The 144,179-nt window shown below is 37.1% G+C and overlaps 9 protein-coding genes across 13 annotated transcripts in view; 5 read left to right on the top strand and 4 right to left on the bottom strand.

Moving 5' to 3' along the window:
• bahcc1b (BAH domain and coiled-coil containing 1b) overlaps positions 1–1,844 on the bottom strand; it is a 121,072-nt gene extending 119,228 nt beyond the window's left edge. The window contains exon 1 of the mRNA XM_063003000.1: positions 1,786–1,844. The gene's annotated coding sequence lies outside the window, so the exon portion shown is untranslated. The remainder of the gene's footprint in view (positions 1–1,785) is intronic.
• Positions 1,845–43,633: 41,789 nt separating this feature from the next.
• slc38a10 (solute carrier family 38 member 10) lies at positions 43,634–73,585 on the top strand. Of its 2 annotated transcripts, XM_063003720.1 has the most exons (17): positions 43,634–43,767; positions 45,355–45,472; positions 45,623–45,668; positions 45,752–45,845; positions 46,599–46,742; positions 49,414–49,538; positions 55,168–55,270; positions 57,256–57,438; positions 58,612–58,723; positions 61,600–61,706; positions 64,144–64,297; positions 67,818–68,006; positions 68,114–68,527; positions 68,925–69,041; positions 69,581–69,601; positions 70,070–70,225; positions 72,430–73,585. In XM_063003720.1, the coding sequence occupies exons 1-17, from the start codon at positions 43,678–43,680 to the stop codon at positions 73,509–73,511; spliced, it is 3,255 nt and encodes a 1,084-aa protein (XP_062859790.1). In that variant the 5' UTR covers positions 43,634–43,677; the 3' UTR covers positions 73,512–73,585. The 2 variants fall into 2 exon arrangements, with proteins under 2 accessions (XP_062859790.1, XP_062859791.1); XM_063003721.1 differs by lacking the exon at positions 69,581–69,601.
• Positions 73,586–81,037: 7,452 nt separating this feature from the next.
• Positions 81,038–86,201, bottom strand: ndufaf8 (NADH:ubiquinone oxidoreductase complex assembly factor 8). The gene is made up of 3 exons (XM_063003719.1): positions 85,835–86,201; positions 82,532–82,642; positions 81,038–81,307 (listed from the first exon to the last, which is right to left on the bottom strand). The coding sequence occupies exons 1-3, from the start codon at positions 85,913–85,915 to the stop codon at positions 81,287–81,289; spliced, it is 213 nt and encodes a 70-aa protein (XP_062859789.1). The 5' UTR covers positions 85,916–86,201; the 3' UTR covers positions 81,038–81,286.
• Positions 86,202–88,284: 2,083 nt separating this feature from the next.
• tepsin (TEPSIN adaptor related protein complex 4 accessory protein) lies at positions 88,285–97,124 on the top strand. Its single transcript, XM_063002995.1, has 13 exons — positions 88,285–88,390; positions 89,119–89,191; positions 89,273–89,364; positions 89,601–89,694; positions 90,203–90,270; positions 90,469–90,550; positions 91,054–91,122; positions 91,209–91,397; positions 91,922–92,105; positions 93,311–93,424; positions 93,559–93,637; positions 94,007–94,141; positions 95,026–97,124. The coding sequence occupies exons 1-13, from the start codon at positions 88,352–88,354 to the stop codon at positions 95,602–95,604; spliced, it is 1,797 nt and encodes a 598-aa protein (XP_062859065.1). The 5' UTR covers positions 88,285–88,351; the 3' UTR covers positions 95,605–97,124.
• Positions 97,125–97,399: 275 nt separating this feature from the next.
• On the bottom strand, positions 97,400–99,991 carry si:dkey-21c1.1 (uncharacterized protein LOC100150256 homolog). 2 transcript variants are annotated; one of them, XM_063002998.1, is made up of 4 exons: positions 99,817–99,991; positions 99,260–99,301; positions 98,613–98,712; positions 97,400–98,018 (listed from the first exon to the last, which is right to left on the bottom strand). In XM_063002998.1, exons 1-4 carry the CDS (start codon positions 99,861–99,863, stop codon positions 97,764–97,766), a joined length of 444 nt encoding a protein of 147 aa, XP_062859068.1. In that variant the 5' UTR covers positions 99,864–99,991; the 3' UTR covers positions 97,400–97,763. The 2 variants fall into 2 exon arrangements, with proteins under 2 accessions (XP_062859068.1, XP_062859069.1); XM_063002999.1 differs by having other exon boundaries at positions 99,809–99,864.
• A 1,071-nt stretch (positions 99,992–101,062) lies between these two features.
• On the top strand, positions 101,063–112,916 carry si:dkey-21c1.4 (uncharacterized protein C17orf80 homolog). 3 transcript variants are annotated; one of them, XR_010013835.1, is made up of 6 exons: positions 101,063–101,184; positions 102,058–103,080; positions 104,135–104,245; positions 106,323–106,439; positions 106,538–106,629; positions 110,327–112,916. XR_010013835.1 is itself a non-coding variant. In XM_063002996.1 (5 exons), the coding sequence occupies exons 1-5, from the start codon at positions 101,175–101,177 to the stop codon at positions 106,564–106,566; spliced, it is 1,290 nt and encodes a 429-aa protein (XP_062859066.1). In that variant the 5' UTR covers positions 101,063–101,174; the 3' UTR covers positions 106,567–107,426. The 3 variants fall into 3 exon arrangements, 1 of the variants encoding a protein (XP_062859066.1); XR_010013836.1 differs by lacking the exon at positions 110,327–112,916 and adding an exon at positions 106,878–107,426; XM_063002996.1 differs by lacking the exon at positions 110,327–112,916 and having other exon boundaries at positions 106,538–107,426.
• bicral (BICRA like chromatin remodeling complex associated protein) lies at positions 109,789–119,995 on the bottom strand. The gene is made up of 11 exons (XM_063002994.1): positions 119,873–119,995; positions 114,923–114,968; positions 114,706–114,754; positions 114,561–114,626; positions 113,073–114,461; positions 112,896–112,959; positions 112,746–112,815; positions 112,282–112,427; positions 112,110–112,204; positions 111,034–111,136; positions 109,789–110,944 (listed from the first exon to the last, which is right to left on the bottom strand). Exons 1-11 carry the CDS (start codon positions 119,961–119,963, stop codon positions 110,298–110,300), a joined length of 2,766 nt encoding a protein of 921 aa, XP_062859064.1. The 5' UTR covers positions 119,964–119,995; the 3' UTR covers positions 109,789–110,297.
• A 2,375-nt stretch (positions 119,996–122,370) lies between these two features.
• tbcc (tubulin folding cofactor C) lies at positions 122,371–123,871 on the top strand. Its single transcript, XM_063003718.1, has one exon. The coding sequence runs from the start codon at positions 122,502–122,504 to the stop codon at positions 123,519–123,521; it is 1,020 nt and encodes a 339-aa protein (XP_062859788.1). The 5' UTR covers positions 122,371–122,501; the 3' UTR covers positions 123,522–123,871.
• A 1,498-nt stretch (positions 123,872–125,369) lies between these two features.
• prph2a (peripherin 2a (retinal degeneration, slow)) lies at positions 125,370–127,778 on the top strand. Its single transcript, XM_063003717.1, has 3 exons — positions 125,370–125,950; positions 126,490–126,736; positions 127,467–127,778. Exons 1-3 carry the CDS (start codon positions 125,370–125,372, stop codon positions 127,674–127,676), a joined length of 1,038 nt encoding a protein of 345 aa, XP_062859787.1. The 3' UTR covers positions 127,677–127,778.
• Positions 127,779–144,179: the final 16,401 nt, after the last annotated feature.

Genomic DNA, 144,179 nt, shown 5'->3' with positions numbered 1-144,179 from the left:
AAAAAGAAACAAAAACAACTCTTACCCAGGGAAAAGCAAAATGGGATTTAAAATTAATTAATTAATCGTGTTAATTAATTAATGCATTGTTTCGTGCAAAATCTAGGCACAGCCGCAAACGCTTCAAATCCTTCTTCTTTCTCAAAGTGTGTATGTGTTATATATATATATATATATATATATATATATATATATATATATATATATATATATATATAAGGCTTATTTAGACAGTTACATGTTTTGTTTAACTTTAACTAGTCGTAGCGCTCAACAGAGATAAAAACTTAAGCTTTTTATCCTACAATATTTCGCTACACCCACACAAATCTGACTCATGCCCAACAAGTCAAACCCTAATTACCATTTATTTTGAATTTAATAATTGTGTTGCTAGGAATGATTTAAAATAAAACTTTTCATTCGGATCACTGAATTTGGAAGTAAATTGGAAAAGATTGGGTCTGGCCATCATCACCTTTGGCCCCACATCCCCGACATCCCAAAAACCTCGCATATGATGTAAAAATGACGTACTGAGTTGATTAGAATTGTTGCAAATCAAACTATACGACAAAATATACATTGATACGTTCCACAGAGAAATGAATTGCAGTTCTTTGAATGTGTCCTTTACATTGTTAAAAAAAAATCCCTCTCATACAGCAACTGGCGTGGTAAACATCTTCAGATACATGGTTTACATTGCTACATCGTTTTTAAAAATGTTTAAAAATCATTTAAACGTTATACCCTATGCAGTTTTCTATCCCTATCAGAAGAAAACAAGAATAATGATGTGGCAATCACAAAACAAAGCAATGTTGCAACCGCAGTATTCTAATTTAATAAAAAAAACTTTGCACTGACATACATACACGCACTAAGATTATGCCTTTTCACATTTACATCTATAACTTAAGAAACATTACAATTAAAAGCGACTGAATCATGCAGCATTTTGAAATGATTTAAAGCGCAGTACAACGCATTTTTGAGGCGTCATTGGAGTGGCGTGTGTCCAGTGTTTTCAAAGCCTCTTGTTTCCTTTATTTTGAACGTTGTTTAAACAATTGTCATTTCTGTTGCTTCTTTATCGTTTATTATATTTGAAGGTCTCGAAGGTCTGCTGGAAACAATGTGGTTGTTCAGAGAAAGACGAGTGGTCTTCTATAAGCTGTAACCGCGCAGCCTGTGTTTGGCTATGTCTCATTGGACTGGTATAATACGATTCTTTTGAGTGAATGTTTATACTTTTTTTTTACAATAAATACCTGACTTACTGTTTAAACGGTTATCCTATTAATTAATACCATATTGTTTATATACTATATACAAAATTTAGGCGATACAAAAACTGATTAATGTGATAGGTTAGTTAATTTATTTGCACAGTCTGCATTAATAAGTATGTTACAAAAACACAGACATATCATCCTTGTTTGTAATGAAGGTTAATCGGATAACAACAATATTATCTCAAAGCATGCGTTAAACGTTAAATTTAGCAGCTCCAATGTCTGCAAAGACAACTGTCAGATGTCCCAATTATGTGTATAAAACAAAGCACGTATATGCTCTATTATTACTTTTGCTGTTCTTATAATTTCAGTTAGAAAGTCACCTATAGTGCACTAATAGTTTTAATAGCGTGTTGAAGTTTTTTATTTAATTTCTGAATAACAACAGATGTTCTGCGAAAAATGCATATGGTAAGATGATTTCTGTGAAGCAAATGTTTATTTTCTACACATAAACTGTATACAATATAAATGAATTACTTACTGGTAAGCTGCATAACAATATATTGTTAACAAAAACATAGTGTAAAAATCGGTAAAAGACACCAGAGGCAGAATAAAAAAAGACATGTGGAAATGGTTACATCCTAGTACGGTGACTGCAGTGTGTGCAGCTGAGGTTCGGAGATGCACTATAGTGCTTCCACTGAAGCGAGCCTCGTACATGCAGGCTTCAAGCTTTTTCCTCAATCCGCTCATGCCAGTCTGTGAGACAGGAGGGAGGAGATAGAAGGGCGGGAACATGGAGGGGGCAGCCTCATCTATTGGTCCAATACCTACATGTCAATAAACTCGAGCTGAGAGCCTCGCAATAAACATGGCCTCTCACTGGCTGTTCCTCTAAGCCAATAGTGATTCAGCTCTCGGGCAACTAAACAAAACCGCGCGCACTTGCGTTCAGCCTTTTCCAGTACTGTGCAGAAGTAACCGCATGGTAGATAGTCTCGAAGCAGCTTAGCGACGGAGACATGCAAATGATTTTGTCACGTTCATTTTTCAAAAGATTTTCGCGGTTGATTTTAACTAATATTCGTTCAGGAATGATTAAAAAGTAATATTTGCATTACTATCAAGAACATACTGGGAAATTCATGCAAAACATTTATTTATCCATAGATCATAGCATCTATTTGTATTCGAAACGTACCGATGCTTGATAAAAGGTGGAATTACCTGCAATTAAAACAAACACACAAAAGAACATACCAAACTAACTGACGTCACATACTTAAAACGAGATAGCTGGTCAAAGCCCCGATGTACATTTTAAAAATGTGGTCATACGCACAGAAAGAGTTAAGATCCTGGGCCCCAACCTAAAAGTGTTTGATTGGTTGGCATGTTGCCAGAACGGTGTCAGTCATCGAGTGTAAACAAGGCTCTGATTGGCTGCTGGCCAGTCCGCACTGGGCTGCCTGAAAAAAGCAATTACTGGCCTTGCGGTTTCAAGGCGGCCCAGAGCTGCACGATGAAAGGAGATAAGGAGGGGCTGTTTCAAGGCCTCCCCCTAGGCGAACCTAGCTGCCCCCGAAGCTAAAGGAGAGTCAAGAGTGACTTAATCAAAGGGAATACGCTAAAAAGCAGGAAATTACATGTTGTATTAAATATAGAGAATACATGCACAGATTAATATAGCTAAACAGAGCAGCAACATTATAAACCGAACAGACTGGAAATGGGTGAACTAAAGGAACGATATCGAAGCAAATACGCGTCGGTGAGAGCAATGGAGGAGAAATATCAGCTCTCCAAATAAATGAGCACCCAGGTCGGAGAGTTTTCTTTGGAGACTTTAGTTTCTAACTATTTGCCTTAAAGGTGTGTTTGAAAAGTACATTCTGTATGATAAACTACTTGGTGTTTTCAATGATATAGAAGGCGAAAGTTTTCTTAAAGCTGCTAAATACAACCACTATATTTCAATTATTATTATTATTATTATTATTATTATAGTATTATTATTATTGTTATAATTATTATTTTTATTATTATTATTGTTATTATTATTATCATCATCATCATCATCATTATCATAATCTTAAAACAAAAGTAAAAAAAAATGTTATAAAGGCAATTTTCTTTTTTTTAGTTTATTTATTTTGGCAGGCGTATTTGTGTGTATATATATCAATATATATCAATATACACATACACATACATACATACACATACATACAACTTGGTTAATAATTTGTTTTAATTACACTATTATAGTTAATAATAATAATTATAACAATAATAATAATAATAATATTATTGTTATAATTATTATTATTATTATTGTTATTATTATTATCATCATCATTATCATCATTATCATTATCATAATCTTAAAACAAAGGGAAAAAAAATGTTAAAAAGGCAATTTTCTTTTTTTTAGTTAATTTATTTTGGCAGGGGTATTTGTGTGTATATATATCAATATATATCAATATACACATACACATACATACATACACATACATACAACTTGGTTAATAATTTGTTTTAATTACACTTTATTATAGTTATTATTATTATTATTATTATTATTATTATTATTATTGGTAGTAGTATTTTTTATCAATGATATATATTTTAGTATTGATAGTATATATTTTATTAATTACTATCCGATCACATCACAAACTGAAATCGTTCCTATTTAGTAACAAAAATGGTAGGAATATGCAACCCAATACAGTAAAAATAATTTACTGTAAACACACAAGTATTGCTTATGATTACACCCTTTGTAATGACAGCAGTCTGTTTTGGATTGTCAGGTACCCAGGCCTTAGCAACACGCACTGGCGTATAAACCGTGTTTTTTTGTAAACGTATACATTTATATACAAACGAAAGCTAAATAATTTATGTGTACAAATGAATAAGTAACTATTATTTTTGGGTTGTTACCTGAAATATTTAAAACCAAAACCCCTTAACAAGTTGTGAAAAAAGTAGTGACAGTAACAATAAAATTTAGTTCTGCAGCTTAAAAATGCAGCTCTTTAAACAGATATATGTATTTAATATATAGGAACACCAAAGACCCGTTTATTGCAGCCCTTTATTGTTTCCTTTAAGCAACATGAAAGGTGGGTGTGGGGTGCGTGTTCAGTAGTGTACTATAGCGCGCTCGCACGCGCACACACACACACACACACACACACACACACACACACACACACACAGACAGAGAGAGAGAGAGAGAGAGAGAGAGAGAGAGAGAGAGAGCAGTGCCAGCGCGAGCTGCCCTGCTGTGGGACGCGGGGATAATTAATGCGGAGTGACTGATTGCTCTTGAAACAGACCAGTCCCACGAAGCGCATTGTCCACGATCGCTGGAGCGTCTCTGATTGACACTTTCCCTCCATCTCCTAGCCACATTCAAACTACCGGAACGGGGCGTTTGTCACCAGCGCGGGTCAAGACTGCTGCAAGACCCCATTATTGTTCTAGGGCGCAGTTTGAAACCGGTTTGAGGCAGGCCCCGCTCCGCCTTTGGCAAGAATATTTTAAGCAGGACGCTTCGATTCTGTCCCTCATCTGAGTCGCTTCTTACATGTATATACATGTCTGTTAGTGTGTTTTCCTTAAGCCCTAAATCTGTTTAACTAATGTGCAGAATGTAGTAGATATTTATTGTGAATTTTGAATGTGTCAACCCCTCCATCACTTTATGTATCATGTTTAAAATGTGCAACAAAATAAGTAACAACTAAAGACCAACCACTGCAAAAAGATGTTTTATATTATTATTGATAATGTTTCAAGACACGGTTTTGAAAAAAAAAAAAAAAAAAAAAAAAAAAAAATCAGAAACCCTTAAAAAGATTTTTTGAAACACTGTGCCTGAATTATACCAAGTTAAGTAATTTCATGACCTTGTGACCTGTCCCTCCAAACAGGCACAGGCAACCTTCTTCTGCCACTTTTTAAAACCGTGCTGCCGTGCAACTCTTCCATGCACTGTACTCCAAACCACAAACTTAATTAAAATAAAAAGGTATGACAAATAAAAATGTTACTTAAACATAGACACTTAAACTTCGTTCTTTAGTTAACCTTATAAACCTTTTAGTTGCCAAGTTTGAAATGTCCATTCCGCAGAAGTGGCATACTTAATTTCTAAAACAAGTCTAGTAATAATCAAGTAAAATAACGACAATATGTCTTTAATAATGTGGAGTTTTAAAATAACCCTAAACTTGATTAAAAGGTTGTAGGTGTAACAATTATAAAAGCATAATGTGTACATGCAGCAATAAATCCTTTATAATATAATAAATTCCTTACTGGTGTAAGGTGTATTTTTTTATTTAATTTTTTATTTTTTATATAAAGTTGGTTAATGTGATTCAGGTACACATCAGCACCTAATGAGTGTAAAGTACTGTAGGTTTATGTGTGTGTGTGTGTGTCTGTGTGTGTGTGTGTGTGTGTGTACGTTCAATAAGTTATGAATTTGCATGTCTATATTATTTATAAATAATACCTATAAAAGCAAATAGCCAAATTATAAGAACTAGATTAATAAACTTGTGGTCAAATAAATGGCCTGATGATAGCAGCCTACTCATTTGCATGGAGTGACCCCGGCCCAGATGCAGAAGTGTTTCCTGTAGCGCATTTTGAGTCTTTTTTTTTGAAAATGAGTCTTTTTGTTTAATTGTTAATTTTATGACACTACAACGTAAATGTAAGGCTTTCAACACTGGGATCATGGTAAAATTTTTACCAAAAATGTATCGTTTTCAAATTGTGCCTGTATTTACACGACGTATTGTGTGGTCGGAGAAGCAGAAATTTGACATTGTTGTATTTTACAGCACTGTGATAACTGTCCTTTTTAAAAAAAAAAAATAAAACAAAACCGCAGATGGTCGCCACCTTTCATTCTACCAACAACGGTGCTGTAAGGGTGTACACTTTTTTTTTGCTTCAAGCACTTTTTCAAAGTGTGCCTTGCCTAAACGTATATTTTACTTTTTATTTAAAAGTAAGACAGTACTTTGGAAACACTGCGTTTTTCTTGTTTTCTAAGACACCGTGATAAACATTTTGTTTTGACGCGTAAGCGATCACATCGGGTCTGTATCATTTAAAATCCGGATGATATAAAAATGCAGTCACCTTTGCACAAAAATGTAATTTAAACCAAAAAGGCAGGTTCTCTACAGTAAATGTGTAGGCTGAATTTTTATATATAAAACAACTGCATTATTGAGTTAACAAACACAAAAAAGTCAGTCAGTTTTATCGTCATCTATAATTTCGCAGTGTGTTTTCGCAGTGTTTAGCCAGGGAACGCTTCGAGGTTATCAATAAGAAAACCCATCTGTGTCCAATTAAGGCAAGTATGGGCCCACCTCCATAAATGACACAAACCTCCCTCATTACGACCTGTTTTATTGAAAAAGCTAAAAGTCAAACTAAACTTAAGTAAAGAAGTGTAACTATACACTTGACATTTGGTTCCATTAGTACCTGTAAGCTTAGCACAGCAAAAAAAAAATTATAATAAAAAAAAAACTATACAAAATAAATAAAAAATTTCCAGAGACACAACCTATTAACGTATTCATGTTCTGAACTTTAAAATAAATAATCACTCGAAATCATACTAGGCGGAAAAATATGGTTAATTTTAATAAATTAAAATACATGAAAACATCTCGCAAATGTACTGCAAATCAATCAGTATATCAATATATCAGTTCTTATGTTATTGTTGAAATTTTTCTAAAAAAAAAAGGAAAAACAATCCTACGTTTGCATTATGTTGTCAATCAGCTACTTTGGGCTTCAATGGCCTGTTATAAACATGTCCTATTTGTCTATGAAATTTTAAAGAAAAGCTTCTCCAACAGAGACATTTTGAAATGTAACTTTGTGCATTTTTATCTTCACACAAGGACACAAAGTAACGCCAGTTTACGATGCAAAACTATAATTCCACGCTTTAAGTGTGCACGCTTCTTTGTAAAATGTATTTCTTATTTAAAATTAAGTACTTTTCTTGTAAATTGTAAATGTGAGACAAAGTTAGGATGAACTATCATATACTTTCTCAATACTTAATACCTAAACACGAGAAAACCCTGGAGCAAATTATGTAATGCGACGCAAGAATGCTTCATTTCCCAGTCACGCAAAACCTTCAAGAATCTAATAAACATGCGGACAACCACAAGTTGCCACGAGTTAATCGTGTTCTAAATTATAAACAAACACTAACAAAGCCGGTAACAGAGTAAACGATGCATCACTGTTAAATTAAGTAAAAACGTGTGACGCCAACTAACACTGGTTGAAGACAAACATTTGATGGAATAGAACACCTCACTGAAATGCTTATTTTATAGGCTAATCCTAAGCAAGCGCGATAAATCAAAATGTGAGGAGAAGAAAACACCTACCTATAAAAACGCCAGTCCGGACAACAAATCTATTTTGAACGTGGACTGGCTATTGATTTACACTGAGTGAGCCAAAAAAGTGCAAAAAAAAAATAAAAATCATTCATGTAGCTTAATGTGTTTTGTGTTATCACACACAGAGCCAAAAATCTTAACTATAAAAAGTTTATAAAATAAGTTTGCAATTGATATTCTTGGCTTTATAATTACCCTTTAAAATCGAGGGAATAACTGCAAGGCACCTCTTGTAATTGGTAGATAAAAGATGAGCTGGGTTGTATCTGCAGCTCCCGCTATAATGGAGATCTAGCTTAGTGCATTGAACAAATCCACCCGACTAAAACCCTCCTGCCTCTGAGAGCCTCTATAATCACTAATTTATGGCTGGATGACGCGTCCTTCTCTCCCACAATGCCGCTCTGTGACATTAAACAGAAATGATGGATACAAAAATAAGGGAATTCATTTTTCCTCATGCAGATCATTTGATTTTGGAGATGGTGCATATGTAGGCCTGTAAAACGTACCACCACACCTCCAAACACCCTGGACTTTTATTCGGGTTTGACTTGCTGACTCGGACCATGAATTAACTCGAGGAAAAGCGAGCTCTCTTGTCTCTCTGGGGAGATCTTGAATGTAATCATCACGTTTGCTCATTCAAATTTCATTTTGGAAGACTTTTCAACCACAAATGTAAAAAGCTCCCACCTAACCCACACAGATCAACGTCTTTCTTGTGCGTTTTTTTCAATTCACGTGTGAAAAGTTCACATGTTAAAGCAAATCACGAGAGTTAACCATCGATATCTGGCGTGTCTTTAATCAGGAAAGGTTTTGTTGTTTTAAAACATTCTCATAATCAAATCACACACACACAAAGTTTAGAATCACCCTTAAAAACACCACAAACACATTTTGAATTGACTGACCGTTTACTCAACGATTTACAGGTTTACCTTGGGCGTTAAAAAAATATCCATTATAACTGACAGTGGTTATCCTAAAATAAAACCAATACAAATCCATAAAAACAAGTCAGAATAGAAACCGTCTATTTTTAAATCTCCAAAATATGTTATTTGCCCCGCAAGCGAGGCGGATTTTCCCACTCAGCCCTGGAGCAGTGGCTGACTCCGCCCCTTCCGTTATCGGCCCCGCCCCCGCGGCTTGTGGCGTCAACGAGTTAACCCTTTCTTACCGTGTAATGTGTACCAGACCTCTGCTTCATTTCTCATTCAAACTTTACAGTTCAGGGTGCTTAGTACACATCAGCCACTCAATATGTGTAAAGTACAGTAGGTTTATATATGTGTGTGTACGTTCATTAAGTTATGAATTTGCATGTCTAAATAATACCTATAAAGACAGACAGACAGACAGACAGACAGACAGACAGACAGACAGACAGTTCATTTATCCCGAAGGAAATTATTGGTCTCCAGTAGTTTAACAAAGAAGAGAAAACTTAAACAATACAAAATAAGGTAAGTAAGTAAATAAGGTGCATTAATACAGCATGTGGTATGCAACAGAAAAACAGCATGTGCAAATTGTGTATCTGGTACATGTGATAAAAGCAGTATTGTATCTATTTTTATAAACAATATATACAGATATATAAGAATAAATATAGAGATGGATGTTGTTATAGTTATAAATATCTACAATGTATCAGTTATGGGTATATATACATATATAAAATAGAATATGAATAGAGATTGTGTATCAGATATAAAATATGTCAGACATAGGTATGGATGAGTATAGTAGTGGTAATATACAGATAATAATAACAGTAATATATGTAGATAAAATAATATAAATAATAACCGATATATACATACAGGTATGAAAACAAGAATGTAAGTATCAAGAAGGAATATGTAGTCTTGCCAAATTATAAGGACTAGATTAATAAACTTGTGGTCAGATAAATGACCTGATGATAGCAGCCTACTCATTTGCATGGAGTGATTCCGGCCCAGATGCAGAAGTACTTTTTCCTGTATGGCATTTTGAGTCTTTTTTGAAAATAAATCTTTTTGTTTAATTGTTCATTTCATGACATTACAACGCAATTTTTAGGCTTTCAACACTGGGACCAGACCTCTGGTTGATTTCTCATTCAAACTTTAGAGTTCAGGGTGCTTAGTAATGACTTGTGATGATAATTTATGTATAAAAACCGGGGAGGGGGCCTGTGAATACATCTCTCACCATCTTACAACGCTGTAATAGGAGCTATACCCCAATCATTTGTGAAAGGCACACATGACCATTGTAATTAATGGTCATTGTGATTTGCATATGGACCTGATCACCGGTTCCATTGTTATGCAATGGTGATCGGTCGTTATGCAAATCGGCTGCATATAAGGTTAGGGTATCCACCACCAGCTCAGACTGAAGAAGTCACTTGGATTGAGTGGCGAAAGGTATCTCTACAGCAAACTTGTGTCCAGATGAACTGATTCAACTTTGTGGATTTGTGTACCTGGATTATTGAGCGTGCATCAACAGATATGTATAAAAAGTTCACAAGTGAATGTAAATGTAATGTCGCTCCTGTTATTTTTCTATGACTATTTTTAAATACACTTTATCAAAAATAAACTTATTGTCATGCATTGTTTTAGTCATGTAGAAAGTTTTCTCTCATTTAACTTGTGACTTGGCCGCTTAATCCTGTTGAAGATTGCCATTAGGTATAGCTGGAGACTTCTCTGTACTCAAATGAACAAAGATTATTTGATGGAAAAAGCACTGGTGGAACAACGTACCTTGTATTACTTCTGTAAATGAATTTGAATTTAGGGTGGCACTGTGGTGCAGTGGGTAGTGCCATTGTCTTACAACACGAAAGGCCTGTGTTTAATTACCCGGCTGGGTGATCAGGGTCCTTTCCTTATGGAGTTTGCATGTTCTCCCTGTGTCCTCCTAGGTTTTTTCCCAAAAGTCCAAAGACATGCAGTCAGGCCAATTGGAGCTACTAAAAAGTGTGTGTTAGTTTCAGTGTCTGTCTGACTGCCCTGTGGTGAACTGGCAACATGTCCAGAGTGTTTTCTGCTTTTTGCCCAATGAATGAGGCCCTCCACTACCCTGACCAGGATAAAGCAGTGGTAAAACAGACAATAAATTAATGTCTTTGAATTTGACACTTTGGACAACCTCATTACTGCCAGTGACTGAGAACAACAAACTCTACAATGCTTTGTAAATAGAATTACTGTTGTTCCCATAAGATATAGCATCTACTGACCAAGAAAAAAAAAGACCTACTGACCAAAAAAATCCTCTGTATAATATACATCCCTCTATGCTTAGTGTGCCTAAATATCCTGTCCACTTACAGATAGGAATACCGTCACTTTCCCTGATCTTTCATAATAAATGATTAACTCTAAAAAAATCAAATGTTTAGCCAATCATTTAAAATTGAAAAAGGTTTCAGAAAAACAAAGTCTTTAAATCGAATGTATGCTAAAAACATCATAGCAAAGCCAGTCAGCTTAGTCTAGTGTGATCACAGATGTAACCTGTTAGATAAATAACACTTGAAACCATCTGCACCCCCAATACATTGAAAATCCTATAGGGTGACCTTGTGACCAAAAATGCAATAGGTATAGATTGAAAGGTACATGCCTACTCTTGACTCTTCCTGTCAAAAGAACAAGCTCTGGATTGAGACAGGTCTATGTATACAGAGTACCACTGGGAAAGCACCCTCCTCTAACTGTTTTAATGAGAAATACAGAATATGTCATGTTAGGTGTACCAGAGGAATGGGAAATTCTGGCCTGCAATTCTGTGTGCAATTAACAACTATTATTTATTTTAAACGAACTAATAAAGAATCTTGTGCTGTGAAGACTGTCCAAAACATTGCAGTAATGATGAAATATTTGATACAAACCTGCACATTGCTTCATTGCAGATACGAATCTTTTAGGCTTCTTATAGTTTTAAGAGCGGAGAATGTCCCTAGTCACTATAAATAAAAAACTTACTAATCAAGAGGAGTGAGACATCAACAGAAATACATTTACAAGTTACATCTGTTCTTTATTCTATGTAACAGAACTTACATGAATATGCATGAAGCATTAGATGCTAAATTCAGACAAAGAAAGCAGAGACATCTCTTAAAACCTCAGTGGCATTCACTAAAAAATTTTCCAGACTCAAATAAAGCCTTTTTATTGCAGCTGTTAAACACAGCAGCTGGGAGCAAGAGACAAGGTCTGCATTGTGACCACCAGCCTAATTCTGACGCACTTGCTTTTTGCCCAGCTGCAAAGATTGCCCTCTTTATATATGCAGCGCCATCACATGGCAGGGTAGGCAGCTCATGTGATTCTGCAGCAGCAGTAGTTCTTTTTAGGGGAAAAAAGAAATATCAGAATTTGACTGTGGTACACTCTAGTCAAGTGGTGCCTCTACCTAAAAAGAACAGCATCTTTCTTTTCCTTTGCCTTAGTCTTACATTTGATGACTTTCGTCTTAAAGCCTTATTTTTAAAACTGCACCAATAAAGTGTCCTAGCTAGATTTGTTTTTAAGTTACTGTTAAAATTAAAAAGTGGTGAACCACGACATATCGTAGCTTGCAAAGACTAAGCCTGTGGTGGATTGTACTTTTATACTTGGTCTTAATGACCTCAACTTCACCTTTTACCAGTTAAATTGATAAAATTGTGGAACCTTCTAGAACAGTGTTCTATGGATAACCTTGATTTCTATTTTGCCTGTCCAAATTTTTTTTTTATTATTGTACTTTTACAGTGTCACAACATTTCTTTATAAAAATGGGATTTTTCTTTTGATAAACAGAACAAATAGTTTATATAAGGCATATTGGCTGTGTTACCTAACAGATTGTATTAAATACATACTACTTTGTTATGAATTACAACTTTTATTGTGTGTTGCTGTTCTTTGCAACAGGTGGTCTCTCTTTAAATTTAATCTTAAATCCTAATGGGTGTTTTAGTACTAAAAAGGGAGCCTGTAAGTGATATTTCTAAGAGAAGTCTTATAACATGGCGAGACAAATACCACCCTAAGCAAAAGGTAATAGAGCCATCACAAGAGAGAGAGAGAGAGAGAGAGAGAGAGAGAGAGAGAGAGAGAGAGAGAGAGAAAGAGAGAGAGAGAGAGAGCTGCTACATAATATGACAATGTGAGCTGAAGATAAAATTTTAGTACCTATGGTCATAATGTAAGGGTATTGCCAAAGGCATGCTGTATACAAGCAAGCAAGACAGAAATGAACACAAACACACACACACACACACACACACACACACACACACTGAGAGAATGAGAGAGAAAGAGATGAATTGCACACATATAGTACTTTTCCTCTTCATTTCCCACCAAGGTGTTACATAACTTTGTTAAATACACCAAACCTAACAGAGTACTTGCCAAAAATATTTCCATTAACCAGCTGTCAATCAAAATCAAATAAAGTGATTGTAGCAGTAGGGTAAAACTATCTGAAACATTATTTATTGAAATGATGGTTTCCAAACAAATCTACATAATCTGCATAAAACTGGGTACTTAGATGCTGTTGGGATGCTGAAACTTCTTTGGAGAACAACAAAAGGTGTTTATAAGTATAAATGCATAGTAGGTTACAACAATGAATAGAAAAAAAACATTATTTTATATATAGATCAATGATCCACCACAGACATGACAATAGTCAGATTTTTTTTCTTTTTTATTCTTTTTTATTTATTTATTTATTTTTTGCTAATGCTGATTTAAACTAATAATTGTCAGTTGGTTACCAGGATAAAAAATATTTAAAAATAACAAATGATAGTCACTAAGAAAACCTACTGACATGCCATGGTTTACCCCAGTAATTATTACAGTTTTAAATCAAGCTTTGTAATTGTTGTAGCTGATAGAGGCACCTAGCCTTCATTTTTTGTGATTTAGGACCATAACGTTGCATAAACCAGTGCTCATTTAGCATAAAACCACAATTGCTTGTCTTAAACCAGCAATAAAAACTATCTTTGATAAGCAACAAGATAATGCTTGTTTTTGCTGTATTGTTAAGCATCTACAAAAAGAACGAGTTTTGCTACAGATCTGTATCATTCTTCATTCTGCTTATTTTATAACTCCATAAAAGGTTATAAACTAAAAAGAAGTTTATAGAGAACCTGATGTCGATTAGTCTACATCTCCGGAGGGTGAAAGTAATTCACACATAGTTCTGGTGCACCAAATGCGTCTCAGATTATCAATGGTCGTGAAGTTAGTGACAGACGGGCTTAAAGAAAAGCAGCTAAACCCGGCCGTCGAGTAATCACTATTCTACTGAGGTAGCCATGAATTCAGGGTTAAGGTCTATTTGCATTGAAACAATAAGCGATCGCCATTTCATCACCGAGTTGAGGGTGAACAAGAGGGGTAAACTAGTTCTCTTGCAAATAAAGCTCCTGGGTGCGTTTACATAAGTGTGAGCTAAACCCAATCCACTGGGTCCCAAAGAGTTTCCTCATTTTAAAAAGTCACACAAACTTGCAAAACAGTTTTATGGGTGGAATGCATATTTAAAAACGGACATAATGTGAAAGAAAATGAGGCTTAACATTTTTCTAAAATTGAAAAAGTCCAATTGGACACACAACGTTTGAAATGCCCTTTTGCTGTTGGATTCTGATTAAAAAAAAAAACTAAACACTCCTTCTTCTTATATTGCTCCAAAACAAGTTGTATTTTATCAAGTGTAACCCACATTACATACAACTTTTATACTGACACTTTTATCTTTTATTACATAATAAAAAACAGATTTTTATTAATAAATTCAATAGCTTTTAAAGTATTCATCATATTGATCCAAAACAAGTTGTATTTTATCAAGTGTAACCCACATTACATACTACAACTCTTATACTGACACTGTCACCCTTTATTACATAATAAAAAACAGATTTTTATTAATAACTTCAATAGCTTTTAAAGTATTCATCATATTAATAACTTCAATAGCTTTTAAAGTATTCATCATATTGCTCCAAAACAAGTATTTTATCAAGTGTAACCCACATTAGTATTTTTTGACATTTGCTGAAATTAATATATCACAGTTAGATAGCGTTTAAACTGGAGTTAAATGTGCTAAAGGGAGCTTAAACATTGTCTTAACACGATACTTGTCTTAACATAATGTTCGGCTTTAACCAAACCTTGTGTTAACGAATTTTATATTTACTAAATGTCACAACTATGCCAAGAAAAAGACGAGTTCACTGTTAGAAAACGCTTTAAAAGACTTTTCAGACTTTAACCCACTGGATGTACTGTATTTTTGTCCAGTTTATTTTCATTCACGACCGACAACTGTAAAATATTGCATTTTACATTCCACAACAATTGTGTTTTATATACGCAGTGCATAACATGGGTTACTTTTTCTGTTGTAAAATTCCACATTTCTTTGACGATCATGATCATGTCATTACTGTAACCCAGCAGTTGTTTGCGTTTGGTGAATGTGCAGGTTTCCATGTAACGTTGCGCAATGTTGAGAAGGAAAACCTCGAGACGATTTGTGTTATGCGGCCCAGGGCTCCCTCCCGCTGTTCCGGAGGGCTTCGCCCCTCCCCCCTCCGCAGCCCGACAGAGGCTAGAGCGCGGAGGGGGGCTGAGGAGGGGGGAGACCCTTGCACGGGTCTGTTCAGAGCGCAGAAAGCCAGGCTAACTGCTAAAGCGTATTTAAAGCGGAGAAGAATGGCGACTATGCGACGCTCTAGTCTTCACAAACCGAATGAAAGTCGAAGGGAAGGAAGGAACTACGTGGACATGAGTCTTCTAGCATGTCGTACTGGAAAATATGTTTGGGAGAGAGGTCTTACTGCAGAGGGAACTATTTAATTCCCCCAAATGAGGGGGAGGGTAATTCCCTGCGCCGAAGCGCTACTCTGTTTTTCAGCTCGAAAAGGCAGAAAAATGTCTTATTAAGCTGGAATAGCAGAATGCATGTCGGTCTAGCACACGTTTGTGCAGCGATTTGGACTAATTTTCTAAGAAACCTGATTACACGTTTTCTTTATTGCTTAATCAGATCGACCTCTTTTTATTTTCACCCAAATTACACGCGGAGTAAAGGAGCCAACGAGAGCCGCCGGAGATCTGGCGCTACTTTCAAATCTTCTCTTGCCTGATATTCCCAGAGGAGTACAGGGGACGAGATGAGAACGTGTCATTTCTCTTAGAAATATTCTCTCCAGCTGGGACTTTTTCCTGCTATGGGAATGTGTTGGAGATTACATTTCCAAAAGGTGGGCTGCAGCTAAACACTAATATCTATATTTATACCTACTTAAATACAAAATTTACTTTGCATTGCACGTGTTCAATTTTGCTTTACTTTTAATTGTTTAATTTGGTGTGATTTTAGTGTAGCCAGTTACTTACAATAATAGGTTTTTTAATATTTAACTATTATTTAATTCATTATTTTGAATTACTATGGTCGGAAGATATCAGTAAGAATGTGTTCACAAACGTATACCACCATAAGCTGAATATGTAAATTTAGCAAGTTATGCAGGGAAGCCAATTTTAATTTTCTCTTTATTGTTTTACCTCTTAGCAAATAGCAATACTTGGTTATGTACATAATTAGTTGTGACATTTATAAAATCTTTTTTTTTTTTTTCAACTTTGTGTAGAAACCTCACAGTGACTTACTTTTGTTAATATCGACTGAAAATTATTTTAATACTACTGCTACTAATAATAATAAAAAACGATCCTTTGTGTGTGTGTGTGTGTGTGTGTGTGTGGACAAAGAGACCTTGCAGGCGAGTCTTCAAATAAACTGTGCATTTTACATTTAAGACACATATAAACACAAAACTAAAAATAAAAAAATGCGATAGTAAAATATAACGTTTTAAATATTAACTGATTAAAATTGTATACCTCTGCCACATGCCGTAAGACTGCAGTTTTTGAATACGTATAATAATTTTTAAATATCATGTACAAGCAGTATGCAAACGAATAATCAATTTTCCATAATTGTTAAATGTATTGATTATGTAAAAATCATTTTCAAAAAAGAATGTGTTCCTATTTGAACATCAATTTGAAGTTAGTTCACTGCATTGATCTGACAGAATTCGTCTTTTACTCTATGTAATTAGTGTATTCATATTTATATTAAGTAAATTTGCTAGTAAATACTAGTAAGATTTATTATAGTAGATAGTTAGCTCTGTCAAATTAATTGCAAGTCAAAAATGAAAAATAGTATAGTCCTAAAACTAGTTAATCCATTGACACATGTTCATATTAAAATATTAATTCATATTTATTTAGTTCATGAAAATTGTTTATTAACACGTTATTTTTTATTTCTAATAATAATCTGAGAATGAATGTTAGAGCACCTTTCTGTTACATGTCTTCATTGTGTTTTAATATTTGTTTAAATTCTAAATAAAGCTTTTATGAATTATTTGTTTTGTTTGTGTTTTATTGGCATTAATGCTCAATGCAACGCGGTTTTTTAAGTTATTGATGTTTAATGTGGTACGGAAAGAAGAAAGGCTGATACAGTAACATGAAACGCGTCAGGGTATAATAATCAAAAATGTATAATTCACTATTCATTTTCATTATCCTTATTTCACTATTTTTTATCAAAGAAACAAGCACATTTAAATACTAATACACAATTTAGTCAAACATTATATAGTCAAAAAAGCGGCTTTAAAATTCAGTACAGTTGTTATGTATTTAAAATAATTACTAAATAAAATGTTTTTAATATTACTTTTAACCACTGCTCTAGAAATAAAGTTATATAAATAGTGTAATGTATAGTTTGTTTTAATTAAATATGTACGCTAATTTTCATAAATAATGCATAGTCTATATGGGAAATTATGCAGCATAGTATTACAAACCACAATTATTGCTTATATACTGTAGTATTTGCAGTAACACCTAGGTCTGTTCTGTTATAGGCTTAACGATTTAACATAAGTCATCTTATGTCTGACTACGATTAATGTACATCACATAGTTTATGCATGAATATAGGCTATAAGTACAAATTAATACATATTAAAGAGTAATTTTCTTTGGGATAAATAAAGTATCTATCTAAACATGTATACGTAGATATATTATATGTTGTAAGTAATTTTTGGTTTGTGATATTATTTTAAAAGTAAGAGAATTATTCTAACTGATTGATTTCTTTTTTCTAATGTTGGATCGTTAGGTTTACCATGTCATCATGATTGTGTTAAACAACGACAAGCATGAACTGTTTGAAAATAAGAACAAATGGACACAGGAAATATTCAGGCTTTTTTTGCAGTGTAGTAAAGCAAGGGAACATTGAGAGCCGCAGAGCAACAGGAAAATGTGAACTTAATTCAAGCTGACTGGAGCAAGAGGGGGAGCATTGCAATCTGACCAAGAGCACTACGATAACACCACCAGCAATAATCTGGGAGAAAAGGAGCAAACGCAAAGTGAATAACATACGAGCATTATTACATTTAAAAGGATCTCTACTAGTTAATATTAATTCTAACTTTGCACACAAATCTACAATCATTCCAACGTTATACCAACAGTTAGAGCTCTGTACCGGCCTCGGAGTGCGTTTATGAGGGAAAGAGAGTTCACACAGCATGAGTAGAACAGCTAGAGCAATAAAACGAGCCTGAGAGGAGTTAAACTAGATTAGTGATGGACGAGAACGCGTGTGGATTACACTTTACCTAATGTTGGCCTTGTTTGATCAATACATATAATAGTATCCAAAAACAGGAATCTGCAGACACCTAGCTTTAACGTTTTAAACATGGCGTTGTAATTATTTCATTACAAAAATCTCCATGGAGCATATTTATTTACACATTTTTCTAACTAATTTAGTTTAGGTCTACAATATGCACATGATAATTGATTAATATTTAGTATTTAATTTGAGAAATAATGAGTTTAATGTTATGTCTGACATTTATGTATAACACATATATATATACAGTGTATCACAAAAGTGAGTACACCCCTCACATTTCTGCAGATATTTAAGTATATCTTTTCATGGGACAACACTGACAAAATGACACTTTGACACAATGAAAAGTAGTCTGTGTGCAGCTTATATAACAGTGTATATTTATTCTTCCCTTAAAATAACTCAATATACAGCCATTAATGACTAAACCACCGGCAACAAAAGTGAGTACACCCCTTAGTGAAAGTTCCTGAAGTGTCAATATTTTGTGTGGCCACCATTATTTCCCAGAACTGCCTTAACTCTCCTGGGCATGGAGTTTACCAGAGCTTCACAGGTTGCCACTGGAATGCTTTTCCACTCCTCCATGACGACATCACGGAGCTGGCGGATATTCGAGACTTTGCGCTCCTCCACCTTCCGCTTGAGGATGCCCCAAAGATGTTCTATTGGGTTTAGGTCTGGAGACATGCTTGGCCAGTCCATCACCTTTACCCTCAGCCTCTTCAATAAAGCAGTGGTCGTCTTAGAGGTGTGTTTGGGGTCATTATCATGCTGGAACACTGCCCTGCGACCCAGTTTCCGGAGGGAGGGGATCATGCTCTGCTTCAGTATTTCACAGTACATATTGGAGTTCATGTGTCCCTCAATGAAATGTAACTCCCCAACACCTGGTGCACTCATGCAGCCCCAGACCATGGCATTCCCACCACTATGCTTGACTGTAGGCATGACACACTTATCTTTGTACTCCTCACCTGATTGCCGCCACACATGCTTGAGACCATCTGAACCAAACAAATTAATCTTGGTCTCATCAGACCATAGGACATGGTTCCAGTAATCCATGTCCTTTGTTGACATGTCTTCAGCAAACTGTTTGCGGGCTTTCTTGTGTAGAGACTTCAGAAGAGGCTTCCTTCTGGGGTGACAGCCATGCAGACCAATTTAATGTAGTGTGCGGCGTATGGTCTGAGCATTGACAGGCTGACCCCCCACCTTTTCAATCTCTGCAGCAATGCTGACAGCACTCCTGCGCCTATCTTTCAAAGACAGCAGTTGGATGTGACGCTGAGCACGTGCACTCAGCTTCTTTGGACGACCAACGCAAGGTCTGTTCTGAGTGGACCCTGCTCTTTTAAAACGCTGGATGATCTTGGCCACTGTGCTGCAGCTCAGTTTCAGGGTGTTGGCAATCTTCTTGTAGCCTTGGCCATCTTCATGTAGCGCAACAATTCGTCTTTTAATATCCTCAGAGAGTTCTTTGCCATGAGGTGCCATGTTGGAACTTTCAGTGACCAGTATGAGAGAGTGTGAGAGCTGTACTACTAAATTGAACACACCTGCTCCCTATGCACACCTGAGACCTAGTAACACTAACAAATCACATTACATTTTGGAGGGAAAATGACAAGCAGTGCTCAATTTGGACATTTAGGGGTGTAGTCTCTTAGGGGTGTACTCACTTTTGTTGCCGGTGGTTTAGACATTAATGGCTGTATATTGAGTTATTTTGAGGGAAGAATAAATTTACACTGTTATATAAGCTGCACACAGACTACTTTTCATTGTGTCAAAGTGTCATTTTGTCAGTGTTGTCCCATGAAAAGATATACTTAAATATCTGCAGAAATGTGAGGGGTGTACTCACTTTTGTGATACACTGTATATAGTGAATGTATATTGTTTGTTCATTGCACGGACAAAAACACATATGGAACATATGGCCATATGGAAAAAATCCTTAGATAATAAGATGGCAGGGGGAAAGAAAAATATAGGGAAAGTATACTAAGTAAAAGTACACTATGCCAATATATAAATATATTGCAATGTTTACCAAAGTGTAGATTATCACAGAGGACACTTTGTCTTTTACATTGATGCTGTTTACAAAAATCAAGGCTGCTGATCTACCAGGCTTTTAATAGACTGTGCAGTATGAAGATACGATTAACAAATTTCAAACCTTAGGTGCTGTATACATTTACAGGCTTTATTGTAAATAAAATATTTTGACTAATTTTGACCTATTTAAAAGCATAAAAGCAAGAAAGATTTTGGTTTGTTAAAATCAATGGTCAAATATTTTATGAATATAGATTATTGTGTCTAAATGATTCTTTTTTTAAAGTAGTTTAATTTAGCTTATGCCTAATAGCTTTGGAAGCAAAATAATTAAAATGAATTTAATTCTAATGCAGGAAAAGTATGTTACATAAAGCAGGTTATGTAAGATAATCTAATTCCCGTTTATTGATTCAGTTTTTTAATAGTAGAATTTGACACAATGAGTGTAATGTTATTGCACCTATGACATTTTTTATGACAACAAAACGCACAACTGTGCCTGACAGTGTACATAAGACAGAAATGTGCGTTTAATGTTTTTGCCATTAAAACAAACCTATTTTAAACACAGTTTACACAGAGACTTTGTCGGTGCACCCTTCATGATCCTGTTTGCTATGCTGGCTACGCTGGTTTGTACTTTTTATAGACTACATACCATACCTGCACGTTTAACAGTCTGGTTAAATTATTAATAAAGACATTAATATATCATTACAACAAGTTTACAAATGTAGGGATTTTTTCAGTTTGGCTTTTGTTTCTATGGCTGCGTAAATATATAAATTGTATAAAGTATATAAATTGGTCAGAACTGATGGTCGACATCAATTTACAACGTGTTGCTTATTTATATGAAGTTTAAAAATGAGCATGGTTTCAGTTTGATTATTGTACTACGTGTCTTGATGGGATTGCATATTTTGTTGGGTTTGCATGTGTTTGTGGTCAGCTTCTTTAAACAGCTAAAGGTTTCGCACTACGGCCGAACTGCTCGTGTAACATTTTGCTCGAAGCAAATGACAAATATTAGTAGGTGAAAGTCGAGACCGAAGTAAAGCGACTTTAAAACCACATAGGGCAGCACTTATGTAACATATCAAGAACTGTGCCGTTTACAATCGTTTCACTTAAGCAGTGTTGTTGGGCTTTGTAGGCTTTATGTCTAAACCCTTTTCAGGTTGCCAATATCACGTGTTCATAATTTCTAATGTAACGATAATTGTAGTTTTTAGTAGATCCTCAAACAAATGGAATTTCTCAATAAATTAAGCATTCGTGTGGTAATACACAAATGAAGGCAAATGTATACACACTTCAACAAAGGAAAAAAACTAAATTTTACCGACATGAAGGAATGAGTATACTCCATGTTTAAATATCATACTACACCTTTGAAAAAGTCAATAGTTAACATCTATAATTAAGTGTGTATACATTTTGGCCCTCTCCATATATGTTACATCTACTGATGGTAATTAATTTATTACTAATTATGTGTTTGCACACAAACTGTTGCTTAGTACACTTTGTCCCACCATGTACTCAATTTATCAGTCGAAAGAGACCCCTATAGGACCCCCACTGTCCAGATGATGTTTGGGTTGTGGACCATTCTTACTACTGCAATAACACTAACATCTTAATGGCATGGTAGTGTGTGTGTGTGTGTGTGTGTGCGTGTGTGTGTGTGTGTGTGTGTTTCTAGTATGTGTGTATCAGGTGCAACAGTGTTCTTGGTATTATATTTAAATGTTTTTAAATGCACTGGCCTCTTTATTAGGAACACTAACACTTAGCACTTTTTGTAACAAAAGTTATTTTATTTTTTATGCAGGTTGTGTGTTGATCTTTTATTTAGTCTTTTATTGATTGAAACCTTCTGATCACATGACACTGTTGGCATTTAAACATTTCAGATTTTTGCTAATAGCATAATTCTTGTACCAGTATTGAAAATAATGTGTAACATGTTATGATCGTGTTAGCGTCACTGAAGTGCTAAAAATGGTCCACCACCCAAACAGCATTTGGTCAGTGGGGGTCATTTGGTGGGTTCTTTCAAATGATATAGTATATGGTGGTGATAAAGTGTACAGAGCATCAGATGTGCTACAGTAAGTAACTGAATACACACAAAGTTCATCTGAATGGTAGGTACAACTTATAAAATATTTACTGAATGTATGTACCTAATTGTTCTACCAAATAAAATGTTTGGTGTATATACTGTAATATATTACACACATAAATTTAGTTTTTAAATAAAACAAGTATTTACTGTAAAAGTTTTACATTTCCACGTTCCCTGTATTGTGGGTGCTAACAGTCTTTAAAGTTTACATAATTGGCATAATTGTGTGTAATTGTCTGTGGTGTCACTGTTTTTTGTTTTTAATTCAGCTAGGTTTTATTTAAATAAAGCTTTTAATAACAGACATTGTTGAAAGAGAGCTTTACAGAGATCTGGGTCTAGACCCTAAATGAGAAAGCTCAAGGCAACAGAGGCAAGGAAACACTCCATGATTGCAAAAGGAAGAAACCTTGAGAAAAAAAGAAAGAGTTTTAGAAGATAAACCCAACCTCCTCTGGCTAAGGTTAAGTTTCCAAATATTACAATACACACTGTAAAAGAAAAGTGAATTGTAAGGTGTACCACAAATACAAATAAACATTTATTCAACACAGATGGTAAGATATTGTAAATATGAGGTTTATGTTAAAATAGGTTTATTAGGCAGCACGTTATAATCAACGCAGACTATTTTGGGAACTCTTTGAAATGTCCAGCTAAGTGTATTTTTATTGATAGCTTTCCTTCCATCAGTGAAATTCCAAAAAAACTGACATGGCAACACAATCTAACCTATATTGTATACAGTTATACTTTATGAAATGAATATATTGTGATTTCATATATTTTAACCATTTCACACCACTTGACCTCCCTACCTGGAAACTTAAAAATTATCTAATTCTTTTTACAGTAGAACTAAACTACAAATGACTGGTTACCGAACATTTATTCATCACATTAACAATGCATTATTTTTATATTGTACAATAAATAGCATATTGTTTTAAAACTAACATTTTAGTAAATTAGTAGCATTTTAGTAACATTTTAGTAAGTAGTAACACAAAATATTTAAAGACCACAAAGATAATCAGACTTTTTTCCCCGACCAAATTTTAAAATATGAAGGTGCTTTATTATATCAAAATTATAACATACACTATTTAAGAGCCTAAAATACCATTGTCTTAGAATATTAAAATATATATTTTATTCAGTCTTTGTAAGGCTTCTGTTGTGCTAAAAATGTTGTGATAAAAAGCAGCATTCACTCCTCCCTAACAGCTGGTGAGGTAGATGACCAGGGTTGTGAATTAAGGGGCTCTGGGCTAAAGTAGGCTCTGTGGACTCTCAGCAGACAATACCCCACTGACATGTAGGCTACCGGGCATATCTGAAGTCTCAACCCCCTTTCTTTGCTCTTTGGTCTGGTTGCACTACCTCCAGTGGCCTATGGCTATGACTGGCAGACAGAGACACAGGAGATTTCAGTGGAAAAGCTCTCCCTCCCTCTTTTCTACTCTTTCACACTCTCTCGGTGAGGAATGAGTATTGAATGGGGTGGGATGGAGAGTTTGAGAGTGCAGGATCTGTGGGGGTAGGGAGGAGCTGGATTGGTTCTTATTTAATTGGCTGTTGGACCTCCTGGAGTTTCAGCATTTATACAAAATAGGATGAGCCCCTCTCTTACATACACGTACCCCCCAACATCTTTTCCACCTAATGTAATTATGATTCCTGGGGGTTGTATCACAATGTATTGACTCAATATGCATGCAATGAATAAAGAATAGGAAAATAAAGAGCACAGCAAACCTCACTTTAACTCTCTCCGGTTTAACCAATATCACATTTGTAGCAAGTGGGGCTGCTGTCTCAACCCAGTTTAGAAAACAATAAATCTTGAGCCAGCAGCATAAAACTGAAATTAAAATGTATTTTTTAGGTACAACTGTACACGATCAATTTAGTCAGATATGCACTGACATGTTTAGCAAAGCAGGTGACAAATCTCTGAAACCAGCTCGTCCCAAAAGCTAGTGGGTGAGCAGAAAAGCCATATCTCTACAAACATTCTACTACTGTACAGTTTTAATGTGGGTTTGAAGGTCACTGAAACCTTAGGGCAAAGGCTTTCTTAAACTTGGTCAGTGTACAAACCACGTATTTGCTCATTATTTAAGCAGGCAATTCTCTGTGTCTGTGGTGTCAACAAATCACGTCATTACATACTCTGTTTTACTTACTCTCACAATATTCACTAACACCAAGGGGAAGTTTAGAGTAGCCAATCCACCATCTGCATGTTGAATGTGGGAGGAAACAAGTGTACCTGGAGGAAACCCATGTAGACACAGGAAAATCAATAGGAAATAAAATGTATTGTGCCCCATTGTTTTTCCTCAGTATTATCATATAAAGCTAAAATAGGCGTCACTTGCAGTCAGAATGTATTTTCATAAATGATTTTTTCAGTCACATTCTATATAAAAGATTAAAAACGTTTACTTTTGAAGCACTGTAAAAGATAAAGGGGCATGTACCATGACCTAACAGAAGCATGGGCTTTGGGGAGAAGACTGGGGTTCTTTATAGTGAGGGATAAAGATTGAGATGAGAAAGGATGCAGGTAAGGGTAGTTATTGTTTCACATGACAAGTTTGCATGTTAATGTGTACGTGCAAGTCCAGAATGTTAAATATGTGAATGTGTATAGATGTGGAAGGTTGTCTGTGCCAGAAGGATCACATCCAGGGCTAAGGATGGACAAACCAGATGTTGGAGCAGAGAGGGAGGGGGCTGAGCAAGGTCATGCATGTTGTGTCTCTTGTCCTTTGAATCCCTTTTGTCCTTAGAGTCCTTAGCCTCATCTCATTCTCATTCCACAGCAAAACACATAGCAGTTACAGTTGCATGTGCTCATTAGTAGCCGTGGTCCCTTTACTTTAGTTCATAATCACTAAACACACTAAATAAGTTCAATTTGTGTAATTTGATCTTTGCTACAACTAAAATAAGAAACACAACATTCATGCATCCTTAACTACTTTATCCGGGCCTTGTTAGGATCACTGTGGATTCAGCTTCATGTAAAACACAGGATGTAGGGCTACACTGGACTAGACAGCAATTTATTTTAGGACATTGTTAACTTACTCACTCACTCATAGAAGTGAACTAGTCAATCCAAGTTTTTGGGAGGTATGATGCCATTGTTAGTGATGGAATAACACATGGGGAAATGTTATACTGTACGCAGTTTAGGCTTCACAGTACAGTACATGATATATTTAAAGGCTCCCCCTTCTGGTGTAAATGCATGCTGCTGGCTTATCACTTTGAACCTTTGAAATACAGCTGAATCAGAATTTTGGTTTTTCACCTGCCAAAAACACAAATCCTGGCAACAATGAAGAGAATGCGCTGGTGGTAGTGCCCACTGGGGCTAGGGGACAACACAAGATAAATGGGTTATCTTATGTCCAGGAATTGGAATAGGCTGTTTGAAGTGCCAGATATGGTCTGAATGAACAGGGCCTCCATTGACCCTAAGCAGACAATGTGCAGCACACAGATAACTTCCAAAAAAGGAAACCAAATTTCTCTAAGCTGGGATTTTAAAATGAATGATGCCTAATTTTTTTTGACTTTGTGAATAGCAACAAAAATTATGTATTTAGAAACATATAAAAATATGATTAAAAAGCCAGTACAAGGAAAGGTATTTGGAAACCACAAGTTACTAAAAAAATAATAATGAGATTTTTCCAATGTTTAGTTTGAACTGGACTTGCTCTATCAAATTACCAAAATTTACGAGAGTCTCTCTAATGATTCTACATACATTTTTATACGGATTTCAGTCAGGAAAGGTCATGCAACATTTACTTTATTATTATTATTATTATTATTATTATTTTTAGAAAACATATATTTATTTGGGTTTTATATTTGGAGATAATGGTCTTTTAAAATTGTCCAGATTTACTTTCTAAGATTATTAGATTTATTTTTACTAATATGCCCCCCCCCTCCATGTTTCTTCTGATTTTGTGTAACACCCCAGTACTATTTGCAGAGAAACAGTCCCATATCATAATGTTTTCACCCATAAACTTTACTGTATGTATTATGGTTTTGCGATCATATGCAAAATGATTCTTTTTTCAAACATGACAAGCTGCCAACAATGTTTTTTCATGAATAAATCAGGTACAACTTGCACAAAACTATTCTGCAGCATTTACCATTTTTTAATATTAATTTATTTACTTATTTATTTATTTTTAAGCTGATTTATTTATTTTATACCTTCATAATTTATATATATGTTGTGCTACCAAATTGGATCTTAAATATAAATATAAAACTTTAAGATACAATATAGAGTCAAAATACACTATGCATGTGCTAAAAGTATAGTAAATAAAACCAAAAATGGTTCAGTTCTAGTTTTAAGTTCTGTATTGTATTGTATGATTGGTATGCAATCTTTTTTACATTTTGGATGTATGCTTTTACGGGCAATGTGCCACAATGTTACTTGAAGGTGGAGCTTGGAAGTAGTTACACCTGCTGTATAAATAATTCTTACAAGACCCATATAAACACCAGATGCACATGAACACACACATGCACTTCTAGATACTTTACGGAAGTTGCAAACATCTGCAAAGAATTTGTACTCTGAACTGATACCTAATCACAAATAACTTGAACATTCAGAACTCTTTTGGTTGGCTGTCAGTGACCTCAGACTGAGAGATCTGAAACAAAGATATATATAAATAAGAGGGTGGGAGATGCTCCAAGCAGAGATGCTCCAACCAGAGCTGAGTGACTGCTGATGAAATGGAAGATGATGCTTATATGGCAGCTGCTTTCTGTAGAATGCAGGGAAGCACCACTTATACAGGCAATTCTGATTTTAAACAGCTGTTGTTGTTTTTGTTGAAAGATTAAAGCCCTGGCATGTACAAAGTTACCTGTAAGTACATTAAAACTCTAACCTTGGATACACAGTGATTTGTTCTCAATGGGTTTGGTTTTCATTTTTGCAGGTATGTGAGATTTGCCTTGCACGTTCCAGCTCTTTTACAGTCTTAGTCCCTATTTGTCCCTGCTTGAGAAATTAGTAGAAATAATTTATTTCATGTAAGTCTATAAAATGTCAGTGCACAGAACACAGAACAGAACTTTGAGGGTGTGAAAAGTTCATTCAGTGGGAATGATTGAAAATCCCAACACCTCCCAACACCATGCATCTTAATTGCCCCAAGTAAGTGAGTGAGTGGATGAGCGTGTGGTGCTCTGAACTGGTGCTCTATTTAGGGTGTATTTCTGCCTAGGCTCATAGTACCAGTTTCAACCCTGATTATAGTAAAGCAGTTACAGAAATTTCATGAAATGATTTGCAGTGTCTGCCGAACAGAAAAACATTATGCAAAACAGATTGATTGAATCTCAAAAATTTGCCAAATTAACCTTTAATTTTGGCTGGTGGAAACTGGAGTACCCAGAAAAAAACATAGGAACCCAGTAAGAACAAACAAAACTCCTCACAGTGATCATTTACATTTACTTTTCCGTCATTTGACAGACACCTTTATCCAAAGCAACTTACAGTACTGTGACATTATACAGTTAAATTATATGTTAAATTTTAACATAACTGTTTTGTAGCTTGAGTTAATAACAGATTATGAGTGATGCCTAACATAATAAAAGTGTTGCTATAATTTATAGTTTTTAGTCCTTATTTGTTTGTTCTAGAGGATTTAAGGACAGTCTCAAATTTTACAGATGCACGGTGTATATAACCTCTAGGAATTTTGTAGCTAAGGAACTAAAACATTTTGTTGTAATTAGGCACAACATATCAAACACTAGATATTCTCTTTTGTATTAGGAAAGTTGGTATTAAGAAGGTTTACTTCACAAAAGCAGCACTAGAATACTTTAATAAACATACTAATGACATGATGCATGCTGTCTCAGGATTAAAAGATTTGCTGTCTGCAATGTCACTAGTTTTCCTAATTACCTCGAAATCCTTCATCCTATTTAAAATCTTATTTTTCATTTCTATCATCAAAATGTCTTTTTAGTTGAACATTTAGGCAGGAATCTCATGGGGCAGCAGTCATATTTCTGTGGATTTCTGATCAGCCTGGGTTGTGTGGGTTTAAATATTTTGACAAAGTGTTCTTTAATCTGAATCAGCTTGTTTATGTTCTCGCCTCTGCAAAGGGAAACGAACAAGAGGAGTTGCTTCGACGAGATTGCATGTGTTTCTTATCAAGCTATACAGACACACACATGTCCAGACTGCTCACTAACAGCGGGCCTGTACAGCAACCACCGGAGGTTCAGACATCATTGCTCTCTCTGCCTGTAAGTTTTGGATCTGTGGCAGTATGTCATATGACGTGTACAAGATCTGACACTAAACCCATTGGTTTTAGGGGCTTAATCCTATTAAATCTATTAAATTATATTTTAAGTTTCATATATCAACTCTTTTTTTCCAAACATTCAGAGCAAGTTTTCCAGCTTCTCCCTCTACTACACAAGCTTCTCAAAAGCTCTCCTGTACATTTTATTTTTTGTTCCTTCCCTCTGGTCAGTGTGGCTTTCTGTCAGTAGCTGACTGAAGGCAGGTGGAGGGGCGCCCATGTGCTTTCCATTTGCACAGGGGGCTGAAACAGCCACAATTAAAACCAAATGCGCAACCTGTGGCTTGCGCTCGCAGCGGGCGGCATGCGGTAAACCAACACACACTCACACTCACATACACGCTAAACACACACAGGCATATACACCAGCCAGAAGCAGGGAAAATGAAAACACTTCAGATTTATTGCTTAGAAATTAAATGATTGCCTTAAATTTACAAGAGATGCAGGCAAAAGCTTGACGCTCCTCTTTGCTAAAAAGGGGGGCAAGTCACCGAATGTTGAGTTGTTCAGGGCTGGCACTGGAAGCTTGCAGGTCAGGGTGAGTGAAAGGCCAGGCTGAGGTCACCAGTGCGGTCCAGTTAGACAAAAGGAGAGGTTTATGCAGGGAAGAGTTGCTGCTTTGCTGCAGCCAGAATGTCTGCTGACCGCACTGTTTAGCTCGAGGACATGTAGACTGTGATTAGAGCAGGACTGCTAGGCAAAGTTAGGTTAACTCTGGTCAGGCTGTTCAAAACTACACCCACATGTTTCAGTGCCACAGGTCCATCTGTCCAATAGGCATTCACACCATACCGCTGACATTCTCAACCTTTTCTGTCATCCATACCATTTCAGAGAGCATAGAATAGCTTATTGTTTTTAACTTTTATTTTAATTTGTTGCATATTTATGTGATCCTGACCTTAATGCAATTTTGTGGTCAACATTTGCTTTGATTTTAAATAATACAGCAGGTAAAGAGGGGACACACTGTATTAGTTCGAACAGTTGGAAATACCAGTCCACTTTTAAAATCAGCAGAATTCAAACTACCTACCAAAATAATCACAGTGAAATGTTCTTTCATTATTAAATCTAAACTTTTTCAGACTATAAATGATACAGCAAATTAACAAGGAAAATGAATAAAAAAGTATTTTAAAGTAGCAGGATATTTTGTTAATACTGCCATGTCACAATTATTCCACCCCAACATAACTGATCTTAAAACCTAATGATTAACCTAAAGTTGGGTTACAACATGATTAAACCATTGGGAACTCAAAAACGGCCCTTTACTTGGTGCAGCTTAAAAGTGTTCTATATATCCCACCCAGATATGTGTTCAATGTGTGTTGCAACCATGGTAACTAAAGAGCTGTCAGAAAATCTGAGATAGGAGATAACTTTATTGCTCCAAAGGGGCAATGGTTATAAAAAGATATCCAAGACCTTAAACATTCCTTAAGACCAGAAATATTAAGGCATTTTGTGTAGGAATGTTATACTTTTTGTGGTAAAATTTAATCATGGTAAAACGTATTGACTTTCAAGCAAGATGCAAATCACTCAAAGCTTGGTTTATTTGTCTAATCAGTGTGCCACTATGATGCCGTCATTTCATTCCAGGGCATCACACACCAATACACCCACTACTTTTAATTAAAAGCAAGAAAATGTTAAAGTATCCTGGAATTATTTTGAGAGATGGGGATAAACTGGACGAAACCCATACAGTGACCAAAGATTATGACTGAAGCCAGGCCCTCTGGACCCAGCAGCTGTGCATCACCCTCATGACCTGCTGCAAGACTGCATTGCTTTTCAGACAGACAATGTCCAGAAGCTGTAACTGAAACTAGGGCTTAAATTCATCATTTGTGCAGCACCCACACTACCTGCTGCACCGCGATGCTGTAAAGATCCCGTTGGGTTCAGATGGCACAGTATTTATCTCTCTGTACACATGGTGGTGTTTGCTCCGTGTTACAGAAAGGACCACCCAAACGTAAGTCACCACTTGTGGGCGTTTTCCTCCTTTGTGCGGTACTATGCTCAAAGCCATGCTGAAATAGTGGCATTGGCAAAAGCTGCACAAAGCAAAGCAGATATCTACAGTTCCAGAAAACATAGAGCAGCTGCTTTAAAAAAAAAGATACTTCAAAATAAGAAGTACCAAGAAAAATGTTATGACAAAGAAAAGACATTTTAATTCTTGAACCAAATTGGCCACCTCTGCCTCATTCCTTGCCCAAAGCTATTTAGCATGACCCGGCTCCCTGTAGGATGTCTTTACAACAATGACACACATTACTTAGCCTGCTCAGAGAACAAAGCATTACAGAACTGAATTTCAGAGACGAAAGAAGAAAGTAAAAAAAAAGGCACAACTGAGTAATATCCCCTTGAAAGTGTGTTTAGACTAGGCCCAGGGAGTCCACAAAATCTGCCCTTGATCAGGATAGCCTAAGCACAAAGGGATATTGGAAATGTAGCACAGTCTTTCATGTGAATGACAGCTGTCTATGTGCAGGGCACTCACTTATACACAATATCAAGAGCATTCACTAGATATACTCACAGTGAATATCACATTTATACACCCTATTCCACAAACCACCAACATAAACTACCCCTAAACACCACAAACACAGTGCAAGAGCACAAAGTGATGGATTCCGAAAATGAACTAAGTAAGAGTTTAATCACCCTTATGCTTCTAAGCAAATCACAATCTACTAGTTACACAGTGCATTCATAATACACATTCATACATTTAAAAAAATGTATTTAATCTCTTAATACAAATCATTCAATCACTATAACAGTTTGGCAATTTAAATGAAAAGCTGCATTAGGGCGGCACAGTGGCTCGGTGGGTAGCACTGTCGCCTCACAGCAAGAAGGTCCTGGATTCGATTCCCAGGTGGGGCGGTCCGGGTCCTTTCTGTGTGGAGTTTGCATGTTCTCCCTGTGTCTATGTGGGTTTCCTCCGGGAGCTCCGGTTTCCTCCCACAGTCCAAAAGACATGCAAGTGAGATAAATTGGAGATACAAAATTGTCCAGGACTGTGTTCAATATAACCTTGTGAACTGAAGAACCTTGTGTAATGAGTAACTACCGTTCATGTCATGAATGTAACCAAAGTGTAAAACATGACGTTAAAATCCTAAAAAACAAACAAAAGCTGCATTAAAAAAGTTAAACAGGGATTTTCTACCTTTTACCAACTGAATCAGACAATGAATTAATTTATTTTAATAGTAATAGTAATATTTTAATAATAATTTTAGCATCATGTTTTACACACTTTATTTACATTCATGACAGAAACGGTAGTTACTCGTTACACAACATTTATCAGTTCACAAGTAATGTCAAACACAGTCATGGACAATTTTGTATCTCCAATTTATCTCACTTGCATGTCTTTGGACTGTGGGAGGAAACCGGAGCACCCGGAGTAAACCCACACAGACATGGGGACAACATGCAAACTCCACACAGAAAGGACAGAGACCACCCCACCTGGGGATCGAACCCAGGACCTTCTTGCTGTGAGGCGACAGTGTTATCCACTGAGCCACTGTGCCACCCTCAATGAATGAATGAATAAATAAATAAACAATGGATGCAACTTTATTACAAGTTTCTGCTGAAGTGATCAAATTTATATGCTTTAAGTGTTCTGAACATGTGCTTTAATGAAAATAAGACTCTGGGAAATCTGACCTCTTGTACAAAGGAATTTAAAATATGTGAATATTTACTTATCAGAAGTACCAACTGCAAAGAAATAAATTAATACAAGCCTTTTTACTAGTGGTCTCAGACCTTTGGCCCCTACTCTGACTTAAGCTTTGTGTATCCAAAAGTGGTTAATGATTTTTACATAGTTTGCACACAATATTGCTGCCCAGCTGCAATACAGACAAGCCTTTTTATTACAAAGTTTCTGCAACTGCTTTTGCTACTTGTTTGTCAAAAAAAACCTTTACAACTGTTAAAAATATTGTTTTATTATGTATAAATAGCACATTTTCTAAAAATATGCCCAAAGTGCACATAAAGTAAAGTAAAGTAAATCATTTGGTTATTTAAAAGTTATTTAATATAATTAAACTTTGTGGCATGACCTTCTAACTCCTGGTGATTAGGATTGACTACAGTTGGTGACTTCTCTGTGCCACCATAAACAAGATGAGTTTGTCTGAGACTGAGTCATAAGCAATGAAATTAAAAAGTCTTGAAAGCTGTTGTCAGATCTCTGGAACGATGATCTCTTTGCCAAGGTCAGCTGAAAACCCCAAACAATCATTGTATGATTAGAGGATCTTGGTCCAGATGGTCAGATATACAAACGTCATTTCCAGAAAAGTTGGGACACTGTCTAAACATGCAGTAAAAACTAAAAACTGCAATTTGTTAATTGCTTGAACTTTTATTTAACTGATAAAAGTACAAAGAAAGTTTTCACTGACATCGAATTGTATTTTGTAAATATAAAAAATACAATGTAATGCCTGGAACACAGTCAAAACAGTTGGGACATAGGCAAAATAAGACTAAGGTTATACAAGTAAAACTGTTCTGGAAGGTTTTACAATCAGCACTTTAAATGGTAAGAGGTGAGGTCATCAAGGTTATAAAAGGAGCATTCACCAAAAGCTTAGTCTTTGCAAGTAAGAGGGGAGTTGAAGCTCACCATTTTGTGCCAAACTTCATGAGAAAATTGTCAGTCATTTCAAAGACAATGTTTCTCAGCACAAGATCGTGAAGAATTTAACACTGCTTTATCCTAATCAGGGTCGCGGTGGTTCTTACAGTTCAAAATATCATGAAAAGATTCAAGGTGTCAGGGGAACCTTTGGTGCATAAAAGCCAAGGATGGAAACAGCTGCCGAGTGTGCACTACCATTAAGCCCTCGGGTGGTCAGTGAAATCATGCTACCATGATCTACATATGGGCTCAGGAATACTTTGGAAATTTTTTGTCACTTAACACAGCCCACCAATGCTTTAAAAAATGCAACATGAAAATGTATTATGCAAAGAACATGCCATGTATTTATTTTGTGCTGAAACACCTGCAAGTTCTCTGGACTTGAGGTCACAATGAAAATGTGTTCTGTGGTCAGACGAATCCACATTTTAGCTTGTTTTTAAGTTAAACAGACGTCAGATTCTATGTGCCAATTCAGACCATTTAGAGTCTTAGAAAAGTGCAAAAAAACTAAAAGAAGTACAAGTTGCAATAATTAGGTCTACATGGGTTTAGCAGCTTTAAAATCATACGTTTAGTCGAATAACATCTGACCATCTAGACAAATTTCCTTTTTAGCATAAGATGACAGTTTTGGGGTTTTTTCCTGGCCTTGGCAAAAAGAACCATGTTCTATGTACTCTGTCCATCTGAATAATAGTTTGTACAGATTAAGTGAGGACCTGACATTGGTTATAAATGGCTTAGAATAACATTCCTGATGTTTTTCTTTTTCAAAAAAACATGATAAACATTCAAAAGCACTAACATTTGTGAACGATTTCTCTACTTGATTTGTATGAAGCACTAAAAGGATGATTGGTTGTCATCCTTGAGTTGGTACAGATTTGTATGGGTTTTAGAGAGTAACCTAGGTATAAAGTTATTAGTAGTACGATTACTTTCTCATATAATGAGTAAGGAAATTCAATTACATTTACAGGAAAGTTATTTGTAATAAAATAACTTTATTGCAAAACTATCCCAGCTCTTCTAACCACACAACCATTTATTTATACAACATGATTTTCTAAAATGTAACAGGAAATTAGCACATATTTGGCCTTGAGTATGTATAATGTATACAGATTTTGGCAGGAAATGTAAAAGTAGCATGTTGCTCTGAGTAAATGATCCTAAGTTTTACTTATTGCTATTTATAAAGACATTTCCTGTTTAGTGCAGCATAATGTGTTTTTCTTTCACTAACCCCAACACTAAGTGCCAGCTGTCCTGTAGCAGTCTCTCCACATTTCAAACCAGTAAAATGAGAGAGAAGAAGGAAACGCAGCAGTAAAAGTGAGAGTAAGGGAATGAGATAGATTGAGGAGGGGGGTTAAGATTCCAGCCGAGACTGTGCATGTGTGTGTGTGTGTGTGTGTGTGTGTACTGGGAGAGAAAATAGATGGATGTTGACTCTAACCTGTCACCACTGTGTGGCCATTTGGTCCAATATAAAATCCCTGATGTGTCTTTGATTCTTCACTCGTACTACTGGCTGAACGTGAATGGGAACAAGGGAAGCAAAGATTATAGTGAGAGATATGTAAACTATGCAGAAAATAATAGAGAGCGTGGGTGAAGGTTTACTCTAAGAAAGAGGGCAAATACACTTAAAGGAAAGAAAGAAAAAATGGTTTATTGACAAAAGTAGAAGAGCAGTAAGGATAATTAGGGGAATTAGGAAAATGTGGTTATGCCAGCATGTCTTGTTTGTAGGTGCGGCTGTACAAAAGATGAACTCATTATACATTACACTACACATACTGAGCACTTTATTAGGAATGCCTGTCTAGTACGCAAGTTCATTGGCCATTTTATCAGCTACACCAACCATATACATGTACATGTGGGTGAACAGGTATATCTGTAGTATATATGCTGCTCTGTATATTTTGTCAATATACAGGCCCTCAGTGAACCAATGATGTTTGGGTGATGGACCATTCTCAACACTGCAATGACACAAACAAGGTAATCATCGTTTGCAAAAAATGCTAAATTGGCTAATTTATTTTATGTTGATGTAGCAAAAATGTTTAAAACATGTTACATTTTGAGGGTTTTCTTTTAAACATTAAACCAAATTTCATTCACTTTATTTTTTATTAAATTCTAAACACTTGCTGAGAGCTTTCCTATTGCACAAGATCTACCAGGCTGGAAGGTTAAGGGCTAACATGCTTTTTAAACCACTATCAAAATGCATCTCATTTAGTGTCATTGGGCAACTGAACATGCTTGGTGTAAATGCAAAATCGCCCACTCTGTTCTCACTCTGTTTCTCTCACTCTCACATAATTTGGGTGTCAATTAAATTTTGGGGAGTAGGATGAAAATGGGATGTTGAAGTACAATCATTAAAATAGAAGCTAAAGCAAAGAGGGAGTGTGACAAAACTTGATCAGTTTCCCTTAACCAGAACAAGTGTGAGAAGTTTCCTGTTCCTGCATGACTGTGCCCCTAGGCACAAAGCATGATTTATAAAGACATGGTTTAACAAGTTTAGTGTAAAAGGAACTCCAATGACCTTGCGAAAAAAAAACCTCCTCCTAACCCCACTAAACACACTCTGAATAATCTGAAACATCAAATGAGAGCCAGGTCTTTCTATCCAACATCAGTGGCTGACCTCATAAATGCTACTATGAGTTAATGAGCACAAATTTCCACAGACACACTTTTAGCTCCACATTGAGTGGAGTCTTGTATAGCCTTAAGAGCCAATTCCATATTGTTGCCTTTCATTTTTGAATAGGATGTCCTGTATACTTTGGCCATTTAGTCGCAACAATCCCTTTTTTTCTTTACAGTATGCCAAAAGTAAATGTGCACAGTTTTTTGTGTTATAAACACCATATGCTGGCACATACAAAATCATTTTATGGTGAGATAACATGATATCTTCAAAGAATGATAAAAGTTACTCTGCAAAACAAAGACTAGATTTCAAAGAGCAAAGTTCCTCTGATTAGAAATACATTATCAGATGGAATAGCCTAACGTATTTGTGCAGCAAGGATCTGCTACACGGACAAAACAATTAAATTAAAAACAAACAACACTAACACTTTGTTACCAGAAATTGTAATAGAGTTTCACTGTGACTTTTGGGCAGGATCCTCTAAAACAGAAGTGCCATTCCAAAGCAAATTCAAGCATGAATAGTAACATTATTAGTAACTACTAGATAGCACTTTGAAGGAGATATGGATATATACTATAAGTGGTATGCACATTTAGTCAAATATTTTTTGAGATAGCATTTATGTGTAAAACACATCTCAAACCTCCTACCTACAGCCATTATGTGTACAGTCTAATCACTGCAATTGGGAGCTTCTGCTTCATAGAGTACATTTTCCATACTGTCTTACGCCATCCATATGAAGTAGAAGCTTTTACCGGGCATCACAACTGATGTTGGCATTCACACAACCACACATGGAGGCATTTTAATAGGAGTGACTCAGTATGACAGACACAGGGGCTCTTTCTGCACTGTCTGAGGTAGAAGACCGAACCTTTGATGGATCTCTACATCCCCAGTGGCTTATATATGGTGGGCCTGAGGGTGTAGCTGTAGCATGCTGAGAAGCAGAGGCTGTATAGATCAACCCATCAGCAGAGCTCTTGTCTTCTCTTCTTTTTATGAGCAAATCTGTAAAGATTTATGGCTGTTTTTTAACTTCATCAGTGTTTAAGTGGGTTTACTTAAGTCTAATTCAGTATGAAGACCTTATTAAGACGACCTCACAGTCAACTACTTGGCGAATGAGGGTATGGGTAAATATATGGCAATGCACAGAAGCAAATAAAAAAGGAGGGTCTCTGACGCCTGGCATGTCTGTTGAGAACTCTTAAATGAAAAGAGACAGTTCTGCTTTCACCACAGTACTGACTTTCATGTATATCCTTTTCCACATGTGCTCAAAGATCAACAACTGATAAATAGTTTAGAGCATCTAATCATTTGCCAAAACCCAGCCTGTTGGCCACACATGAGCATTAATATAGGAATAACATGGGTGGCATAGCTAAGAGTGGGCATGGTTCCTGGAGAACTGGGTTCAATCCTTGTCTCCAGTCACAGTCTATGAGAATAATTACATGTTCTCCTCTTGTCCATGTAAAATTATTTTGGGTACTCCAGTTTTCTCCAATCACCTAAAACATATAGATGGTAGATTGGCTACTTTCAATTTTTTTTAAAGTGAATGTGTGAGTGTGTTCAGGGAGTTCTCCTGCCTTGTACCCCATGTACCCCACACATAGGCCACAAACCACAGGTTTAAAGTAACTAAACAAAGGAAGTTTGAGGAAGGTAGCATAATTACAGTCAACAATTTTTTCTTTAAAGTAAAAATATAATGTGTTTGCAGTCTAAAAACTGTAGACAATGTGCTTGAGTTACACCAAATGATAATGCAAATGTAACTTTAACACTTTAACTGTCTAGTTCCCCATGTCAAAGATACTATATGCGATGCCTAAGTGTGAATAAAATAAATGTTTACAAAGCAAATTAAAATCTCATTAACATTAACTCAGATTGTTTAGGACAAAATATGATTCTAGCAAAATTATTCATAAGACGTTTAGTAAAAAATATAACACTTGTAATGGCACGCTCTATTCACTTTTATTCCCCTTCTCAGGTATACCGTTTGGCTAAACAGTAAACACTCATGTAAGTAACACTATGCTAATCAAAGTGTATTTAATACTTTGGGGAACATTTGTACCGATTTTATTTTGGACCTAAGACTCTCTCAGGCTTCTATTGTAAACTGTTCAGACCTTTGATTGAATGGCATGCCTATCTTGTTAAAAAAAATCACTCGTCTTTTTTATTGATGATTATCAACATAATAGCCGTTATCTGAAGCCCTTTGGTACTGCTGATGGTTACGAGAGAATGCTTTAATAGATTTGAAAAGAACAAAGGTAGGCAATGTTTAGCTTGGCATGTCAGTCTTTTTGTGTGTGGAGAAGTCCTGCATTAAAAACCCTATTCACAGGCCTGGTTGAAGTGTAATTAAATGTGATTACTGAGGCAGTTTGTGTGTCCTTTCTGAGGTCGCGCAGATGTGGACGCACATACTCACACACACTTAAAAATATCGGCAGGTTTCATCCCCCTTCCTTCAGTTCCTGTGGATGTCTGCAAGGTTTGGTGGTTGATGGGAAATTTTGTGCATGCCTGAGTCCACAAAGACTCCCTTTCAGTTGCATGCATGCTTGACCTCTCACAGTTCAGCATTCGGCTTTGTGCTCACATGACCCCGCACTGACCAAAGGCTTCCCCTAAGGTCAGCAGTTCAATCAAATGCCTGTGTCTAATTTCATCCAGGCTAGAGTACCCCAGAAATCAACGCAGAAATCTTGCCCAATGGTTCACAGTCCTGCCCTCGTTCTCTTGTTCTACTGCTAGGACCTAATTCCAATTCTAAGGGATTAGGTGTGGACTGACAAGACCCTCCAGCCAGTAAACTAAATTGGCAGTTTGGTTCAGAGGCCAATAGTACACAATTGCCAGACTTTTCCTGTCTCCCATCTAAACCTGGCTTGTAAAATAGCAGTCTCAAATCTAGTCCTTAGAGACTACACTAATGCCTGGTTGGTGTACACCGGTTGTAACCTTACTGCTCTTACTGAACCACTAACGGTGCAAGAGGTGCCTGTAGCGTGGATTCCACAAAGCTCCAGTTGCGAACCTGTTCCTGTTTCCCTTTCCTGCTTAAATCTCTGTCCACATAAAACAACATTATGTATGATACCTGTAGAGCTAAGCGATGACAGACAGAGGATGAGGAAATTATATGTTATATATTACAATGAAGCAGGACTACTAATGAAGAGGTACTACTGCTTTGTAGTAAATTTCCACAAAGTGAATAATGGGTGTGTTCGAAAAGCTAGGGAGCTCTCTACATAGGCAGCATTTTACGTCATCCTGTGCGCGCTCCCGATAAGGAGGCTGTTCGAAATCCTAGATGCCTTAATATCCTCACTACTGAGGCATCTTAATAACTCAATGTTATTTTGGCTCAAGAACGAGGGAGCATCCGACGCTGCCTTAGTGATCAAGGCAATCCCAGAATTCATTGCGGGTCGGGTGCTCTTCTCTCACAGAAAAATAAACATGGCTGACGTCTGTGTTCTTCGACTGTCGTTAACCTAAACTTGAGAAATGAAATGTTCACTATAGAAGCACTTCTGTAAGTCGCTCTGGATAAGAGCGTCTGCTAAATGCTGAAAATGTAAATGTAAAATGACGGGGCGGAGAAACGAATGGAGTCATTTTCAAACGTAAATAAAATATTACTGATTTTTAACTTGTATAAACTTGTACCGAGTGTTTTTATTTGCAAGTTCGGGCTTGTCAGAAAATTTAACCGTTATCGGTACATGAATGGAGGCTATATTGACATGTTAGCGTGCTGTGCTACCTCAATCCATTGGTTTTAATGGCAAGATGCTAAATGTTAAACCCGATGGAATCGCTGTCTAAGTAGCGCGTTCGAATAACCTGACTTATAAGTCATTGACTTATTAGAATCCTCTCTACTAAGGCAGCTGCCTATGTAGACAGTAAGACAGCAAGGCAGCTCCCTAGGTTTTCGAACACACCCAATATGGGTCTGTTCGAAAACCTAGTGAGCTGCCTTGCTGTCTACTGCCTACCTAGGCAGCTGTCTAAATAGAGAGGATTCTAATAAGACATCGACTTATAAATCAGATTATTTAGATGCACTACTTAGACAGCGATTACGTCTCTGCAGTTTTAGCTTACTAAGCCAACACAGTTAGCCTCAGGCCATTCAAATCAAAGGGCTGAGATGGCACAACCTGCTAGCTTGCAAGCTAACATCTCCCTCCGGTTACCAAAAAGTTGTCACTGACAAGCCCAAATTTGCAAATAAATTACACTCGTACACCTTTATACAAATTAAAAATCAATGAGAATTTACATTTGAAAAGCACTTCTTCCGTTGCGCCGCATTCACTGGCCATATTTGAAATCTTCGGTGAGAAAAGTTGTGCCGTACAGAATGCTGGGATTGTCTTCACCGCTAAGAAAGCATTGGATGCTCCCTGGTTATTCAGATTATCAACTTGAATTAAGGCACCTCAGTAGGCAGCATGTTAAGGCATCTAAGAATTCAGACAGCTTTCTTCTCAGGAGTGCGCATAGAATGACGTAAAATGTAGCTAGGTTTTCAGACAGACTCATAGTAAGCTTTTAGAAAATACATGTATATTTCTCACATTAAACCCACCCAAAAGCAATATCTAGTGCTGAAGTTCTTATAGAACTACTCTGTGTACCAGGTAATGTCCTTAGACAACAGAACCAGGCTCCTACTTACCTAAATACAAAGACATATAAATTATAAACTGGTAAAAAATGTTCTAAACACATTCATTCTTTTCCTTTCACTGTCATGATTTACAATATGCTTTATCCTGGTCAGAGTTGTGGTGGGTCAGGTTCCCTAGAATCCTGGAAAACATCACATTCCTGAAAACCCAACAGCACTTAATTTCACTTTTTACATGCCATTTTATTTGTTTCATACTGTGCATAAATGTACTATAAAAAATATTTATTAAAAATTAACATTTTAAAATCAGATCACTTCAAAGTTTAGTTACTGAAATGTTACCAATTCATAAGTATACATTCAACTTGTTGTTCAAGATTTCTTTCCGAGGGGAGCATAGTCCTCACCTTCTCTTTCTTTAATAGAGCAAGTCCTATTTATTTGGATGTATGCTTTAGGTTGTTGTTTTCTTGAAAATGTCATCTTTTCTTTACATTTCCGTTTCTTGGTTGATGAGATTAAATTGTTTTCTTTTATTTCCTGGTACATCAGTCGGAGATGACATGTAATGCCCAAGTTTTCTTTGCAGAGCATGATGATGCTTCCATGAATGAATGCTGGTATTATGTTTCTGATCATACATGTAAACATTTTTCTCCAAACATGATCAACTTAAAATCTGCCATGGAAATTTTATTTTTTGGATTCTCATTATTGTTCTGATTTGTCTAAAATCTGCAACTTATATGAACATTCCTGTTTTTTTTAATAACACAGGAGTTTTGTGTTGGGTGTAGAAATAGAAATTATTGTGATAAAGTTTAATGCTTGTCTTTTTCTGTGTAGCTGATGTTTTAACTGCTTGTAACTCTAATTGAGGGACAGCTAACTTTTTCATTCATGTGTGGTTTCAGTACTGTGTGTGTGTGTGTGACTAATGGGTGTGTTCGAAAAGCTAGTGCTCTCTCTGCATAGACAGCATTTTACGTTATCCTATGCGCGCTCCCGAGAATGAGTCTGTCCGAAATCTTAGATTCCTTAATAAGCTGTCTACTAAGGTATCTTAAAATTTCAATGTTATTTTCACTCAAGAACGAGTGAGCATCGGAAGCGTCCTTAGCGATCAAGGCAATCCCAGCATTCAGTGCGGCAGCTCTTCTCTCACAGAAAAATAAAAAAAACATGGCTGACGGTGCGGAGAAACAAACTGAGTCATTTTCAAACGTAAATAAATTATTATTGATTTTTAACTTGTATAAACTTGCACAAGTGTTTTTATTTGCAAGTTCGTGTTTGTCAGCAAATTTAACCGTTTTCGGTACACGAAGGGAGATGTTAGTTGACATGCTGGCGCACTGTGCCACCCCATCCCATTGGTTTGAATGGCAAGATGCTAACTGTGTTAGCTTAGTAAGCGAAACCCGATGGAATCGCTGTCTAAGTAGCGCGTTCGAATAATCTGCCAGTCAATGACTTATTAGAATCCTCTCTACTGAGGCAGCTGCCTATGTAGACAGTAACACACCAAGGCAGCTCCCTAGGTTTTCGAACACACCCAATATATGTGTAACATATTTATATTATTTATAAACATCTGAAACTCTAAAATATGTTCAAACCTTTTCGGTGCTCTATATTTGTGAAATATGTTAATTTTCCACTACAATGTTCTTGAGAAATAGCATTTACCACTTAGTTCTTCATTGGCTTTGGCATTGGCTGTTTCAAAATGTAAGCTGTTGCCCATTCTGTGCTTCTCCTTGTCCCGTTTTTTGGCTTAAATGAACTTTTTAATTAAAAAGAAGCAGTCTGTGGTCATGTTGAAAATTCTGAGGTAACGTGTTCAATAACAGTATGTTAGCCGACAGCTAGCAGAACTATGTTCACATGCACGCGCATAGTGTTTAGTATGCAGTATACAGTATAGTAGCGCAGTTTGCAGTATTCTACTTCTCTCTGACTCCTGACCACAGGGGGAAGCACTTAACGTAACCTGCTAATGTTGTGTGCGTGGTCCTATTATGCAGTGAGGAAAGTGTACTGGATACGGAAGCGTGAATTTAATCTGAAACAATATTGGTTTAGTTTTTGATGTCGCTACGCTGGTAACTGTTTTTATTATAATAGACGTAACCTGAATTTGAACCAGCTAATATTAACTTCAATAACGTTACCTTGCTAGGCGCTGTATTCTTACGCATGTACTTGAAACTTGAAGGTAATCTGTGTAACATATTGATACACTAAAAGTTGAGTGATGTTATGCAGTAATTTAGACAATTGCTTATTAAGGACTGATTTAAACCCTAAAGTAACCTGCTAGTTTAACTTTGTGTTGTGTTTGGTGTTCACAGAGCGCCACGTCACTACAGAGAGGAAACATCTGTAAGAGCGGATCTGTCTCGTCCGAATTACACATGTGAATTAAACTAAACATCGCATCGGTGGTGCAGCCCTGTCCATTTCAACTCTTAGAAGGATTATCTCAAAAAGCGAAAATGACATCTTCTAATTGGGGTCTGATAATGAACGTGGTGAACAGTATAGTGGGAGTCAGTGTGCTCACCATGCCCTTCTGCTTCAAACAGGTAAACATACACCGTGCACTGTATACGGGCTGTTCCATATGGTTCTACATATGCCTACCGCTTAGGTCACACATTTGACATAAAGTGTATCTGTTTTTTTATGTATTATTTGTAGCTTAACAACTATTACTTTCAATAAGAACTTTGATAAGTTTTCGGTTACAGAGAAAAGAATGGACCATGTGTTTACTAGAAACTCACTTAAAGTGGTCTAAAAGCAGTTTAGCTGGTAAATGTTTATAAGAAACACATTTTCAGGCAATTATATTTCTAAATTAAATCTGTACATTTTCAGAAACAGGACTACTTCTTTATAAAGTATACTTTATAGTTATGACTTACTACTTCAGTCATGATGGTCTGATTCATGATTCTTTCATGGATATCAAAAGTGCAATTAATAACAAATGACTTTACTACAGTACTGCAGGTTTAAAGCAAGATAACACTACACTACAGATTAATAAATGGTGTCAGATTCACAAAACATTAGTTGATTTATTGTCATACAGATAATTGTATTTAATGATATCATTAATATTAGGGCTTAACATTGGGCCATCCTTATTTTCCTATATCCTATTTTGTGATCATATTGTTTTCTATCATATATTCCAAGAATGGGTTTGTAGAATGTAGAACCAATTAACATAACATCATGAGTTTGACTAGTTCAGTTTCAAAATGTAGATTTTAAGTTGTGGGGAACAGTTAACAAGGGCTAACTAAACATGCTAATTAAAAATACAGATGCAGACAGTATCTAAAAGCTTTCCTAATGTTGTTGTATTATATGCAGTCATTACCTGATAAGAGTTCTACCTTTATACTTGGATATAATATGTGTATAATATATATATAATGTGCAGACATTAACATGTAGTCTGAGTCCATACTGGCTCAAAACAGCTTCATAATTTGTGATTTTAATGTGCAGTAGTTGAATAATACAAATGCATAAAGTTTTTGTTTGGGTTAGAACTGCAGCACACTTTCTACATCTGTAGAAAAAAAAGGCTCTATAAGGGTGAGACAGAAATGAACGCTGCTCCAGCATTCTGTACCACTCGGAGACCTGTAGTTACTTTCTAAATTTAAATCAAGCATCAGCTGATGAAAATGGATTTTAATGACATTTTTAACTGACAACAATAATCAAACAACTTCTCTGATGGTTATTGATTTTTTGGTGAATCATCAAGATTGCATTAACAGCACATTATAATATTAGGTTAAAACACTGACTTGTTTCTGTAAACTGATAGCGCTAAAGCCCTTTTCATAGGGGGTTAGTTATACATGAGACCTAGTGTAATTCCATGTTTTGTAGGTGCTGCTCATTGTTTTTTTATTGTCACCTGAATTGGTCTGATTTCCTAGAGAAAAGAACAAGAACCTATGAACTGTTGTTTTATGAAAAACATAATAGCATCTAAACACACATCTGTGTGATTTTGAATGCACTTTTTGCTAATTGAAGGGTTTTATTGCTGCTTCTTACTTGGAGCCTGTTCATAACATTTTCCAAGCTATAAAAAAAAATCTGGTTTCATTTTTTTGCTCATCATCTTTTCCTTTGTTTTACAGTGTGGCATTGTGTTGGGCACTCTTTTGCTTTTCTTCTGCTCATGGATGACTCATCAGTCCTGTATGTTCCTTGTCCACGCGGCCAGCAACACTAAGCGCAGGACTTACGCTGGACTTGGTGAGAATGACAAACACATTGCTGACCTTTTGAAAATGACAGTTGGCTAGAGGGCTGTGTTAGTGGGAGTTGCACTGCAGGTTTGGTTCATTTGGACTTACAAAAACACTAACTTCATGTTTTGATTAAGTTGTCTTTGTTTTTCTGCAGCTTTTCATGCTTTTGGTAAACCAGGGAAGGCATTGGTAGAATTAAGGTAATGTAAAGCAGCAATTAAAATATTTTCAACTTTTCAGCTTTGCAATCTCAGTGTGTCTCAATTTCTCTTTGTCTTTCCAGTATGATAGGCTTGATGCTGGGAACATGTATTGCATTCTATGTGGTTATTGCAGACTTGGGATCCAACTTTTTTGCTCAACTATTAGGCCTTCAGGTAAGCATTGCTTATAATGAGGATAAGGGCATTAATAGGTTGCATATATAAAAGCTTAGATTATTGTGTTGGTCTGATATCAACATAAAAGGCCATAAATCATTCTGACTCCCTAAGCTTTCTGAGAATTTGCTTTGGATTCAGATCTGCTGTAAATGTCCTAAATTTGCGAATTTACCAAGTTTTGTCCTTAATGTCAACAATGCAATTTGCACTTTCATATTGATATTTCTGCAGCCCTGTTAACATTGGTTCTTTGTTTTACACTGCAGACAAATAAGTCTGTGAGAATGAAGCCTATGAGTTCAGAATCTAGATGTTGTGGCTGGACATATAGTCTTATGCAAAAGTTTAGACACCCCAGTCTATGTTTTGTAAGTTAAAATAAACTGACACATCCTTCACAGAGAACAAACTTTTGTAATTAAAAAATATTGTTTGGTTCATATTTGGTGCATTTTAGTATTTATAATAGTTAATAAAATAAAAAGAAATTACACTTGTGGAAAATGTGGACTTGCTGAGTGTTGACCGGGGAGTTCAGTTCATTGCATGAGATCACCTGAGCTTACAGAAAGTTTCTGTTGCTACTGTTGTTAATGTAGATGGCATGTTTAAAGGATTTGTTATTAAATGTCCCATAGAAGTTAATCAAAAAATAACAAAACGTAAGCAGCTGCCACTTAGTCTGATATCAACAATGTGTGAAATGTATAATGTGTAATGTAATTTTATGTTTTTTGCACTCTCTAGGTAACACGCAGCTTCCGTGTCATTCTTCTCATTGCGGTGTCACTGTTTATTGTGCTGCCTTTGAGTTTGCAGAGGAACATGATGTCATCTATCCAGTCGTTTTCAGCCATGGCACTAATCTTTTACACACTCTTCATGTTCACGGTGAGTCGTTTACATTATAGATAACATAAGAGGATAAGTCCTTTATTAAGTTGTACTGCTATTGTTTATTTTATTGTTGAGAGAATTGCTGTCTTACAAAACATCCAAATATTGAAACTTGATTATTTTATTTATGCATTTTCATCTTTATCTAATCAAATCCAATTACCTAGTAGGAATATCTTTCTTCCACTTCTTCAGTCCCCTACCCTGACCAAAGAGGGCCATACCAAACACTCGTACCCACCGACACGTGTGCAGCATACAGTTATCACTCCAACACACATAGCCAATTATGTCTGTGCTGGCACCCAGCCAGTTAATAGTACAGCCAAGATTTAAAGTTGGATTTCAGTGGTGGTGGGCTAGTGCATTAGACTGCTGTAACAATGTAACATTTCTTCATTTATTTATTCATTTATATATTTTTGGTTCTCTATAGCAGTACCATTTCACTTGGATTTTTTCCAGTGTGTCTTTAAAGGGGAACAGTTTTAAGCTTTGAAAAAGTGATATTGACCAGACAATCTATTTTGGAGAAAGAAAAAACAAGCAATGATGAAAAATCACCAGTGATGTCCATTAATCTGTCAGTATTGATGATGACTCAATCTATTGCTGAAATAATATGCATGGTCTAATTGAAATGCACACACATTTTTGTAATTACACTGAATACGTATATACATGTTTACATATATAGCCTTGATCTTTACAAACATACAGATTTCTCTGGATTTCCTACATTTTTCTACATCCATTTTTCTAAATCCTTTATTCACATGTTCACATGTAAAAAGTTGGAAACTTTATTGTTTTTGATCATTCCACAAACTTCAGCCTTACAATGCTTTTGTCACAACTTTTTTGAAATGTTTTACCGGCATTAAATTAGAAATACACCAATGGATATAAACCAATGAGCCAAAACACTAAAACTACCAATCTAGGTGGTTTTAAAACCCTCTCTACCAGTATTAACATTTTCTGTAATTTGTGCCGAAGTAGCTCTTCTGTTGGTCCATATCAGACACCGTAGTCTTCATGTCTGCTGGTATTAAATATTCTTGATCACCCAACAAATTGTCATCGATTCGTGGCTTCTCAGTCCTTGGCTCACTGTTGGTGGGTACTCACCATGGCTACCTGTGAGCACACCTTGCTTTTTTGACGATAATTCAACCTAGTCCCTTATCAAAGTCACTCAGGTTTCAATGCACGATCATATCTGCTACATTTAACACATGTACTAGGAATAACTACAATCAGCCCAACATTTAATATATTACTGACAGTGACATTTGTGCACAGTTGTTACGAAATATCTATTGCCATTCACATTTTTAATGTCCTAATGTTTTGGCTCATCAGTGTATTAACAATAATTGTGATAATTATCAATGATAATAATTAATTCCTAATAAGTTAGGTAATCCTGCTTTAACACTGTCTAATGAACTTTAACATTACTACAGAAACACCAGGAGATGTAATTGGAATGTATACGTTTTAGAATTTATAATAAAACATTTACTGCTGAATCTATCACAAACAGTTACATTATACATTTTTGTTTGCATTTGTTTGGTTAAATAAACACATAAAGACAGAATGACTGTTCCCCAATTAAACATGTTACATGTTATTTAAAGGCATTTAAAATTGGGTTCAAATGAGTTTCCCTAAGGGTGCTTGGGTGGCACAGCAGTCTGTTACACTAGTCCACCACTGCTGAGGTCTAGGTTTGAATGTAAGCCTTGCAATGGATTTGCTCTCTGTCCAGGGTATTACTGACTTGAGCTTAGTGTTTCCCTGTGGAACTGAACTGCTGAGACCTTTCTTTAGCTATTTGTTAGGTCTGTTTTTATTATATTATATATGTAAATATGCTTTAGATACTAATGCTTGACTTTACAGTGATTCATGATTGCTATGAAATGTTGCATATTAAGCTGATGTAGAGTAGAGTCTTTAGCAAACACATTATGTTAGTGCTTTTATCTGTGGCAGAGGATCTGTGTTGCCTCATGGGAATTTTCCTGACCCAGTTTATCCTTTTAGAGGTGCACTTTTTTGGGGGGAAAAACCCTTTTATGCATAATTCAGTTCACAAAATTGCTTCCACTTCTTTTCAATTATCTAAACTTTTGTAGTAAAAACATTATGCATTTATTAGCACAAGTTTCTGTAATTTACAGCTGAATCCATCACAATCTAATGAATGTTTCTCTGTCACAGTTAATGCATCAGTTTCATTTAGTGTAATGGCCTGGCCAGGCCAGGCATAAATGACTCACAATTCAGTCTTGATAATGGTTTAAATCTGATGTAATGTGCTCTGGCTGTGCTACCAACTGCAATAACATCACTACAATAGTTTTACAGAGTTGTATTGATACTTAAAGTCATACATTTTTTATGTTCTTGGCTTAACTGTCAGCAAATAATTTGACAGCTTTTTAGTGAATTATGGATTTCAGCTATGCTTGTAGTTGCTTAATAATGTGTATTCATTTAAACCAGCTTTGTGGGGCATGAACCCTTTCAGGCCTGTTTTGGTCTGGCCCTTAACCCTCTAACCATAATGTGTCTTCCCTTTGCCCCTTTTCTGAACCACTCTTCTCGCTGTGTGCCCTGCTTTCCTGATTGGCCCTGCTTCGGCTGCTCCTAGATAGTGTTGTCTTCTCTGCGTTACGGCATTATCACTGGGTCATGGGTGGAAAGAGTGCACCTGTGGCGCATCAGTGGGGTCGTGCAGTGTCTACCAATTATCGCCACTACCTTCTGCTGCCACCCGTAAGTAGTCTACGCCCTGGACCGGAGCATACCACCGTCATGGATTCAACCTGATTACTGCATTAGCCCCAACTCCCACTACTCCTTCCACCTCTATCCAATCAAACATCTTTGTGTTAGTTTCATCTGTGTGCGAATGTGTGTGTGTGTGAATGTGTATAAAAATTCCTATAACCTTTATTCACTTGAACGAGAACCTCTGGGAAGGTTTTGGTTGTGCTTCAGCATAGAGTATATATCTAAATTCTTCAGGCAATATGGGTACCTAACGAAAAATGGCCTCAGATTATATTGTTTTTTTTCCCTTGAACTGTTTCATGCTCCATTACAATGTTGTTCAGAAACCTTATTATTTATTTTTTATTTTTTTCTTGGTTGATGTAGATGAACAGTACAGCTTGTGTTTTTCTCAGATTTATTCACATTTGGGTGGCAGTAGATAAGAGCCTACAGGTAGATGGCGGTACTTTGGCTGTATATTTCTGGCTGTTATGTTAACCATTGTTTTATTAGCCTACCTTCACACTTGGCTTCAGTTTTCACAAGGGGTGTCATTTCAATGGCCTGGTCCAAGCCTCTCTTTCCCCACCTTTCTCTTTATGTTGTAACCCTCCTGCTCTCCCCTTCACCACAGATGGTGCTCTCATCCTTCAAACATGACCTCCTCACTGGCCTGTGGCTCAGCAGGGTCATTTACGTACGCTGGGACGGCGTCTTTCGCTGCATCCCTATCTGTGGCATGGCATTCGCTTGTCAGTCGTAAGTACTTCCCTTGCCCTGTTTTATTTCCCTATTTTTAGCTATGAGGTTCTTGTCTCTTTGAGTTCAGTACTACAAGATGGCTGTAACAAATTAATCTGTAAATGAAAATTCCTCATTGCAGTCATTTTTTACAGTGTAGTCTGTTTTAATAAAATAGATTTTTTTCCCCTGATTTTCCTCCCAATCTAGTCATGTCTATTTACCCGATTGCATTTTGCTTCCTCACTACTAATGTTGACCTCTACTCCTGACTAACACATGCCCCCTCATACACGTGTGCAGTAGCCGACTGCATCTTTTCACAAACACGAGACTAATTCATATGGGAACTCAGTCTCAGGTATGGAAAGTCACACACCGATCTCCATTATCCCTTGCCTCTGATGCAGGTGCCATCAGTCAGCCAACAGAGGTCATAATTGCATCAGTTATGAGGAATCCTCTCCAACCCTGACAGACGAGCCAATCATTGTGTAGGCGCCCAACCTGCCCGTAGCAGAGCTGAGATTTGAACTCATGATAATTTTGAAAGGTTTTTATTTTGAAGTATTAACACCAGGTACTCACAGTAGTAGCATTTGTTTTGGCACAAAAAAAGACTTCAAATTCAAATATCCGAAGCCATCAAATCATGTAGAAATAAAGCTGAATGAATGACTACTCTTGTTTAGAGGTGGTACCACATGCTTAGTTACATCAGTAGTCATATTTGATGTTTAATTGCATTAGATAGCATAATTACCTGATTTTTAATATATCTAACAGCCAAATTATGTATATTTTAAAGATTGCTGTTCAAAATAATAAAAACGCACGTGTAAACATGAACACAATACAAAACCTCAGTTGCACCGAAGTTTGTACAATATCCACATCTAGTGGTAACTTAGACAATTTACCCTGACCTTTTTAGTTCATTTTTTTTTTTCTTTTGATCAGTTGAAGTCTGCAAGGGTACAGATAGATAGTTTCAGCTTTACTTGCCAGTATAGAGTTGTCAAAGTGAGAAACCAAATAGCTAAGTGTAGTTCTAAACAACCATGTCAAATGGTCAAACTCTCATCAGGTTGTATTGTGCCTACAGACTTTCACCAAACGGTCTGAGTTGTCAGTTCAGTCAGTCTTGTTTGTATGAGCATGAGTCCTAGCTGAGTCAGTCTTGTAACAAAGAGAACCAAGCATCTTAATCTCCATTCATTCATCTATCCTTGACTCACTTCTGTCCATCTGCATGTTTGTTTTTCACAGCCTTCTTTCTTGTGAACAGAAATGGTGTGTTTCAAAGTTTCTGAATGGTGGGAAAATGTGTATATGTGCGTATCTGCAAGGGTGTCTCTTTCTCTCTCTCTCTGTCTCTATACACACTCATACACACACAGAGTGATAAGTGATGCTTGGCTCAAGTTTGTTGGACAGTGGTCAGATAGTGTGACACATGATGCCTCTTATGCCAGTCATTAGGACAGATGAGTCTCCATCATATGAGGACATTCAGCTCTTAATCTGACCACTGAACAGCCCTTTCAGCACCTCTTTGTATATTTCTAATTAGGTTTATTTCACGCTAATACGCCCCACAGCTCACATACAATACAAAATACAGCTTATTAGAGCCCTTATTTTCTAGTGAAAAAAATTCCTAGAGCTTATCAAGGTAATAAAAGAGACTCTGATGTGTTGACTAAGTGCCAGCCATTTTTATTAGACGGGGCATTCCAGATTTCAGTATGATAATACAATGATACTGAAACGTTCTTTTCTTTTGTATGTATGTACTTCTTAGAGCTGCACAATTAAATTTAAGATAATAAAAGTACTTACTGTATATTATGATATTACTTTTAATAAATTGCAATACATTAACAAGACATGATACATAAACAATCATCAAGTTCCTCAATAATATAAGACTGATATCATATATATAACACAAGACCAATAAAACTAGCATAAAGCACCGGTTCCTGCCTTGAATATAATAAATGTGATAACATGGCGTTATAAAAACAAATAAACTTTTATTAAATTGTGGTATAGCTAATTTAAGCTAAGAATTTAATGTACATCAAAACAAAAAGCTAAAACTCCTCTTACTTCTAACCTACAATTAGTTAAAGCTTGTTTAATAGCAGCCTGCTACTAGCTGTGTAGAAAGTTTACCTTAATACAATTAGTTAGCCTGCTAACTTGGCTAAGAACTGCAAATTGTGTCAGAATACGAACTTCACATTATTATTAGTATTTGTTTCATGTTAGTTGCATCCCAAATGAATGTGCTCAAATAGCCACCAACTTAAACAAAGCTTAACAGTATCCCTGTTAAATATGTTTACATTATCCATTGTGTGTGTGTGTGTGTGTGTGTGTGTGTGTGTGTGTGTGTGTGTTTAAAATATGTTCAGTTATGCAGTCCTTAGACCACAGTAATGTGCAAAAACTATACAGTGATTATTTTGGTCATAAATACTCATAACACAAATAAGAATTACGTTTATGTTGGTGTAATGATTTTTGTAGTAAACGTGCTCAATAATTATTGTCAACCCTTTTTCCTCATATAGAAACCGAGTTTAATTCAGTGGTGTGAGAGAAATGATTGCTGAAACACCCCACACCCTGTAACTCAGTAAAGCAAGGGTTTACTGGGTCATTCACCATGTCTCAGATACTGAGAGGCTGAATGCTGTGCTTGTGTGATGGCTGTAAAAACTATTGATTGTCAGTACTTCTCAGTAGAGGGAGTCTCTCTTGCTCCCCTTCCGTTCCTGGGTTTTATTGAGAGTGGGATCTAGCTATGAGATTGGCTGGCCTCTGGCACCAGACCAGGCATTGGGTAAAAAGCACATAACACAGTGCTGTATATTCTAATAAAACTGAGAATGTGTTCAGACTGTGTGTAAGAGAGAGAGAGAGGAGTGAGTGGGTGGGAAAAAAAGACCCAAACAAAAGCCTTGCTTGGCAAGAAACTTTATAACGTTCTAAAATCTGACTAGCACTTGTCGCTAATATATAGCCATTGTAAATTTCCCATTTAATGTTTCACTTGTCCTCGGTTTTATTGGTTGTCCTGATGACGCACATGTATTTTTTTTCCTTTGTAGCTTCTTTCTTCTTCCTACTACTGAGAGCTCAGCCCATCTCACATTTTTATTCATTTTATTCTTTTATCAGTTTTGTCTGTAGATAATCTAAAATAAATAGTTATTTACCATTGTTTTTATTGAGGAGTTTGCTCTAGTTGTTAAACTTACAGTTTGTAAATGACATGTTTAATAGATGCATGTAAACCAGATGTAAACCAGACGTCAGAGGCGTTTGTACATTGTTAGTTTTATGTCTCAAGAACATTTTATATTCATACTGCATTGATACATAGAGTTCCAAGTGATCATGTCCAGTGAAAAGCCAGAACCTGACCAGGATGTTTTTTAGTAAAATCTGTTAATGGTGATTGCTCTAATGCTGCTAGATGGTTGGTTGGTATCCCAGGTGATGACTTGCATGTTGCTAGTGTATTTGTATTACATTGTAAACCCCATTTATTTATATGTAAATGTCATTAACTATAGTGTAACCTCTACAGACTAATGGATGCCACAATACAATTTGTTTCCTGATATAATACTGATACCTGATTCTTAAATACTGACAAATAAGTACCAAAACCCATACAGACTTTATGTAATATACTTTTTGACATGCAACCTTAAATGCTTAAAACGGAACATTTATTTCTATTATTTTATTAAAAGTAATGTTTTTAGGTTGTTCATAGAATTTCAGGTAGTTAATAGGTTTGCTATAGCATTGGATGTGATTGCTATGGTATCTCGTGTTATCAATTATTTGTTGTTAAGTGGTTGCTTTGTTATCTTAGGTGGTTAGCAGGAGGTTGCTTGGGTGTTTCAGGTGGCTGCTTTGATGTTGCTAGGTGGTTGGTGTGGTACACTGAGGAACTTCTGTAGCACAAATTGCTAAAAATATTAATGCTGACTATGATAGAACAGTGTCAGAAAACAGTGTATCTCAGCTTGCTGTGAATGGGACTGCATGTCCCATGTCACCAACGAAAGCACCTGCAAATGGCACCTGAGCATTAGAGCTGGACCATGAAGCAATGGAGGAAGGTGGCCTGACCTAATGATGCGCATTTTCTTTTACTTCATCCTCTGGGTAGGGTGTGTTTGCCTTGTTTACCTGGAGAAGGGATGGTACCAGGAAATACTTTGGCAAGAAGACTACCCAGCAGAGGCAGTGTAAGGCTCTGGGTAATGTTGTACTGGGAAACCTTGGATGTTACTTTGACACAAACCACATACCTAAACATTGTGACAGACCAGGTTAATTTCTTCTGGCAAAAGTATTCCATAATGGCTGTGGCCTGTTTCAGCAGGATAATGCACTCCGCCACACTGGAAAAAGAGTTCAGGGTGTTGACTTGGCCTCCAAATTTCTTAGATCTCAGTCTGAATGAGCATCTGTGGAATGTGCTGGACAAACAAGTCCAATACATGAAAGCCAAACCTTGCAGCTTACAGGACTTTAAGGATCTGCTCCTAACGTCTTGGTGCCAGATACCACAGGACAGGATGAGGGAGGTCTACACAATATTAAGTATATACATACATATAGGAACCCCATTTTCAGAAGAATTGGGATATTTTGTAAAATGCATTTTGTAAAATAAAAAGAATCTGTGACTTGTTAATTCTTTTGAATCTTTATTTAACACAAGTAGAAAGAAAAGATTTCCAGGGAATTGAGTGTGGAATAGGTGTGTGTGTGTGTGTGTGTGTGTAAAAGTTTTTGTAATGTGTAAAGTGTAAGGGGCTTGGTATGTACAGTTAAAATCTCTTGTGTTTTATAGGCAGGTGCTGCCCACCTATGACAGCCTGGATGAGCCTTCTGTCAAAAGAATGAGCACCATCTTTACCTCTTCTCTCAATGTTGTCACCACCTTTTACATCACAGTAAGTGTGTGTGTGAGAGAAAGAGAGGTAGAGAGTTTTCTTAATGGTATACAGTGTAACCACATAAAAATATGTTTTGTTTTTTGTATGCATTTACTATATTTTAAGTTGTTTTTTATTTTGTTGTACAGTATATGTACTTTAACGGGAGCTCTTGACAGTTGCCTCCTAGTGAAAGTGTTTTCCCATTTTCAGTTAACGAACTTTTATTATTAATTGCCTTTTATAATTCTTGACATTAAAATGACCTTGTAATTATTCAAACTAAACCGTACTCTGAATTGTGGTCATGTGCATGCTGTTTGCTTTAATTGTCCTTGAGATGTGTCTAGAAATCAATCGGACTCCACCTGATGCATGATAAATTGATTGGACTTTGGAATGTCTGCAAGGGCCCACAATTTACACTGCATTATTAGGACAAAAGCCAAGCCATGAAGGTCAAGGAACTTTCTGTAGTTTCTGGCATGGCATAGATTATGGTAGGAATTTAGGACCTGGTGCAACCTTCCTATAGTTGGCTGTCTGTCCATCTGTCTTGCCCAATTTGACTAGACATCTCTGCAGCATTCCATAAATCCATGCCTTTATGGCAGTGGCAAGATGGAAGCCACTATTGAGTAAAATACATATCTCAGCTGGTTTGGACCTGGCTAAAAGGTAGGACTTTCACAACAAGATGGAAAACATCCCCACGGAATCCAGTACTGGTTCCTAACCACGTTAAAAAGAAAAATATATACATAATTTGTGGCATATTTAGTTCAAACATGCATGTTGAATACAAAAACTGTATAGGACATATTAGCAGTGGCTTAGCAGCATTGTTTTTCTGACTAATTGGCAAGAGAACAAAAAATGTGTGTCCTAGGCTAGCAATTTGTCCAACCCTGTCTAGATTTCATTTGTAGGAGTATTAATTTATTCTGTATACACAATAGGGCCTCATAATGGCACAACAGATAGCATCACAGCACCAGGGTTATGAGGAGCTGGGATCAATTCTCACCTCTGGTCACAGGCTTGGCTTTGGGGTGTTTTAAATGATTTTCACATGTCTGGCCTGGCCAGAGTGTTTTCCTGGCTTTCATCCAGTGTCCCTGGGCACGCTTCGGACCCCCTGCAACCCTGATCAGAATAAAGCAATTACTAGATAAATAAAGATAAATAATTAAATTAGTGACTGTATTGACTGCAGGATATGGCATGGTCAGATAAGTCAACCCACATGTTGCCCTTACAACAGAAGAAGATGTAATTAGTCTAAATGGCCAAATCTCTCACCTCATAAAAATCAGCTCACTTCATCTGCCTCAGACAGCACAACAGCACCTCATTTATTGTTTTATATATATATATTTTCAGGGGACTAACTAGCTCATTTTTAATTTTTTTTCTGTACTTTTTAGACAGCGGCACATAAACGTTACCTTGAGTGCTAATAGGGCTTTCATGTTTTTTTTCAGCAGCTTCTGAATTCCCACTTTTGTATTTCATGGACTCCTGCTTTTTTTCCCTGTACAAATGCCAGGCAGGAGGGGCCGTGTACAGAGTAGTGCAGGAGATTTGTGGTGCGTTCAAGGACTTCTGTCTGGTGTTGTTCCTGAAGGAACCCTCTATTTACCTCTGTGGATAGATCAAGGCCGGTTTGAAAAGGGAGTGGGGGTTCTGCTGCCTTTTTTTTTTTACTGTGGGCGTGCAGAGGCCAGTGGGATCAAAAGACCTTTGAAAAATGTGTTTCTTGCATAGCACTGCACTATTGTTTTGTCAAATAAACACAATATCATTGCACCATTTGGGGCACTTGTAAGGCCGTCAGAGTGATACAGCAAACCGAGGCTTGTACTGTAGCAGCACCTAACAATGCTATCATGAATGCAATATGTACTCAGAGTCTAAAGTTGATATCAATTAATCAAGTGCATTACACTTTACCAGTTGTTTCTAATTGTGTTCTTGGTTTTTCTTTTCTTTCTTTCTTACAGGTTGGCTTTTTTGGTTATGTGAGTTTTACAGACACCATTGCTGGAAATGTGCTCATGAATTTCCCCTCAAATCTTGTAACTGAGATGATCCGAGTTGGCTTCATGATGTCTGTGGCTGTGGGATTCCCCATGATGATCCTACCTTGCAGACAGGCCATCAACACCATGCTGTTTGAGCAGCAGGTGAGACTGGGTCACTTTATCTCTGTCATTGCCTAAAACATTCTACACCAGTTCACTTCTTCTACAGCCTCATTTTCTATGAAGATATTTTCTTAGATTTTCTTGACTAATGTACCATTCTAATGCGATTATTTTTAATTACTTTTTTGGAAATTTATTTTTAATAACAGTGTAAAATCTACAATATAATTGGATTTACCTAATCAAAGGGTAAGTCAACAATTTTGACAGAGGTAGCTGAAAGCGATCATTCCAAAGAATTGTCTTGACTCACACATCTTAAGAATGCCCTCAAATGTCCTTCTGTAGTGGGACATGAGTAATATTTACAGCTAATTGCCTAATTAATCATGGCCATTTTCTGTTAAATGGACTGTTGGCTGTTGGTATGCAATTGTGGCTAATGATGGACAGATGGCTAGATAGAACAGGCAGACAGAAATAATAATAGGGCAGTGGAAGTTACTGGACTAGTTCAACCACTGCCATGTTGCCACTGTTGGGTCCTTGAGCAAAGCCCTTAACCCTCATTTGCTAGTATTGTCTTTAGTTACAGTTGAAATGTAAAGCAGTTGTTCCTGATTACATCAACCTGGTCGGACCTGGTTAGTTTGCCATGTTTGAGGAAGGAAAGGCAGTTTGAGGAATGAACACTTTGGAAGTGGCTGCGGGCTAGTAAGTGTGTCATTCATATAAGCACTTTTATATTTAGGTCTGATGCAAAATATCTGAACCGATTTTATAAACTTATGACGTTATATTTAGATCCACATGCACATGGATTTACCAACAGCATTAATCAAACAATGAGATTGTCAGTTGTGGGTTAATCGACATCCCTAGTTCCACCACTTTTGGTGTTATTCTTTAGGCCACAGCAATGTTAGGCCTTTGTGATAGCAACTCATGACCAGCCTCAGTGACATATAAGCAAGATAAAGAGGAGGTAAATAAAAGAGTCTGATTGATAAAAAGAAGAAAGCTGCATTTCAGCTTGGATGGCAGCTCAGAGAATCACTAATTGAAAAGCATATTGCAGCTGAATATTTAAAGGTTTGTATATTTGTGCACAGAAGAACAGTAGTATCACGTTGAACATGTACAGTATATATTGGGAATGTTTGCAATGTAGCTAATACTGGCTTGGGTTTGTCTCTTATTGGTGTTTTTCAGCAGAAAGATGGCACTTTTGCTGCCGGTGGGTACATGCCACCTCTTCGCTTCAAGAGCATCACTCTCTGCATTGTCTTTGGTACTATGTTGGGGGGTATCCTGATCCCGAATGGTTAGTCTGAATGTATAATTGTTTTATTAATTATCTGCTATTTTCATTGTCCGTGTTATATACTTTTCCTTCTTGAGATTTCAGTATTGTGCGTTTAGTCAGTGTAACAATAATAACAGTCTGTTATACTCACCGCACTCCACTGTTTTTTTTAATGGAATTGTTACAGCTGCTGTCACGCTAAACTTTTCCCACTTTGCAGCATTCATTCATTAATAGTAAAGCAAGACAACAGACATGCACTTTTAAAGAGAAGAAAGATCTATGTTTTATTCATACAATGGAGATTGGCTGATGTTGGCATGGGTTCTGCTTGGCTCTCTGGACCCAATTAGGCTAATAGAGTGGGAGAGTGTATGATACTCAAAGAGGATTGAAAGAGAAGCATAGCTCTGTCCACTATGGCTGCTTCACTGCCCGCCAGGATAGTCGTAGCCACAAATCCAGCTGTAGGAAACCAGACACCAAAGAGTATAAATTTGAATCAATATGGCAGCTCTTAGCATAAAAAATGTTTTATGGGCATTGTGCCCAGTTTGGAATTGTGAGGACGGCTTGAAGGCGTTTAGAGATCCTGTATGAATTGATGCTCAGGTTGCAACAAATGATTGCAGGAAAAAGTTTATATGCAGAAATGCAGAGAGGCATGGCTATTGGAGATTTTTAAGAAACCTTTACAAAGGTTCAAGAACTTATTTAGCATATTATTTTGAGTATATTATATGTTTATATGTCATTGCTTTTGGTAAATACTACTCCACAAGAAATCTGTCATGCTTACATGTGTTCAGCTATGTCTCAAATACTAGCTGTGCAATTTACGCTGTCAAACACCATCTTACCTGGTCCATACTGGAACTTCACTTTGGTTTATAAAGCTATTTTGGGCAGAGCCTTTGTGTGTGGGTATATAGACAACCTGTAATCTGTTTTGAAAAATATTACTAAATGACACTTAAATGCAGTATTAGAGCAAAGCAAAACAAACCCACAAAAGTAAATGTACTCTTTGACCACTAGGTAGGGCTTTAAATGTTGTATCATGTGAATACATGGCACATAGTGGTGGTGTTCAACAAGTTACATAAAGACTAAGTAAATCTGCATTTATCTGTAAAGAATATTTAAACATTCAGTGAAATTCAAGAAAAAATATTTAATTAGCCTTGCTATTGACCAGCTGGGTGCCTACACAGATACATACAATTGGCTGTGTGTCCATGGGATGGAGGGACAATGGTCGAGCAAGGATTCCTTATTGCTGCTGTCATTACGGCCTCTGCTGGCCGGTCGAGGCTGCTGCATGAGGGGCCGTTGATCGCAGATGACAGTGACTCTTTGTACGCGATACTGTAGTCTGAGGCAGCGTGTGTGACAAATGGGGCATGTGACTACAGCCCTTCTTGTTTAAAGGTAGGAAGTGGCAGCAAGGTTGCAGTTGGGTGGAAAAGGAAAAAAAAAAAAGAATTAATTAAAAGAGAACAAAAATTAATTAGCCTGTAACAGCCTGATGGACAGGGGTAGCCTAGTGGTTAAGGTACTGGACTAGTAGGGCTGGGCGATATATCGAGATTTTATAAAATATCGATATATTTTCATACGCAATATAAGATAAGACAATATCGCGTATATCGATATAGATGTTGCGTTCCAGTTAGATCCGACAGTTCGTCTTTCTCTTCTCCCAGTTTGTCTCTGCACATGTTCACCTGCCCCACCCCTCTCCCTCACTGAACACAACTCGCCCCTCCCCACCGCCAATTCTTTCTGCCCTCAGAACACATTTCTGTAAGTAAAACTCCCATGATAGCATGGAGACGGTGGAGGAGCTGGTTAGTAAAAAGAATAATAATGGCTCAATTATTTGGAGATGGTTCGGATTCAAAGTATCAGATGAGCAGCAGAATAATGTATTCTGTAGAGAATACCGAAAACAAGTCCAGACAAAAGGTTCCAGCTCCGTGTACTTTTGGTCATTCGTTTTTCACTTCAAATCATTTCAAAGTTGAAAAACAAGAAAACGAGTCGTTATTCGTTTTAAAAACCAATATTGGAAAATGGAAATAAACAAGCGCATGCACGCGCTGACATGCACGTGTTTACTTTATACATAAACAGTGTATGCACGTGTTGAGAAAGTAATAATAACGTAACGGTGCGTCTCCTGTTGTTCTGACGTGTGTTTGTATATGTGATGTGCATATATTTGCTCTGTCTGTAAAAAACTAACATTATGGGAAGGGATTTCTGTACTGGATGTTGTACGTGGTCGTGATCAGATAAATTCTGATACCTTCCCTACACACTCGCTCCCTGCGCCCTATAGTGCACTTAACATTCTTAAAGGGCCAGACAATATATTTGTAATTCACATTACACAACAGGCGAGACGTTAGAAAACAACAAACGTTCCTGTGTGAAGCTTCCCCAGCATGAATATTAATAAAAGTGCCTGTAAAATTTTTTGGTATTTAGTATTTGGAACATGTAGTTTTGCCTTAAAAGTGTCTTGTTGTTATTACCTTATGGGATGAAAAAATATCGAGATATACTGTATATCGTATATTGCCATTCAGCTAAAATATATCGAGATATAATTTTTTATCCATATCGCCCAGCCCTATGGACTAGTAATCAGAAGGTTGCCGGTTCAAGCCTTGCCACCACCAGGTTTCCACTGTTGGGTCCCTGAGCAAGGCCCTTAACCTTCAATTGCTCAAAAATCGTGTTCAGTCATAATTGTAAGTCGCTTTGGATAAAAGCGTCTGCTAAATGCCGAAAATGTAAATGTAACTATTTCACTATTATGAATGTATTGTAGCTTTAAAAGCATAATATTTAAAATGCATAATAATCTGTTTTTGTGTGTGTTTTAGTGGAGACTATACTGGGTCTTACTGGAGCCACTATGGGCAGCCTGATCTGTTTCATCTGTCCTGCTCTTATCTACAGGAAGATCATGAAGAGTGGTCTTGTTGCTCAGGTACTGCACATAAATCACTTCCTTCATATTGCTGTGCTGGGCTAATAACTTCATGTTTCTGTGAGATAGGCAGGAATGGTATGTATATGCTGTAGACCAACACAGTTATGCAGGGATGTTTAAAATGCATTTGTATGGCAGCCGTTTATGTCATAAAGCATTTTGTTAATAGTTAAATAGAAAAATATTTTTATTTCTCAACTAAAATGATGTGAATTTGTCCTGTGTGAGTCACAAGTGTAGCGTTTAATGAGAAGTGAGTATGAATGCTGCATTTTCTGCAAGAGTTATAACACCACTACACTTTTGTTGTCCAGGTTTGCCAGATGTTTACACTTCCTCTGCGTACAGGATCTGTCTGATTTAGTGTCTGGTGCAGTTACATCCTACGTTTACCTGTATTTAACCCAAACAGTGCATGTATCGCTGGTACATACTTGCATTTTCCATGGCTTCATGGTTGTTCAGCCACTAGGGTCTTTCCAAATAGTGTTGCCCCTAAATTGGTGAATGACAATTTGCAATTGTTTTTTCTCTCCCTAATTGCTACAGCAGATGTTTGGCTTGGCAAGACAGAATAATACCCCCTGCCAGGTTTGTGGCCTTTTTTATGCCAAGTGGCTCAGATTGTCTTATGCTACTGGTGCTAAAAGAATGCTCTCCTAGTCAGGATATCCTGTGACTAACAAAGCCTACTTTAAGACCGTCTGTAAGCGGCAACATGACAGTATAATACTGACAGTGTGAATTATTAGGAACATTTGGTCGTGCTGATGCTTGTTGGGTTTCAATGCATTTGGAAATCTGTCATTATTCACTGGAACAAGTAACTTAATGTATGAGAATAAACGTTTATGCTGGACTTTCATTTAAAGAGAATCATTTACCCTATGGTGCCTTTTGCTGTTTGTACCCTGAAGCTGAATGCTGATTGACTGGGTGGAAGAGATGTCTGTAAGCTCATGTATATGTATAATAGTAGTTAGTCCTATGCTCCAGACATGTTCATCTGCCCACTGACATTAGATGAGCCCCACCGTGGCTTAGTGCTCTGCTAAAGCTACAGAAAACAATGGCTACCTAGTGCTTAATAATGCTTTGCACACACTAGTCAAGTTTAGTCTAGATGTTCCAGCGACCAACAAATCTCAAAAGAACATCCCTGATGGGTAACTAAACTCAGCATGTGCCCGACATGACTGATTGTGTAGCATTACTGGTTCAGCAATTTTTTCAGTCTATGATCAGTCACAAAGACTCTTCAATTTTAGAGCTGTTTGAAAACACCCGCAATCAGGTAGTTATATGGGCTTCCCAGCGACAAACCAGTGATTAGTAACAGCTAATCGGAGTGTGAAAAATTACTGAAAGACCTGAGTAATTATGTAGCTTGGCTGTGTTCCAAACAGCAAAGTACCACATTTAATATTCAGTGTCATATTTTTACACTACCTTGTTGTACACTATCTAGTTACATTTTTAACATATTAGAATGACATTCGGGCTTAACCCTGAAAGGTGGCAGCAGGTGCTACAGAACAACGGTTTTACTGCTTCATTCTCAGGAATTCTTGTTTTAAAAAAATTGGTAATGACTTAAAACACCGATCATGCCATAAATAACACAATCAAGTGTATAAAGTGGCGTGAAAAAATCAACTAAATAAATGAATTAATTAAATCATTGGTAGTCTAAAACTGTATGTCCTGATTATGCACTGGTAAGTAGACTATACTTGCTTTCTGACAATCATGTTTTAAATAAGCATGAACACACGCTCACCAAGCACTTTATCAGGTACACCTGTCTGGTACTTACATTCATTGACTATTTTATAAGCTAGAACTAACATTTACCAAACGCAGCCCATTTTTTTGCTTTACACTTTGTCACCCCACTCCTTTGTCACTCCATTCATCAATCAAATGGGGCCCCCATAGGATTCCCACCGACTATGATGTTTGGGTGGCCGGGGACCATTCTCAGCACACAATGACCCTAACATGGTATTGGCATGGTAGTGTGTGTTGTATAAGTATAGCAGGTGCAGCAGTGTTGTTGGGAATTTTAAACACCTAAGTGTTAATAGAGCTCCAAACAAAAATATTAAACCAGCAGTGTCCTGTGATCGGAAAGTGGCCACTGATAAAGAAAATCCCAACACCACTGTTGCACGTAATATACTCATTCCAGTATAAATAACAACAGATGCTCTACAGTCACTAATCGTATTTCCATCTGTTCATCTGTATGGTAGGTGTAGCTTGGTGTATTCAGTACTATATCCACAAAATGACAGATTGCAGTCAGTCCTTTTGTGAAACCTGAGGGGTAGAGCAGATTTTAAAAATCATGTGCACAAGTCAGTTCTGAAGGAACTGTGTTCACAAATTAACATTCTTCATTCTCTCTCTCTCCATCTTTCTCTGTTTCTAGCTGGTGTTGTGGGTTGGCCTTGGTATTCTGCTCTTAAGCACAGTCACCACTCTCTCCATGTCCAGTGAGCCAGTTAAACAACAGCCTCCTGCCATCCTTCCCAAAACTAATGACAAGCCTTCAGAGTTTGTGCCAGACCTGCCCAAACATTCAGGTAGGTCACTGCTGTGGAAAGAGGGAATGACAGTGTGACAGACATCCACGAGATGGCCAAAGGTTCTTAGACATTAAAAAGTGTTTTAGGCAACATCTTTTGCTGATAGATTTATATAATCAATGATATACTATTAATAATATGCGTTTACTTTGTGGCAACAGTTTGAGGATTGTTCCAGTATGATGGTGTTCCTGTGCACAAGGTAGGGTGCATAAAGACATTGTTTGAGGAACCCAAGTGCACAAATCCCTAAGGAGCACTATTAGACAAATTGGAATGTCCATTGCGTCCAGCCAGGCCTTTAAGTCTGACATTAGTGCCTGACCTTACAAACACTGTTTGGCACGAATTTCTTCCAACAGAATAGTTGTGGGCGTTAATTCCAGAAAAGTAGAGGCTGTTGTAGCAACAAAGAGGAGGCAGAACCTCAGTATTAATGCCCATGTCTTTGGTTTTTAGGAAAAAAGGAAATTAAAATAGGAAAAAATTAACATTAAGAAAAAAGGCTGGTTGCAGGCTCCAACAATAGTTTTTTTTCTGTGCTGCTGTGACCTAAATGATGCCCTTCAAACCTAAATGTGCTCTGTCCCAAAGCAGCAGCAAGACAGCCGCTGGCATTTTCCTGCACCAACCCCAGCTGAGGGAGAGGTGGATGGGAGGGCGTCCAAATACAGAAGAGGGCAAAGGAAATGATAGAGGGACTAAAATTCCCCCTACTGTATAAAGGGATAAGGATCGTAAAAAAATGCGCACAAGGGCAATTCGGACAGCTTTATGTCCCAACACTGCTTAGCTATCATCTTGCTTTCTATCTACCTCTCCCTCCTGCACGCTTGCTGCACCCCCTCCCATTTTTCTGACTGACACTGGCATTTATCACTGAGTGGACACCCACTTCCACACCTGTTTCCTGTTTACGGCGTGTTGGTGAGGGCAGCTGTGCGGAAACACAGGACTAGGGAACGAGTGAGTGAGTGTGAACGGAGGAGGGAGTAGAAAAGCCTTCAGCTTGCAGTTATGAGAAGGTGTGTGTGTGTATGTGTGCAGGCTTTGCATTTTTATATATGCTTTGCTTTATTTTTACGTCTCTGGAGAACATGGGGTTCTAAGTAGCCTCCTGTAAAAATCTGGATTGTGCCAGTGGCCCAACAGGCGAATTTAATGCAATTTAATCAGTACAACAAATGGCATTATAGTAGCTATATGATTTTTTTATTTTTTATTTGGCTGTTTTTAAATAACTTTTTGTATTGCAGTTTTGCATATTAGGACACAAACATTTGAGGAATGTGACTCACTGAGAAAGCTTGGAATGAAATTTCAAATATCTGCTATTATGCCGTAAAGAAAACCGTAGCCCCAGGATAAGGGAAGTTATGGTAGAGTAAATATTCAAAAGCTTTCTGCTCAGGACAAAAGGCAAGGTTATATGGAAAGCTCCACACATTCATCTATTTCTTATCTCCTGCCCAATTCCATGTGCGATCATCTGTACTCTGCTGCCCTCTGCTGATGAGTGTGCTTGTCCTTCTTTTCTACTCTTTCATCTTTATTTATTTATTTATTTATTAGGATTAACGTCATGTTTTACACACTTTGGTTACATTCATGACAGAACAGATAGTTGCTGGTTACACCAGATTCATCAGTTTAAATTTTTGATGTCAAACACAGTCACGGACAGTTCTTGTATCTCCAATTCATCTCACTTGCATGTCTTTGGACTGTGGGCGGAAACTGGAGCTCCCCAAGGAAACCCACACAGACATGGGAAGAACATGCAAACTCAGCACAGAAAGGAGCCAGACCGCTCCTCCTGGGGATCGAACCCAGGACCTTCTTGCTGTAAGCCACCGTGCTGACCCCCTTTTATCTAAATAGTTGAGGTGGGGGGACTTTAGCTTTAGCCTGACTCACATTTTGATTTGTACTGTATGTTGTACTCTAGGGTTAGGGTTAGGGTTCACTGGTCTGAACTAACAAAATCCACTATTTTTAAACGACTATCAGTCGTATAAATACTGAATTTGTAGGGTTCATGACTTTCTCGACAAAAAATACTTTTAAAAGGTTAGTTTGTAGCAGTGAATGGAAAATTAATTTTACATTTGCTGATGGTCTTTAATTTTAAACATGACAAATACCAAAATGATCTAAACTTGCAGCTTTCAGATATCTAGCTATCAGAAGTTTGCATTAATTAAAGTGCCTCTGACTTCAGAATAATTAGCTTTATGGATTGTGTCCCTTAAGAAATGTAACCTTTATTAGATCTGCACTGCTATTGAATCAGTTCAAATATGGTAACTCTTTACGCACTAAATGTATTATGAATGATTGATGACCACCTCAATACTGGAAAATACTGTATAATAAATCACAGACAGCCATAAATCAGTCCACAGGTTGCTTCCCAAATGGCATACTTTGTACCTAAATTGGTACACTATTCAGGGCTCACTGTTTAGTAGGGTACCTTTAAGTTTTAAGGGTTACTTGCACTAGGAACGGTCATGTACTTCGTATGATCATGGCCACCTGACCATGAGCTTGTTTGACAAACCATCTACAAGTTGGCCCAACTGTTGTGACTATAACAGCTTTTAGTTGTCTGTGAGGCTTTCAACAGCATTTTGAAGGGTTTCTGTGGGAATATGTGCATACAGAGTGAAAAGAGCATTTGCGAGATCTGGCACTGATGTTGAAATAGACGGCCTGGTTTGCAATCCATGTTCCAATCGTGTTCAGTCGTTTTAAGGTTAGGGCTCTAACTTATTAAACCATGTTCTTATGAACATTGGGGTGCTTCCCCAAACTGTTGCCACAAAGTCAGAAGCAGAAATTGTGTTATGTTATTTATTTAATACATCAGTTAGCAATGAACTGAATATTTCTAAGCAGTGTTTACATACTTCTGACCAGTTAGTGAAAGTCTTGAGAAAGGTGTAATCTAAAATGTCCTTCTCTGTGCACATATAATTAAGGCTAGTTTGCTCTACAAGGAAATGTGATTTATTTTGCCATGACTGGACAGAAAACCCAGACTTTTATCTTTTGCTTAGAGGAAATTTGTCTGAATAGTCAGATGTAATCCATGAAACACTGAAAAACCTTGAAGCTGTTGAAACACAGGTATTATTGTCCACAGTCAAGAAAGCTTTATGATGGCTGTTGTGCTAAAAAACAAGCCAAGTCGTATGTCCCTAACAAGCATATGTAGAGTTCAACTGTCGATCATTAGTAAGCCTATTTAGATGTCTGCATATTTTAGGCTTAAGCTATAATGAGCCAAGGATGCATGTGGCCTCTTGCTGCAAAAGTAGCTGTTTTCTGAGTGAAGAAAACTAACAGGACAAATCATCACAGTGCTGCTGCTGTCACTATATGTTTTTTTCCCCTAAAAGTGCATGCTGCATATGCATTGCAATCCACAGAAATGATTAACAAAAGTGTACAGTTGAAGTTGTATACCTGTTATATTGCTTCACTTTACTTTGTCTTCTCTGTTTGCCTAAAGAAATCCCAGTGATTCCTGTGGCAGCAGGAAAACCAGATAATCCAAAACCGGCTGTGGAACAGATCAAGCCTGCAGAGAACGTAATAGGTGCAGAGGTGAAGGACCCAGCTGAGCCACCACAGTTGAAAGTCCCCATAGAAGTGCCTGAGAGGAAGAATGATGAGGTACAGCTGGACCGTCCTGAAGCAGGTAATTCAACACTTTTTTTGCATGTGTGTTATTTTTGTTTATGCTGCTGTAAGTGTACTGTGTTCATGACTTTGTGTTTGCTTAGTTCTTCTACTTCTACCTCACAGATGTTGCAGTGCCTGATGGAGAGGCTCATCGGCACGAACCACCCATCCCTCGGGACGAGGTTCAGATAGAGCAGCGCAAGAATCTTCAGGAGCTCGACGCAGAAAAAGAACAGCTCGTTGGTAACAGAGTGGAGGAGGAGTTGGCAGAACAAGGGGCAGGCCAGGCGCAGAATGAAGCAGAGGATGATCAGAAGAAGGAAGAGGCGCCTAAGAAGCAGGATGTAGGCCAGGATGCTGCCAATGAGGTTCTTGAGAAGAAAAAAGAACAGCAGCAGCCAGACCTGGTGGTGGTTGTGCGTAAGGATGGAAAGCCTCCATCTTTAGTGAAGGAGCAACAGGCTGAGAACAAACAAGCTGCTGCTGATAAATCTGAAGATAGAGAAAGAAAGGAAGTAGAACCTGAGGCAGAAAAAAGTGAGTAGTTTCAAGCAACATGTCCAGTTCCAGTGTATTAAAACATGTTGACATTTTTGTTGTGGTAATCACTTAGTACTTAGTTCAGCAATATGATCCTGGGTTTGATCCCCAGGTGTGGCGGTCCGGGTCCTTTCTGTGTGGAGTTTGCATGTTCTCCCCTGTCTGTGTGGGTTTCCTGCGGGAGCTCCGGTTTCCTCCCACAGTCCAAAGACATGCAAATGAGGTTAATTGGAGATGCAAAATTGTCCATAACTGTGTTTGACATTAAACTTAAACTTGAACTGTTGAATCTTGTGTAACGAGTAACTACCTTGTCTGTCATGAATGTAACCAACGTGTGTAAAACATAATGTTAAAATCCTAGTAAATAAAAAAATAAATCTTTACTGTATAGAGCATGAACCGGTGGTTCCTGTTCCTGAGGAGAAGGACGGGGCTGCCATTCAAGAGCATAAAGAAGAGAAGCCGGAAGGGAAGGATGTCAAGGAAGAAGATGGAGACAAGTTGGAGGGTAGGTTTTTTTGTTTAATGAAGTGACCAGGCTCAAATCATTCAGATCATATCTGACTTTATTCTGTAAAGTGTGTGACAGGGTTTTGCAGAGACAGTCATTGTTGTTAAAAGATCTGTAGTATATTCTATTTATATGTATTTTTAAACGTGTGGTCAAAATATCATCAGGTTTATTGGTAGATAAAGTATCTAAACCAAGTTGTTGGGTATGCAATCCATTAACTGTATTTTTTATTGTGACAAACAACAGTAAATGTTTTAAATATGAACTGTAAGTACATTTAAATTAAACTAACAACATTTAAACATTTGCTATGAAGATAAAATACATATTTTTTTAAAACAGTCTTTATGTATTTTTTTCCTGTTGTCTTATGTTAACCTGCATTAGTCAACAGGTAAAGTTAGCACAGTGAATCTTATTTCTGTTTCTTCTGCTTTGCTTGGTTTTTATGAAGACACTTTAAAGGCACATGTTGCTCTTGTCTCTTCATTTCTGTCTTTTGCTTCCCTGCTCTCTTGTGCCATGGACTCCAGTGATTAAAAAGATTGTTGCAGGTATGGGTCGCTCTGTAGCCTGTGTGTTACTTCTTTGATTTCTAGCATGTTGTTTGTCTTCCCTTAATTCAACTTTATTAACAACTCTACATTTCACAAAATCATTTATTTCCTGAAATCTTTGGCTATTTTTCCGAAACGTCTTCAAAAGCACATGATCTGAACAATTCAAACTAAGTTCATTTTAATTGTTGTGTGGGTAGAATTCTAATCACGATGTATTTGCTTATTCAGTATGTATTAATAGAATTTGTTTAATCAGTAATGTACTAACAGAATCCTTAGCAGTATACTAAATTCTAACGTGTTTATCAGTAAAGAGAATTAATACCATTTAATATTCACAAGTTTGTTTCTGTGCACCATAAACGAAAGGCAAAGAAAACCCAAATTACTACTAAAAGCCAATCATTTAATGTAAATGTTGGTCGCTGAGGTTTAATACATAATACATGTCTTCTTTCTCAGAAGGGGCATTAGACCATGCTGTACTGCTGCAAGTTATCAAAGAACAACAAGAGCAGCAGAAGCGACTGTTGGACCAACAAGAAAAACTCCTGGCTGTCATTGAAGAACAGCATAAAGAAATTCATCAAAAAAAGGAAGAAGAGGAGGAACCCAAAGGTCAGTATGAAAAACATGATTTGTCAAAGTATAGCACACATTTGAGATTCATATTGAACATTTCACACAATCTGAGTGACTAACAGGGTATAAATATGAAAAATGCGTTTTAAAAACCATGTTCTTAATATTCCAAAGAGCTCATGCTATTGACACATTTTAGACATGTCTTTTTACCTGGGAATTTAAAGATAATTTACTGGATTGGGCTTAAGTATAAAAGCACCCTAAATTCACATTTAGCACAATCATGCTGCTAGTCGTCCAGTGTACCACAGGTGCTTTATTGGATTTAGATCTGGTAACGGCATTAAAATACATTAAACTCGGGGGCGCTCAGGTGGTGCAGTGGTAAAACACCCTAGCATACCAGAGCTGATATCTTTTGTTTGAGAGTTTGAATCTCAACTCTGCCTACACGGAGTGGCTCGTCCGTCAGGTTGGATGCCAGAAGGAATTTCTCTGCTGGCTGATCATTGGAGATCGGTGCGTGACTCTCCATATGCAAGACCAAGCCCCATATGAACTCGTCTCATGCAGGTGAAAAGATGCAGTCGGCTACTGCACACGTGTCGGACAGGCGTGTATTAGTCATGGCTCACTTCGGTCAGAGTGGAGGTCAGCAGCAGTAGAGAAGAAGCAACATGCAATTGGGGATTTGGACATGAATACATAGGGAGGGAAATTGGGGGGAAATGCAAAAAAAACACACTTAACTTATTCATCCTCTTAAGATGGATTGTACTTTGTACAATGTCAGATTATCATGCTGGTGGTCTTGTCATGCCAGTGTGGTCTTGTTTTCTTGTTGTCCCTCTGTCTCGAGCTCTGAGGTTGTTGCGTATTTGGAATAGCTTTTTTGCTACCACTGATGTCCAGAAGAAAATATTTAAGTTAGTAAAGCCTTAACTGGTTAGCTTAAATCAGCCTGCCATTCTCTCTGATATTTACTTTATTCAACTCTCTGTACTCAACTCTTGACGCCATGCCATGTTCAGATTACTCAGATCACATTAACATCAGGATGTGAACATTAAGTGAAAATTTTGACCTTGTGTTTGTATGATTTTTTACATTGCACTGATAGGAATATTACATGAGCAGGTGTACAAGTGTTCACAATAAAGGTTCTAATAAATCATTGTGACTGATCCAAGTGGACATAATAAACATACACTTAACAAAAAACAGACAATTTCAAACATATAAAAAATGTAAAACATATATTTTGTAACTGAAATTAATGAAAAGGTTCCACAGCATAAAAATGGTATATAGGAACTGTGTGTTTAAAAATAACAACATATAATTACTAAAAACCGGCCTTGCCTGCCAATGATAATTAAACTATAATGCATATTAATAATATTAATAAATTAATTCAGATTAAACTTTGTGTTTTTTTAAATATACTTACACGTACATATACTGAAGGTTTTTTTATATAATCAATATATTGTATATGTTTCAAGTAATAATCATCAGTTGCAGCTTCTTTAAACAATTAGACAGACAGACAGACAGATACTTTATTTATCCCGAAGGAAATTATTAATTACATTTAGCTCATACAGTTTCTATTAGATGATAAGATGATCATGTGAAGCTTGAGTTTTTAATGTGAAGAAAGTTTAATACTTAGTGCTAGCTAGGGCAGAACTAAACACAGTGCTGCACACAGGAAGACTTTGGAATGTTCATATAAATCACCCTTCATATAAGAGGTACAGATTTATGGATTTGTAGCAGGCTATGCTGCTCACTAGATTGCTTTGACTTGCATCACTCAGACTGTTAAGATCTGAAAACCGTCCTAAGAGAATATCAGGCTTGTAATTGCGGAGACTAAAGCCTGCAGAAGCCTTTGCTAAGGTTAGGTTTAACCACTGAAAGGGGGAAACTGTGCTAAACACTGTGCTAAAAGCAGGCTCATGTTAGGGTTCTTCAAATATTTATAAAATGTTCTTACTATGCATGTCATCTTTGGTGTTGATGACAGACAGGGCAGTCGTAGCTAAGGTGTTAAGGTAATGGACTAGTAATCAGAAGGTTGCCGGTTTAAGCCCCACTGCTGCCACTGTTGGGCCCTTAACCCTAAATTGCTCAAACTGTATTCAGTCATAATTGTAAGTCGCTTAGGATCCAAGCATCTGCTGAATGCCACAAATGTAAATGGTGTAATAAGGAATCTGTTCTGTCTTTAGCTGAAGTTGTAGCTGATGGTGGGAAAGGAGTGCAGCAGCAGGATCAGCATGATCTAAAAGTAGGAGAAGAAAAGGTTAAAGCTCCGGATCAGGACCTGGAACACCATCAAGAATCCGAAAACGTAGTACCTGTAGCTAAAGCCAAAGAGGAACAAGCAAAAGACCCAGTTATTGTTGAAAATGATAAGAATGCTGCAGAGGGCCTTGCAAATGCTGACCAGCCTGACCAGCCTTCTCAAGCAGTGCACAATATGGCTAAAGAAGTGGCAAAGCCCCTAGATGGTGAATTGCAGAAGGAGCTGGGTGCAAGAGGAGTACCGTTACGGCAGTTTCAGCCTCATCCCCCTGTACAGAAAGAAAACAAACAAGGTAAAGAAGAAAACCTGGAGAAACTGCTGCCAGAGGAAATTGCCAAGGAGGAGGAGAAAGTTAAACAGAGGTTAGCTGAGGTAGAAGCTGAGAAGGAGAGGTTAGAAAAAGAAATGCTAGAAAAAGAAAAGCTGGAAAAGGAAAGGCTAGAAAAAGAAAGGCAGGAAAAGGAAATGATAGAGAAAGAAAGGCAAGAGAAAGAAAGGCTAGAAAAAGAAGGACTAGAGCTAGAAAAAGAAAGGCTAGAAAAAGAGAGGCTCAAGAACGAACTGAAGGAGTGGCAAGAGCAAGAGCGGCTAGAGAAAGAGAACCTGGGGGCTGCTAATCTTCTAGAACTACCTCAAAATCTACAAGAGCAGGAAAAACCTATTCATTTTCAGCAGGACACCGGGTTAGATCAAAACGAGGTTTTACCTGAAGATAAACATGCTCCTGAGCGACCGAAAAAAGGGGGCAGGGACTTAAAGGAGAATATAGCTCCTCTAGAGCATGTGGCGCTAAAAGATAAGACAAGCAGAGAGGAGAAAGAAGGTGACTTGCAAAGGAGGCGTCGGGCTTTGGGCCCACAGGAGGCCGGAGTGCCGGGACTAGAACATCTGCTGGAGCTGCAGGGATCAGACCTTCATGCAGCCCTGGAGGCTCAACTGCTGGCTGGAGCTGTGGTCCATTCCCGCCAGATTAAACAGACTCCAGACAGCAAAAACACAGAATGATATCTTACCACACACATCCACTTCAAGGATTTTGTTCTTACCTTTCCTTGGACCTTCTGCATGTTTGTCATATGAACATGGATACTATCGCTTGCAGATTGTTTTTGTTAACAGTTGCAGCTCCGTTACTGTAAATTGGGTCAGTTTATCAGAGTTTTAGTCCATTCCAGGACTAAAATGACCTATTAATGTTACATTAGCAATTAAGCCATCACCAAACAGACATTAGAATGAACTTAAAGGAGTACTAAGCAACTTTCTTGGTTATATGCTATGGTAGCACAATACTGATATCAAATGTGACATTCAACACCAGTAAAAGAAAAGACACAGCTGATGAACAAACTGATATACACTGATCAGCCGTAACATTAAAACCACCTCCTTGTTTCTACACTCACTGTCCATTTTATCAGCTCCACTTACCATATAGAAGCACTTTGTAGTTCTACAATTACTGACTGTAGTCCATCTGTTTCTCTGCAGGCTTTTTTTTAGCCTGCTTTCACCCTATTCTTCAATGATCAGGACCACCACAGAGCAGGTATTATTTAGGTGGTGGATGATTCTCAGCACTGCAGTGACACTGACATGGTGGTGGTGTGTTAGTGTGTGTTGTGCTGGTATGAGTGGATCAGACACAGCAGCGCTGCTGGAGTATTTAAATACCGTGTCCACTCACTGTCCACTCTATTAGACACTCCTACCTAGTTGGTCCACCTTGTAGATGTAAAGTCAGAGACGATCGCTCATCCATTGCTGCTGTTTGTGTTGGTCGTCTTTGAGATCTTCATCAGTGGTCACAGGACGCTGCCCACCGGGCACTGTTGGCTGGATATTTTTGGTTGGTGGACTATTCTCAGTCCGGCAGGGACAGTGAGGTGTTTAAAAACTCCATCAGCACTGCTGTGTCTTATCCACTTATACCAGCACAACACACACTAACACACCACCACCATGTCAGTGTCACTGCAGTGCTGAGAATGATCCACCACCCAAATAATACCTAGTGGTCCTGTGGGGGTCCTGACCATTAAAGAACAGCATGAAAGGGGGCTAACAAAGCATGCAGAGAAACAGATGGACTACAGTGAGTAATTGTAGAACTACAAAGTGCTTCTATATGGTAAGTGGAGCTGATAAAATGGACAATGTGTGTAGAAACAAGGAGGTGGTTTTAATGTTATGGCTGATCGGTGTATATGTGATTTGGTGTGCAGTGAAATCATGCAGCTGTGTGAATTGTCATGTAAAGCTGAACATATGACTAGCAACATTTAGCCAGTGAGTACAGATTGTATTTACATTCACTTGAATGTTATTTGGCATAACTAGAAACTTGCTTCAGCAAATACTTCTATATTGTGGTTACAGTTCCAGCAATTCTTTTGCACTATAGTTTAAAAGAAAATAGACCAAAGCTATTGTCACGTTGGGTTTTTGTTTGGAAACAAATTGACATTCTTTTCAGCGGGATTCGCTGACATTAGTTCAGATTTTGCATGCACCATTTATTTGCTTTGGAAATGATGCAAAACTGCTAGAGTTCAAATTAGTTTTAACTGTAACTTTCACAGTGTCGACCTTTATAGTGTAGATTGATCTCTGAAACACCTTTTGTGTTGCAACACTGAGGATCCCATATTTTTTTTCCCTATGTTTTCCCCCCTTTATCTGCCAGTCTAGTCATTTTTGATTCCCAACTGTGAATCAAAGAAAGCTGGATCACCTCACGCCCCCATTGACATGTATCCAATACTTACAGAGTTCCCACACAGAGCCATATCATGAACGGAGAGCCATGCTAAGCTCCATGTAATTATTCGCCTACCTACCCCCATTCTGGCAAATGGCTGGACCCGTTTCGAAGATTGCCTCCCTCAAACGTGTGTTTGTGTGGATGCCTGGCCAGGCTGGTGGCTCTGCTGAGCGCACTTCACAGTAATGTGCTGGCATGTTCGTGCCAACCAAGTGCCCAGAAGGTCCAATATGTTATATATTATATATTTTATATATATATGTATATATTGTTGTACATTTTATATATATATATATTTCAAACCAATATTTTCCAAGAATGTAGCAACAAAGTTCACAGTTAGTCTGGAGGAAGGATTACATAAAACATATTGCAAAACAACATCATAAAACATCACAATTTTTTTACTTGGATTGGAATTCAGCCAATTATACCGGCCCTTTTCACTAAATATAAAACCCAAACATAGGGAAAAAGACAACAGTTCTCAAAGACTAAATCATTTGAGAAATACGTCTATATATTTTAAGCAGTGTTGTTTAAAAGGTACATTTCCTCTAAATAAAAGCCATAATAATAATATATTTTTGTTTTATATATATGAAATCAACATTGGCTTTTTTCTTTTTAAATCAAGGCCACTTTGTAAACAGGCAGAGCCTTTACAAATATTCCTGATTATTGTTCAATTTATTATTGTTCTTGTATGTTCTTTGAGTAAAAGTTATACCAGAGCATCTCAACTACTGTAAAGCATAAACAAATCTTTGGAGTCATAGACCAATGCAGCTTGCATCTCTAGCACACATTTTAGGTCCAGAGCTTCAGTTCCTAAAGTTCCTTCTCCTTACTTTCATTACTCTGCATACCGTCATCTGTTGCTCCAAAGATGAAGATTAATCACTGTTGTGTTTAAAATATAATGTCAGGACTGTGGATTTGTGCTCCTTTATCTGTAATCTTGTCAGTGTTTAGGTTATTAGTACAGACTTTTATTATCAGCTTATTTGATGTAGCTGACTTACGGTTGGGACTGTTTAGAATACATCAACTCAAATTTAGGACCAGACACTGTAAACTTGTGAATAACCAGCTTTAGCATTCCCTTTTGGTAATATTGCTGTTCATTAGTTAATATTACCAGTATTAAATGCATGCTTGAAAAGCTAAAAAAAAAAAAAAAAAGTAGAAATCATATTTTCCTGATTGGGTTTGTAGCTTTATGTTTAAATACGTCTCTGGTTTATCTGGAAACAAAAGGCCACAGTCTGTTAAAGTGGGAACAGCAGATAGCCTGTAGGGTGCTTGAGTCCTTAAACGTAATATAAATGAGAATGTTCTCAGATGCTTTAAGCACTTTCTGAATCTTCCTTTAATGCTTGTAAAAATAAACATGTATGATTTTTTTTTTTCAACCTAAATGTTTTGTTATTTTAGTTTTTCTTTTTCTAAGTTACTGTGTTGGGGACCAAACTGTTCAATTGGCAACTTATATCTGTTAAAAACACATTTTTAGGCAATTCAGATTTGGGGGTAAAGTTTCTGTCATTACATTAGTTTTTCTTTAAAATATTTGTTTATTGCATTGTGTTATTGCTCTTCTGTGTGCCTCCTTTCCAATTATGTGGCACGATTGTATTGTGCTTTTTGTGTTTGTTACTTTGACCCACTTTTTTGGGATTGTTCTTCTGATGAAGGTCATACTAGTTACGTTTAGTTCAGAACAAGAAAAATGACCCAGATTTCTGCATTAGAACACATTCACATAATAGCAAATACGCTGTCCAATTAAAAACAGCATTTTGTGACAGCTTTTATGACTTAAATCCTCTATGCAAACCCTCGTATTTAATAATTCAAAAAATCTTATGTTTTTTGTATTTTATGATCAGACTTTTGGCATGAGTGTCCTTAAGTTTCCACCACAGTGCTAGATCTTTGACAGAGGGACAGTGGTAGCCTAGTGGGACACTGTGGTTGTGGGTTACCAATAAGAGGGTTATCAGCCCTGGTTTTGCCATACAACTACTGTAGGGCCCTTGAGCAAGGCCCTTAACCCTCTCGGCTCTAGGGGTGCCAAAAAATGCCCTTGACCCCAGCTTTTAAAAAAGCTGGGATATGTCAAAGAATTTCACTGTGCTGTACATCTGTATATGTATATATGAAAAATAAAGGCATTCCATCTGTCCTAGATTGTTCTCATTATCCTTACTAAACATACGTTTTCATAAGTTGTCTCTTCTATCCACTGAACATTGTCCTAAAAGCTTTGGATCAATCAGGTGCTCTCTTGCATGTACCACGGTAGCACATCACTTGAACAAAGACTTGACGTCTGCAGGATGCCCATCCCCCCCGCCAGGGTTAGGGTTTTATACAAGTATTTCTTGAACAGAACAGATTCAGGGACATCACACACCTTTTCAAAGGGCACCTCTTTAACCTGCAAGTTTCCTATCATTTCTAGTTGGAACACTTTTGAAGAAAAATTGTGGTGTGAATAATCAATATTAGTAATTAATATATGAAAAGTACAGTTGGTATGTTTAGGCAAAATCTGCTACAAGATCAGACCGCATTTTAACTTACGCAGAAATCTAGATCATTTCATGGGTTTTGTTGGGTTTTGTTGTTTGATGGGTTTTGTTGTTTTCTTGTTTATTGAAATGACCTGGATGTGTATGAATTACAGTGTATCACAAAAGTGAGTACACCCCTCACATTTCTGCAAATATTTCATTATATCTTTTCATGGGACAACACTATAGACATGAAACTTGGATATAACTTAGAGTAGTCAGTGTACAGCTTGTATAGCAGTGTAGATTTACTGTCTTCTGAAAATAACTCAACACACAGCCATTAATGTCTAAATAGCTGGCAACATAAGTGAGTACACCCCACAGTGAACATGTCCAAATTATGCCCAAATGTGTCGTTGTCCCTCCCTGGTGTCATGTGTCAAGGTCCCAGGTGTAAATGGGGAGCAGGGCTGTTAAATTTGGTGTTTTGGGTACAATTCTCTCATACTGACCACTGGATATTCAACATGGCACCTCATGGCAAAGAACTCTCTGAGGATGTGAGAAATAGAATTGTTGCTCTCCACAAAGATGGCCTGGGCTATAAGAAGATTGCTAACACCCTGAAACTGAGCTACAGCATGGTGGCCAAGGTCATACAGCGGTTTTCCAGGACAGGTTCCACTCGGAACAGGCTTTGCCAGGGTCGACCAAAGAAGTTGAGTCCACGTGTTCGGCGTCATATCCAGAGGTTGGCTTTAAAAAATAGACACATGAGTGCTGCCAGCATTGCTGCAGAGGTTGAAGACGTGGGAGGTCAGCCTGTCAGTGCTCAGACCATACGCCGCACACTGCATCAACTCGGTCTGCATGGTCGTCATCCCAGAAGGAAGCTGATGCACAAGAAAGCCCACAAACAGTTTGCTGAAGACAAGCAGTCCAAGAACATGGATTACGGGAATGCCCTGTGGTCTGACGAGACCAAGATAAACTTGTTTGGCTCAGATGGTGTCCAGCATGTGTGGCGGCGCCCTGGTGAGAAGTACCAAGACAACTGTATCTTGCCTACAGTCAAGCATGGTGGTGGTAGCATCATGGTCTTGGGCTGCATGAGTGTTGCTGGCACTGGGGAGCTGTGGTTCATTGAGGGAAACATGAATTCCAACATGTACTGTGACATTCTGAAACAGAGCATGATCCCCTCCCTTCGAAAACTGGGCCTCATGGCAGTTTTCCAACAGGATAACGACCCCAAACACAACCTCCAAGATGACAACTGCCTTGCTGAGGAAGCTGAAGGTAAAGGTGATGGACTAAACCCAATTGAGCACCTGTGGCGCATCCTCAAGTGGAAGGTGGAGGAGTTCAAGGTGTCTAACATCCACCAGCTCCGTGATGTCATCATGGAGGAGTGGAAGAGGATTCCAGTAGCAACCTGTGCAGCTCTGGTGAATTCCATGCCCAGGAGGGTTAAGGCAGTGCTGGATAATAATGGTGGTCACACAAAATATTGACACTTTGGGCACAATTTGGACATGTTCACTGTGGGGTGTACTCACTTATGTTGCCAGCCATTTAGACATTAATGGCTGTGTGTTCAGTTATTTTCAGAAGACAGTAAATCTACACTGCTATACAAGTTGTACACTGACTACTCTAACTTATATCCAAGTTTTATCTCTATAGTGTTGTCCCATGAAAAGATATAATAAAATATTTGCAGAAATGTGAGGGGTGTACTCACTTTTGTGATACACTGTATTTTAATTTATTGTCATTTGTTTTAGCTTATTTGTCCGTTTCAGGTGATAAACCCGCTCTACACAAAGTGTATGAATAACAGACTAAAGCTCAAATATCAAAACCTGTAGGATTGTGATGAATGCTACATAGATGTTTTGATGGTAAACAACACATATTTTGACTATCAGTCAGAGAGATTTGTTCCTGCAGTTAAATGTTTTTTATGCTGTGACTGAGCAATAAAGTTTAAATAAAATCTCTGTATTTTAGGCTTTATGATCAGGGTCACACTTTTTGTAGAAGTATTGGCACTCCAGGGCAAATTACATTGTTGATTTTACAAATATGAAGGTACAGTAACTGTATATTTAATTAAAAATAGAAAGAAAATTGTAGGTTTGGACACCCTATTTTTGTTAGTAATTGGTAGTGATTAATTTTGGCGAACATCCTTTTTGTATTTTTAGTCTGTATGAACAGTAACACACACCTATTAGGACTACTGTGATTGTTTCAATAACGCATATCCTTAACAGATACATTAAGCAATGTTATATATCTTTGCCTACATACATTTAGACACCACAGCCTGTCATAAATTATCTAATTGCTTGTTTGGGTTGTATGTTAATGCTCAGTTCTAAGTGATTAAGAAGTTATGACCACTCCATCAATTAACAGCTGGATAATTAGGGCTTGGGTCCTCCAGCAGGGTGTCAGTAATGTCTCTGCAGCTAACTTTCCACATGTACAGAGTTGGTATGTATTAGCTTTGGGGTGCTTGTGACAAGAAACTTATGGCAAAACATTAATCAGTAAGTATTTTATGTTTATCACCTTTTCTGACTGAGCTGGGATCAGTTCATCTGTGCACTATCTAAAGAAAGCCTTTTAGCAGAGCTGAGAGCAGGACTGAAGGCCAAGTCGTGCCACCCTTATAACATCTCATTACTCATTCTGCCTGATTGTACTTCTACAGCTACACAAAGCTGCTACCCTTATCTTGGTATCTGTAGTTAAAGCAAATGTTTATGGTGAGCTCAAGTCTTTTATCCACATCTTGATTTGATCTGAGGGTGAGAGAGTATGATCTTGTGTGACAATCAGAATGACTTTATATAGCTAAAAGTGTTTGGACATCTCATTCCAAAACTAAAATCTGCCACTCCTCTAGGAATGCTTGCCATAAGATTTTGAAGTGTTTAAGGGAATTTATGGCCTATTGGGTGGCTCGGTGGGTAGCACTGTCACCTCCCAGCAAGAAGGTTCTGGGTTTGATTCATAGATGGAGTGGTCCGGTCCTTTCTGTGTGGAGTTTGCATGTTGTCACCATGCCTCCCCATTAATTTTCACCCTTGTTTGTATGCATATAATACGGTCTCCTCTCACCTCTTTAAAACGTGCAGACGGTGGGCTGGCTACATCAACTTGCCCCAAGGTTTAACTAAGTGTGGCCCTTTGATGGGTTGGTGCCCTGTTCTGGGTATAACTGGCCCACTGGATCCTGATCAGGATGGGACAGTTATTGAAAATTTATGACAATTAATTTATGAGTTTATATACATAGCTATACAGACAATTTATTTTGCACAAGGACAATACAAATATTTTGTACAATTATATTCATCCTGTATATTACTGTGTGAATAAAACATACAAGGTCTCAGTTTTTTTTTCAAAATGGAACACCACATTAACAGCAACTAGTGATTATAAAAATATGTCCTCAGGGCAAGGCTGATATCCTCCCTCTACTTTACACTCTGTTTTGCCTGCAAAGGAAAAAAAAATCTATTAGATATTACTTATGTTAAAAACATAGTTTGAATATATTGAACAAATACTAATTTTACTGTTAAAACATTATTATTTAATAACAATTAATGCATAATTATTATAATAATGTTTAACATATTTAAAAAGTATTTATTTTACCTATATTTAAAAATAATTGCACCAATGCCTTTTAAAAAGTCTCATTTGTATTGTTTTTCTCTAGATTATTCTATATTTAATCTTACTGTAATGAGAACTGAGTGAAAAACAACTTGAATTTAATTTCAATGGCCAAAAACAACTCTTAAAGGCACACAGATGCATTCATTTCTATTAATGTATAGTCATACATAATTATTGTTCTGTATCTGGGTTTTCCAACTCCAGTCAAGCAATGTTCTCCAGCCAGCAAAACAGCTGATTTAATTTATACAGAAAGAACATCTCACTTGGCATTTTTATGATGGTGGTGTTGGTGGAGAGCATTGGCCAGCACAGTATTCCAAAATCTCCCAGGAAATTTAAGATATTGACTGCAAAGTATATAATGTATGAAATGTTGTTCCAGCACATTTAATAAACACTGGCCACAAAACAGAAATACACCACTTATTCACACCTATGAACAATTTAGCATGAACAATCTTACAACCACCACAGAATACAACAAAAAACAACATGTGAACAGGGGAAAAATACCAAGCTAGCAGATGGTAATCTGTTGTGACAGTAACCAGCTCTCCAGTACCATGGTGCTGTGTGGCACCAACACTATCTGTTGTACTATTTAACTGCTGGAACTACTGTTGTTGAAAATTGTTGTTGCATTGTGTGTGTCTGGTGGAGGAGCAGGAGCGTGAATCTAGGGCAGGAGTTTAGCACAGTTTCCTGCTCCACACCTGCTGGACTTTAATTATCTTGCATTAAGTTTGTTTCATTAGGTAAGTCACCATTTGTGCTGGACTTCTACCCTCCGGAACCTGGATTGGTCTTATTACAGTCTTTTTCCAGGACCTTTACGATAACTTATGTTGGTAAATGCTATTGTAAATAAAAAGCTTTTTATTTAATAAATGTAAGTCTTAATAGCTCATTTACTACAGATATAGTAGAGATTATGTTGGTAAATATAGAGTACTATAGTATAGAGTACTTTAATAGAGTACCATAGTAGAAAATATTATATTGACACAAGGAGGTTGTATTTTAGCATTACTAACAGCATTAATAAAGCAGGACTTCAAAGCTTCAAACTCTTTGAGACATAAATCTTTCCTCAGTTCCTGTTTGCCAGTTGTAGTGGCAACCACACACTTTCCATACACAGCTGCCTATAAAACAAAACACATTTTTACTTGGTTTAGTTCATAAGGGATTAGTACTCTGCCTGACCATATGTTTTATGGACACCTAAACATTACATACAAACCATCAGTATGAAGGTGGTCTACTGTTTGGTGCTATAACAAACACATTTTTGAGATTTACAGCATAAGACAATTATTCCTCTACCAGCCTGTTTTACCATGCTACAGAGAATGCTTCCACAATTAGGTTTGAAATTTCCACGTACTAAATTTTTCGTGGGCATCACATGGTGCCGCTCATAGGGTGGGTCCCGAGGACCTGGGTTCAATCCTCACCTTCAAAATCATATTCTGTAAGAGTGTGTGGCTATGTTGTTTTTGCTCTTATACATTTGTTCCTTACAACCGACAGAACTCACAATCTACTGATAAAACTTCAGAAGTAAACATTTTCTAAATGTAAATGAAATAATGGCATTTTATTGTAGTGCCAAGATGTATTCTACTGTCAATGGCTGTTCGAAATTGCCTACTACATAGTGTATACTGCATAATATACTGTATACTGGTAACTTGGGACCCCGTCAGTACGCGAGTAGTATGTGGTAGGCAATTCGCCTACATGCTGTATACTGCACTTAGTATACAGTATATTATGTACTGCACTCAACTGCACTTAGTATATATTATGTACTGCACTCATTATATACCGTATCCTGCATACTGGTCCTCGCATTAGTATGCAGTATAGTACTGAGTATGCAACAAAAGCAAACCATACCTACAGGGCACACGAACGTAAAAACATCCGCACACTTTTTCTAATAGCATGTCGACCTGGCAGGGGCGGAGCCAGGGGGTGGCCAGTGGTGGCCATGGCCACCATAAATGAATCTTCGGCCACCCCTCCGGCCCCCCCATCACCGCTTTGCCGGCAACTTTTTTTGCGGAAGCATTTCTGCACGCAGGTGTTCTCACAGGGACGCAATTCAACAGCGCACCTCAAAGAAGTAGTTCTCCCCCAAAACCGTGCAGTAATACACGACATAAAGGTCAACCACCAACACAATTACAGAAGCAGTACTACATAGTGCTACTAGTACTATATAGTAGTATTTGTGGCGAGCTACGAATAAAGGCGCAACCGGGCTCTGCGCGTTCCAGTGTTGCCAGATTGGGCGGTTATCCGCCTAATTGGGCGGATTTTGTTTGAAAACAATTTAATAGCAGTTAAATAACACTTCTATTTAAAAGAATATATTCCGTTTTAAGAAGCTCCAGCATTGTAGAAGGCTGTTAAAAGTAAAGACTATTTTCAATGCTGATTTGGCCTAATAGTGTTGGTCAGTCTGTATCATATTGTTGAAAGAAAATTTAAATTTGTTTTCCATGCATTCACACTAGCATGTTCTGGGGTTCAAATGAGTCTCATCATTACACACAAGTTGGCAGCCAAATGATAAAGTATTGCAAAGGAATAGGTTTTGAAATTCTTCCTCATAATGTTAAGGTTATAGGCTATATTCTGGTTTTTCACTTGTCAGGGAAAATGAAGAGAGAAAAAAAGCTTATTATTCTTCGTGATGTAATTCTACATGGCACTTACTGCCTGTATAGGTAAATGAGTGAGTGACCACATAAAAAAAGGTATCAGTTTCTGTGCCACCCCTGTGTGAGCAATGGTCTCAGTCTGGCCACCCCTATGAAAATTGTCTGGCTCCGCCACTGCGACCTGGCCGCGTTGTATGACGGGATGCAGTACCCCTCAAAGATAGATCTGGGCTGCGTCCGGAATCGCATACTTCCATACTCAATAGTACGCGAAATTAGTACCCAAGAGCGGTTAGTATGTCCGAATACATAGTACACATAAAGAGGTACGCGAGAAGTACCCGGATGACCTACTTCTTGGGCAGCCATGTTTGAGTATGCAAGCGATGCACACTAGACCACTGAAGTCGTGCGTCATTCTGTAGTCCTCGTTATGCCCATATTTGGAGACCCGGGTCTAAGTCAGATTTCCTATAGGAAAAATGAACGGGGTTTTCAAAAAATCGACTCTAACGCATCGTGTGCTAAATAAACATGTTCAGAACGCTCTACGTTTTGTCCTATGTACATTTTTCTCTTGTACATCACTGGATCCTCTGAATTACGAGGTTTTTAAAGGATCGTAATACTAATAATGCTACACGAAAGCTAATGCTACTGCGCATTAATTAGACGTCACTGAACTACACCAATCGAATTGCCGGAAAGAGCGGCTCGCTTTTGTTGAGTACAACCAAAGGCGTAACACCAAACCATCCTTGCTCTCTACTTTAATGTAGCTAGCTACTAAAAATATAAAGTAAAACTTGTGAATATCACTCCACTGTTACACTGGTGAATCGTGCTGCTTTGTGCGGTTATTTAAGAGGCTTATAAAAGAAAAAAAAAAGAAAAATTAAGAGGCTTCCAGTCTAGTGACGTCAATTCAGTGCGCAGTAGCATTAGCTTACATGTAGCAATATTCATATTTTGACTCTTTAACGGCTTCATAATTCAGAGGATCCAGTGATAATAGACAGAAGAATCTCCATAAAACAAAACGTAACAGCTTTGGAACATTTTTTATGACTACAGGATGCGAGAGAGGCAATTTGCGAAATCTTCATTCATTTTTCCCATTCAAAATTTCTGTTAGACCCGGGTTACCAAATATGGGCATAACAACATGGCGTGGACTACAGACACGACTTCAGTGGTCTGTTGTGGTCCGCTAATGTATCCCATAATGCAACTGGAGCTGCGTAGGCATTCGAAGAGGAATAAAAAAACAAGAAAGATAGCGAAAAACGGAGAGTCCTCTGTTTACAAGTGTAAGTAAGATAAATAAAATAAAATTTTTTAAAGACGAATAAATAACAAAAAGACGATAAATATCCCAAATTTTGGCGAGTGAGGTTTGTAATTAGTCTGTAACTATGGTGATATTACGTCATCACGTCCCCACGTCTTTCGCCTACTGGAAAAAGCATGTTGGTCGCATACTGTATACTGCATACTGTATACTGCATACTGATTTGGGGCTCCATCAGTACTCGAGTTGTATGTAGTAGGCAGTGAAAAAAACAGCCAGTGTTTGTGGTATGGATGATTCTGAAATAGGCGGAAACGTTGATTTAAAGTGGTGTCTACGCAATTTTGCCTATGATTCTCATGGTTCTTGCTTACCTCGGCTGAGCAGCGGGTGAACATATCTGGAAATCTCCTCATCCTGTCCCGGCTACGAGTCCACACGTTTCTTCCAGACATGACGGGGGTACTATTTCCACCTGTATTACGCCAAACTTCACCTCTATTCTACAACTGTACACTACAGTTCATATTACCAGTTTAACCACCAAATAACACAGACCGACCTGTAGCACCAGAAACAGATGCAATACACTATTCTATTAATAAAAATAATTTAATTTTGTGTTGCAATTTCAGCTCTGTTAAATATGCATAAATATTAATACGCCGTAATCAATATACCAAGAACCAATAATCTACTACACTAGAAAAGAAATTGCCCTGTACAAGAACAGCGCCATGCTTGTGAACTCTCACCCCGTGACGTATATCAAGGCTGCGTCTCAAACCGCATGTATGTACTACGTAGTTTGTGAAATACCATACCATTCACTTTCATTAGTGTACTAATTTTACACATTATTTAGTAATGTGGGTGTCTATTTGAAACGCAAGCAATGACTATGATTTTTTTAACAAAACAGTACAAAACTTTAAATGCATATAAAAATACTAATACAATAGTGTACACATATATAAATACATTTGTACATAAATGCTTTAACAGTTTTAATAGCTTTTTGTTTTGAAGAAGGTTGTATTAATTTAATTTAATGTTAAATCTCTTTTTAAAGGCATTAAAACAGGCAATTTGCCTTTTTATAATTTACATTTATTAATATAAATCCTAGTCATTAAATGTATAAGATTATCACATATACATTGGTGTGTAGACCAAGTAATGCCAGGTTATAATGCAATCCCTGGGGAATGACACACAGTAACACTCGGCTGTAAAATATTTTATCACCGCATTAAAAACAGCCCCGTTTAAATTAAATTAGTTAAATTTATACTGGCACTATTCTACACCGTCTACAGCCTAAAAGATTGTTTTTCTCATTCATTGTAGTGATGGGTCGGTCGCGAACGATCCGGCTCTAAGAGCCGGCTCTTTAAAGTGAACGACGGGATCCGGCTCCTGACTGGGAGCCGATTCGTTTTTTTCCGGGTTTTTTTTTCTGTCAAAACCGCACGTGATTGGTCAAGATACGTGGTTGTGTAATTACACTGAGCAGGAGGGGAGGGGTTACACACACACACACACACACAGAGAGAGAGAGAGAGAGAGAGAGAGAGAGAGACAGCGTGCACACGAACAGGAGAGAGAGAGAGAGAGAGAGAGAGAGAGAGAACTCAGCGCTTTACACAGCCAGACATTACACGCTGGAAAGGTGAGGAAAATGAGTGAGAGGAGACATAGTAAAGTTTGGACACGAGAAGCCCCTTTTACAGAGAAGTTCAGACCCACTGAACCAAGTGTTCACTGGGAGACCAAGTGTTCAGTCTACCCACATCTTATACATGTGATGGCACATAGACTGTGTATCTGTCCCCTCAGAGAGAATCTATTTTAACAGGGCAGATCATAACAGAAAGGAGAAACAGGATCAAGCCATCAAAGATGAGCTCCTTGGTTTTTCTGAATGCCAATCTTCACTACATACTTACAAATACTGTCACCTGGATGCTTTCACCTGGATTTTCTTTTTGTTTTGCACATTTTCATTTATATTTTGTTGAGTGTAAGTGATGCTTCGTTGATGTTGTGTTGTTTCACTCTAGATGCTTGTTTATTTTGTTTTGTTTATTAGGATTTTAACGTCACGTTTTACACTTTGGTTACATTCATGACAGGAACATTCACCTCACTTGCATGTCTTTGGACTGTGGGAGGAAACCGGAGCACCCGGAGGAAAGGACCCAGACCTCCCCACCTGGGGATCGAACCCAGGACCTTCTTGCCGTGAGGTGACAGTGCCAACCACTTAGCCACCGTGCTGTCCCACTTTAGATGCAAACGTACAAATAATATACACAATCAGATCTTTTTGTCTAATTGAGATGGGTCTTTGTTTTTGTATTTTATAATTTATTGTTGGAGCACTCTGTTCCATGTTGAGTATATAAATAAAGCAATTTAAATAATAAACATTTAATACAATGTTTTTTTTACATTAGTAATTCATTTTACATGTAATTTGGTAATAAATTAATTTAAGCAACAAAAAAATCTAAGGAGCCACTTGGGAGCCGAAAGAGCCGGCTCTTTTTAGTGAGCCGAGCCAAAAGAACCGGCTCTCTAAAAGGAGCCGAAATTCCCATCACTAATTCATTGGCAATAATGTACCCTCCCAAACAGCGTCTTAAAGCGTGTGTGTGTGTGTGTGTGTGTGTGTGTGTGTGTGTGTGTGTGTGTGTGTGTGTGTGTGTGTGTGTGTGTGTGTGTGTGTGTGTATTTTCACACACGACTGTTCACTCCAATTCTGACCAATGAACACAGAAACCTGATCTAGTCACGTGACTTACTTGACAGCCCACGTCTAGTCGCCCTAGTCTTGTCAGCAATGGTACCCACTACCAGACCGGATAGTAAACAGAAACCAGTAAGAGATGGCGACTTTAATGGAACGACTGGCTTTCCTTCAAAAAGTATGTGTCATTCATAGCATTCCAGAGGAGTGTTAGCTTACTAACAAATATACAGTTTCATGTTTATCTTGGGATATGTATAGCTAGTTTCTTTAGCCATAGCTAAATAGCTAGCTGTTCAAACTAGAGGTGGGTGATATGGCAAAAAATGTCATGTAGCAATATCGAGACATTTTACAATAAATAATATGTGCTCAGTATTTAGTAGTATTAGTATTATTAATACTATTAGTAGTATTAGTAGTGACGCCGAGACGAAGCTTCATAAAGCTTAAAAGCTTTTTATTTATGTTTAAGAGCTGCTGTGGCATTCCTTAATTTCCTTCGGGATTAATAAATGATCTATCTATCTATCTATCTATCTATCTATCTATCTATCTATCTATCTATCTATCTATCTGTACAGAAGTGTAAAAACATGATGTTTTGCGCTCGCTTGATCTAAATCAGTTAAATTAAATCAGTTTTTGTTACATTAGTAAGCACCAGTATTTGTCAATACCCACATTCGTTAGTCAAGGGTATTATGATATTAATATAATGTATTTGTTTTGCCCCGCCCTAGTTAAATTTGTCACCTAGGTCAATTAATAAACGGTTCAGTTGTTTAGACTACTAGAACAAACTTGAACTGGTATCTTAAGTCAACGTGTTAACCAGAACTGATGTACATGTGATTATAAGTGTAATCAACTTTTACCAGGTCTTGCTTTTCTCCATTTCCACAGGTGCCAACACTAATAAAGGCAACAGCAGATGATGAAGTGCCCTGTCCTGGCTACCTCTTTGAAGAATTTAGCAGTATCCATTTTACAGCAATGTGACATTTTTTTAAAAACACTGTTTACAATAAGTACAATCCTTAACTTGAGAATATCCCAGAAATTTCCCATGAGTCAGTGGGATTTTGCCAATGTCTTCTAGAATACCTCCTGGAGCGTCTGCAAGTGGAGTCTTGTTTTGTAAAAATAAAGGTGGGACAAACTGACATTTGCGTATTCCTCAAAAAAGCCATTGGGTACTTGGGTTTCCTTAAAATTTCCAAAGATATGTAAAAGTTAAATATTCTAAATTACCCCTGGGTCCTGGGTGGAAATAGGTGAGCATGCAATAAATTTGCACCTTTCTGCCAAGCACCCAACCTGATTAGGATCTGGTATTAAAGGAAAATAAATAAAGAAATAAATGCTCTCTCTCATTTTTATCAAAGGTTCTGAAGATCCTGCTGCATCTATCTGGTCACAGTCCTCCTAACTTTCTCACAGAGCTGAGGAGGAATGCTTCATTCATACAGGAAGTAACTGGTATGGAAATTTTAAACTATCACATAATGCCAGAGGTGGAAAGAAGCATCAATTTAATTATATTTTGTGTTTCTTTATTTGTGTAATAATTTTGAATGGCAAACATTTTAATAAAAACAATTGTTTTATGATATACATGTTAGATTGTTGTATGGCAAACTATTCCCCTCTTTATTGTGCATTTTTACACAGTAACTCAAAAGGACACCAAGAGTGTCAAAGTGTAAACACAACACAGGGTCAAATTTCTAAAAATACTCTCAGGAGAAAGCAGCATAGTGCAAACACTGTATAATAAGTCAACCTTTGTGAGCCATTTTTAAGAACATCTTGAACTACCTTTTTGCTATCTGTAAATATTTAAATTTTAAAAATGTATAAAAGATGTCAGGTGACAAACACCTTATAAGTACATTTTGTTCTTCCATACTTTCATGGTAATTGTAAATGCATGTTACTTGTAAATGCGCTGTTTTTACAGTATTTCTGTTGTCTGTGTCTCTTCCAGTTTACAGTGGTCCACCAGACCCTATTCATGGCAATGCACTCTATCAAAAAGTCAGACTCTCAGCACAGGTGAGATATCTAACTTATAATGGACTTGCAGGCCAAATGTGATATTTTAACAAAAGTGTTAGAATAAAAAAATGTGTGTTATGTAACTTCACCATTATTGAGTGTTTTCTAATTAGTTTTCCAAACAATATAATATCGATTATTCTTCCTGACTTTAGGTATTGTACTTTCTGATACATGTTTTTATTCTTTTTATAGGAACTGACAAGTGTTCTGTTTAATGATATAATGTCTATGGACTCTGGAGTCTCCTCCAGCAAACCAGCAACTCCAAACATGGGTAAGAGTGTGTTATATATGTGTCTTACTGATTTTTTTCTACTTAATAGTTAGTTTTAGAGGTGCAACTATAATGAGTGGTTATGGATGATTTCAATTTCAAATGTAGCCAGATTGGCCAATGGGTAATTTTAAAGATAATTTTTATTAGCTTTTTTCCAATAGCCTAATTAAACACATAAAACATACATCTTTTTAGTATGTTCTATTAGCTGTATCTTGAATAAACACTGATTACCCTAACCTTATTTAAATGAAATACATAAATAAATAAAATACATAAAGTAGGTGACTGGCTATTTATAACAGTCATTCATCATTCATCTACCACAGCAGGTATTTATACCTTCAGATATTTATCATCACTTGACTTTTTTATTACTATTCATCTGTTTATATGAACTTCATCACAGCAGACAAAAAAGAAAAAAACAAACAGGGACTATATTGTTAAATCAGGGATATTTGTAATCATTTAGCCCAGTATTGCATTGTGTTGAACAGGAATGGGCTCAGAGTGTCTCCAAACAGGAATGCAGGGATTTGGAAGCAACCCAGAAAGGAAACTGCCCAGTAAGACTGACTCAGTTTGTTTATATTTGTACAACTCCACAATGTACTCTTGTACTTTTTCTACATCTTTGCTTTTTCTTCCAAAGGTGGAGTGACTCTTTTGGATAAGATTCAGAAGGCTGCAGAGGTAGTCGCCAGTGCTGTTCTGCCTCCAAGAGAGCACGCTGGTATTAGGCTCCATGATAACCACTATCGAGCAGTGGTGGCACCGTCTGCTGCGGTAGAGGTGGCAGTGCCTGCCTGTGCCTATAACGTGCCCTCTCACAGCCGCAAAGGTGAACCAAATAAGATTTTTCATAACTTTTTTGCAATGCTAAAATATGTGAATTTGTACATTATTTTTTTATTTAGTTGCTTGAGCATTTCGATTAATTTCAAAGGCTTAAAATACAGTTTCTTGACTAGCATTAGTAAGACTCAATAATAAAATGAATTGATTTAATACAGGTCAACATGTTGAATTACTATTTTGTCTTAATTTATTGTTTGGCAGATATAATTTGAAGAAGTATAATTGCAATATGCTTTTTATGGTAATATTCTGCAGCCATACATTAGAAATGCACATATATTGTACAGCCATTAAAACAGGTATTTGAAAAATATGTGTTAAATTTCAATAAAAATGCACTTAATATTTGTCTGTATGTGAAGTACCTTTACTAATGGATGTCCTTTTCCAGAACGAGGGTACTAACCAGCACCTACAAACAATGTGAAATGTCTGCTAGTGCTAAAAAAATGTGTAGTTGGATGCTATTGACATAAGGCCTCTAAATAAAATGTCTTTCTGTTTTAGCCTTTTCCAGGTGTCCAGGGCAGGTCAGTGGAGGTTGGGAGGAGACCTGCAGTGGCTCCTCTCACAAGTCTTCTTTTGAGAATGCCCCGCTCAGTCACACATCCATGAGGGGAAGCAGTAAGTCAGGAGAGACAGGCAGCCACTCTGGGGCCAGCAGAGAAAGTGGAGATGGTGGCTCAGAAAGGTAAAAGCCTTTAAGATCACCACTGTGCAGCCTGGGACTTAGTTGTAAAGTTGTAAATTAGAAGCAAGTGCCTATGCCAAGGCCACAATTCCAGATCTTAAAGTACTACAGTCATGGCCAAACATTTTGCCATCTCTGCATTTTTAATTACAGATGCTTTGGTATTTACATGTTTGTTCATTTTTTGTTTGCATTGGAACAACACAAAAAACTGAGGGAAAAAATCTAATATGATATTATTCCAACTCCAGAAATGGACTGAACAAAATTACCGGCACCTTCTCGAAATTGTAATAAATAATTGGATTTCAATTCTGTGATGCTATTTTAATTAGTATTTAAACTCACCAATTTGTACTAAAACTCGGTCCTTCTGGGAGAATGTCATGTGGACAGATGAGACCAAAATAAAGCTTTTTGGTAAAGTACATTATTGAACCATTGATAGAAAGCTAAATGATGGCATTAAAGAAAAGAACATGGTCCCTACATTCAGACATGATGGAGGTTCACAGATGTTTTATGGGTTGCTTTGTCGCTTTTGGCACTATGCTTAAACTATGAGCATGGCATCATTTTGGAGCGTAATTGATCATCCAATCTGAGAAAGCTGAATCTCCATTACAAGTAATGGGAGTTCCAGCACGACAGTGACACAACGCATACTTTAAAAAGCAACCAGAAGGGATTAAGACAAAGTGCTGGAGAGTTCTGAAGTGGCCAGTAATGAGCCCAGATCTAAATCCCATCAAACACATAAGAGGAGATATTAAAAGCAGCAGTTAGGAGAAGGCGTCTTTTAAATCTGAGAGACCTGGAGCAGTTTGCAAAAGAAGAGTGGTCCAAAATCCTCAGGTAGTCAGGTAGTCACAAGACATGGTCAAGAACAACCGAGGCCATTTGACTGCTGTTGTAAATGACTAAGCATGCACAGCTGTTTTTTGCATGATATAGGAAAAAACAGTTGGAAAAAGAGCACACAAACTGAAAACAGCATTAAATATTTTTTTCTAAAAAAAGGTCTGACATATAAGGCCAGCTAAGTATACCAAATACATCAGATGGTTCATAGATGGACTGTCAGGCTGAAACAACATGAAGCTTAACAGAACCATGCTACAAGCGAATGAGACCATGGCCTGTGATGCTATTGTATATGTTATGTTAACACTTCAAAGTAAAATAATTGTTTTGCTTTTTCTAAGTGTGGATGCCATGCAACTGGGAGATTGTGGTCAAGAGATGACGTTAATCAACAGCCTGACTGCTGGTTCCAAAATCTTTCTGTCTAAAGATGAGAGTCAACATTTTATCAAAGAGTGAGCATTATTACTCAGTTAATTGCTGAAAATAGTTAGAATTTAGTTTTCAAATTTTGTTTGCTTTATTTAGCATTCTTTTAGACACAAATAAAGTAAAATCCACTAACCGAACATTGTTTTTCTTGCCTAAGGTGTTCCACTTTAAACTGTGAGGTTGTGGTAGAACTTCTTTCTCGCAAACTGAAGGATCCAACACAGACTGTTCAAATGGTACACTTACTTTTTAAGATTTTACTTCTGTTCAATAACCTTGACTTTTTTATGGTTCTTTTGAATTTTAGTTTCTGATGGGTCAGTTTTACATGAATGTGTTACAGCAAATGGAAAGAAGGGTTAGTATTAGCCCCAGTTTAGTTCAATCAGGTTTGTTGAGTGTTGTAGGCATTCTGTGAATCAGTTCTCATTCTGTTTCACAGAATGTGGTTCACAAAATACATTTGAGCCAATAATTCAAGTATCAAATGTCACAAGACTCTACTGCTGATTGGCAGATTTTACCCTGTAACTAAGAAATACCTGATTAGACAAAGTCTGTTAGTTTGCTGTAACATAATTGGCGTTTCTATACTTTCCCCACAGAGGTCGCTGTGTGGTCTGGCATGTCTGATGTGTAGTGATTTGATACCTTTGGAGCACATCTTTACCATCACACGGGTCAATCTCACCCAGCTTAGTGAGGAATCATCAGGAACGGTAACAAACAAGGCAACCAAGGTAATATAAAGAAAGGATGATGTTGTATTGTCTGGTTAATAATTTTTTGTCTATCCTAGACAGTGTGCAAATCCATCACAGGGCTTCGACCACCCGCCTCCCAGAGCCAATCACATGTAGTCTGTGTAGTCACTAAATCAGTTGATAGCACCACTGAGCTTTGAACCCAGTGGCCTAACGTAATAGACTGCTGCGCCACCTGAGCATCAAAACGATCATTAGAACCTCTATTTTTATATAGAAAAATTGGAGGGGAAAGTCAAAGTGAAAATTTGCTGTTTGTTTTTTATGCTTGATGTGTATTTACACTTGATGCAGCAATCAGATTACAATCTGGCTATTTAAAGAAGTGTTTGACTGCAGCACAGATTGTGACATAATTCAGGAATGGTTTAACCATTTAAACTAGTTTTATAAAACAGATTTAGAACCGCTAGTTTTTATTGTTGACAGCATAGGAGATTTAATTTTGACAGGAATACAAAAGAATATGTAATGCTGTACGAGAGCATAGTGGTATAAGTGGCAGCTGAACGAGAGGCAATGGTTGGTTTATTATTAATGGCAAATCATAAGTTAGCCTTCATACATTTAATTTGGTAGATGGTGTAAAACAGAGAACAGTAAAATTATTGGGAGTAAATAGGGTAATAACAAATAATATATTAATAAATCTGTTTTTAATGTGTCCAAGGTGCATTTACATCTCTAGTTTTATGTGAATATTCCTTCACTGAATGTACTCCTGACACAAAATGAAAAAATATCCAAGTGTCAAGCTGTTAAAATATAGATGTCAGTGTCACATGGGTCTTTTTGTCTTTACTAGGTGTTTCATAAAAATTGTCATAAACTGTCACTGTAACTTCTTTCTGTCTCTGTAGCTTCTCAGGCAGTTCAAAGCTCTACTGGGGACTGCCCAATCAGTAACCAAGCATGAATTCACAGAGCCTCCAGAGTCATCCAGCCCTTCATGTTCAGGTCAGCCCCCACATTTACCCTTCACTAGTCCCTTACTCCCAACACCATTGGATTCCACAGCTTCACCTTGCACTACCGTAAAGCAACTTCCCTCTACAAATGACTCCCAGCCTCCTTCTGCTGGGCAAGTGGGACATGGGAAGGTTCAACACGATTCTGCGCAGGAAACAGGATTAGAAGAGGGAGTCCAGGAAGAGCACAGTGTTCCAGGAAATGCAGACAGAACCACAGACCCATGTAAGGTCTCTGAGACCTCTACTTATCATCCCACCTTATCACTGTTTAGTGGCATGGATCTGATAAACAGAGGGAAACCTGTGTGTCTGGTTGAGCCTGTTCCTATGGAGCCAGATAGCCAGACAGAAGAAAAACTTTTCACCTACACTGGTGTAAATAAAGAGAAACATTTTGAACGAACAACACAGACCTCTGCATCAGCTAGCAATGAACTATCATCTGCCTTTTCTTTCCTTAACCTTTGACCATCGATCAGCAGTTATATTTCAGAAATTAGTTATGTTTACATGCACACCAATAAATCCATTATCTAATATCCTTTATCTGATTATTTAAGTACGTACAATACCGAAAATCAAACAAAGTTGGATCTTAAAGGTACTAATTAATATATCTACCAGGGACAATAATAAGTAAAGAGCACTAAACATATACAATTCATTCAAAAAGTATCGTATTTAGATCCCTCGATTTTTACTGTGTTCTGGGTTGTAAATGGATACAAGTGCCATTTGTACCACTAAAAATCACTTGCTGACAAAAGTATTCAGACCCTTTGTTCTCACACTCCAAATGTGATCGGGTATATTGCGTTTGCTTTAATTATCCTTGTTATGGTTCTAGAACTCAATTGGAGTCCACCTCTTGCAATTTGAATTGGTTGGACATGTTTTGGACAGGCCCACACCTTTAACAATTGTATTATTAGAACAAGACTTAAACTCTATTATCTGTAAAGAGAAAATAAACATCTCACCACCACAAAAAATCCGACTAACTGATTAGCTGGTCATTTACTTGCATGTAAACCAGTTGATTGGATTATTGCTAAAAGTAGATTTTTAGTTATCTGATTATTTTGTGCATGTAAATGCATTCAGAGACCTTTTGGTAAACAACACTACACAAGAAGTACACTAAGTATGCTGTAACTGAATGTGAAGTTGACTAATGCAACACACATGCATGCAACAATCACCATGTTTTACAGAATTTAAATGCAAAGTGTCAACAGTGTTACATTATTGTAACTGGTATTACTCATAATATTATCTTAACAACTATACAATTATACTGGCAATCATGTCTGTGTAGATGCCTGACCGGCTAGCGTATTTTACCGCTGCTCCACTCGAACATGATTGGAAACAGAAGTATTTAAATAATCTACCAAATCTATATCAAAGTCCCCCAAAATGTGTATTGGCTCAAAAGTTTTAGAATACCTGATGTTCTGATAACCAGTTTTTACATCACTGTCTCGTTTAAATATTTCATTTAGTCACAATCAACATTTTATTGTCTGTTGATATGAGAAAGCTAATGAGTACCTCAGTATTTTTATTCCTTTACCTTGTTATCCTTTCTAGCAACATTCTAGTCATGAGAAATATATTAAAAGCTTTCACCCAAAAAGATTGTTGCTAACATTGTATTTGGGATGAGTGGCATAAAGTATGTTTGCAAATTGATGTGATGTATTTATCTGTAATAAATGTGGTAAAAGTTTAATATACAGTCATGAATGTAAAGCAAAAAAGCCATTTAAATTTTTGTCAACTTTAAGATAGATAGATAGATAGATAGATAGATAGATAGATAGATAGATAGATAGATAGATAGATAGATAGATAGATACTTAATTTATCCTGAAGGAAATTATTGAACACATTTAATTATCTGCTGATATAAGAAAACTAATGTATTAAAAATCAGAAATGTATTAAAATATTGTTAAATTTTTTACTTACAAGCAGTATTTTACAGTAATTCTTAAACCCCTTAAAATACAGCTTTCTTCCCATTAGGAGTCTTTGCTCTAGATAATGTGTAGGTCCCCTATGAGGAAAAGGCCATATCGAGCATTAGGCTTTTCTTCATTTATATGTTTCCACTTTCAAAAGAAATACAAGTAGTAATGCCAACACAAGAGCTTTTCAGATCATATGTCTATTGCTTTCAGGCAATAATGGGAAGTCATTTTTAGTCAACCATAGTAAGACTACATGAATGTTTTCAGGTGCTAATGTGATTTTAAATGCCTTAAGTACAAATAATGCAATAAAAAATGCATAATGTCTTAATGTATTTTTTACTTTGCTAATAAGGTGCATTTACAACAGAACATATCCCAGTGCAAAACTCTCTTTAACAATGTTAATGTAAACATATAGCATATAGCACCATGACCTCTGCCAGGTTGAGTAATATAAATAACAGTGCATGATGTAAGCTTGTAATGTTGTCTTGTTTTTTTTTAGTATAGCACTCGAACCAAACCTTACACAAAATGATAAAAAGAAGGCCGAAGCAGCTGAGCCGTAGGACAAAAAAGGAAAGTGCCAGGAGAGAATCCCAGTGCACTGCCTCTTTTTGCTATTGGTTTTAGGGCAGCCAATAGTTGTCAAGTTGGCCTTTGCTGGCCATGAATTTTTAGACTACTGAAGTGGGCTTCTCTAAGGATGCAGTTGACTTGATAATAAGAGTCCTTAGTTTTGCCCAGGAACAAGTTTGGCTTGTCATCAAAGTGAAGAGTGCTGCAAGGGCTACAGGAATCCTGCAGAAAGTGCTTTTCCATGTGCTCTGTGGTCTGGATTATGGTTCCAGCTCCGGACAACCGCTCTGGACTGCTTATGCCACTGCTTTCACTGCTGGAGGACTAACAAAAAGAGAAGAAGTAGGTGCTTTATAATGCAGGTTATAATGGTAATATTTATTTACAAATCCCATTTTCTAAAAGGTTGGGGCATTTTGTAAAATGCAGTAAAAACAACATTTTCTATAACCTTTATTTAACTGACAAAAGAACAAAGCAAAGATTTTTGAAGGTTTGGCTGACCAACTTAATTGTATTTTGTAAATATAAACACATTTGGAATTTGATGCCTGTAACACTTAAAACTTGGGACAGGGCAAAATAAGAGTGAAAGGTTAGTAGAATATTGAAGTTACATGGTTTTTCAACATTCCACAATAAGCAGATAAATTGGTAACAGGTGAAAGGATCATACATGGGTATAAAATGTGTTTGTTTAGATGTTTAAGTAACCATTATAAATTTATTTGAAATTTACAAAATCCAATTAAGTAAAATGTAAGTAAAATAAAAAATTTTGTACTTTTTGGTTAAATATAGGTTCAAGATCATTAATAAATCACAAAGTTTGTTTTTATTGCATTTTACAAAATGTCTTCACTTTTCCAAACATTCTTTGTTTTTATAACTGATTAAAGCAGGGAAATACATCCTCACATTCATGTCCCAAACATCATGGCCCAGAGGGTTGCTTGGCGTTCTCTTAGCCTGATGCAGAGTTTCTTCCTCCTCATCATTGCAGCTGTAATGGCGTTTTCTTTTGAAATAGAGAAAATAAGTACTTAATGTGGCTGCATATATGAATATCACATTTTATCACATATCGTTTTATTCTTTTTGTATTGTGGTAGTCTTGAATTTTTACAATTAGGTAAATACACATTAAAATCTATCTTTGTGCCAACTGTTTACTTTTCTTTCTAAAATAATCGTCTGGTTTTACGGTCACTTTAATAAACCTTATATTTTAACATAAGCACTGCATTATGAAATTGTAAATAACGTGGTTAGTGGGGGTCCCTTTTGATTGACATAAGATCAGTATCAGTCAGTAATTTGTTACTCACAAAATCTGTAGATGAAGCTTAATACTATATAAATTGAAAACCTAGCAAAAAACAATGCAGTACATAGTGGATTAGAATACTGATGAGCCAAAAATGAGGATCGCCCACCTGGTATCTGGGCATTGGCTAGTTTTTATAATCATGTACAGTACACGTGTTAATGTGCTGTATTCTGTGGATGTACAGCAAACTGAATGTATTTAGATAAATGTGTTCAAAGCAATGGGGAAATCTTACCTGTTTTCTGTCAGCATGGGTAAACTGCATTTGACAGCCAGCCTGTGGGGATAGAGGATAAAGCCTATGTGCACACTGACACACACTAACACATGTACACCAGCAGATTCCAAAAGATAGCCTTATTATTTACAGAATTATTTGAAGCATTTATAACAGCAATCATCTGTACCACATGTGCTTATAAAATATTCTGGATGATACTTAAGTGATTTCAATCGACAAATAAATGTTACGTGTCAGAGAACAAATCCCATTAATACATTTTATGGCTGAACAGTTATCAACCCATAACTTTAACCAATTGTATCAGCATCAGTCACAGACTCTGCGCTGTTTTAAATGATTTATTCAAATATGTGATTTAATTATGCATCCAGCTATAAGGTCAATACATATAACCAATTAGCTTTGCCGCTAACAGTGGGATTATGTTAACTGCAAGCAGTTTAGTGGCTAATGTCTATGTAAATACTTTTTATTACAACATATTTATGGTTTGGTAAGCACTGTCATATTAACTGTTCAATAAAATAAGATAATATCTACCACTCAACTCAACGATTCGCTCGCAGATAGCTTGACTAGTCCTGTCAGCTTTCATTATTTATTTCTCTTCTGCTGTAGTACATTGTGGGAAGGCTGTGAGTCGATACCAAACTCGATTCTGCAGAGTCAATTCTACAAAGTGATACTGAATCGGCTCAGACGACGTATAAGAGTCCGTATCTGACTGATAAATATATAGTCGTATTTAATTTTGTAAACATTAAAATATATAAATGACCAAAAAATTATTGTATTAAGTAGAATATTTACCTAACCCTTACCAATCAATAAATCAATAAAAATTTATAAATATATTTATTATTTACAATATTAAGTATGGTAGTGCATTATTAAATAATATTATATATGCATCATATTTCAATACATTTTTTTTAAATGTAATGAATTTTCGGCTCTGACTCCCAAAACAGAGTCGACTCCAAGTGACGCTGCTCCTGCTTGTCACATAACTGTACATCTATTAAGCCTCATATTAGGTCATTTATGTACAATATTTAAGCATTTAAGTAAATTTGAAATAAATGTTACTGTTTTGCAATAAAATTCTCAGGGGAACACAATACATAACAGTTGTCTGTTATGTATATGTATATGTATATTCAGTATATGTATATTCAGTATAAATGTAGACGCATGTTTTCGTTTTAAATGTATTTTCTATAAAGCGATTTGTATGTGTAGGATTCAATTTACGCGCAGGCGCTGTTAATGCAACTAACGTGGGTCTTTCCCTGAGTGAGTCAAATAATTCATTTCACCCATATATAGGAGTCGAATCGTTAGGTTCTCAACGACTACTATATTTAGAACAAGTGAGTTTAAAATACAGCCATTAGTTTCGGGTTAATAACTGGTTTAATAAAATATTACACAACATTCGGCTTAACAAAATATGTAGGTTAAACAAACGTCTTTCGTGTTCTGCTAGAAATGTTTTATATACTGCATGCTATAGTGAACAAGTCAAATACTGATATAAAGCTAATGCATTTTCGTCAAACTAAACTGCGTGTGATGAACGGCACCAGACATGCAGAGTAAAGCCTTATATTCGCAGGATCTTAGTTCGTGTCCTATTTTTAATCACCTAAAGGATCTTCAGTAAGGCGAGTCGAGTCGGATCTTGACGTTTCCATTGAAGAACCGGATCACGGGGTCGACTCTATTGAACGAATCATTCCTATTTTGAACGACTTGCTAAAACTTCGGTTGCCAAAACTGTTCCTTAAAATATAACGTTGTGTTTTCAGTACCATGTCTTAATATATTCGGGCGTTATGTTTTATTAAGCAAACGTAAAAAGTGTTAATTATTTTCAGCTGGTGAGAATTTAGTGACGCTTAAAATGATCTTAGGTAAGTATTAGCTTAAAACCACTAATCCGACTAACGTGTCAACAACTAAAAGCGTAGCGTGCTGTATAAACCACAGGAAAAGTTTATCTACAGCTATATGATGTATGTATTCACTACACCACTTATTCTAACAGTAATAAGCCCAGAGGCCACGTAGGAAAGATATTCGGTCTGGGGCTGTTAAGCCAAGTGCTACAATAGGGGTTCACGTTGTTTTTGTAAACACATGGACTACCAGCACTGCACATTTACAGAATGAAGACAGTGGTCATCCGACACAACTGAGGAGTCACATGATACAAAGACATACAACTGAAGTTGGATGTTTACATACAGTTATAGTGGATGTTTATCATTACAGTCCTGAAATTTTACTGATCTTTGGAACTATTTCTTTTCTGTGACTGAGTGATAGAGCATATTTAAAAATATTCATTCATTCATTTTCTTAACCGCTTATCCAGTTAGGGTCGCGGGGGGTGCTGGAGCCTATCCCAGCTTTTCAATGGGCTCAAGGCACACAGTAACACCCTGGACGGGACGCCAGTCCATCGCAGGGCAGACACACATCCATTCACTTATAGGGCAATTCAGTGTCTCCAATTAACCTGACTGCATGTCTTTGGCCTGTGGGAGGAAACCGAAGCTCCTGGAGGAAACCCACGCAGACACGGGGAGAACATGCAAACTCCGCACAGAAAGGACCCGGACCGCCCCGCCTGGGGATCGAACCCAGGACCTTATTGCTGTGAGACGACAGTGCTACCCCCTGTAATGTTTTGAAATGCCATTAAGAATATATGTAGTTTTTGTTTTTAACATTTGTCATAAAGTAACAAATTATTCATATTCTTTTTTTTTTCTTTCAAACAGAAACATGCCCTTATTGTGGAAGGCCTTTTAAAAGGCTTAAAGCTCATCTTCCTCACTGCAAGTTGTCCCCATGTACCAAGCCCACAAAAAGCAGTAACATTCTTAAAGAAATCCAGACTAATACTTCTCAAAAAATAACTAATAATATAAAGACTAACAAGAAGCTGAAGAACTCATCATTTCAGACTAACTCAAAAACAAACCAAAAACCCAAATCTAAAGACTTTGGAAATGCCATTGTGGATAAGCAAAACTGTTTGACCAACGGTCAAGAAACTGTGACTGAAGTGCCAACAGCAGAGGGGCTTACCACAGACACTGTAAAGCCCAAAATGAAATGGCTTGCAAAAAGAGAGGAAGAGATGTTGAAACAAGCTAACTTTTTAACATGGAAAGAAATCAAATTAAAATCTATTTCTAAGCAGGAAGACCATAACAGAAAAACAAGTCCAGAGAAAGAAACACCTCTGTTAAATACAGCCAATACAACCACAATAACCACCAACATAAAAACCACTGAGAGCTTCAGGGTTAAACAAACCTCACCAACACCTATAATACATACAGACATCTTGGAGCAGATACAGTCTATCCCAGAGAATTTCACCAACGACTATTCACTGAATCAAAAAATCCAAGAGCAAACAGATGTGACTTTCATGCAAGCCAAGACTAGTGTGTGGGACCACATTAAATATGGACTTCATGACAGGAGATCAGATTGTGTTCCATTGATACACAAAGTGTGTAAGTGGAATAATCTTGTAGATCATACAGTGAATAATGAGAATGCTACAATAGATAGTTCATCTTTGCAGGTGCTACCAAATGTCCAAACCTCATCCCAAAGGCCAGTTGAACAGATTCTTAGTTCACAGCTGCAAAACATTAACATTATGGGGTACACACCTGACATGGCAACTGGCTATAAGGCACTATTCTTTTCACCTCATTCAGAAATGACCTATAATGAGGATTTATTGACCAAGCATCAGTCTTCAAAGTCATCTCCTCAGAGTCAAGGTAAAGTGTAATATTTCTTTTTCTTCTTTAGTTTAATTTCCTAGCTTTTTATCCTGGTTTGGGATGCTGCTGTTTCTTCACCAGGGCACTGAACAATTGAAGGCATACACAGGCAATTTTAAGCAGCCTGTCACGTTTCTATGTTCTTGGAAGGTCAGAAAAAACCTGAGTGTTTGGAGAAAACCCCACACACGTTAAGTTTTTATAACTTTCATCTATGGCATTTGGTATAAATTAGGGCACTGGTATCTTATAGGTTAAGCTTATTGTACTAGTAGTCAGATGGTCACAATTTGTAGTCCCATCATTGCCACCATGGGTCGTTAAGCAAGGCCCTTAATGCTAAATTTCTTGGATTGTATTTATTCACAATTGTAAAAGTGGCATCAGTACAAAAGTGTCAACTAAAAGCCGTAAATATAAACCTACAGGCAGTAATTGGAAACATGGATCAAACTGAATTCCCCAGGACCCATGTTGCTATGCAACACCTACTCTACCAGCTGTTACTGTTCTACTTCTTATAATATGTACCATTATAATCAAGCAGTATCTATTAAAATGTCAGAATTATATTTGGTGTGAGCTAGTGTGGTGGCAGGCACTAGTGAAGCACAAGACCAGGGTCTTTGGAACTTGGTTTAATCTCAATCTTTGGTTGTTGTCTGTAAAAAGGTTTTGGTGTTTTATTTTTACCCACCCCCTGAAAAATGCCTGTTTATTGACTGTTCTACTTAGTTTTTTTCTCTGGGTTTGAGTGAATGGATGAGAAATACTCTGCAATTTACTGGACCCTTAGTGGAGTGGTGCCCAGTGTTATCTTGAGGGCTCTGGGCCTATCATGACCCTGATTAGAATGAAGTGTTTACTGGACATCAACAAGTAAATGAATGTTTAATAGTGAGTTGTTGGTTGGGGTACTGCAGTGTGCTTAGTGATTCTGGGGAAACCGGAAACCAGCACGACCCTGACCCGGGTAAGGCAGTGGTAAAAAGATTTAAATAAAAAAAATCTCACTTGATAGAGGTTTCATGTTAGTGCTGTGTTCATACAGATTATATAAAAGAGCAGAAACTGGGAGATGTGAAACTGAGAGAGGCTGCTGTTTGGCTTGGCTCTCGGGCACCAACTTCATCAAGAGAGGCCATGGCAATGCTAAACAAAGGTCTGTTTTTTATTATTGTTGAAGAGATTTATTTCATATGAACATCTTTATAATTATCTAACAACTTTATGTTGAGTAGTACGTTGAGTGTCTCTGAGAACAGAAATTAGAATCTGCAGACAATGTTCATTGTAAGAAGCGTTATACAGTTGTGTTCAAAATAATAGCAGTCCAACATCACTAACCAGATCAATCACTGTTTTTGGTAGAAATTATATTTATACATGGCAAAAAATTTACTATTAGGTGTAGTAGAGTAATAAAAAAACCAACAGACCGAACAATCATGACATGCATGCTGCTGATTCTGTGTAATTGAATAATTAACTAAAAGGGGCGTGTTCAAAATAATAGCAGTGTGACGTTCAATTAGTGAGGTCATTCATTGTGTCAAACAGGTGGCCCTTATTAAAATATAAAAGCAGCAGATGTTGTACATGCTGGTTAAAGTGCATTTCTCTCTAAAAAACAGAGTAAAATGGGTCGTTCCAGACATTGTTCAGAAGAACAGCGTACTTTGATTAAAAAGTTGATTGGAGAGGGAAAAACATATAAAGAAGTGCAGAAAATGATAGGCTGCTCAGCTAAAATGATTTCAAATGCTTTAAAATGGCAACCAAAAGCAGAAAGATGTGGAAGAAAATGGAAAACTACCATTCGAATGGATCGAAGAATAGCCAAAATGGCAAAGACCCAGCCAATGATCAGCTCCAGGCTGATCAAAGAAGGTCTAAAGTTACCTGTGAGTACTGTGACAGTTAGAAGACGCCTATGTGAAGCCAAGCTATCAGCAAGAAGCCCCCGCAAAGTCCCATTGTTGCAAAAACGACATGTGCTGAAGAGGTTACAATTTGCCAAAGAACACATTGACTGGCCTAAAGAGAAATGTCACAACATTTTGTGGACTGATGAAAGCAAGATTGTTCTTTTTGGGTCAGTTTGTCAGATGACCCCCGAACACTGAATTCAAGCCACAGTACACTGTGAAGACAGTGAAGCATGGTGGTGAAAGCATCATGATATGGGGATGTTTCTCATACTATGGTGTCGGGCCTATTTATCGCATACCAGGGATCATGGATCAGTTTGAATACATCAAAATACTTGAAGAGGTCATGTTGCCTCATGCCGAAGAGGAAATGCCCTTGAGATTGATGTGTCAACAAGACAATGACCCCAAACACACCAGTAAGCGTGCAACATCTTGGTTCCAGACCAACAAGATTAACGTTATGGAGTGGCCAGCCCAATCTCCGGACCTTAATCCAATACAGAACTTGTGGGGTGACATCAAAAATGCTGTTTCTGAGGCAAAACCAAGAAATGCAGAGGAATTGTGGGATGTGGTCCAATCGTCCTGGGCTGGAATACCTGTTCACAGGTGCCAGAAGTTGGTTGACTCCATAAAACACATATGTGAAGCAATTCTCAGAAACAGTGGTTATACAACTAAATATTAGTTTAGTGATTTTCACTTTACACAGTAAATGTTTGAGTTTGTAAAGAAAAATGCAGACACTGCTATTTTTTTGAACAGCCTAATATTCCCTTTTCTTCACTTTCTGTAAAGTAATAACACATTTGATCAATTTTAATTCATGTTTTGATTTGGAAAAGAATGTGCAATGTTCTCAATGCATTTGTATGTATGAAAAATAAAAGCTATTATAAGAATTCTGAGCTTTATTTACTTTTTTAAACACACTGCTATTATTTTGAACACAACTGTATAAATGAATCTGACTTAACTTGACTGATACACATAACTTATCTACCTCACCATTATTTACTCAGTACCATGTACTGACCAACACTTGTCTCTAGTCTGGTCTTCCTTTATTTATTTTAGGCATTCTTGTATTTATTGTAATGTTGTCTACCTGCACTGTACTGTACTGTCTTGCACTTTTTGTTCTATGTTGCACCTTGGACCTGGACGAATGTTGTTTCGTTTCAATATGTACTCGTATATAGCTGAAATGACAATAAAACCTCTCTTGACTCTTGATGTTCTAATATTGGATCAACTAAACACAGTCCACTTATGCTAACTTCCTTTGCTCTTTTTTTCCTCCAGGTTGGCAGTGGTATTACAGGAAGTACATAGATGTCAAGAGAGGAGGAATTGGTGGGATTGCAATGCTGGTTGCTGGTTACTGTGTCCTAAGTTATATATGGAATTACCCCCATCTTAGTAAGTTGTGTTTTTTTTCCTATAAGAAATGGATCGATTCTCTGATAACATTATTGATTAAAACAAATCATGTGCATAATACATCTGACCTCTTACAGAGCAAGAACGCTGGAGAAAGTACCATTAGAGTATGAAGAATATGAAGTGTTTGAACCATAATGACCTCAGACTGCTACGGCAAAATATGAAGGTACACTGTTGAAAGAGACTAGATACTTCTTTTTTTTTTTATGTGATGAATTTCTGTTAGACCTGTAGGTACAGGCAGACGTGTGGGTATTGTAATTATTTTTTTTACTATACTGAGAATCAAGTATCTTTAGACATTTTACTGAATTTACTTTTACATATAAACTTAACACCTTTTTTGCTTGTTTCATGGCAGCATTAAAGACCATTAAAGGTTAAATGACCAATCAGTATTAATTGTATTATCAGGGCAGCAGCACGTGTGCCTTGCAGCACAAAAGTCCTTGGTGTGATCCCCAGGTTGAACGGCATGTTCTCCCCGTCTCTGCGTGGGTTTCCTCCCACAGTCCAAAGACATGCAAGTGAGGTGAATTGGAGATACAAAAATGCTAGTGAAGTTGTTTGACACTGAACTTGAACTGATGAATTATGTGTTACCTGTAACTACCCGTCATGAATGTAACCAAAGTGTCAAACATAATGATACAATTCTAGTAAACTAACAACTCTTATTAAGTACTAAATGCTTCATTTTGACTTTGTGAGGGATTTTGTGAAATGAATACCTCTCTGACTGTGCTTAACATATTCTCCTTTTCCAATGAATTAACACATAATAACCATACATTCAGAGTGCTTCATTATTTTTAATATAAAGGAATCAAGTAACAGTTGCTGTTGTATTCAAAGTGAATTAAATATCGATTGATCTTTGCTTTTGTAATGAACAAACAAACAGAATAAATCAAGAGCCAACCATAAATTTTGACTTGACAAACATGGTATACTCAACATAAAAAACTGATTTTACATTTTCCTTGTTTCATTTTACATTTTCTTTATAAAAAAGTATAAATATTTTGTGTTGTACTTATTCTCTTTAATATAAAACAAATTTTACAAATAAAGTCTTTAATGACCATTAATGAAATGTTCAAAACAACTTTCAACATAAGGGAGCTGGGACTAACTGAAGGCCACAGTCACAAAAGAGAAAAAAAAGAATTTTGAAATTCAGTTTTCACATATACTATCCTAAGGCAGTGAAGCCCTTCAAACAAAAAAAGCTCGTTAGAATGAAACCCCTTCACACACAAGTTCAGTTCACTGAGATACAACTTTTTTTTTTGTTCATCGGATTTGGTTGACCTGCTGGGAAAGTCGTACATAAGCAGTAGTGATGTTGAAGATATTTTGATCTTAGACACAAGCAACACCAGCATGCAGATAAAAGTAAAACAGATGTACAGTTAAATGAATCTGACTTTTAAAATGCTGTTTTACACCACATTGGTCTCACTTCTGGTGAAGCTGTTAACTTATTACAAGTAGGGTTAAAGCCACAATCAGAAATATCAAAACAACAAAATGACTGCACAAAGGACTAAAAGTAAAGTTATCACCTAAAAGTCCTGTAGAAATTCTGAATGCAATAAACAACAAAGCATAGTATCAAGAAATCAATTTATAGCAATTTCTAAGCAGTTTTTTAGATTCATGTTTTCCATAGAGACTAGCAAACTGTATTTAAATCAGTTTGGCTCATAACAAAGTGCAGTTGTAATTGGAAACCAAATGTATCTAATGTGCATTATAAATTATTATAGTTATATATATATATATATATAACATACTTTTAACAACTGTTGCCATAAATTGTGTGATTGTGGCCTTAGAATGTTCTCGGGATTAAAAAAAAAACAAGCAATTGGTCAATCTCTGTCAGATAATAGTGCCAGACAAGCAAAGCATAGATTCTCTACTATGTTTCTTAAAAAATACTCTATTCCCAAAGTGTCTAGACCTCAATTTAGGCATGCCAATAAATGCAGATATTAGTTGCTACTGCCTAAGACTGAAACTGAGAACTGAGTTACTTTTCTGTCCAGGCCTAAGAGCAGCACAAAAAAGTCATTTCAAATAATAAATGAGGCTTGAAAATAAATGTAACATTGTACCCTCAATCTGAGGACATAGTTTCCCCCTGCAGAAAAACACTCAAGATGAGCTCGTCTCTGTGGACATGAGGTCACATACCTGTAAGGTACAAAACTAAATGCTAAATAAAAGAAATGAGCATAAACAGTGCTCTTATAATAGTATCGATTCCTCGCCTGGACTGCATAGTTTAGTATAGCTACCTGACTTGGTCATTAACTAATTTCCAAGATCTACTATACATAAGTCAGGAGTTTAAAAGCAAACAAAGCAATGCAAACAGAATTTCTATGGATGGATGGAAACAATATAACATGTTAAAACTATGCCTCACTTTGTAAAAAATAAAATAAAAATACTGCAGCAGTATAAACAGACAGGGTGAAGTATAGCTCTGGACATAATTTTAAGCTGCTCTTCTAGAATTAGATGAAATTTAGTCTGAAACTTAAAAGAATATTCAAAGAAAAAAATCACCAGACAATATAAATTTAGTCCAGTGGGATCTGGATGTGAAAAAGGAAAGGCAGCTTTAAGTGGCTATGTTTACTGTTAATTTTAGATATAGAAATCTAGTCATGTATAGCCAGTTATTTTTTTTTCAATAATCAAACCCTAGTGGTTTAATGCTGTGTGGGTGCAGCATCAAAAATGATGCACTCAGACTCAGTGTTTCCAGAATAGGCACAGTGGAGCATCACCACCATTGTTCCCCAATTTAGTCACACATTTACTCAATGCCCATACACAACACACAGATGCTTTTTGTAGTTTGTCAACCAAAGTGGTACCAGCAAAGGTTGAAGTGTCTAATAAAGTGGGCAGTTAATTTGCACAGTGTTCAAAATGGCAACGGCACAGTGCCTGATACACCCACACCCATTCCACTACTGCAGTGCCAAGAATGGTTCACCAACCAAATACAAAGGCCTGTATCAATGCACAGCTACAGTATTTGTAGCAGTATTTTAGGCCTCAACATATTTTCTAATTGATTCACTGACATTTTATCCATCAGCATGTTATTTTGATTGCACCAGCACATCATCCATGTAAACATGGAAAAAAAACTCGGATCAGTATTTGTATTAGACAAAGATACTGTCACTTGGGGTGGGGGGACAAGATGATAAATACCATCAGCCAATCAGTAGATGTGCTGTCAAGCAGAGCTGCTTTATATAATCAAAGAGATGAGAAAACATCACAAATGAGAGGAGGTTTTCGTTCATACAGAACTTCAAATAAACATGACTGGGGTTTGTCTAAAAAAAAAATAATAATAAAGGCACAAACAGATTGGTCATCAAATGTGGGCTTTTTGACAAAAGCAAAAAAAAAACTTTCTACAAAAAGTGCATATTGTGATTATATACATTACTATGATTAAAAAAAAATACATTTACCATGACAGGGGATTTTGCCTATGTTGCCCATGCTTAAATGGTAAAAAAAAAAACTGAGAATTTGAGGTTGAGGTCCTGTCTTTTTCCAGGGATGGGTGACTAGATGGTGGCAGAAAATTGTGCATAGCCATAGAAGGGCTACAAAAGTTTTATCTACAAACTGCAACTATATGGAAGGTGTTCTCTACCAAACCAGCAACTTACGAGCGGTGTGCATAAACTTTGCCAAAGGGCATCCTCACATATTGGATTTAACTCACATAGTCATTGTGATATAAAACACATCTTTTCAACACAAAAACAACAAACAAACAAATACAATTGACTAACAGTCTAATATGCTGTTTACTGCAGCTTCAAGAACAGAGTCTGTGTCTGATATTTGAACATGACTATGAGCTGTGGATTGGACCTGACTATGAGCTGTGGATTGGACCTGACTATGAGCTGTGGATTGGACCTGACTATGAGCTGTGGATTGAACCTGACTATGAGCTGTGGATTGGACCTGACTATGAGCTGTGGATTGGACCTGACTATGAGCTGTGGATTGGACCTGACTATGAGCTGTGGATTGGACCTGTCCTGAGGGACAGAGCTGTTCAGAGCTGTGCAGGGAATGGCTGGGAGATGTTGAGTGATGAGCAGGGTGAACGTGTTGGTGGTTCTGACTGCCATTGCTGCTACTGATGACATTACTGGCCCTCTTTTTCTTAATGTTTATGCTGATCTTGATGGGGGCTTCTTTGTGCCCCCCACCCCCTGGATCCTCATGTGTGTATGCTTCTGTCCTATAACCAGGTTTTATGGAGCCCCCTGTCCTCTCTTCAACGCCTTCAGTATGTGTCGTGTTTTGCCTGGGTGATGTCTCCAATAAACTGGGAATCCCTTTATGATGACTTGAATCTGTGGATCCTTTTGTGTTCAAAAGTTTTTTCTTAGGCCCACAGCAGAACTCCTCTAGAAAGCTGTCTGCAATGCAAGGATATGCTTTATTAATACTGGCAAAAAAATGTATGCAGTATTTGGGTTTATATGCATGTGAGCCGTTTTGTTTTTACCTGGGTCTACAAGAAGCATCCGTTTGTCTTGAGTCAGGTTGTTCCGTTCCTCTTGGTTAAACGTCCTGTCGATCATGACTATTTCTGATGATGGGTTACACCGCTGTAAAACAGTATTGTATCTTAAGCAGGTTTTTAAACTGAGTTAACAAAAAGTAAAACAAAAAACTAAGCTAATGAGTAACTAATGACTTTTAGGGTCATTAATGTCTAGTTTTAAATAGACAATGCCTGGCCAACTTCTGCACATTACAACAACATGGTTACAGAATCAGAGAGTGTGTGGGCTTCACAAGCCTGCCTGCTGTCCAGACCTGTCTCTTGTTGAAAATGTTCGTATGTAAATAATGTGTTTTTTGAAGTGATGTAAAGATAAAGTGATGTAACGTGGTAAACAAGCTCCTGTCCTAACTTTTCAGGAACATTTTAGGTATCACATTTGGATTTTTTTTTTTTTTTTTTGCAACTTGAGATTTAGGTTCCGGTTTATACTGAAACATATTGGCTGAGACAGTTCTTTGGGGCCTTCTTTTAACTGTTTTTACATATGTTTGCTGCTAATGTGTTACGAAGAAGTCATTTTGCTACATCGTCTACTAATGTTTTGTGTTTTACAAAATGACAATGTGGGCAGTTTAGCTATGCTTATAGTAAAATGAATGTGTTCTAAAGGGACATAACCAACGATACTAAAGCAAATTGTCTGTTTAAGTCATTGAAAGCTATTTGTTTAAAAATATTTAATGGTTATGTTTAAAATCCCCAATAATAATAATAAGGTGGGGCCTTTTAGGCATTTTCAGAAATGTATTTTTACATTGTCCATCAAGGGGTTTGGGGGTTGTGCCATTTTGACACATACTATTTCTACGGATATCAACCTTTGTGATTTTAAAGAGAAACCTTAAATACGTGTTTGGATAACACAATCGAATTTAAAGTATCACATTGAATATCAAGCATCACAATCGAATTTAAAAAGAAAAATGGGATTTAGATGTCCTTAGTTATGAAGTTTGTTAAGACTATTTCAGAGATTTGTTTTTTTACTGTAAGATGCTCCGAAGTAATCCTACCTCTGCCTCCACCATTAGCAAACGCCTGTATTTGTTCACCATTGACTGTGTTTTCTGCAACACCTGAGTGGCAACAGCCTCAAAGTCTTCATCAACTGCAATAACAAACAGCATTAAGAGCTTGAATCTCAAACTTCCTTTCATTTTAAATTCAAAGTGAAGTGAATCTTACCTTTTGCAAAATCCTCCTCGCAAGGTGGTGTTCCTTGGAACACGTGATAAGGCAACAATCTTTGAGCTACATCGTTTAATGAAGTGAATGGTGAATGGTTTGGAGTCATGACCCCCAGGTGATCCCTCCTGAGCTGCTCAAGAAACCTATACAAAAGTTATTATATAGTTTTAGGTCAGTCATGCAGATGTCCATCTTGGGTCAAACAGTGTTAGATAGACAGCAGAGATTGACAGCTTTTTACACATGTCTCTGATGTTCACTTTTGATCAGATTTTACTATTTGCAGAGCTGCTAAATCTTGAAACAATGTCTTTCTCAATGTCTTTCAAGGTAAGCCCTTAACAGGCCTATAGCAAAACTATATTTAGAAACAACAAGGTTATAAATTTAGGCACATCATACAGCCAGGTGTCAGTGGGGCCTAATACACCGCCCATTAAAATGAGATGTGTGTAACTTACATTCCTGCTTTACTGAGCTGCTGATTTGCAGGTCTCTTTAAAGATTCCTGGTTGGCAGGACTGTTTACATCTGTAAATGTTAACATTAGGTTACTGTTTGAATACACTGTTCAAAAAATATAATATTAAAATGTTAATAAAACATCATACTTTGGTTACCAAGAAGATTAACCAATTGTGTTTGTCCTGTCTGTTTTTGTAACGTGGAATCCTTCTTAATTTGGGAGAAAAAGAACAAAAACAACTTGTTAAGGGTTACTGATAAAACATCTAATATTAGTAAATGACATTAGAAAAGGTAAGAATATACTACCAAATCTGTCTTACCTGAGTGAGAAGTACCTGATGCTGTAAGTTTTGAACTGCAATGTGTTGTGAGCTTGTGTTGTTCTGTGCTACTGGCACCAGAAGCCTTTGCCCTGGGCTGACAGATATTTGCAGATGAGTCGGCAGAGCCTGGGTTGTGGAGTTTACCATGGTGAGACGGTTTGGCGCCTGTAAGGTCTGAACAACAGTTGGCGTCGGTGATGCGCTTGCAGTCCAAACCTTGGCTGTGACGTCAGGTCTCTGGGCAACCTGCATTACCCCTGTAGGAGAGGCTTGCCCCATCTGACCCGCACTAACCATACCTTGGTTTACTATTAGCTGCCCGCCAGCTGCAAAATTCTGTCCAGCAATAATTTGCACAGCTGTGTTCTGGTTAGTCAGAATGGAATAGGTAGTAGTGCTAGCTAAGGATGGGTCACCTCCTTGAGTGTTGGTTTGAAGCACCTGGCCATTCACAGCTTGAATGCCATGGACTGTGTTGCCAGTGGGTATTATAAACTGTCCCTTGGAAAGACCAGACTGGGTCTGTGGCTGTCCTTGCTGTCCTAAAGGAGAATGTACTACAATGTTGGTGGCCTGACTCACTACTTTTACCTGCTGGGAAGCCTGAAGAGAGCCATTGGCTGTGAAGGTGTTATTGACTGGGTTTGACATAGTGGTGTTGGGTTGGATTCCTAGGTTGCTGATATTGTACACATTTTGTCCTCCTGTCTGAAGGGCCTTAGGCTGAATGGATCTGACCAAGGTCTGTGATACAGGGGCCCTCTGAAAGATAATATTCTGCAATGGTATTGTCCCTTTATTAAAGGGTGCTGATATCTGTCCAGGAGTAGGAGCAGCAAACACTGTACCCTGCCCAGTATTACCAGTTACTTCATTTCCACCAGTCCTTAAGAATATCTGAGGCCGCTCTAGGCTGTTGAAAGTCATCATAGAAGAGCTGCTACCATTAAGGGAGCCCATAAACTGAATGTGTCCTGCAGGTCCATTTTGTAATGGCAGTTGAGGAACTTGCTGAATAAAAGCCTGAGGCTGAGCACCAGCTAGGGGCATTGGAGCCACCACTCCAGTTTCTGAAACACCTCCAGGTACCCCTGAGACCAGCTGCTGGGGAAAGGTATTAGTGGCAGGCGCTAGGGTTGGCTGAGAGTCCAACAAGGCCTCTTGGGCGAGTGTCTGCTCTGTAATATCTGCCTCCAGGAGAGACTTCTGGAGTATGTCAAAAGGTTGGTCCTCACCACCAAGGTCAACCTCGCCAGGGGATAGGCCCCCTTCAAGCTCATCTTCAATGAACTGAAGACTGCTAGAGAGCTGAAGTCCAGATGCACCAACCTCACCAAACTCTTCCAAATGATTGTGGCCATCTTTTAGCCCTTCATCTGAGCCACCCTGTCCAAGAGAGCGCAAAACATCTGTCAGTAAAATTGTTATTTACAGATCACTAATTAATTATTTGTTACAGCTGTGTCTAATATAAAACCTTTGTACCGTATCATTCGTAAAAAAGGAGCTTCCAGACTCAAAAGTTGCATTTGTCAAGTCATCCTCCTCTATCTGTTGACATTAAAAATAAATGGCAATAAACTGGGAGTCCTATTTAACCTCCTTCGTTATAAAGTATATGTAAACTTACCGATTTGCCATTGGAGCCATGAAGATAGTCATTCAAAGCTTGCACATCACTATTAAAAAAAAAAAAAAAAGCAAATGTTTTATTAGTTTGTTGGATTATGTACTTTATGTTTATATTGTTATTTGTTAAGAGTTTTGACTAGTTATTGATGACATTTTTGTCCAGACTGTGGATCATATAGGTAAGTGAGCATTTGAAATTTTATGATTTAGTTTACCCAATAAAATCCAGAAGACGACGATCGTCTTCATCATCCATGACACCTATGGTGTAGAAAAAAATACATTTAAATACACATTTACAGATTGGTTATGCTATTTTTTTTATAATTATTTTTATTGCTTTTTTAACATAACATCACACTGACATTATACATATCTACACACGTACAATAGAACAATAATATAAAAAAAAATTGCAGTGATCTACTAAAATACAGATATGGTATTACATCGGCATCAAAATCAAACAACATTCTATAATATATTAATTATCCAAGAACTCTCTACTGTAGTTTACTCCTTTTCCAAAAATCGCTAAAATTTCCCCCAGATCTCCCATATTCCATGGCCATACACTTAGAGAGATTTCAACCACTGACCCACTGTTGGTGGTTCCATGTTTTTCCATTTACAAGATATACGGTTATGCTAAATTTAATTGTAAAGTTAAATCTGGATAAACACTAGGCAAAAAGCAGAAAGACACTGGAAAAGCTGAATAAAGCCAATAATCAATACATCATGGGGCTTTGGCCACCACCCACCTCAGACACAGCCATTTGTGTCTGTGTAGATGCCCAGCCAGCCATGATTCAAATATGAATATTAGCAGTGGTGGGTTAGCATTTTCATGGTGTCAAGTAATGTGTCTAGTTTTGAGAAAATATCCTGAGATTTACAAAAATTACCAAAAAATATATAAAAGGTTTTTAGTGTAATATAATAATGTTTAGAAATGAATTTACAATTAAACAACTACAAAGGAAGCACAGCCGCTACCACTAGGATCCAGGGTTTGATCACCTGGCCAGTCTGGCATCTACATACAGTCACGATTGGCTGTTTCTGAGCGGGAGATGCTAAGGCCAAGCAATGGAGTGGAATACCGTCCGGGGTGTGTTAATGCAGTGCGCACAGTGGACCCACTGTGCAGAATAAGGCAGTGGTAAAACAAAGATCTCAGTTGGGCATATTTACAAGTGCAAAAAGTTATGTGTGAAAATGTGTGTAGATAATTCTTAATGCTACCTTTTCACACAGTTAACACATGCACATTATAGTGAAGGGCAGCATGGTGCCATAGCTGATAGTGGAGCTTACTTCCTGGTACTTTGGTTTCAATTCCCTTACCTAACATGCATAAGGTGGATTGGCTGCTTTAAACTGCCCTTAAGTGAGTGAACATGTGTGTTGCCCTACACTGGATTGGCATCATGTCCAGTGTGTATTCCAGTCCAGTGTTCTGATTCAGTTAGTGAAGTAATAAATGAAAGGCTATATATAAGTTTGCATAGGGTGATAAATAATTATGTTTATTAAACAACAGTGCTTACAGTACCACCACAATTAAAAAATCAAAGCAATTAACATGTCAAACTCCACAAACCCACCAGTTGGTGGGTTTAGATTTATCCTTTTCTATACAGCTGCATTGCTGAAAAACTGGGTATTTTTTATAGGCCACATTATAAATGTTCAGTATCACAAACTTGTATTAAATATAGTAAAACAAAATATATTAATATTTGTTCCATTCATTTCAGCTTCTTATTGATCTAGTTAAAATGTGTAAAGTAAAGGCATAGTACAGTGAAATAATCCAAATTTGGAGAACTTATATTTTATACTGCTATACTGTGCTGTTAAAATCTGTTTGCACAATATACACCGATCAGCCATAACATTAAAACCACCTCCTTGTTTCTACACTTACTGTCCATTTTATCAGCTCCACTTACCATATAGAAGCACTTTGCAGTTCTACAATTACTGACTGTAGTCCATCTGTTTCTCTGCATGCTTTGTTAGCCCCCATTCGTGCTGTTCTTCAATGGTCAGGACTCTCCCAGGACCACTACAGAGTAGGTATTATTTGGGTGGTGGATCATTCTCAGCACTGCAGTGACACTGACATGGTGCTGGTGTGTTAGTGTGTGTTGTGTTGGTATGAGTGGATCAGACACAGCAGCACTAATGGAAGTTTTTACACACCTCACTGTCACTGCTGGACTGAGATTAGTACACCAACCAAAAACATCCAGCCAACAGCGCCCCGTGGGCAGCGTCCTGTGACCACTGATGAAAGTCTAGAAGATGACCAACTCAAACAGCAGCAATAGATAAACGAGCGTCTCTGATTTTACATCTACAAGGTGGACCAACTAGGTAGGAGGGTCTAATAGAGTGGACAGTGAATGGACCATCCACTCATACCAGCACAACACACACTAACACACAACCACCATGTCAGTGTCACTGCAGTGCTGAGAATGATCCACCACCTAAATAATAGCTGCTCTGTGGGGGTCCTGACCATTGAAGAACAGGGTGAAAGCAGGCTAACAAAAAGTATGTAGAGAGACAGGTGGACTCCAGTCAGTAATTGTAAAACTTCGGTGCTTCTATATAAGTGGAGCTGTTGAAATGGACAGTGAGTGTAGAAACAAGGAGGTGGTTTTAATGTTAAGGCTGATCAGTGTAGTTTAACAAGAAATTTTGAAAGGTGGTGACGTGGGATGGTTATGAGGAACCCAAATTCTGCATTTTCGAGCTCATAAACTCAAATATATAAATAAATGACTGAGCTCATACATTTATCTACCTATAGTACTGTTTATGCAATTAATACAATCAACATTTTAAGCCCTTTTAACCTTTTTACTTAAAAGATTCTTTGTGCAGTTTCAAGCACACACTAGAATTACAACATCTGCACGCGCATGCGCACACACGCGCGCACACACAATACAGCTCGGTGAAGCTGAATGTAAAATGGCGGCAGCTATATGAAACTGCGTCACTGCTCAGACTAAACAAAGTCACTTCAGAATTAGATTCTTACAAAAACACAAACAACTAAAAAAGCAGATGTAAATATGTATTTGCATATAATAAACCGGCTAGCAAACTTTAATACAAAGTACTGGGGCAGGAATACAGGTGTGTGGGGGAAGGGCAAGACCTGTATAACCAGTATGCAATGACTTTCAGAAGTTTAAATGGTCGATAACCTATCACTCATTTTTAAAAACATGGTTGTTAAAATCACACTGACGTCTTATTGGCTTATATAATTCTATAAGTAAACAAAGAAGTAAATAAGGTTATTAGTTGTCAAACATTAGGTTTTTTTTGTTTATTTGAAAGGCAAAATCCCTGAAATATACTTTAGGCTCTTTGTAAACATAATCCAATTAATTTTACAGTTACTATTTAATGTGCTTTACAACCCCTTTAATTATTTCACAATCATTATTATTTTGAAAGGTGCACTGTTCAATATATAAAGGTTTTCATAACACTGCCATGCATTCATAAACCCCACTGCACATCTTTTATTTACAAATAAGAGTAAGATGCTGTTATATTATGATATAACACATACAACACAACATAGTACATAAAACATATCATAAAAAACATTGATTGTTTAGGTAAAGCTCTTTTAGACAAAGGAGAAATGTTGTTACATAGACAATACAGTAGGTATTCCTTTTAAACCCTGAATCCATACAGATAACTCTTAAAATATACATGTAGTGCTTAATTCAAAATTATGAAATTATGCCAGACATTAAGTGCCACTTAGTTTTAAAACATTTCTTCATTGATGAATGTTAGAACATTATCCCTGTGACATAGTTTAAGCTAAGATTTCATTTTTTTGTTAACAATTACCATTTATTAGGGGAACAAGTAGGTGTTTTTGTTTTCAAATCAGCCTTAATCTATGCACAAAATGCTCAATGCCATTTTAAGATGTAAATGTAAATTTAAAGATGTGTTTTTGTCAGGACATGTGAACCTTTTGTCCTTCCATGATAGTAATATGAGGACTTTACTTTAGAAAGTACTGATATGCAATACAGCAGTTTAAGAAATAAAAGCTAGTTATATGTTGTGCTGAATGTGTTGACTATTTGTTCGTGTTATGAAAGAAGTGTTTTATTTGTGCCTCTGGTCTTTTTGGATCGTTTTCTCTGACCATTTACAGCACTGTACACAGCACTAGCTGTATTTTTAGCACTGGCTGAAGAGTATATCAATGTTTTCCTTCTTCTCTTGAAGCTTAACAAGCAGTGGCTTCGATTGTGTAGTCAGGGGGCGGAAAGGAGACGCAGCAAAAAGCATCAACACTCAATATACTGTACATCCTAATTTAAAGCCAGGAGGACAGGGGAACTGTTCACTCTACCTACAGCTTCAATAAGCAGTCCGGGCTTTAGTTTAGCCACAGAGTCCGGGTGAAGCGCAAGAGGATTAGCCACATGTCATATGTTCGTCTATAAAGAATGCACACTTTACACGACGGTTAGAAACGTGTAGAATCGTGTGCTTTTACATTTCGGGTTTCCTGCTGAAGTGGACGAGACAAAACACGACGACCATTATTAGACGAGCGATTGTTTACGGACATGTTTGTTCTGATATCGTAGGTTATGCTATCAGCGCGGACGCTGTCTAGTAAAAAACACAAACTTTAGTCATATTAAAAACAGATTTAACAGACACGCATTCGTAAAGGTAAGTTAATGGCCTCCTCGAGGGTAAACAACAGCCCGTCGTCTGACGGGTCGAATTCGTCGACAAAAGATAACGCAGTGAAGCAGTGTCCGTGTATAAATATTTATTTCCATTTGCATAAAGCAAAGACGAGGCGAAAAAAAGAAGCAAAGCCGTGTTCGTGTCTCACTCCTCTTGAAACCCAATATCTCCATTTGGCAACTTTTAATTTGCTCCCCCTCCTCCTCTCCTCCTCCTCCTTGTTCTCCCTCTCCCACACTCCTATATTTTTGCCCTGACTGTCCTCGCTGTGTCTCAGATAGATTTTTCTCTCCACGCTCACTCTTCCCTCCCAGAAGGAAGGAAGGGTAGGAAGGAGGCCGTGTGTGTTTTTCCTTGAAATTTTTATCACAAAATTATAATACACTCAAAGGGAAACTCACCGTCATGAAAAAGCAGTGCCGTGTCCACGGGGTTTCCTCGCCATCTCTGCACGGGCCGCTGAGGCAGTGGCGCTCTAGCAGAAGGCTGCATGTAGAGCAGCTGCAGCCCTCAGGGAAACACCGACACCAACTGTACAGCCTAAACACCACACTCAGTCCCAACACACTGCTGCATCTCTAATAACACTCCAAACGCTACATATCTGACCTTTTTCATCATTCTAATATTCATTCATCACTATTAAAATCACAGTTTTCCTATTTCACACATAATTTCTGAATTAGAGGTCCCTCAGCAATAGGGGGCGGGGTGTCAACTGGGACCACACCCTAAATTATCTGCTATTGTAATTTTACACTGCATCATGTCAGAGTTGTAGCTAGGCGCCCAACCCCCAGACACATGTGCTTTATTAGTTTAAAGATGCACTGGTCAGTATTATTGAGTTCTTATTACAAATAATCTAGCACAATAACCACCGTGATCACAATGGCCATACAACCATTTATTATGTCATATGTATATAAATGTAGTTAAAATGTAAAAATGAAATACTTTTAGGGTTTTAACTACCTTGTTCGGCAACAGCATATGTTTATTTCTTGATAGTTGTTTAACAACACTAATTACCTTTTTTTTGTGCAACAATTTAAGAACTGGTTATTATTTGTTGTGACTGGTTCATGTTTTTATCACATCATTCAAGCAAATAATCTGCTAAAAGTACATTTTTAGAATCTTTATTATTTACCAAGTACCAGTTGTACAAGGAATTTCTTTTTGGTGCAGCTGTAAACATATATACATCTAATTAAATAATAGAAAACTCTATGTATAAACACAGAATAAACAATACAAGAGTAACAAAACAGTTTAGATAGATCACTTTATTAATCCCAGAAAAAAAGTCAAGTATTACAACAGCTCAAGGTACAATAGAAAAAAGTATTAAGTAAATAAAAGACAAAATTATTAATTAGATAGGCTCAAGGTGCATAAGAAATCAGACAAGTGCGCAATAAAGATGTACAGTACGGTACACTGACAAACTTCAAGTAAAAATTGTTTAATGGAGATTATTAAGTAAATATGGTGCATATGTGCGTATGTGCATTGACTGCATAAGGGAAAAATGTGGGAGGCATGTGTGATCTGTCCTTGTCCTTGTTAAGTATGGTGATGGCCTGGGAAAAGAAGCTGTAGAGGTGGCGGTTGGTCCTGGTCTTTAAGGCTTAAGTCTTTACTATACAAATGTAATTTTTAATAGAGTACATAGTGCCTTTAATTAGAACTAGATTTTCAGTTAGAAATCATACCAAAATACGAGTAACTGTAAAAAGTATCTAACAGTATTTAGCACTAATTACACTAATATTATCTGATATTAACTTAGCTCTTAATAAAGTTAACCATGTATTATGTTTACTTGTATTCTAACTAGCTAGTATTCTAAAACGAAAAAAAACTTTGTTATTTCAAGCAAGTTTAAAGCTGTTGTATCACTTTAAGGGCTTTAAAAGGGAAACTTAACTGTCATTTTTACTAATAGACAAAATGTTCAGTGGTTCCAGACAGTTGAAAACAAATTGGAATTAGCACCAGAATCTAGTAGGTTGATTGTGTCAGTACATACCAAAAGGGTACATAACTACAATTATAAAAAATTTACATTAATTACCTTCTTATTTACATAATCGTATTCTTACTCATATTAATACTGTCAGTCATATACATGCTGCATTTAACCTCTATAGTAGTTAAACTTCTGAAGCTTCTAAAATAGTATTTCCAATAAAAAAAAAAAGAAAAAAACAAAGAGAATAATTCTCATCCAGGAATTTCTACACAGCAAACAGACAGCTCTTACATAAGTTGTATTTTAGTTTTGAATATGTTGCGCAAACACTGCATAACATCCATTTATTTACAGCATTGCAAACACAATAGGGCCAAAAAGTATGCAACCACTTTTGTTTTTATTTAATATACTTTAGTTGCATATATCCTTTTCAGATTTATCCACATAATATATTGTTTCCATATAAACACATAAGCAAAGATTTGTTTATGGGACAAAGAAGTTTTGATCATGTAAAATAAACACAACATTGGCAACTTGACTTGACTGTGGTGGAAGCCACATTTCTTTAGTAATGTGTTCATACAGAGAAAATCATTTAATGCGAAGACTTATGCAATATTAATTTTTTGTTCTTTATGACCTTGATTTTAACTACCGTTGAGACATCGTACAATCCAAGGCCCCTTAAGTCAATGAATAAGTTTGTGGTTCAATTCACCAATTAAAACTTAGATAAGATGAACGGTGTGGTTTCTGTCCAATCGTTGACGAGTTTGTTGAAATGCGTCACTTAAAAAAAACGCAATAGGGCTGCGCTTAAATTCACACTTTTTTTTTACTATAAAGTGAGTTAGTTGCAGAGATTTGATATTATATAATCGAGTTATAGCATTATAAGCGTAAAATATTAAACGTCCGAGTGGTTCTTCAGTTGGTTACTTTATAAACTATGTACAATAAATGAGGCAGAGCAGACATAGTGCACTTTGTAGTCTGTAGGGAGTAGGGAGTCAAATGAGAAACTAAACACGTACTTCTGAGGCAACATGGAGACGGTAGCAATGGACGTGAGCGGGAGTGACAGTGTAAAAATCCCTGACAGCGTTTTACGGCGGGATCAACAAAGATTGGAGGAGTTGGAGCGGAGGAAACACGCGAAAGAAAGCAAGACCGTTTCAGAAGAAAAAAGTGATCATTTCAGTGCTGCATTTAACCTGGAGAAATCTGCCATCGAGGAGCTGCTGTTAAACTGCGCGCAGACTGATCATCAGAAAGCCATGCAGATGTTGGAGGAGGCGACTGTCAAATCTCAACAGCTCCAAAAGTTTCTAAACGACAGCATGATGTTTCTGACGCAGTATGAACTGAGACAGGCGCAGGCTAATCTGCAGAAACTGCAAAGCTCCTTAGCCGAGAGAAGATCCGAAGTGATGCCGAAAAAGAAGTTCGCTTTCCGATCTCGTACCACCGGCGCCAGTCAGCAGTCAGCGACCACACCTTCAGTTAGTGAAGGAAAAACAATGACAGATCAGAACACTTCTGGAGTGGATGGTGCGATCACTGCTTGTCAGTGTGGCTTCTCAAATATTGACAATCAAGTCCTGATCAAACGATCAGAAGAGATCCAGCAACGAGATGTCCTCCTGTCTCACCTGACCAACTGCAAGGTGAGACTTTTCGGGTCCCCCAACACCTTGCATATCAAAAACGTGCAAAACTGCCAGATCCTCAGTGGGCCAGTATCAAGTTCAGTTTTCATTGATGAATGTAAGGATTCTACTCTGGTTCTGGCCTGTCAACAGCTGCGAACCCACAACACCACAGACACTCAGATATACCTCCATGTCACCAGCAGAGCAATTATAGAGGACTGCACCAGGGTAGGTTTTGCTCCGTTCAACTGGGTCTATGATGAACTGGATGCAGATTTTAAAGTGTCTGGACTGGACCCTTTAAGGAACAACTGGACTCAGGTGGATGACTTCAACTGGCTTGCTGCAGGGACTCCCTCACCTAACTGGACTGTAATTCCAGAGTCTGAGAGGGCATCTCATTGGGATTCTTGAGTGCCAACATCATGAACTGCAAGCTTGTGTGGAAATCCATATCTTAACCATATCTACAGACTGATGATTTTTTTTTTAGTTTTAAAACACATAGACAAGTAATCCTGACCATTGTAAATGCACTATGCCTTTATTAATGACAAAATTTACAGATTAACTTTTTTTGACAGATGTTTTAATCCAAACGGACTTTCAGTTGAGTTGGTTGCTTCTTTGCAGGGGCTCTTAACTACTCCAGTATTTTAACCATGAATCAACTCTGCAGATGTAGTCCAAATGTTTACAGTTCTTTTTCTGCAGCGGTAACCAAAGCAGTTGCATGTTTAATAAATTATAAAGTGTTTAATGAACATCTTGTCTGGGTGTAATTTTAAGTATGCTTCAGTCAGATTTTGACATTCTCACAGATTTTTGTCTTTAAAGTATTGTAAGAATATCTTAAAAATATTGTGAGAATAAACATCAAGAAATAGTATTGCAACCACATTTTGATTGCAACGTTGTACTCACCCATTCTTAACATATATTTAATTTAATTTATAGCATTTCATATAGTTTGGCACTGAAATAAAGCTGTCAAATTAGAAAGCTATCAAAGTGGTTTTCCTTTGTGCTCTGCTTTTCAGTGTTATTCTTCTAATTCTAACCCATAAACAGGTGTGTGGGAAGATGTTTTGAGGGGGCGACTTCCAACTAAATCTAAAAGTGTGAAGCAGTGCAATTAAGATGTTACCAGTAATCTAAAATCCTACTTGCATTTTGATGTTTTGTTGTGGTGAAGCTCCCAAAAAGGTATGTTACATATAATTTGTGCAAAATGCATAACAGTAGTGTTTTTAACTTGCAGTCTGAACCTCTGTAAACAGTGCAACAATGTCTGAATTGTGGAACAAACTTTGGATTAAGTGTGATTGGCTAATCTACTGTTTAAATAACACACCTCCCCAACTTCTTTTTAATCAGTGCATGATAGAAATACCTGCCAATAATGAAAACTAAAAACAGTTTTAAAAAATAATATAAAACTAAATAAGAGATGTAGGGAGTAGAATATACCGGCTGTCAAGATCAAATCCTTGAAGGCTGAGCATTGGTTTACAGAATGCATACAGTTCACATAATATACAAAAATCTGAAAAAAGAATTGTATGCTTTGTAGCTGAATTTTTATTTCAGGTCTGCATATTGAGTAAAGTACTGTTGTTATGACAAAGGTAATCATGAAACCAATAGAATCAACTATGTCAGAACAGTATAAAGCAGTTATTAAAGATAAATAAAGAAATTAATGACAAAATGAAGCACTAAGCAGACAAAACCTGGTGTTAAGTCCTTTTTCTGTGACTTTTGATTGTTGATAGCCAGACCATGTGACCAATCCAACCAATCATTTGCTATGGTGGCAGCTTACTGATTGGTTGATCTGCTAGCAACGGATTTCTGTAAATGGCATAAGGCCGATTAGCAGGGTTTAGGGTGATGTACTTTAACTTTGGTTTTAATCATTTGATACCCTGACCAGCCTACTTGTGGAAAAAAAGGCAACAGTATTAATCAGTAGTAATTCAGTTCAGTGTAGGAAGGAATCTATTTGTTGGTTCTTATAGTCATTCTTATGCCATCTGACATCTGGAATGTGTTATTATGATGAGGACTACTGAAATAACCAAAATGGGCTGACATAACTGGAATGGATTACAATGCTCCTTCAAGATAACGTTCGAGCCAGACCAAACATCGCCTTGGACAGTCAATGGGGATCTTAATCCTGTTGGTGGAACTCTAAAAAGAGGTTAACTCAAGGGTTGAAATATTTCTCTTTGTCTTGACAGAAACCAGCAATCAAAGATGGCTCTTTTAAAAGTGAAGTTTGACATGAAAAAACGAGTGAAGCTTGCCCAGATGCTGTGGTTCATGTACTGGTTAGCTATGATGGCTGGTGTGCTGGTCTTCAGCTTGGGCATTTTCTTTAAAATTGAACTGCGTAAGCGAAGTGAGCTTATGGACAACAAAGAAAGCCACTTTGTGCCCAACCTGATTATTATTATGGGATTGCTTGCCTGTGGCATTAATGCTTTTGGTGGAAAGATTTGCTATGACTCACTGGATCCCTCAAAATTTGGCAAGTGGAAGACCATTATAAAGCCTTTTCTTATCTGCTGTTTGCTCTACAACACTCTCTTCTTTTTTACATCGTTTTTGTGCTTCACCATGCGCATCCCTCTACAGTTCACACTGGCAGAAGGCCTAAAAAATGGCATGAAATACTACAAAGACTCAGATGTACCTGGTCGCTGCTACATGAAGAGAACTCTAGATGTATTGCAGATAGAGTTTCACTGCTGTGGAAATAACAACTACAAAGACTGGTTTGAAATCCAGTGGATTAGCAATCGTTACCTGGACTTTAGCTCTAAAGAAGTTAAAGAGTAAGTGTCATGAAGTATTTGAGGCCTAGGCAGCTGTGTTGGTGGAATGGTCTAATGGTGTAAAATAAATTAATTAACTTATTGGGAATGAAATTCTGTGCTAGTTAAAAGTGATTTATATTCAATGAATTGGGGTTATAACATCAGCAAAGGCCACAATTCTTAATATGTCAGTCTTTCTGTAAAGTGCATTTGTAATTCTTCAGGATTATGCAAGAGGGTCACTATATTAGGCGTGTGAGCACATTAGACTTAGTTGGTAATCGTCTTGAGTAACATTTTAATGTCTCCTGGAGCTTAGAGTTCTTCCCAATCACCTCAAGACCAAGTTGAATGGCTGGGAATAGATCAGGTTGTTCTAACATTAATCTTTTAATTTTGTTTTGATGAACTGGTTTTGGTGTTGATATTTAATATCCAGTTTGATCAGTAAAATCCCATGTAATGTAATTGATTACATGTGTATTTCATTACTTTGTGATTATGTCCTTGACTAGTTATCTGGTGTTGATATGTGTAATCTTGCTCCCTGTCTATAGCCGAATCAGCAGTAATGTGGATGGACAATATTTGTTGGATGGAGTCCCATTCAGCTGCTGCAACCCTAGCTCTCCAAGACCCTGCATCCATTACCAAGTAACCAACAACTCTGCCCACTACAGTTATGACTATCACACTGAGGAACTGAACATCTGGACACGTGGCTGCAGGGAAGCTTTAGTTTCCTACTATGGAGGGTTGATGAACAGCATTGGTGTGCTGGCGCTGTTTGTGACAATGCTAGAGGTATGGCTTTTACATGAATCTTACTGAAGAGTGCATATTTATAATAGTACTAAACAAATAACTAATGAACAAAGCCAGGCAACTCGGGCACAGTTTATACCTGCATTAATATTTGTTTTGATCATTTGATCACAAGTGGTCAGCACTGAATATGGGTGTAAATGTGTTTTGGTGATACATTTGTTTTAACCACATTCGAATTTGGGCAGAGCATCATGTCATGTGGCTGATCCTAATGAACCCCAGCATCATGGATCTACTATCCATGTAATGGTCCTAACATTGTGAGGAATGGTTAAAAGTCTGATATCTGATGGCTTAAAACTTAATGTAACAAATAGTAAAGAGAACATGTGACCAATTATAAGTACATTGTTGCTAAAATGCCAAAGGAACCACACAATTTCTATGCCATTGGGGAAAAGAAACCCCAAAGAATCCAGTCTCAGGCTGACTATGGCCACTTAGCAAAGCTATCCAGCTAATGTTAGCTCAATATTTATACAGCCTTACATTTTGCAAACCAATAGAATCTTATTGTAGAAAAAAACAAGTTTTATTAAAGAAAAATGATTCAGCTCTTTTTCTATAAAGAGAAAATGCCATTTGCATTGTTCAGTTACACAGTTTATATAAGACATAAAAAGTATGCATTCTAAAAAGCATATTTTGAATTCTAAACTGCTAAAAGTAAAGTTGTTTTTCCTCTGTTTTTGCACCAATTGTGTAGATTGGTGTGATGGTGGGACTGCAGTATGTGAACACTTCTTTATCTACACTGGTCAACCCAGAAGACCCTGAGAGTGAAAGTGAAGGTTGGATCCTGGAAAAAACACTCAAGGAAACCTTTACTGACATCATGGCTAAAATAAAGGCCATGGGCAAAGGCAATCAGGTAGAGGAAGGGGAAAAGGAGCAGGCAGTTGCCACAGTGAGCTGAGTATGCATCACCCACTAGAACAGAGGATAGTGGTAGCTTAGTTGTTAAGGCGGCAAAGGTCTCAATTTTTGTAATTGACATTCATAATTGGCAGCATTTTCAGACGAGAAAAACAGTGGTTGTTTGTTTTGACAGTGTGACAAACATAAAAAAATATAATTTTTTCATTGTGATAAAGAGGATTTTTTAACTTGTTTGGTACACTCTAGTGACCTCTGCCACTTGTATGACACCCTTACTTGTTGAGGAGGGCCAGCGGCCAGCCCTTCTGACACATGTAAAGCCACTGGTCACATTTTTACACTTTTATACAGAGGGCCCTAACACATACAAAGAAACGTACTATGTATTTTCATTTGCGGCTGCGCCTTGACCATACCGTAGGTATTTACATTGCAGGGTCAAGGAGGGACATTTTTGTAAACAATTTTTTAGAGTGGTTGCTATTAGGTTCCATTTTAGAGGCTTTGTGAAATATATTTGGCAGATTATGGAAATTACAAAAACAAATTATGGGATTACAAAGTAATCATCCTGGAAAGATAAAAACCAGTTTAATGACATGTTTGAGACCACTGACACGGTGACAGAAAGTCCCTGGCAATTCAGCAGAAATATTTAAAAGTGGCAGCTGAATTTGACCTGTGACTTCTAAACTCTGAGAGGTTCAGTTCAGTGTAAATAGTATTTAGAGTTAGTTATATGTATTGATTGTAAATAGTGAGTCCATATATTTATTCACTTTTATAAATTAAATTAATTATATAAATAAAAAATATAACAGCTTGTTTAATGTAAAGCATGTTTACTTATTTTAGGTTTAACTGTAAATAAAATATAGCAAACTATGATCATTACATTTTTAAAGGAGTGTAATGTCTGTACATGTCTCCATACAAACAATTAACACAGTTTCACAGGGGTGGTGGTAGCCTAGTGGGTAGAGCTGTAGGTTACCAACTGGATTGGTTCTGGGTTTAAATCCCAACTCTGCTATGCTCTACTAGGCATTCCATCTGCTTAAGATTATCAAAAGCTGCTAAATTAGTATACAATTATTTATAAAATAAACTAGTTAGTTTGGTAAAGGTTAAGATGTATTGTTTTAAACCACTGGAAAAGACACTTGAAGGAAACCTTGTGAAACCCTTAGAATTACATAGATTTCCCCTATTTGTAGGCAGTTTAACCTTTTCCCAGCTTTAGACATGTCTACATTTTTTTAAGTTACCTAGAGTCTGTAGCAATCAGGCAATAGTTTACTGAGAGCAGACTCAGACTCTGTGTATCCTTTTATTATTTAAATTGTTATTAGTTTATGCAGAATGCATTTATTTTTATGACTGGAAATCAGACCACGTTATATTTTCTTGCAGCTGTCAGTAATGAAAAAACTGTTTATATGAAATCTCAGAAAAACAAAAAATGAATAAATGTGGCTTGTTTGTAATATGTGCTGTCGCCTTCTGTGTACAGTATTTGCTTTATGTCTAAAATGTATATATCCTCAAGTGTAGGCTGTTAAACGCAGAAACGATAGCAGAGGGCAAAGAGGACAACTTTCCACAGGTATTTTAGTGTACTGCAAAGCTGATAAAGACAGTAAGCTGATTTGGAGGTGCACAGCTTAGCCTGCCGTAAGATCATTTGGAGAAGTGCCCTGGAGAGCCATTACAGGCAGAATCCATTAGCAAAACAAGGTACTTTAGGAGATTTGTTATATGCCATACAGATTCTGGACAGAAAAAAAACGTACAATACTACCATATACCAGACACAGATTTGGACTTAAGTCAGATGTTGTATGAGAGAAATACTTATACCTATTAAAACTGTACTTGGTTAGTTAATTAATTAGATAAATACACACTATAGATTGCAGAAAAGAGTTGATTACATACATGGTTCACAAATCTTTGACTCAATAGTAAGAGTTCTTTTTTGAGCTCAAATCCTTTTTCCTTTGACCTGCACAGCATGAGCCACAGATTGAGGACACTGAGGGCGGAAACTTCCTGGAGCTTTGAAAAGGCTTCTAAAACCATTATACCCAGAACTATAGGAACAGTTTAAGATTCTTTCAAGGTTATCAAATGTCTGTCCTGCTTTAGTCATCTGGGTCAACTATAAGTGCTGTTTCCATGAAGTGCAAATGTTAAGACGCAAAAACTGTTCAGCTGTAAATAAAAGCATAGAGTAGCAAATAAAAAGAACTGTTTGTTCGAGATGTTTTCAGATCTGATTTTTATAGTCAAGCAAAATCACACAAACCCAAAGTCACAATTCACTGGCTGAATTTGTGTTCATTAAACCAGCACTGGAATCTAGAGCAGTAGAAAAGTATTCTCCTGAATAAAAAAATTACCATCACCATAGCCAATCTGTTCTGTCAAACCATTACCATAGCTTGACAAAATAAATCTAAGCTTGGTGGTTATCAAGAGAATGTGACAGTTGGCCTCTATAGTGCTTTATTGAAGGAGGTTTATGTTCCAGAACTGATTTTCATGGTTAGGGCTGGCAGCAGTTAAAAAAGGGCTTTGAACTAACTTTTTTTGCCACTTCAAATGACATTAAAATACTCTATATGGCCACTCTATTTGGACACCTAACCATGAGCGTATTGAACCAAATAGTATTAAAACAGAGTGATCTTTATGTGATATATTCAGCCGATAATACTTTGTTGTATGTCTGTGGAAATTTATGCCAATTTAGACAAAAGAACATCTGCATGGCTGGGCACTGATGTTGGTCAATAAAGCCTCAATTGATGTTCCAGTTCATTTCAGAGCTGTTCAGTGGGGCTCTGTACAGGCTACTGGAGTTTCTTTAAACCAAGCTTTTCTTTGTCTTTATAGACCTTGCTTTGTGCATAGGGGCACAGTTATTTTTCCTGCATTTCACCCAGTAAATCAGACCCAACGCAACCCTGACTATGATAAAGCGGTGGTAAAATAGACAATGAATGAGCTACATTATTAAGGTAATTTAATTGAACCAAGTGTACATTTCACCTAAGAAAACAGCACCTTGAAAACACAAATTCAGACTGAACTCCTTGTTTCATTTTAATCTATCCTCGCAGTTACTTTACAAAATGTTCCACTTAATTACATTTGAGAAAGCAGGTAAGAAAAGCCTTCAACAATTAATTTTTGACTTGTTTTCAGTAAGTTATGGCTAAGGATTTCATAAGCCTGCATACATTTACTTACGAAGTAATATATACTGTGAACGACAGTGTTTAAAATCATTGATTTATGTTTTTTATTTGCAGTTTACCTTCTGCCTCAACTGTTTTATAATGGGTTTGAATATATGTTGGACATTTGCATAGGCGTGTGTTTATGAAACTTGAAACTTTAGCATAAAATCCTTGTTACTAAATTAATTTACAAATATAAATTAGAATTTTATTAAATTCTAAACCATTTTAAATATCAACATGCTCCACTTTTGTTAATTTGTCGAATTTCATTGTGCTTGTACAGTGACAATAAAACAAGTCTGATTTGACAGACATTTGTTTTAGTTAGCAGCATTGCTACACACTTGTTTAAATAATGAACGTCAGAATCTGAATGTGGTAGTCACCACGTCCTACCTCTGGAGGGCAGTATTCACATATTTTTTTGACAGAGACTAACGAGGTCGACAAAAAATGATTTGGCTAGTTCGGTGTGGTGAATCTTTGGAGTGAATTATGACGTCATATCTGAACCAGGCCTCTAGTTCAGCATCGGTAACTGAACCTACAAATGCTTATTTTACTGAATAGGCATAAATTTACACAGACACACTACAGAGTCTCGTGGAAAGCCTTACCACATCAGTTGGAGGCTGTTTCTTTATTTATTAGGATTTTAACGTCATGTTTTACACACTTTGGTTACATTGATGACAGGACAGGGAATTACTCGTTACACAAGATTCATCAGTTTAATGTCAAACACAGTCATGGACAATTTAGTATCTCCTGTTCACCTCACTTGCATGTCTTTGGACTGTGGGAGGAAACCGGAGCTACGGCAGGAAACCCACACAGACACATGGAGAACATGCAAACTCCACACAGAAAGGACCCAGACCACCCCACCAGGAGATCGAACTGCTTTTCTGAAACCCAGGACCTTCTTGCTGTGAGGCGACAGTGCTACCCACTGAGCCACCCTTTGGAGGCTGTTAAAGTCAAAGTTAGGTCAATGCCCATTGTTTGGTATGGGATATCCAACAAGCTGGTCAGGTGTCCAGATACTTTTGTAGTACACATACTCAAAACTCATTTAAATACAAGTCTGAGGGAAGTTGCTAGGCCTGTACGATTTAGTAAAACACAAATAAGTGTTGAGGTGAAACATATTTTGTGCTCTTCAAGTATTTGTGAATTGTCCTGTAATTCTGTTTTATCTGTTCTTTTAGAGATGAAGACAGAATGTATAATACCATTGTTGTTGTGTGGCTCTAATTCATAAACACATTAATAAAAACTGGAGAGTAAAAGAGCTAAGCATTAGCTCATTTTTATTTCTAAAGGGTTTGCTAACTGACCCATTATGGATAACGGAGTGCAGATTCTGGATGCTGCCATCTTTGTCTTATGGGCAAATCCCATTATTTACAACATTAAAAATAATAATTGGCTGATCGCACCACAATGTGTTTTTTTCAACAGACCCCAAAAGCAAATGATCCCAGAAAAAAAATATTTCTATAATACAAAAACACAGATTATAAAATATTACTTTAGTCCGTCCACCTTTTGCATATTGTTAAAGTCAGAAATAAACTGTAGCACATGGGCAAAAGGGAAAAATATGCTAGAATCCAGACAATGACAGTAGTCACGCATCATGTAGTTGTAGTTGTAGTTGTAACGTTCCACACAAACTGTCCTATTATAGGAAATAATTAATTTCTTTGTGGAAGTGTGTTTGTTTTTGACTCTGCCTGAACTGACTGTATTAAATTGCCCAAATGTGTGAGTGTATTAATGTGCTATCTTTGCAAACGCTGCAAATTGAATGCTGTCCTGTCCAAGATGTGTTCCATTCATTCACCCACTGCAACTCTGACCAGAATAAAAATCTAAACAAAAGTGAATGAATGAATAATGTTTAAAACTTTTGGATTTATTTTTCATAAAAAGATTTATCTGTGTTGGTTCTAGACACATATTTCATGCAGAGCTAGTTCATCTGGCTAGACAATAATTAATCACATCAAATATTTATACATGACTCCAGATCCCTCTCCTTCCCTCCTGCAGGAGTTCAGAGCTATTCTCAGCAGCTTATAGCGCTGGTATAGAGAAGAGAAAATAGACTGAAAGAAAGATAAAGAAAGACACTAAGAATGTAAATGAAAGATATTTAAGAAGGGTGAGATGGATGAGCTTGGCATATTGGCAGATTTATACTAGTGTTTTAGAAGTAAAGCAGCAGTGTTTGATTTGTGCTGGTTGCTACTCTTTTTACAGCGGTGCTAAGCACTAAAAGGCTAAAGTAATCATTCATAGAAATATTTTATTAAATGATTTATGACAGGGCTGCCCTGTGCACTTCTGCTTATCCTGGATAATCAGACTTCAGTTGACTTTTTGGCAAGTTTTTTTTAGAGCTTTTCCAACCTCTGTTTTACTTAAATTGTGAAAGTATGTGGACACCAGAACAACATATCTGCATTAATTTGAAGTTGTCCCCCCCCCCCGCTTCCTTGGCTGTTGTAACAGTTTTCATTCTGCAGGAAAGCTTTTCACTTGATTTTGAATGACAACTGCAGGGATTTAATTCTTTTAATCAACTAAAGATTAGTGAGCTCATTAAGGGCAACTCTTGCTATGCAAACCTCTTCATACTTAGTAAAAAAAATTGTACCTTACTTGGTGCACAGTGAGTTGACCTGCTGAAACTGTTGCCAAAAAGATCAAAAACTGATCCAAATCATTATTTATCCTCGAATATTCTTTAAATTGGCCCTATGCATTCCAAAAGCTAGGACTAGTGCACTTGTATCCACCAAAGTAAGATTCATCTGTCAGTTTGCCAGCCATTGAAGCATGACTCATCACTCCAGATGTTTCCATGGTGGCATAAATGATAGTATGGTTGCACCACAACAACATTGGTCTCAAGGGCCTAGGTTTTATCCTTTCCTTCTGATTACTGTTTTAGGGATTTTTAAATGTGTCCCTGTCTTAATCTAGGCTTGTGTATGGCCCCTATTCAGGGTTTATTTTTGCCTTGCGACCAGTGTTTCCCCTGAACACACTATTAATGAACACGTCCATCAATCTCATAAACAAGCTACAGTGTATCACAAAAGTGAGTACACCCCTCACATTTCTGCAAATATTTTATTATATCTTTTCAAGGGACAACACTATAGAAATAAAACTTGGATATAACTTAGAGTAGTCAGTGTACAACTTGTATAGCAGTGTAGATTTACTGTCTTCTGAAAATAACTCAACACACAGCCATTAATGTCTAAATGGCTGGCAACATAAGTGAGTACACCCCACAGTAAACATGTCCAAATTGTGCCCAAAGTGTCAATATTTTGTGTGACCACCATTATTATCCAGCACTGCCTTAACCCTCCTGGGCATGGAATTCACCAGAGCTGCACAGGTTGCTACTGGAATCCTCTTCCACTCCTCCATGATGACATCACGGAGCTGGTGGATGTTAGACACCTTGAACTCCTCCACCTTCCACTTGAGGATGCGCCACAGGTGCTCAATTGAGTTTAGTCCATCACCTTTACCTTCAGCTTCCTCAGCAAGGCAGTTGTCATCTTGGAGGTTGTGTTTGGGGTCGTTATCGTGTTGGAAAACTGCCATGAACTGCCAGTTTTCGAAGGGAGGGGATCATGCTCTGTTTCAGAATGTCACAGTACATGTTGGAATTCATGTTTCCCTCAATGAACTGCAGCTCCCCAGTGCCAGCAACACTCATGCAGCCCAAGACCATGATGCTACCACCACCATGCTTGACTGTAGGCAAGATACAGTTGTCTTGCTACTTCTCACCAGGGCGCCGCCACACATGCTGAACACCATCTGAGCCAAACAAGTTTATCTTGGTCTCGTCAGACCACAGGGCATTCCAGTAATCCATGTTCTTGGACTGCTTGTTTTCAGCAAACTGTTTGCTGGCTTTCTTGTGCGTCAGCTTCCTTCTGGGATGACGACCATGCAGACCGAGTTGATGCAGTGAGCGGCGTATGGTCTGAGCACTGACAGGCTGACCTCCCACGTCTTCAACCTCTGCAGCAATGCTGGCAGCACTCATGTGTCTATTTTTTAAAGCCAACCTCTGGATATGACGCCGAACACGTGGACTCAACTTCTTTGGTCGACCCTGGTGGAACCTGTCCTGGAAAACCGCTGTATGACCTTGGCCACCATGCTGTAGCTCAGTTTCAGGGTGTTAGCAATCTTCTTATAGCCCAGGCCATCTTTGTGGAGAGCAATAATTCTATTTCTCACATCCTCAGAGAGTTCTTTGCCATGAGGTGCCATGTTGAATATCCAGTGGCCAGTATGAGAGAATTGTACCCAAAACACCAAATTTAACAGCCCTGCTCCCCATTTACACCTGGGACCTTGACACATGACACCAGGGAGGGACAACGACACATTTGGGCACAATTTGGACATGTTTACTGTGGGGTGTACTCACTTATGTTGCCAGCTATTTAGACATTAATGGCTGTGTGTTAAGTTATTTTCAGAAGACAGTAAATCTACATTGCTATACAAGCTGTACACTGACTACTCTAAGTTATATCCAAGTTTCATGTCTATAGTGTTGTCCCATGAAAAGATATAATGAAATATTTGCAGAAATGTGAGGGGTGTACTCACTTTTGTGATACACTGTATGTGTACAGGCTATGTTTACTAGGCAACCAACATACCTTGGGTTGCCAAAAATGTGTTTTTGTTTATGTTCTGTAGATTAGATGAGAGAATTGATTAAATGAACGGGTTGTTTGATAGTTGTGGTCATGAATGGAGTGACAAGCTTTTTCAGCTTTACTCACTTTATGTCTGATGGATTATTTCAGCAACATATTTATCATCAAATCAATTTCCTAAAGTCTCTACAATCACTCAGTGGAAAAAGGAAGTTTGATGAAGACAAAACTCCAAATCTGTGGACTGCAGCTAGAGAGCGCTAATGAGAAATATTGATCTGATAGCTCTGCTGTACAGTAGATCTACAGTACATTACGTCTTATAAGAGATACTATGGTAACTGGTAGGGCCTCATAGCTCAACGTTAAACTGATTGTGTTGCTGTCCCAGTTAGAAAGCTGGACAAAATAATGCTTCTTATTTATTTTTTTATTCTGTTGCTGGGTGATTCGACTATGTGTTGTTGTATTGTGATCATCGTTGTTTGTTTTCAATGTCTTATGTAAATTTGTTTGTATGATTGTTCCTCAAGAGGCTTTGTAACAGTTTCAGGTTGCATTTCTTGATGCAGTGGTTGATTGTGTTAAGTGAAGTACTTTTCTGAAGTACTTTTAAACCCACGGTTTGTCATGCAGTGCCGTCTGAGAGCTCAAGGGTCATGTACATTTAACAGTGCAGCTTTGCCCTACACTGACTGAGGTCTCTCCAGATTCCCTGAATCTATTTGCTATCTTGCACTAAACTGATTGGCAGTTCTCTCTTGAAGTTTGGCTCAAAGTGGTGAGCCACAACTCATCATTTCTTGTAAAGACTGAACCTTTGGTGGATCCTCCTTGTATACCTGATCATGACTCCCTCACCTGTAACCACTTCATCTGCTTATTGTGAAACACTTTAACTTGAATATTCTATAAACCTTTTACTCTTATTTTTTTAAAGTGTGTTGCATCAAATTCTAAATGTGTTTCTATTTACAAAATACAATGAAGATGATCAGTGAAGACAATTTATTTTTTGTTTTTACTTTTACCAGTTAAATAAAGATTCAAAAGAATTAACACATCCCATATTCTTTTCACTGTGTTTAACAAAACCTCCCAACATTTTCATATATGGGGTTTGGACATTTGTTTGCAATTTTAAACATTGTTAGTTCAGTATGGGAGAGACGAAAAGTGACCCATCTTCATAAAGGATGGTCCATCCAATAAATTCAGTTAAATTGCATAATCTATTGTAGCTCTTAATATTGTAGTTCTAAAGCAAGTTTGGGCCAGGCAAGCACAAATACTGGCCATGCACCAAGGCAAAGTGATGACAGAAAGCTAAAGCATTTATTAACAGCTATCCATTGTGGTCAGCAGGCTCAAATCACATGCATTCTCTGTCTTTTTGACCTTCGCTCACCGCAGTCAGAGCATGCCTTGTCTTTTGGAAACAGTGAGTCCTTCTCAAATGTACCATTGTTTAGACAGTGTGAGAACAATGGGCCTCCTCCTCCACCCAAAGATACCCTCCATACCAGCTGGTAGTGACGAACCATATCGCCACCCTTAAAGACCTTGTACGCCTATACGCCCAACATGCACATAAGACCGCCGTTGTCCATAGCTGGTCAATACACACTCGGATTAATTGTTCATATACCAGCAATGCGTGCTGCAGTGCCTGCTCTGGGGGTGGATGTTGGGCATGATGAATATTCCTATTGCTGCATATCTGTCCTGGGGGTCACAAAGGAAGTACACAGCTAGACACAGTTGAGCTGGGCAAAGAAAGCACAGTGAACAAATAAAGTCCAACAGAAATATGGGCATGTGTACAATAAAGAAACATTGTCTGACAGCATGGCCTTGGTCTTATAGAAGCATGCTCTTCATGTCATGCATTAAGTTGGTGTCACATAATGAATGAATGCAGAATAAATATATGTAATTATGTATTTATTAAAAAAAAGTTTTTAGAAATGAAATTAGTTCATATTGACCTAATGACAAAGCAGATATACAATAATTAAATCATTTATTCCTTTATTGTCTGATTACCATCGCTTTATCCTGTTAGGTGGGTTCGATTCACTGGGCGAAAGGCAGGAAACACCCCAAGCCAGATATATATATATTAGGGCTGTCAAACGATTAAAATTAATCTCAGAATTTCATATAGTTAATCGCGATTAATCGCATTAAAAAAAATCTGTGTAAATGTTATAGAAAACAAGGATTTTTAAGTGAAATGTTACAATTAAAATGGTGAACACATTTTATGCTAAATGTACTTATGTTAAAAACTGCTGGGACAAGAGAAAACTGTAAGGGAGTTTATTCACTCACATACTAGGCAGTAAATGTCAGATTGTAGGTTAGAATTTCTCCATCAGCAAACATTGTAGATCAGCGGTGCTTTAGGTGGGATAAGGTGTAGTTATTGTATCAGACTTGTCTGTGGTTGTATCGTGACGATGGTTTGATGGACGTTTCTACACGAAGTGAGTGTGTTTTGACCCTTTGGGGCTTCCATAGTTCATGAACTAACGTGCTCGACTCAGCTTTCCGGTATTCGGTACAGAAGAAGAAGTTAATTAAGTGTAATAAAGTGTTCTGCTCCCGACAACTTGTGAATATAGCGTGTATTTATTTCTTTATTATGCAAGTGCATCCCTACCACGATCGGTTACATTATGTTAACAAACCGCAAATGAAAAACGGTGGCAAGTCCGACATTAAAACGTTTGTTCTACCAGTCAAGTGTCAACATGAACTAGAATTTGCGTTAATGGCACTAATTTTTTTAATCGCGTTAAATTGAGGTCGCGTTAATGCGTTATTATCGCGTTAACTTCGACAGCCCTAATATATATATATATTTGATATACACTTTTTTTTTATTGTATCTTGATTTATGAAGGCAATGCAATGTAAGCACATAGCTGATAGGTCAGAATGAATCAGTTCTAAGGACAACTTTTGATGCTTGCAACACACTCAAAAAAGTTGGGACAGACGCATGCTTAGCACTGTTTTCCATTACCTTTCCTATTAATAAAACTTCGTAACGGTTTGTGAACTAAGTAATTGTTGTAGTTTTGCAGTGGATTTTTTCTCTATTCTTTTATGAAAATTGGGTTTGTCATTACAAATCATATTTAAAATGTTTTATAAGCAATAATTTAATAGTTATTAAACAAAATGAACAAAGTAAAATTTCTGTTACATTTGCCAGACAATTTTTAATTTATTTTTCTATAAGGTAAAATAGATTCCAAACAGGCTAGTGTATAATAAGTGTGTATCAAAGTCCAAGATATTATTGTATCGTAGCATAAATGAATCTCTAGCAGATGGCTATTACATTTTGGAACCTAGAGATATTTTCCTCAACAAGGGTGTGTAATGTGTTACGCCCCGCTGCAGAGAGAGCTTGTGCCAAAACTGCATCGAGCCTTGGATTAGTCTTCTTCTGAGAATGTCCATATGTTGCAGCTTAGTGAATAACCCAAAAGAAAACATAAACAACATACAGTGTGTATAGATTACACTTGTTCACTAATATTTATTCTATGAAGTATAGTTTTTATATTAGATTTTAACACCTAGCTTTATACTCACACATGGATGCAGACAGATTAAATTAATCTCTGAACAGCCATGATTTACCATACAGATGTTGGGATAAAATCTCAGCCCACACCCACAAAATTCATGTGGTAAAACTAAAATTTTGTATTATTTTTTTCCTTTGTGTAGCCCATTTAGAACATCTATTCAAATAATATTTTCCATTTACATTTTATTAACCTGTTTACTTCATAATTCAGTGACTGGAAGATTCCCCCTTTTTGATTTTCTCCATTTTTGTATATTTGCTAAAGTACTTTTGACGTTCTAACACAAAAAGTAAAATAGAAAATGAAAACATAAGAAAACATAAAAAAAGTCTGAAAATAATTATTACAATTAATTTAGGAATAAGGTTATGCAACACCTATATTAATTATTAATATTAATTATAATTGATTCCTGAACATAAAATCTGGTTGTGTTACCTTTAGCAGCAACTGCAACAAAAAACGTTTGATAACTTAAGATGTGTGTTTTAGATTGCTCTGGGCAGTTTTGGCACTGTTGTTTCTCAAATTTGCCTTTATTCAGCCAGATTGCAAGGCTTTCAAACCTGAATGATGGTATGATGTTCTTATTGTAAAATGGTGTATAAGACTTTTGTAAAAAATGGAAAAAAAACTCTTGAAAAAGTTACATTTTTGACTCACCCGTCCACAGCACACTTTCCCAATAGCTTGGGAGTCATCAAGAAGTTTAGCAAATGTGATTAATTGATAGATTAATTTATTGATTGTGTAAATTTGGATCCAATAAGTTTTCACACAGGGTGGTTAATATTGGATAGCCGATTTCTTATAATGAATAAAATGATTATTAAAAACTGCATTTGCTATGTCTTCGAGTTGTTGTCTTTTTAGTTTTTATTTTGAAGATCTGAAATATGTAGCGTATGCCAAAATAGAATACATTACGAAGGTGGTAAACTATTTTTACAGCCGTTTAAATAGCTTCTACGTAACTAAAAAAAGTCACTGTAACTTTATACACTTCTTAAAGAAAAATGCTTTGACATTACCAAGAAAAACTATTCATGACTCTCATTTCCAACAGCTGTATGTGGCAAACAATTTATCATTTTTCTTTGTACAGACAAAAAGCAGCCTTGGGAAATTCATTTTTTCTTGACACTGAAGGCCAGTGATGACATTTACATAACCTGAAATCAGATGCTGTGATATTATCTTACCTGTCTTATCCAAGCATTCTTTGTAAGAGGACGCACTGGTTTTGTAATTCTAAATAAATCATTTAAACTGAGTGGTTATGTTATTTATGGCTTTTTTTTTTATTAAATCTGAAGTTATACAACAAAACGATGTGTCTCTTGTGGTCATTTTATTTTCAGAATTGCAACACACTAGTTGTGTCATCAAAAAATTCTTAGTACAGGTTTTTATTCATTTAACTCTCATGTCTGTCTCAGTGTTTCATCATTATTTTCTCATTTCATGCCTGAGAGAGTGACTGTGAAGAGAGAACCCAAGTACATAGCTGTGCAGGCTGTGTTGGTAATAACATTCCATGAGAAAGTACAGTGCACATTGCTGTTACAGAGCTTTAGGCTGTAAAAGCTGCAATGAAAATCTATGAATATGCAAGTCTAGTAATGAACTGACATACTCTGGTAAAAATGTACCACTATAAAAGCGATGCTTCTGTCAGCTGCTGGAAAAAGTTAGTAATCCACCAGGCCTATCACTGATGGACATCTTGGTGTGTTGTCACTCTTACCCAGTCCTCTATTAACAGCCACCTGTCCCTCACTGAGTCAGTGCCAAGGACACTGGGACCTTCAGGCATGTGTGACATGAAACAGAGGTGAGGTGCTATGCTGGATGTGAGGGTAAAGTTTAGAATGCCCATCCTCCACCCCCAGTAGCCACAGAACATACTAAACCCTCCTGCTGTCAACATATCATGAGCAGTTGTCATACTGGCATGACTAATGAGCATCCTCTTAAAAAGCCAATGTTAACCAAGAATGAAGGACAGTTAATATCATATTATAAAAAAAAGCCAGTGATCTGTCAGATCTGTTGTGTAGTGTGTTATCACAGTTCTCCAGCCCTTTCATGTTGAAATTTTATTCAAATGTAAATGCTTAATGAAGTTAAATATACCAATGCTTGTAGGTAATATATACCTTGCTTAGCTCCTAACACACCCTACAGCAGAAAATCATATAACTGGGTTTCTTCTACTTGCACCAGTATACATGCTGAACCAGTTCCATACTCTATAAATGGGACCATTATAACCTATTAGCTTTTAATGAACTCATTTGTTTTAGGAATGACTTTAAGGCATGGCTGCTTTCGTGACCTTTTTGTTTCGTCAGAGGAAAAAGAGAAGAAGTGGTCTGTGAGGAGATGTAGTTGCAGGCTATGATTGTGATTCTATTCCAGGGTGGTATGTTGAGAGGCCTGTGGGTGTCTCTTCTCACCCGGCCACTAAGCTTAATGTTCAGCGCACTTTTATTCAGCCTTCACTTGCTGTGAGCACAGCATCAGATATGTTACATTACCCACTATGCATAATGGATTAGCAATAAGTCTATTTCTGTAATGGGGCTATGTCTCCTGCTTATGTCTCAGTGGTCTTTTATTAGTGAAAAGCAATGATTCTGTGTGGATAGTTGAAAGAGGGGATACACTGAGGTAAAGAAGGTCAGCAAGGATTGTAGGTGACTAAAAAACAAGCAAATAAATAAGAGTATTGTTGAATGAGAGTATTAAGTAATAAGAGATTTTTAAAATTCTTGAATTGAAGTGGTTATGTATTTATTTTACTCTGTTAAAATAATAATAATAATAATAAATATAAGTAATGTATATAATATAATAATAATAATACTATTAATAATCATATACTACTAATAATAATAATATTAATAATAATATTAATAATAATATACTACTAATAATAAAGCACACTTGGCTTTGTACAGTGTTATCCACGTTCAAACAGCTTCTAATTCATGGCAGACCTGTTTCTCTGGGATTTCAGTTTTACTATTCCCTTCAGCATAATGTCAGATAAAAAAAAATGCGACAGAAACATAATTGAAGTACCAGATCTGCATTGATAGTCTTACAAGTTTGAGTGGCAATTAACACATTTTGCTGCCACTGTAATCCATACATTTTACATTTTTTTATTTTTATTTTTTTACTTTTTAAGTATAATAGAATTTTATTTGCATTAGCTTGGTAAGAAGGCCACCCAGAATTTCCCCGAGTGACAGGTGATGCCCAGCTGTATCTACAACCTAGTTTTATCTTACTTACTGACAAAAGCTTAAAGTCTTAATCTGACTCTTTACTAAATACAGTAGTTTTAAATTTACCTAGTGTAAACATGAAATATTAGTGTTACTAACAGCTAACAAAACTCTTGGACCCCATCAAACCTGTGTATGAGAATGAGAAGTTTGTAGTCTTTTGTCAGATAGCAAGTATGCTGTAAACAAGAAATACTAACCTTGGCTTTTGAACTTGGCTTGATGTGGAATATACTGTATATTGAAAATTCATTAAGACTCAAACCTGCAGACACATGCTCAGTTTTTCTCAGTTTATTACACCATTGCACCAATTAACACACAATTACACATATAGGTACAGGTGGGTAAATTTCTCCCAGGCACGTGTTTGCCTAACAGTGTTGCCATCTGTTTTAGCACCTCATGTGAGAAAACACATGCCAGTGACTGAAGCTTACCCTCACTGCTAATCTCAGGGTGTTTCCATATGACCTGTAACTGCATCAAATTTTTATTGACTTTCTACACAACATTATTTTGCATTTAATTATGTATAATACAACTGGTATTTTAATGTAATACTGATATCTGTTATAAATATACACATGGATAGACAGCTTTAACATTGTTTGTATTATAATTATGACTATAATTAACTTTTAATAAAATTACATTTATACGCAAACAACATAAGTATTTGATTAAGATTAATTCATGAGATTAGAGGATTCTTGTGAATTTTGAGTTTTATCTGACCCTATGTCTTTCTAAAAAGTATTTAAAAGCAAAACCATATTGTTAATGAAACAAATTGCAAAGGAAATAAAGTATTTAGGCACCTAAATTAATAACATTCATATGTACAGTATTTACTAAGCTATAGTTGGCAATTGCAGTCTAAAGACGCACAGTGGTTACCTGTTTGTTCTCATTTATTCCACTGTAAAATAAATTCCCTGATTGTCCAGTTAAGAAACATTGAGGTTTGCTACCAAACACATCCATATTGCAACACTTATTTAATACATGATTTTGGTGTCATATCTGGAGAATGAATAGAATGGAAAAAGGCTGGAAGAGGAAAGGAAGGATGTGAATCTATTCATTTGCTAATTGCAGTCATTTCAGCTTGTCAGATTACTGTAATTGCTGAACGTGAAGCCCCTGAATAGAGATCACAGCTCACTGACTCATAGATATTGCCCTTCTTGTATACATGTTCAAGACTAAATCTTTTAGATGCATGTCTGTTAAAATCTTTTTTTGGATATTTGCACTATGCCATCATGCTGGTGTTGTCTTATTGTGTAACTGTCAGTCTTTCTCACCATTAGAATGAACAGCAGTAATGAAACACAGCCTTTCTTCTCAGCACTCTCTTAATTACTTCTCTATTTATTTAGCGATTGGTCTGTGGTGGTGGGGGTGAGCTCTTGGGATTGTCTAACTCCTGTGTTAAATAGCCTGCATTCCAATCCTCTGATGCCAATCCTAACACCATCCCTGTTTTCATCTCCACGATCCAGCAAATTAGCACCCAGCTGACTCCCGCACTTGAATAACTGGATAATGTGGAAAGACAAGATTATACTTTAGCAGATATTGTTATAACTCAAAATTATTGACTTTCTTCCAGAGCCTTTGCATGCTTTACAATAGTAAATTCACTGAAATGTACCATTACTTATTTCTTG

The sequence above is a fragment of the Trichomycterus rosablanca genome, chromosome 10 (assembly GCF_030014385.1).
Source record: "Trichomycterus rosablanca isolate fTriRos1 chromosome 10, fTriRos1.hap1, whole genome shotgun sequence".
Classification (NCBI taxonomy): Eukaryota; Metazoa; Chordata; class Actinopteri; order Siluriformes; family Trichomycteridae; genus Trichomycterus; species Trichomycterus rosablanca.
The sequence above is the reverse complement of the archived record's forward strand: the minus strand, read 5'-3'. Positions and strand labels throughout refer to the sequence as shown.

Bases quoted from the DNA above. Each gene is read 5' to 3' on its own strand.
- ndufaf8 (XM_063003719.1), bottom strand. From the start codon at position 85,915: ATGTCTGGAAGAAACGTGTGGACTCGTAGCCGGGACAGGATGAGGAGA. The intron at 82,643-85,834 runs GTAAGCAAGAAC...TTTGTTTTATAG, and splicing joins TCACCCGCTGCTCAGCCGAG to GCAGCTGTGTATGGAAAGTG. The intron at 81,308-82,531 runs GTTAGTAATGCT...TTTCCTTTGCAG, and splicing joins AGTCCTGCTTTATTAATGCT to GCAAAACAGAGTGTAAAGTA.
- tepsin (XM_063002995.1), top strand. From the start codon at position 88,352: ATGGCGACTTTAATGGAACGACTGGCTTTCCTTCAAAAA. The intron at 89,192-89,272 runs GTATCCATTTTA...AGAATATCCCAG, and splicing joins CCTCTTTGAAGAATTTAGCA to AAATTTCCCATGAGTCAGTG. The intron at 92,106-93,310 runs GTAAAAGCCTTT...GCTTTTTCTAAG, and splicing joins GGAGATGGTGGCTCAGAAAG to TGTGGATGCCATGCAACTGG.
- si:dkey-21c1.4 (XM_063002996.1), top strand. The intron at 103,081-104,134 runs GTAAAGTGTAAT...GTGTTCATACAG, and splicing joins GTCATCTCCTCAGAGTCAAG to ATTATATAAAAGAGCAGAAA. The intron at 104,246-106,322 runs GTCTGTTTTTTA...TTTTTCCTCCAG, and splicing joins CATGGCAATGCTAAACAAAG to GTTGGCAGTGGTATTACAGG.
- bicral (XM_063002994.1), bottom strand. From the start codon at position 119,963: ATGCAGCCTTCTGCTAGAGCGCCACTGCCTCAGCGGCCCGTGCAGAGA. The intron at 112,960-113,072 runs GTAAGACAGATT...TCCCAAATTAAG, and splicing joins ATCAGGTACTTCTCACTCAG to AAGGATTCCACGTTACAAAA. The intron at 112,205-112,281 runs GTAAGATTCACT...TTGTTATTGCAG, and splicing joins CGAGGAGGATTTTGCAAAAG to TTGATGAAGACTTTGAGGCT.
- slc38a10 (XM_063003720.1), top strand. From the start codon at position 43,678: ATGACATCTTCTAATTGGGGTCTGATAATGAACGTGGTGAACAGTATA. The intron at 61,707-64,143 runs GTACTGCACATA...CTCTGTTTCTAG, and splicing joins AGAGTGGTCTTGTTGCTCAG to CTGGTGTTGTGGGTTGGCCT. The intron at 69,042-69,580 runs GTAGGTTTTTTT...CATGGACTCCAG, and splicing joins AGATGGAGACAAGTTGGAGG to TGATTAAAAAGATTGTTGCA.
- tbcc (XM_063003718.1), top strand. From the start codon at position 122,502: ATGGAGACGGTAGCAATGGACGTGAGCGGGAGTGACAGTGTAAAAATC.
- prph2a (XM_063003717.1), top strand. From the start codon at position 125,370: ATGGCTCTTTTAAAAGTGAAGTTTGACATGAAAAAACGAGTGAAGCTT. The intron at 125,951-126,489 runs GTAAGTGTCATG...CCCTGTCTATAG, and splicing joins AGCTCTAAAGAAGTTAAAGA to CCGAATCAGCAGTAATGTGG. The intron at 126,737-127,466 runs GTATGGCTTTTA...CCAATTGTGTAG, and splicing joins TGTTTGTGACAATGCTAGAG to ATTGGTGTGATGGTGGGACT.
- si:dkey-21c1.1 (XM_063002998.1), bottom strand. From the start codon at position 99,863: ATGAAAGCTGACAGGACTAGTCAAGCTATCTGCGAGCGAATCGTTGA. The intron at 99,302-99,816 runs GTTGAGTGGTAG...CTATCCCCACAG, and splicing joins ATCTGCGAGCGAATCGTTGA to GCTGGCTGTCAAATGCAGTT. The intron at 98,713-99,259 runs GTAAGATTTCCC...CTATTTCAAAAG, and splicing joins CCCATGCTGACAGAAAACAG to AAAACGCCATTACAGCTGCA.